The 144,179-nt window shown below is 45.1% G+C and overlaps 2 protein-coding genes and 1 long non-coding RNA gene across 5 annotated transcripts in view; 2 read left to right on the top strand and 1 right to left on the bottom strand.

The window, feature by feature from the left end:
- The window catches only part of CENPS (centromere protein S), a 24,284-nt gene extending 19,657 nt beyond the window's left edge, over window positions 1-4,627 (top strand). For 2 of the 3 annotated variants that reach the window (XM_068103899.2, XM_068103900.2), the window contains exons 4-5: window positions 602-668; window positions 4,047-4,339. In XM_068103899.2, the coding sequence (XP_067960000.1) occupies window positions 602-668; window positions 4,047-4,205 (226 nt within the window). In that variant the 3' untranslated portion in view covers window positions 4,206-4,339. Of the gene's footprint in view, window positions 1-601; window positions 669-4,046; window positions 4,340-4,480 lie in introns of those variants that run through there. The other variant, XM_078780628.1, reaches the window with a different exon arrangement.
- A 13,599-nt stretch (window positions 4,628-18,226) lies between these two features.
- Window positions 18,227-20,460, bottom strand: LOC137430382 (uncharacterized). Its single transcript, XR_013623872.1, has 2 exons — window positions 20,243-20,460; window positions 18,227-18,523 (listed from the first exon to the last, which is right to left on the bottom strand). It is a non-coding gene; the product is annotated as an uncharacterized LOC137430382 (long non-coding RNA).
- Window positions 20,461-29,329: 8,869 nt separating this feature from the next.
- Window positions 29,330-107,819, top strand: LOC137417949 (uncharacterized). Its single transcript, XM_068103896.2, has 10 exons — window positions 29,330-29,759; window positions 47,874-48,102; window positions 51,705-51,964; window positions 57,686-57,756; window positions 73,804-73,912; window positions 74,104-74,234; window positions 77,193-77,300; window positions 105,696-105,814; window positions 106,334-106,496; window positions 106,639-107,819. Exons 1-10 carry the CDS (start codon window positions 29,407-29,409, stop codon window positions 106,773-106,775), a joined length of 1,680 nt encoding a protein of 559 aa, XP_067959997.2. The 5' UTR covers window positions 29,330-29,406; the 3' UTR covers window positions 106,776-107,819.
- The last annotated feature ends 36,360 nt before the right edge of the window (window positions 107,820-144,179 follow it).

The following is a 144,179-nucleotide window of genomic DNA, read 5'->3' as shown; positions in this document are numbered from 1 at the left end:
GCAATTCACTGATGAAATTGGGGGCACTGCATCACTGCAATTCACTGATCCAATTGGGGCACTGCATCACTGCAATTCACTGATGAAATTGGGGGCACTGCATTACTGCAATTCACTGATGAAATTGGGGGCACTGCATCACTGCAATTCACTGATCAAATTGGGGCACTGCATCACTGCAATTCACTGATGAAATTGGGGGCACTGCATCACTGCAATTCACTGATCAAATTGGGGCACTGCATCACTGCAATTCACTGATCAAATTGGGGCACTGCATCAGTTTGGATGCATCATAGGTTGAAATTGGGGCACTACATTGCACATTAATTTGATTTTGATTTCACTGGTGGCATGACTTCTGCTGATGCAGTGCCTCTGCACATCCGGGTAGGAATTTGCAATCTGTACAGGATGCCCACAACAGCTCGCCTACCCTTCAGTGAAAGACCGTTTATTTTTATTTTCAGATAGGGGGGGTGGAAGGTGAAGGGGTTCTGGGCGACATATTTTCAATGCATCCAGCCCATGGGATGTATGTCCTTTTTATATATTGAACTGTACCTTGTACCAGGGATACCTCTTTCCTTCCTGCTTCCAGGCACGCAAAGCGCACAACTGTGAATTGTGATGATGTCAAGCTTCTGAGCCGAAGGAGCAAGAGCTTAGTGAGTTGCTTATTTGTTAATTACACACCATCTTTCGTTGAGATTGCATGTTCGATTTCTTTTTTTTCGTTGCATTCCTCGAGTACAGGTCTGCTTAGGTCTGTCGATCGGTGCAAACGCATAACACTGCCCAAGGAGAAATCGATAATTCGGAAATGGAATGAATGGGTCATTTCCCCCGTTCGTCGTTCCCTGCATGCTTTTCCAATCCCATGCGCATGTAAATTGGCACAATGCATCAGCATCTTGAGGTGGTGTTTTTGAGTAAGAATGAAATTGTTTTGTGATTTCTATGCAATTGGAGCAGAGAACGTGTGCCACGCATCCTTCGAAGCTAAAAACAACCAATATGGAAGAGTTTTTGAGTGTGCTCTTTATCTTTTTCACAGGATCTAAGGCTCAAAGTGGATCTGCCACACACGCGTCATACACATGAACATACGGATGAATACACCACAAACAACACACGACTGTTATACAAGATAAACACAGCCACTGAGCTCAGAGCACTCTTGGTACTGGTGACGTCACAACAATGGTGCCGCCTTTTTGTCACTGTGCTCTGCAGGGCATTCCCTAAGGAGGAGCTTCCTCCTCCCCATAGATGCCAATCAATTATATCCGCACTCTTAACCTTTTCAAATGCTGAACGCCAAGCGAGGTTGCAGGAGGTACCATTTTTCCAGTCTTTGTTGTGACTCGGTCGGGGTTTGAACCGCTGAACTCCTGAGTGTGAACGGACAATCATGGAAAGCAAAATAAATTGAGGGTCTATGTTGTTTGTTAACTCAACTGGACTATGTCCAGCTGAGTTTTTGTCGACACCCAGTGTCCGTCGTCTGTCTGTCTGTCTGTCTGTCGTCTGTAAACAATTCGACGTCTACGCTCTAAAAGTCACAAATATTGATGAAATTTGATGAAACTTGTTATGCAGCATCTTTAAGACATAAACTAGTAAGGGTTTGCATTTGGGCGTTGCACGCCCAAAAATGGGCGTGGCAGGGCGGCCATATTGAAAACCAATTTTTGTCATATATTTTTAGCACATATAAATTATATAGTTTGTGGTTCTATTATGCATATTCTAACCATATTCATATAGACCAGTTGAGTTCAGGTTCCCTGGAACCTCTCCAGTTGTTGTTGTCGTCGTTGGCTAATGCATTTTGGACTGGGTTTCAATTCTGAATTCATCCCGCTAGTTGCATCCTTAATGAGAGCCTGCTGTGCCACTGATGTGGTGCCCTGCGCATTGGGGCAGGGATATGGGCATTTGGCCAATTCATTTGGGCATTTGGGCAATTTTTTCAAGGTGCTGTCGATAATTTTCCAACGCTTCGCAAAAGACAACATGGGATCTTTAACGCCCATCAAGTCCAGGAGATGGGACACCCAGTTCAAAGTGTGCGGGCGGTATAGTCCTGCCTGCGAAACACAAGATTCCAACACGGGCAAGACGGCTCGGGCCAGGGGGCCTAGACTATTCTGCTAGAAGGGTTTGTGGATTACGTTAAATTTGGAACAATGTACCAATAATTGTACTTCTTGAATTGCTGCCCTTGCATGACCCAAGCATCAGTGATAAGCTAAGCAATGGTTTCGCATTGACCTTAACGGGTGTGCAGAAATTCACCAAACCTGGTAGTTATGACCATGGCAAGAAGGTGTGAGAGCAGCATCCTGTGGCCTCACCGCCTGAAAAGGTTGAATACCGAAAAATGTGATTACGGGCACATTTTACAACTTTTTACAATGAAACGTTGTAAATATAATCAGCATCGGGGGGCACATGAAATATGTAACGATTGGTGGAGACCTGGGGTCACAGTGGTCAAAACGGGAATAAATAACAAAACTTAAAATTTGATCTTGGGTCACATTTCCCGCAGAACCTTTTTTCCATCTTTCAACTTTGCTTTAGGTGGGAAACGTGGGGATTTGCAATGGCGCCCCTTCGACTTCGCTCAAGCGTAAAGTTGGGTCTCCGTGGACCTGAGCGATCCGGTTGTGCAACAAGGCTTCCACATTTAGAAAATACTTTTTTCTCTGACAATTATTGCATTAATCCTGGTGATGCCCTCTTCCGTTATTCAATAACCGCCTCACTTTTTGTCCCCCGTCGCACCGCGGAGCGAAAGGGGGACTATGGTTTTCCCCTCCGTCCGTCCATGCGTGCGTGCGTGCGTGCGTGCGTGCGTAAGCTAAGGACCGCATTAGAATTTGGTGTGCGGGTGCAACCCACGTCAAAATCCAAGATGGCCGCCGCCATGTATGTCTGATGCCATGTATGTCTGAACCTTGTGAGTGGAATATCTTGAAAAATAAGCGAAGTACCAACTTCTAATCTGGTGTGTGGGTGTATCTAGGCATGAGGAAGAAGGGTGTTTAAAATTTTGTCGCCACGTCAAAATCCAAGATGGCCGCCGCCATGTATGTCTGAACTTTGTCAGTGGAATATCTTGAAAAATAAGCGAAGTACCAACTTCAAATCGGGTGTGTGGGTGTATCTAGGCATAAGGAAGAACGCTATTGAAAATTGGGTCGCTACGTCAAAATCCAAGATGGCCACCGCCATGTATGTCTTAACCTTGTGAGTGGAATATCTTGAAAAATAAGCGAAGTACCAACTTCTAATCGGGTGTGTGGGTGTATCTAGGCATAAGGAAGAACGCTATTGAAAATTGGGTCGCCACGTCAAAATCCAAGATGGCCGCCTCCATATATGTCTGAACCTTGTCAGCGAAATATCATATCATAGCATGTTTTCTGCGTCTTCCACTTTGTCAACTCGCATCACTTCCCCGACAGGGGACCTAGGCGTAACGCTTGTTACCCATTAAGACCTGTCTGTCCCCGTCGTCTCACTTGCATTGGTTTTTGATGCCATTTTGAAGCTGACGACATTGGTTTTGAAGCTGACAATTTGTTAATTTATTTACTTTTTGACATGACTGATTGTGGGGACTGCTTAGCCGAGGTTCTGGGTCGGATCTGTTACTTGCAGGTGCAAATCTTGACCCTGCTGGGAATGCAATGGCAAACAACCTATTTCATTTGTACAGAAGGTTATTTGGCAGCACCATCTTCCTCGGGGAATGATATTTGGACCTGCTGTGTGGTAGATAATTCATGGCGATGACATTTTTGCTTATCGGAGGATTGCTAAAGTGAAGTTGAACATTGAACTTTACAGCTTATATAAAATTTATTTCCTTTTTTTCTTTTCTTTTCTTTGGAGGGGGGCATTATTTTTGGGTATTTTGTATCAGCATCTTCCTTGTACAGTAGGACCTTTCGTTGTATTTTATTTTTATACACCTCATATGTTCTCAATCCATTTAAACTCTCATCCCACCCCTAAATGCCGTCTCTCCGCAGCATAATTTCATCTCAAAACGCAGCGAAGAGCTCACGATGGTCAACCGGGAAATGCGTGGGAAGAAGAAGAGGAGGACGACGAAAGCTGTGGCTTCCAAGCACAAACAGGAGGATGACGACCAAGATGGAGAAGCCGATGCCTGTACGTTTCCTGTGTAATATATTATATGTAAAGGCCATTGTCCATGTCCTTAGCATTAATTTTCAATTGTATAAAATTGTTGCAGTTATCCTAAATTCTGTTGTAATTTAAAAAAAGCTTGTGTTGAGCAGTCTGTGGACATGCAGGAGGTAGTCTCAGGTGATTGGGAGGAAGGAAGAGTTTGGGTCATTTATTTAATTGGTCCACAAAATGGCAGACATTTTGGAACGCACCCCCAACCCATCCTCTCAATCTATTGTACATCTGCTCTCTCTCTCTTTCCCTCCCATAGGTTGAATGTAAGTGTGACGATGCATAACCATTGCACTCCCCCCTTTTTGGGTGGTGGTCCATGGTAAGGCCTTGTGGAGGCCTTTGGTCTCAACCGTATACCTGTAATATATCCGTTTCTCAAATTAAAAGCACGAACATAAAGTGAGGCTGGAGTGCCGAGTGTGGTATTTTGTGTTTGAGGCACGTTCGAGCTACATACATCAACGTTGTTGACAATGGAGGTAATTGTGACGTCAAAACTGACCATTAAGTACAATGTGTCCGCTCCCCGGTCCTGGTCTCCGGAGACCTGAGTGACTTGGAATCGATTGTTCATTTATGAGCCGCATATTAGAGCCTGTCAGGCTTTGTCTTTCCTCCCATATTAAAAGCTTCTGCGCACGGTGTTTCAGAGCCGAAAATGAAGTACAATGGGCCCGAGATGTTAAAAACACATTTGTCCGTCATTATTCCGTCCATCTGGCTTCCTTTGTCCGTTTGCCATTCTCCCCACGCTTTCTCCCGTCGTCTGGGCTCCTCGTGGCCGTGCACGATCGATTAACCTCTCCGCACCGTTCGTCGAGCTCGCTCGGCCCCGCTCCGTGCGCGTCACCGAGCCAGCACGACAAGCCGCGGCCAGAGAGCCCGATCGGGCACGTGCGGCTGCAGGCCCCGGGGCTCGCGATTCCCAGGCCTCCCCCCGGGCGGTTCGCGAGTCGCCGCGGCCCTCGAGGCACGCTGCGCACCGACCGCGGGTGCTCGCACATCTGAGGCCGAACGCGCGCACCCCGAATCGACGAGTCGGCTATCTCGGTGAGTCGATTACGAGGCTGAATCGATTAGCCGGCAGAATGATCGATTCGTGATTCTTTTTTTCTTTTATTCTTCTTTTTCCCCCCTCTCTCTCTCTCCCCTCCGTCTTGGTCTCATTTCTTCTCCGGTTGCTCCGCTCGTCATGGCGAGCCGGGCTCAGTTTTACCGGCAGAAGCGTTCCCGTGTGTGGGACTTTTTCGCGGCTCCCGTCGGGGGTCGCGTCCGATGCCGGGTGTGCGGGGCCGCGCTCACGTTCCACAACAGCACGAGCTCGCTGCGCGAGCACGTGCGCCGCAGGCACGGGGTGCGCGCGGACAGGTGAGGGGCGCCGCAGCGCGAGCTAGACGAGCAGAGTCGGAGACGCGGGTGGGCGTAGAGTACCTACATAGGTACTCTAGGTGGGCGGAGGCACCGCCGGGGTGACGAGCAATGGCAGGGGAAGGTACAATAAGTGAGCGGCGGACGGTGTGAACATCCCAGGTACGGTTGAGCGAGTGACGGGACATTCGATGCGACCGTTTAGTCATTCTTAGCCGTTGTGCTTTATTCTGGGTATGAATCCCACCGAGGAACCGCGTTTAAGGGCCGGTGGGGAAAAAGCCGGCTGTCCCACGTGCGGGCATTTCATATCTCGCCGAGTCTTTCGAAAAGAGCAGGCAGGTGTGGTGTTTAATCGTGACGCATTAATCAAAAGGCAACTGCCCACGTGCCATGACCTTTAAAGGTAAATCTTCACCACACCGGTTAAAGTTAAAGGTTAAACGACAATGTCTCTTTGCTGCAGACACAATGAGACGAACCAAAATGTCGACCTCCTTTCTGATTGTGTTGGAAAATGCTGTTTTAGAAATCTTGTCCCTGTGTCTGAAAGGAAGTTCTCGTTTAATTAATTATGCTGTACCAAGTAACCACGCCCCCTTGCCCCCCCCCCCCCCCCTCGCATCGACCATCTTGACACAACCAAGGGTCATTATTCTGCGCTGTCGTTGTTATCCACAGTACAATACTTATAGTTATGATGCATCGTACATGTATAAGGTTTTGTGCAATTTCCTACAAACCTGATGGATCAGAGATTTAATAAATTACCCACCCCTCTTGGAAAAGTGCAATTGATGCAGTGCCACCTGTTCTGTACTTTTATTTATTTTTTATACATCGTCGAGGCTCATGGAAGAGCTAGTACTAGTAGGCCTTCACTGAACGGATCAGCAGGTAACAGGGCAAAAGGAACAGCGGATAAACGGTGGGAGTGGGGATGCATGGGGTGGACAAGATGGATACAGAAGGGAACTCTCAGGAGGGAAAACTGGAAATTTGGAAGGAGGGGGGATTGGGGTGGGGGTTAACGAGGGTAGAAAAGGTCATGGTATTGGATGGGGGGATGATCTGAGATGGCGGTGAACAGCTGGCTTGAAGAACTGGAACGAAGAATGAGGATGCGGAAGTTGGTTCCACAGGTGGGAAAAAGAGGAACAAATGAGGAGGTGAGCAGTGATCTTGGATTTCGGTAGTTGCATCAGAATGGGGTTGATAGTTGACCGTGTGTGCCCTGCAGACACCTGGGGGGGGGGGGGGGGGGGATGGCAGGGGGGGAGAAAGCACAGAAAGACAAGACCAGAAAATAGGTGGTACAAGACAGAGAGATCACCGACTTGTCTGCGATGGGAAACTGATAGACTCATGGACTGATTTGGACAGTACACCAGCACACAATGCCCTGTTCTTTTCCAAGTGCATCATGGGATCTTTAACTTACGCTACCCTGCAGGGCACCAGGGCGGCAGTTTATCGTCGTGGTCGGGAATAATATAACTCGGGCTAGTTGGCCCAAAGCATCGGTTGCCTTGACAACAGTGAGGCAGGAAATTGACTCGGGCAGAACAAATCTGACAAATCACAACATACTCCCCATGAGGAAATGTGCAGCAATGAGCACTCCCGGTAATTGGCCACCATTGAGGAGAAAGGGAGGGGTAGGGGGGACACAAGTACGTCAAAATTCTAAATTGCATCAGCTGTGACTAATCTTTGTGATATGTTTTATATCCATGTTATTGTGGGGTTGGCTGGGTGGAACTTGCCCCAAGACTTTCACGAACCGGCTGGCCAGGTCTGATGTTCGATTCAGGTTAGGGCAGGAATTCTTAGTTTGGTCATGGTGGCGGCGCGGTGATAGCTCGCTTACTCTTCACCAAAGACACCGTAGGATCTTTAACGTACGCCGATGAATGTCAGCAGATGGGACGCCCGGTTTAACATCTATCCGAGGGACAGCACACACATTGATGAATCATCCTGCCTGCTAAACACCAGGATGGCAGTTTATAGCTGGGTAGGGATTCAAACCCAGGCTAGACAGCTTAGAGGTGAGTGTCCATACCTCGAGACCATCCTGCCAGTCCAGCTGCGATTTCATTGATAAAATGTAATAATTTAACAATGCTATCCCATAATAAATTGGACGAGTCGAGGTGACACTGAATATCGAAAATAAATCAACAATATATATATATTGTTGTTGTTGGGGCTGGGAGGAGAAGGGGGGCTGGGAGGAGAAGGTTGAAGGAGGGCAAGGGGGAGGGGAGAGTGATCGGACTGGGTGAGGGAGGGGGAGGTGAGGGAAGTGGGAGAGGAAGGGGAAGGGGAGAAGGAGGGGAGAGGGATGGGAGTGGGAAGGGGAGAGGGATGGGAGTGGGAGGGGAAGGGGAGAAGGAGGGGAGAGGGGTGGGAGGGGAAGGGGAGAAGGAGGGGAGAGGGGTGGGAGGGGAAGGGGAGGGGAAGGGGAGAAGGAGGGGAGAGGGATGGGAGTGGGAGGGGAAGGGGAGAAGGAGGGCAGAGGAAGGGGAGAAGGGTGGGAGGGGAAGGGGAGAAGGAGGGGAGAGGGATGGGAGGGGAAGGGGAGAAGGAGGGGAGAGGGATGGGAGGGGAAGGGGAGAAGGAGGGGAGAGGGATGGGAGGGGAAGGGGAGAAGGAGGGGAGTGGGAGAGGAAGGGGAAGGGGAGAAGGAGGGGAGAGGGATGGGAGTGGGAGAGGAAGGGGAAGGAGGGGAGAGGGATGGGAGTGGGAGGGGAAGGGGAGAAGGAGGGGAGAGGGATGGGAGAGGAAGGGGAAGGGGAGAAGGAGGGGAGAGGGATGGGAGAGGAAGGGGAAGGGGAGAAGGAGGGGAGAAGGAGGGGAGAGGAGTGGGAGGGGAAGGTGGGGGGGGGGGGGGGAGAAGGTGGGGGGGGGGGGGGGAGAAGGTTGTACTTGGCATTATAATGGTTTCCACGTGAAATCCTAAAAGTTTGTAAGTGAGTCAAAATTTATGTTTAGGGATGAGACTTAGACTTATGGAGATCGATGAGACTTAGAGATGCGTCCACGTTGAGCTAAGAAGATTGTGGTTTCATGTGGTTTACCATACAATATTCATGAGTTGATGTGACTGTTGGCTAACTCCCCTTTGTTTTGTTTTTTTGTTTTTTTAATACAAGATCGAGGCTTGTGTAAAAGCCAACATCAATCACAGAAAGAAAGAAAAAAACAGGGTGGAGTGGGATTGAAGAGAGTGAGGGAGTTTGTTCCAGAGGCGGGAGAAAAGAGGAATGAAGGAGTGAAGGTGAGCAGAGAGTCTTGATTTTGGCAGTTTAACCATAAGAGGGTTGCTGGCAGATTTTGTGCGACCTGAAGGAATATTTGGGGGACAGAGCCCAGAGAGAGCTGGGGGGGCAAGGCTTTTGGATCTAATTTGAGATGAAGTATACAAATTCTTATGCAATTGTTTGTTTTCTTGCATGGATTATACATACAAACATTGTGAGGTTAAGGTAGGTCAGGTGTGGCTAGATTTGGTGTGTGTGTGTGTGTGTGTGTGTGTGTGTGTGTGTGTGTGTGTGTGTGTGTGTGTGTGTGTGTGTGTGTGTGTGTGTGTGTGTGTGTGTGTGTGTGTGTGTGTGTTCTATGCATGATTTATTTGTTTATTTGTCCTCAATCTCTCCTTTCTTTCCTTCCGTTTGTTTTGTATGTGGAGGGGTGAATCTAGCAATGTCGGGTTCACTTGACTGTGCCTGGATGAGTTTATGTTATCCAGGTTCCTCCTGATGACTCCATCTTTGTCTTTTTGCATTCCTCCTGATACCCCAGTGCTGCATTTGGTCAGTTCTTTAATTATGGGATATTGTCAATTATAAGGTCAGATCTGTGGTTTTGCATATTGATAGCTGAGTCCGAGTGTGTGATAAGAGGAGCCTATTTAATTATTTAATTCCTACGCAAAATATTTCGAACCCTGATAGTGTATTTTATTACTAAGCATTTTAAGCTATATATATACCTAGCAGAAGTACCCGGCATTGCCGGGCGGGGGAGGGGAGGGGGGAGGGGAACGGGGGGAGGGCAGGAGAGGGGGAAGGGGAGAGGGTAGGGTGGAGGGGGAAGGGGAGGGGGAAGGGGAAGGCGTAGGGGGGAAAGGAAGGGGTAGGGGGAAAGGGAGGGGTAGGGGGGAAATGGAGGGGTATGGGGGAAAGGGAGTGGTAGGGGGGAAGGGGAGGGGGTAGGGGGAAAAGGAACGGGGAGGGGAAAGGGGAGAGGGTAGGGTGGAGGGGGAAGGGTAGGGGGGGGGGGGAAAGGGAGGGGGAGGGGGGAGGGAGGGGAAGGAGGGAAGGGGAGGGGAGGGTAAAATAAAATCCAAGCCCGAAGTACCCTGAAACAAAAATGAGTTGCATCGTAAATATTAGTTAAATGGCAATGTAACCTTCGATCACCGGGGTAAATTTCACACCCATTGTTAAATTGTTCTCCATTTGTACAGTGTAGGCTGCTCAACCCAAGAATCGCTGAATCTCATTGTCGTTGCACAGATTTTAAGCGTATTGCGAACCTGTCGAAGCATCGTGGAATGATTTTAAAGTGTTTCGCGGCCAATATATGTTGCAATGATTTTTGGGGAAAACCATGCATTCATGAAGTCGGGAGTCTAAGGAGATTTGTCCTTGATCCTCTGTATCAAGTTTATTGAAAGCCGAAGCATACATCAAGAACATCGCTGAGAAATTTATTTTACGGCCTCAATTATTCCCACCGTCTTTCGGAGTCTAGCAAGGGGGGCTAACGCCCATTATTAGGGTGAATCGTTCACATTGTGATACAAGCATGAAATTTGGCAGTTAAGCTCATATAGATACTCTTTAAATCCAGTCAATTAGCCAACTCGAAATTCAACATGGCGGCCATTTTGAAAAATGTGTCAAACTTTTTTATATTAATTTTAGCATGTACAAGTATCAATACAGAATCAAAAAACTACATACGGTATTATCTATAAGAAGTAGTTCAAATTTTCAATTCACCTGATTGAGATAAATCGGAACTTTAACGTCTATAACAACCAGCGCTGGAAGATGGGCCCTCCATAAAAAAAGGGAAAAAAAGATGGGCCCTCCATAAAAAAAGATGGGCCCTCCATAAAAAGGGGGAAAAGATGGGTCCTCCATAAAAAAAAAAAGGGCCCTCCATAAAAAAGGGAAAAAAGATGGGTCCTCCATTAAAAAAAAAAAAGGGCCCTCCATAAAAAAGAAAAAAAGATGGGCCCTCCATAAAAAAGGAAAAAAAGATGGGTCCTCCATAAAAAAAAGGGTCCTCCATAAAAAAGGAAAAAAAAGATGGGCCCTCCATAAAAAAGAAAAAAAGATGGGCCCTCCATAAAAAAAGGGAAAAAAGATGGGCCCTCCCCAAAAAAAAAAAAGATGGGCCCTCCATAAAAAAGGGGAAAAAGATGGGCCCTCCATAAAAAAGAAAAAAAATATGGGCCCTACATAAAAAAGATGGGCCCTCCATAAAAAAGGGAAAAAAAGATGGGCCCTCCATAAAAAAGAAAAAAAGATGGGCCCTCCATAAAAAAAAAAAAAAAAAGATGGGCCCTCCATAAAAAAGAAAAAAAGATGGGCCCTCCATAAAAAAAAGAAAAAAAAAGATGGGCCCTCCATCTTAACATTATTTCGATGGAGGGTGCACACACTGATGCATCACCCTGCATCTGAAATTCCAGGGTTGAAATTTGAGCCCAGGCTAGACAGCCCAAGGTAATGGTGCATACGTCAAGCTATCCTGGCAGATGTACAACAAGGTCGTTGCATTGTTACTGCCACCTCATTGATATCACAGGAAGATGTTGGGCCCACCACAGAGCCTCATCCGTTAATTTGGAGAGAAGTGCGGTTGCATATTGACATGAGCTTGGGAAGGAATTTGTGAAAAAATGTAGAAATAATTGATATGTAGCTGTGTCACAGCTAAGAATTGGTGCATCATTGCAAATGGAAGTCATATTTATAGGCTAACGATTATGAAAAAAGTAATTAATTATGGGCCCTCCACACAAAAATAGCTCATTTTACAGCAGAAAACCAGGGGCATGGTACTCATGAACATTTGCAATTACCATAGCACCAAAATATGTGTTAATTTTTATTACGTGGCTAGTTTTTTAAATTAAAACGTTTCAGGGAAATTTTTTGTCCAGAAACATTTCTATGTGTCAAACGTAGAGTACCCGTGAATTGAAAAACAAATGCAGGAAGATAGAACAACTTTCGCACTCGGAGGAAATGAGTTTGAATTTCATGTGCTGATTAATTTTGTCTGTTATTGTAACATACTAGGGCATTGCCCGTACTATATCTATATCTAAAATTATATCCCCCCCCTCTATTTACATGAAATGGTTTGGTCCAAAGCGAACGGCTTGCGAGTACGGTGACAATCCCCCCCCTCTATTTACATGCAATGGTTTGGTCCAAAGCGAACGGCTTCCGGAGTTTGGTAAAGAAATCGCCATCGCGTGCACAAACTCGCAGGAAAGCGAATGAATCGCAAATTCGGTTTTATTAGTTTTAAAACATAGTTTAACGCCAACATAGTTTGCAAACGTGAAATAAATGAATACGCTCTCAAATGTGCCATCCGAGGCAGAGTGTGTCCTCCACGTTCGGCACACGCGATCGTTCGCTGCTCTCTGATTGGTTGAATCGTTTTTTGGACATAGCTCGGTAAGTAATTGTCCGATTAATATGAAACCTTGAAAAGGCACATCCTCGGGTCCCCAGCAATATACCTGGCAAGTTAAAAGTATATCGGACCCGTGGTTGTCGAGAAACAGCGGTCACAGACAAACAGACGTACAAACGTACAGACGTACAAACGTACAGAGATTACTGGAATTATAGATAGATAATTCATGATGTGGACACTTCAAGAAGACCAACAGGAAGCTAATATGAGTTGTCGAGAGTTTGAGCCAAAAAGGAAGCTAATAGGAGTTGTAGGGAGGTAGACACCATCAGGAAGCTGATATGAGTTGTCGAGAGTTGGACACCAACAGGAAGCTGGTTGGAGTTGTTGATGAAGAGGAAGCTGTTTGGAGCTGTTGATCAACAGGAAGCTGACAGGAGTTGTAGAGAGTTGGAGACCAACAGGAAGCTAATATGAATTGTCGAGAGTTGGAGACCAACAGGAAGCTAATATGAGTTGTCGAGAGTTGGAGACCAACAGGAAGCTAATATGAGTTGTCGAGAGTTGGAGACCAACAGGAAGCTAATATGAGTTGTCGAGAGTTGGAGACCAACAGGAAGCTAATATGAGTTGTCGAGAGTTGGAGACCAACAGGAAGCTAATATGAGTTGTCGAGAGTTGGAGACCAACAGGAAGCTAATATGAGTTGTCGAGAGTTGGAGACCAACAGGAAGCTAATATGAGTTGTCGAGAGTGGAGACCAACAGGAAGCTAATATGAGTTGTCGAGAGTGGAGACCAACAGGAAGCTAATATGAGTTGTCGAGAGTGGAGACCAACAGGAAGCTAATATGAGTTGTCGAGAGTTGGAGACCAACAGGAAGCTAATATGAGTTGTCGAGAGTTGGAGACCAACAGGAAGCTAATATGAGTTGTCGAGAGTTGGAGACCAACAGGAAGCTAATATGAGTTGTCGAGAGTTGGAGACCAACAGGAAGCTAATATGAGTTGTCGAGAGTTGGAGACCAACAGGAAGCTAATATGAGTTGTCGAGAGTTGGAGACCAACAGGAAGCTAATATGAGTTGTCGAGAGTGGAGACCAACAGGAAGCTGAAATAAGCTGTAGAGGGTTGGAGACCAAGAGGAAGCTGATTGGAGTTGTTGGGAGTTGTTGATCACAGGAAGCTGATTGGAGTTGTTGAGATCTGTTGATCACAGGAAGCTGATTGGAGTTGTTGAGAGTTGTTGATCACAGGAAGCTCATTGGAGTTGTTGAGATTTGTTGATCACAGGAAGCTGATTGGAGTTGTTGAGAGTTGTTGATCACAGGAAGTTCATTGGAGTTGTTGAGAGTTGTTGATCACAGGAAGCTGATTGGAATTGTTGAGATCTGTTGATCACAGGAAGCTGATTGGAGTTGTTGAGAGTTGTTGATCACAGGAAGCTGATTGGAATTGTTGAGATCTGTTGATCACAGGAAGCTGATTGGAGTTGTTGAGAGTTGTTGATCACAGGAAGCTGATTGGAGTTGTTGAGAGTTGTTGATCACAGGAAGCTGATTGGAGTTGTTGAGAGTTATTGATCACAGGAAGCTCATTGGAGTTGTTGAGATTTGTTGATCACAGGAAGCTGATTGGAGTTGTTGAGATCTGTTGATCACAGGAAGCTGATTGGAGTTGTTGAGAGTTGTTGATCACAGGAAGCTGATTGGAGTTTTTGAGAGTTGTTGATCACAGGAAGCTGATTGGAGTTGTTGAGAGCTGTTGATCACAGGAAGCTGATTGGAGTTGTTGAGAGTTGTTGATCACTGGAAGCTGATTGGAGTTGTTGAGATCTGTTGATCACAGGAAGCTGATTGGAGTTGTTGAGAGTTGTTCATCACAGGAAGCTGATTGGAGTTGTTGAGATTTGTTGATCACAGAAAGCTGATTGGAGTTGTTGAGATTTGTTGATCACAGAAAGCTGATTGGAGTTGTTGAGAGTTGGAGACCAACAGGAAGCTGAAAGGAGCTGTAGAGATCTGTTGATCACAGGAAGCTGATTGGAGTTGTCGAGAGTTGTTCAACAACTGGAGGCTGATTAGACTTGTTGAGAGTCAGCTGAGAAGATGGCTGATATGGGTGGTTTTGAACAAGCAGGAATCAATGTTTTTTCTTGTACAATATTTGCTCAGGAAGTGAAAATGGCTATACAGTATCATCTTCACATTGCAGTTGTTTATAAGTGTCATTGTTCTTTGAGTGAATTGATTACCACGTGAAGATTGATCTTGGCCTATCTCGTGTTCTTGCTCTCATCATTTACACTGATTAATGTATCTAAGAGGTTTATAAAATAATATCACATGTACCAGCCTCTATGCCTTAACAGTTTAAGTGTCTGCTCTGATTCTGAGTGTGGAAGGTCAGTAGTTTCATTCTGACCGAGGCAGAGTCACGCCAAAGACTTTTAAAATGGTCAGTGCTTCTTCTTTGCTTGATTCTCAGAAATACGAACTTTCAAAATGATGTAATCCACCACAGATTGCTCAGTACGCATGCGCTGACACCCCTGGTAATGAAGTAAATATTGCGGCCTGTACATGTATCATAAGTGCCAGATAAGGATTGTAGAATAAACCGACTAAAACAACTTTTTAGGAATCCGAAAGTACTCATAAGTGTACCTGCGAGAAAGGGGGTGCCTCTGCACAGTGAAAGAGTTGGAGAATTTCCTGATCAACTCATCCAAAAGGTTGATATCTTCCTGTCCGTATTGCAAAAACTCAACGATATGAGCCCAAGAAAGGCCGAAGGTTCGTAGATGGTGCGTTCTATCCAAATCCTTGTGCTTCTTAACACCAATGGAAAGGTCCTGAAGTATGGGGCTTGTTGATGCACAGGGTAAGTTTTAAATCATGATATTTACTATTAATCATGTTTGGGAGGAGGATGGTGGGAGTGGGGGCTGTATGGGTTGTTGTCGACACTATAATACTCTCCTCCAGTAGGTCTGTTCGGCACCCATTGAGGGTGGGGCTTCAAAAACAAATCTCCACCACATTTTGTTTGCTCTGAAGGCCTCCGAAGCCTCTTTTGTTAGGTTTGTGCTTTCTGACTCCTTCACGGCATTATCTCAACTCTAATTCACCATCTGATTTCATTTTTCGTAGTCACTAAGATGGTTTAAGGCTTGGTTGCGGGTGAGAAAATCGGACTAATATTGCCGTTTTAAAAATGCATTCTAATAGCTATTTTGAATGTATCTGTCGGCCATGATGTGGGGACGGGGGATACAGATGAGGAGGGAGAGGAGAGAGGGAGAGGAAGGAGTAGAGTAAGGCATAGAGTAAGGCAGGAGAGGAGGGAGAGGAGAGTGAGGGGACTGGATAATGAGGTGGGAGAGGAGAGGAGTGAGGGGACAGGAGAATGAGGGGGGAGAGGAGTGAGAGGGGTAGAGGAGAGTGAGAGGGGTAAAGGAGAGTGAGAGGGGTAGAGGAGAGTGAGAGGGGTAGAGGAGAGTGAGAGGGGTAGAGGAGAGTGAGAGGGGTAGAGGAGAGTGAGAGGGGTAGAGGAGAGTGAGAGGGGTAGAGGAGAGTGAGAGGGGTAGAGGAGAGTGAGAGGGGTAGAGGAGAGTGAGAGGGGTAGAGGAGAGTGAGAGGGGTAGAGGAGAGTGAGAGGGGTAGAGGAGAGTGAGAGGGGTAGTGGAGAGTGAGAGGGGTAAAGGAGAGTGAAGAATGGAGAGGTGAGTGAGGGATGGAGAGGAGTGAAGGGTGGAGGGGAGAGAAGTAAGGGGTTGGAGAGGAGTCAGGGGGGAGAGGAGTCAGGAGGTGGAGATGGATGGAGAGGAGGGAGGGTTGGGTTTCCCATTAGGGAATTAGTTATTTATATTATTCCTTAGTAAAAGTACAGCAACTGAAAACTGAAGTTGCAGATCGAACTGTAGTGTAATTATATTTTTTCATATTCCCGGCGTGTATACGAAGAGTTTATTTTAGGCGGGTTAACTTTTTTTCACCTATATAATTAAACAATACTTCGAAAAACTTTGTCCGTAATAAATTGTATATGTGGACTAACTATAGAATACAATATTTATTAAATAATAACGTTTGGTTTTAAGGAATTTTTAATTTGGAAAGCCAAGTGTATTCGATGCTTTTAAGTTTAAAAATGAACAACAGAAGTAAGTCAGTCAAGGAAGGTTCTCTCCACTCCCTCCTCTCAAGTCAAAGTAGAAGTCTCACTCTCCCCCCTCTCCCACCCCTCTCTGCTCTCTCCCCTGACCATCCCTCTTCTCCACTGTGTGGGATCCCCTCCCCTTCTCCCCTGTGAAGTGTGCGTGACATGGTTGGGGGAGAGAGGGGAGGGAAGGGGAAGGGGGCTAGATTTGAGATCTTAAACACATTTTACATTACGTGTAATTACACATTACAAACTGTATTTCCCATGTGCATGGACATGTATTCACATATTATGTAAAGTAAATATATTGTGTGGATCACATAATTTCTGGATCTGTTGAATTGGCAGTACCCATTTTGGAAAACTCTACATGCAACATCTAACTCAAGATGTCCAAATGTCATACACGTCTATGCGCGTGGGTTTCCCACGGGTGTCCCACTAGTCTATATAATAAAGCAGGAGTGTCTGTCTGTCTGTTCATCCCCAAACTACTCCCTTAGTTTTGGGGCTAACTCCGCCAAACTTTCTGCGGAACCTTTTGGGGTTCCAGCGGATGTCCTCTTTAGGTGTGTGGGAGTTTCAGAAATTTCTCAATACAATTTCTAACATGTATTATGGAAGTTTTTCTCAAGATTTATTTTTTCTTAAGATTTGGCGGATTACTTAAATTGCAATCTATTTAAAGAATATAAAAGAGGAACAGTCACATCTGCATAATATAAGACGGTGGTGATAAGTAACACGCACATTATGACCCTTGGGAACTGCTTTGACTACATAAACGCAGGAAAAACAATATAAGCAGGAAGATAGTGGAGGAGAAACACAATATGGGAGAATTTTAATGGAATTAAAAATAAGCATACCGTATGTATAAACATGTATGTTAAACACCAAGTTGAAAAGTTCAACAAAAGATTGTCCGGTGTTCTGGAGCCACAGCTCATAATAGGTGGCCAGTTATTTCTTCCTGATCTGTTTCCAATGTCAAATGAATGAACGAAATGTTTTCTCGAACCAATTCACTGCTTTTAGCTTGTCTGGAATTGGAATTCCAGATAAGGTATTGTCATCGTGCACTGATTGTCCGTCCGTCTGTCCATCTCTTATTTCGACTTCTCCGGCCGAACCGCTGGGCCAATCCGGCTGTGATTTGGCAGCAAGGTTCTGCTCCTGACTGGTAATGGGGATTGCAAAGCTCGTTCTGGTCATGACTTTAAGTGTGTCAAAATGGCAGACTTAGTAAATTCCTTCAAAAATCTTCTTCTCCAGAGCCACCAGTCAGAATACTACCACATTTGGGTTTCAACATTAGGCCAAGTGGTCCTATTTATTATTTTATTTTTTTCAATTGATTACCAAAAGTAATGGGATACTAATGGCACACCCAAACTTGAAACAACCCCTCCCAAGCTGCCTGCGAATATTTTTCCCACACTGCAAAGCATTCTGTTATTGTGACATTTTGGGTAATGCCTCTTTGATTCATCACTCAGTTGAGGTTTTTATTTACATCTACCAGCATGAAAATGCATAGCCCTGACCTAAACCTAATCAAACATCTCTAGGACGTCTTGGAATTACTGCTGAGTTACAGAATCAACAGACCACTGAATGCCTGATATCTAGCTATATTTGGTACAGGGAGCTGTGCTCGTTATGCTTGCTGTCCAAGGTAGAGCAACACCCTATTAAAAATGGAATGAAGTTGTTATTAACTCTTCATATTTCCTTACTGTCCCAATACTTTTGGTAATACGGTATGTGATGTTATGCATGAGAGGTTGAGCAAAAACAATGGTGTCACACTTTTTAATTTTTGTCTCCCATGCCATCTGTGAGTGTATCTCGGTTCAGCAATGTATACTGGTCACGTTTTCTCTCACTCATTGATCGCTCTTATACCGAGCTATGATGGTAACCGGGCACCAAAATATGAGCTAACCAGACATTCCATGAAGGATGATCGACAAGAATCTGAAACTGATTTTGGGTCTACCAATGATCAACATGACCAATTCTCACGTTGGATTCTGACAGACAACGTAGTGGCGGCAATTCCGCCTGCCTCGTTGACCAAGTCATCAACGAGCCTGGAATACACAATGGACAAGTGGTGAGTGGTGGCATATCAATGAATCTTGCACCACATGGCATACTCGCTGATCTCGGAACTTTATTGCTAATCTGTTTAATGTAGTTACACTAGTTAACCAAACTCCAAAGTTGAATGTTCAATATAATTGGACACAGCCAATCTCCTGATTTCTGTATCCACCTCAAACATACTTTTGGCCAGACATTTGTTACTCATTTTGGGAATTTTCATGGATTCAATCTTTCCTGCTTGATATTACAAGACTGAATAGTCTATACTTTTGGTTCCTTTGCAATCTCTGGCATTTTTGTTTGTTGGATAATGTATTCTTAATTTAGGCTAAAATACTACAATCACTGAATTACTATCATTGCTCTATTAAAACACAAGGGGTTCTTATTCCCACTTGTAAACACACATCGTCATTCATCGCCACTGCATCACAAGGTGTGTACATTTCCATACAGCAGCCATGGGAATAAAACGTACATCAATGAGGGCAATGCAACAAAGCTTTACCCACTCGACCACCAAGCCATGCACGTCTTATCTAAAGAACTTGGGGGTAACTTTGGACAGAAGCTTTATGTTAAAAAGTTCATCTGGAAAATATATGTGAAAAGGCAAAAGCAAGAACTCCTTTTCTCCGAAAGCTTGCGGGCACAACACATGGCACTGAGGTGCACACACTTCATACAGGTGGACTCCACTGCTGAGTATTGCACACCGTTTAGGCCAGGCAACTCACAAACCAAATCTCTTAATGTTCAGCTTAATGCTGTGATGAGAATCATAAGTGGAACAATAAAATCCACACCCATTTGCTGCTTTCCCATTTTGGCAAATGCCATCTATATCCAGGGAAGGACACAAGTCCTGGGTATGATGGAACCTCGGCCCGCATGAATTCGGCAATGCGTAAGGATTTGCGGAACCTTCCGAAGACTTGTCTGAAAATAATTCCCTAAAACTTTTTGAGCTCTGGTTTGGGTTCTTAAAGTGCCCTCGTTTAATCCTGAGGCACAGTGGAAAAAGTTCTGATAACACTTCAAACTAGAATGACACTCGGTAGAGCGCATAACCTCTGCCAGGCCGAACAGTTTACGTTTTGCATCCCACTGATAGACCGGATATGGATTCGGACCTGAACCAAAATCAAATCAGCTTGTTCTTGTCACCTAACCAACTCGTCCACCAAGTTTAGTCTTAACTCGTCCATAACTTTTTAAAATATCATGTTATATATCGCTTTTCGCCCGATCTCTCAATGTTGAAGAAGCACTTAAAAGATTTAATAATTTTCGTATCCGAATCCATATTCAGATCTTCACCAAAATCGAAACTATTCATCCTTGTCATACACCCAAACCTGTCCACCATGTTTCGTCCAAATCCGTCTACAACTTTTTGAGATATCCTGCTATGTATCGTTTTCGGCCCTATCTCCCAATGGTGAAGAATAACTTAACAAATTATATGTGCCAGAACCGGATCTTCACCAAAATCGAATCATTTTGTCCTTGTCACATACACTACCTCTCCGCCAAATTTCGTCCGAATCCGTCCACAACTTTTTGAGCTATCCTGTTCACAGGCAAAGAGACAGGGGTGAAAACATCACCTTCGGTGAGAGAGGTAACAAACAAGGTGATTGTCGACATCACAAAGGAACCTTCAGACATTGCAGTTGATGTGAAGCTGTCCAGCAGCTCACCATTCTGGACTTGGATTTTTGAACGTCGTCAATCATCTTCAAAAGAAGTCTTGGCAAACAGTGCGGGTATTTTTTTCGATCCCCAAGCCATTTGCCAGTTGTAAGGTACAATGGCACAACAGAAAGCTGTTGGGTATGGACGTTTCACGTCCCTCGGGTATGGACGTTTCACGGCTCCAAATCGGCGACACGCAGATTTTCCACTCAAAAGCCACGTTACACACACACACACCAGATCAACGTCTGAATGCGGTGAAAATGGTCGAAGCGAGATGAAACCTTGAGCGAAGCGCAAGTCCTGCGTGAGGTAAAAATGGCCGACGGCCCATTCTCGTGGCGTAACGGCACTCCCACGATTCTCTTCGGAATCGACCGCAAAACCTGACATGCAGGTTGATCCGTCACAGCGATAACAACTCTGTCGCAGGAATCCATTTCCTGGGAAACCCAAAGTTTGCAGGCAAAAACTCTTTTAACAAACAAAAGTAAAACTCACACCCAAATCATCAATTCCCGTGAGTAACGATAATTAATATTTCCCAAAATAAAGCAACAAAACTTCCAAACAACCTACAGAAATTTCCAAAGTTAGTTCACAAAGCATCAGCAACGACATTGCCCCTGCCCTTTACATGCTCAATTTCCAAGTTGAACTCCTGCAAAGCCAAACTCCATCTCATCAACCTCTGGTTTTTATTTTTCATTTTTTGAATGAAGGTTAAGGGGTTGTGATCAGTGAAGACTTTTATAGGAAAGGTAGTAGTTCCCAGATACACCTCATAATGCTGAAGCGCTAGCAGGAGAGCAAGGGTCTCTTTTTCCACAGTGGCATAATTTGCCTGATGTTTGTTAAACTTTCTGGAGTAGTAGCACACCGGGTGATCCACTCCATCCTCATCTTCCTGTAATAGAACTGCCCCAGCCCCCACATCACTTGCATCAATGGCCAACTTGAATGGTTCTTGAAAATCCGGGGCTGCGAGGACAGGAGAGCTCATTAATATCGCTTTGTCGTGGGCAAAGGCAGCTTGACATTTGTCATCCCAAACAAACTTGGTCTCTTTCCTCAGCAAATTCGTTAAAGGGGCTACCACATCAGAACAATTCCTGCAGAACTGCCGGTACCAACCTGCCATACCCAAGAATCTCATAAGCTCCTTCTTCCCTTTTGGAACTTGGAAGCGATCAATGGCTTCTATCTTGGCTGTCACCGGTTGCTCCTGACCCTGACCTACTACATGGCCTAGGAACACCACCTGTGCTTTTACAAACTCACTCTTAGATAAGTTGATGGTCAACCCTGCCTCGGTCAATTTCTTGAAAAATGCATGAATTTGTTTAATATGATCTTCCATGGTCATGGTGTGGATGATGACGACATCCAGATAAGCCTCCACGCCCTCAAGGTCTGCAATGAGCTTATTAATCAGCCGTTGAAATGTAGCAGGCCCGTTTTTCAATCCAAAGGGAAGAACCTTGTACTGATACAACCCATTTGGTGTGACTAAAGCCGAGATTTCCTTGGCTCTATCAGTAAGAGGAATCTGCCAATACCCTTTCAGCAAGTCAAATTTCGTTACAAATTTAGCTGGGCCTATTCTATCAATACAGTCATCAATCCTCGGGATGGGATATGAGTCGGTCTTGGTCACTGCATTAACCCATTTTAAATCCGTACAACAGCGAAAACTGCCATCGGGTTTTGGAACCAACACACATGGTGAGCTCCATTCACTGCTGCTTGGTTCGATGATGTCATTCTCCAACATATACTGAACCTCCTTCCGAAGATAATCCATCTTCACAGGGTTCATACGATAGGGGTGTTGTTTCACAGGAGTGGCTTCCCCCACCTCAATATCATGATATACCAAGTCAGTATGACCAGGTACATCTGTGAACAAATGTGCAAACTCAAAAATTAGGCTGGACAGTTGTCCTTGTTGTTCCCTCGTCAAATGACCTAATTTCTCATCTAAATGACTCAACACTTCCGTGTTCGTCAATCTGGGACAAGCCTGGTCATCAAAGTTATCAAACTTCACACCGGCCTCAACCTCTGGATTCTCTTGCACCCCGACTACAGGCACGACAGGTGAGACAGGAACCATTTTTTTCACAGGCTTCCTCTCATAATATTTCTTCAGTCGGTTGACATGACACAGCTGCTGCTTTTTCTGTCGGTCGGGAGTTGCCACCATGTAATCTGATTCATTAACCCTCCTTTCGATTGCATAGGGACCAAAATATCTCGCCTGTAGTAGCTGACCTGGAACAGGAGGCAACACACTAATACTCGGTCCTCAGGACTGAAATTTCTTATCTGTGATTTCTTGTCATGTCTCACTTTCATTTTGTCCTGTCACTTTCAAGTTTCTTCTCACAACTTCACAAGCCTTTGCCAATCTGTGCCTAACCGTTGAAACATACTCCACCACTGTTGACTGTGACTTCTCCTGTAGCCACTGTTCTTTCACCAATTTCAACGGTCCTCGCACTGCGTGTCCAAACACAAGTTCAAAAGGACTGAACCCCAATGACTCCTGAACAGATTCCCTCATAGCAAACAACAATAAGGGTATTCTTTCATCCCAATCCTTGTCACATTCAAAACAATACGTTCTGATCATATTCTTCAATGTCTGGTGAAACCTTTCCAAGGCCCCTTGGCTCTCGGGATGGTAAGTACTTGATCTTACTTGCTCCACTCCCAACAGGTATACCACTTGCTGAAAAAGCGTTGACATGAAATTGGAACCCTGATCAGACTGGATGACCTTAGGTAGGCCAACCAAAGTGAAAAATTTAATCAAGGCCTTCGCAATAACTGCCGCAGTAATTTTTCTAAGGGGCACTGCCTCTGGGAACCTTGTGGAAGCGCACATGATGGTCAACAAATACTGATGTCCAGCCTTAGTTTTAGGTAAAGGGCCTACACAGTCAATAATGACACGGCTGAATGGCTCTTCAAAAGCTGGAATGGGTTTTAAAGGTGCGGATGGGACTTTCTGATTAGGTTTTCCCACCAACTGGCAAGAATGGCAAGATTTGCAGAACTCCGCCACATCACGTCGCAATCCTGGCCAGAAAAAATGTACCAATATTCTCTCACATGTCTTGTTCACTCCAAGGTGCCCGGCCAAAGGTGTCTCATGCGCCAAACTCAATATCTCCTTCCGGTATGGTGGTGGCACCACAATTTGGTAATGAACTTTCCACTCATCGTTTGCTGGCACCTCCGGTGGTCTCCATTTTCTCATGAGTATTTCCCCTTTCATGAAGTAACCAACAGGTATCTTCATAGCCTCTTCCTCTGCAACGGCTTTACCAATTAAACTCCGGATCTCCGAATCTCTGTGTTGTTCTTCAACAAGTCTCTTTCGGACCAGCACTGTTTGCTCAACCTCGTTCCCAGATGTCTCCGACGGACACTCCATTTCCTCATTGGTTCCAGATGCGACCTTTTCCTTAAGTTCCTTGATGTCACTCCCTTTCCTATTATCTCTTTCAGAATTTTCCTCCAATACCTCCAAGGAACCCAAATCCACATCGCCTTCCTTCTCCTTCTCTTCAGAGCGCTTCCTACCCATAGCACGAGTCACTGCACAGGATGGAAAGATACCCAGAATCTCCTGCTCTAACTGTGCGGTGTTATTTTCCATACTGGGCTTTTCAACCAACATTGGATTACCAAAAACTCGACCACCGGCCAAATCATTCCCGATAATAAAAGAGATTCCCTCTACAAGAAGGGTGGCTTGTAAACCTACGGTGACCAGTCCTGACACCAAATCAGACTTCAAATGGATGACATGAAGAGGAGCTTTAACATAGCCACCAACCCCCTGTAAAAGAACACTAACACCAGTTGCTGTCTTCTCTGACAATGGCAAAATGCCTTCAAGCATCAAAGATTGATGTGCTCCTGTGTCCCTCAATACCCTAACAGGTCTCTGGTTAGTCAAGTCTCCATCCAGCGACACAAACCCCTCTGAAATAAAAGGTTTGTAACCCTCTTGAACAAGGTCGTTCTGTGATGCCGTAACTTTGGCATGGGAACCTTCACAAGGCACTGTCCTCCAAGGACGATTTCTCGCATTGGCCAATGCATTCGGAGTTGTACTAGTCTGACTCCGCTCCTGATTTTTCCTTTTCAGGGCGTAACATTGGGACATCAATTGCCCAGGTTTCTTGCAAAAAGCGCAAGTAGGCCCGGAGGAAAAACTCGTGGTCTGCCTCGGGCAGCCCGGAAGATAAGTCTGTCTTGGAACTGTAGTCTTCTGATCCCTAAAAGTCGCGGTATCAGATTTGTCCTCATAGTCATCTCTAGGCTGCTTCAGGGACCAATTCATAGGCTTTGAGAATGGTTTTCTTCACTCTGTCATAATCTGCACATTGGTCAATTGGTAAAGCCGAATAGATATCTTGAGCTTTACCCACCAAAACACTTTGCACTAACATAGTCCAGGACCCCACAGGCCATTTTAGCATTTGAGCCACTTTCTCAAAGTGTAAAAAAAAACTTAGTTACCTCCTTTTCATTGAAGGGTGGAACCAGCCTCACATGCCTACCAACATCCCAAGTGTTCTGACTAGTTGTCGAACTAGCCGGCATGGATACTACTTCTCTCCGTTCTCCCATTAATTCCAGCTCCTTGAGTTTAAATTCCTTCTGATACTCCATGTCATGTTCCTTTAACTCCCTTTCGGCTCTCCTTTCCTCTGCCCTTTCCCCTGCTCTTCTTTCTTCTTCAGCTCTCCTTTCCTCTGCTCTTCTCTCTTCCTCAGCTCTCCTTTCCTCTGTTCTTCTCTCCTCGAGTTCTCGTTCCTGTTCTACTCTTCTTTCCTCGAGTTCCCTTTCAGCTCTCCTTTCCTCTGCTCTTCTTTCCTCGGCTTTCCATTCCAACTCTTTTAACCTTTCCTGGCTCTGCAGTTGCATCTCCATTTTCCGGAGCTCCACATTTTCTTGTTCCTCGGGTAACCAATCCAAGGCTACCTCTTTCCATGTTCCTTGTCCCACCAGAGATTCTACCACCAATGTCTGCATCTCTGCTTTCTTCATATGAGCTCGGACCTCCAAGTTAAAATGTTTGGCCAATATCAAGAGTTCCGATCTTTTTAACGCTTGGAACTGTGCCTCATTAGGGGACGCCGCCAACTTTTCTGCGTCAAACACCATGGTGACTATTAGTTAGCACCTGTTAACCTTCACACAAAAAATTTCCAATTTTTTTGACAAATCTGGGAATGTTAGAGAAATTCCAAATTTGGGAATTTTGGGAATGTTAGGGAATTAGATCCCGGACGAATGTTATTAGGGAATTTAATCCCGGACGATATTTAGGGAATTTTGTCAGCAAAGACGAGCCCCCAATTTCTCTTAGCAAAGACGAGCCCCCAATTTCTATTACTCGGACGAGCCCCCAATTTCTGTTACGTGCTCCTCCCCAACCCCCCTGGTCACGGTGTACCTCCGAGCCCTGAGAGGAGTCATGGCAGAAAAATGTGTTATTCTGTATGTCAAAGATCAATGGTGAAGCCACACCAATTGTTACCAACAAACAAATATTGTATTAAGATCACACAAGAATAACAGTACAACAACAATAGCAATCAATTGTACAACCAATATATCTTTCCTATGATGGTACCATCAGGTTCGTACAATATAACTCACTGTGCTCCAAGTGAGCGAAAAGAAGAAGATTCCCAATGTCTCTAATCCCGGCTTCAAGCCAAAGTTGATTCCGGCTTCAAGCCAAAGTCGATCCGCTCCAGCGATCGTCAGAACAATGTCCAATCGAGACCAGAATCCCGTTGGGTTGCCAGTTACAGTCCTGCTGCCAAAGCTGCGCAAAGGCGCCCTCAAGGCGACTGGGAAATCACACCCTCGGGTATGGACGTTTTACGGCGCCAAATCGGCGACACGCAGATTTTCCACTCAAAAGCCACGTTACACACACACACACACACACACACACACACACACACACACACACACACACACACACACACACACCAGATCAACGTCTGAATGCGGTGAAAATGGCTGAAGTGAGATGAAACCTTGAGCGAAGCGCAAGTCCTGCGCAAGGTAAAAATGGCCGACGGCCCGTTCTCTTGGCGTAACGGCACTCCCACGATTCTCTTCGGAATCGACCGCAAAACCTGACATGCAGGTTGATCCGTCACAGCGATAACAACTCTGTCGCAGGAATCCCTTTCCTGGGAAACCCAAAGTTCGCTAGTGACCTCCGTTTGTCAACGTTTGCTCCAGACCTCGAAGCAGCTAGGCTTCTTCCCCGACTCACTCGCTCCGCCTTCTCCCCCTCCTCTTCCTCTTCGTCGTCGTCCGGTTCCGGTTTCATTTAAAACATTAACTTTTTGCCTTTTGCAAATAGTAACCTCGATCTCCCTTAAACAACAACAATAATAGTACATGGAATCAAAAATGTTTACAGTGGATGAAAACCACAACAACGGAAGTGACGAATCCATAACATTTGATTCAACGGATGTTTATATGAATCGTTTAAAATGTAAAAAACCCTTCAATTTCTGATATTTTGCCTTTTCATTTGGGCCTCCCAATTGAAGCCCCCTGGCCTGGGTTCATGTGATAGGAAAATCCTTTGTGTCACAAAGTCATTCACAAAGGTGTCACAAAGGATTTTCCTATGACGCACCCGGGTTACATTCCCCCTAAAATAAATTAATTAATTATGTAAAATGATTTAAAATCACGGGGCAACCCGGTTACCGCGTGGTGGATCATATATAGATTTAGGTAGATCTGAATAGGTATCATGCTTCGTCTGTCGTGCTAGAGAATCTCACCTGTAATAAGTTATGTGTTCAGGCGGTTTGTCGGGGTAAGTGTGTACCTGTGATCATACGAGGATAATCCGGTGATAAATAGTTCTAGGGACTAAGATAATTCCCCTGTGTGTCAGACCTGGTGATCATACCTGTGTCCCTTTTGGCAATGCACTCTTGTAGACATTAGATAGGCCCATTAGTGCACCACATTAATTAAATCCCCCCCCTTACAATGACTGACCATAAGAACTGACTGGAAAGACAAGCAGGCAGCGGCCACGCAGTGGTACACCATGGCTTTCACACAATGACCAGGCAGGCTGGGAGCCACGCCCCGGAGAACTTGTGATTGGCCAGGGGAGGGGCGAGCAACAAACACCACACGGATTGGCAGAGATGGGGAGGATGTGTGATTGGTCGAAGGAAGGGCAAAAAGCTTCCCCGTGATTGGGGGTGAGAAAGGTAAAGGAGCGACACACTGATTGACCACCAACCGATGAGACCACGGCCAATCAGTGCGGAAGGCGCGAACGAACAACCAACAAGCTACGCACTGATTGCAGGGCAAGCGCCGGTGACGAAAAAGGGCACGAAAGGCGACAAGTAAGCGACACACTGGTTGGGGGGGAAGCGAGCTGACGTCGGAATACTGCCAGTAAAACCTCTCCCTGGCCGGCATTTTCTTTTCTTCCCTTGCCTCTCTCTCGTCCCTGGTTCCTTCCTGCCTGGACCTCCCTCTGCCTGTGATTTTCGTCTCCGTTTGGACCTCTTCCTTTGCGATTCGAATTTACCTGCTTGACGAAAGACAGTGGAGCGACGATCGTGCGAGCGGGGCCTGCCGGGCGGCGTGCGCTGATTAGCAGAGCGCGCGAACGAGGCGGACTGAGGCCTCCTTCCCGCCAAGCACTGAGCCGGGTCCGGACGTGAGTTTGGGGCCTGGACGACAGCAGACAGATAAGATGCATCACACAAACCCCAAACACGACGATTCTTTTATTTAATTATTTCCCTTGTCTTGTATGTGAAGTGACGTGTGCGGGATCCCGATTTAGGAACATTATTTATTTACCGTCGCATCCATTGTTCTCGGGTCCGTAATAAATATTCCTTTTGTACATTCTGAATTCCGTTTTTGGTTTGATTTATCGATTTCAGGTTGAAGACGCCTGCGGCCGTGAAGGTAAGTCGGCACTGTTCATTCCGTCTCGCGTATCGGTCGCCATTGGATTGAATAAACGCCTCCATTAAAGCTCGATTCCATCCGTGGTGACGCTCGGTGTTAACTGAGCCAACCACGCGACAATATACACACATACTAGACTAGCAGGATGGCTCTGGAGGTACGCACACTCGCCTCTAAGCCGTCATCCTGACCCAGCTATAAACCTTCACCCCGGTATTTCACAGGTAAGGTGATTCATCATTGTGTGTGCCGTCCCTCGGATGGATGTTAAACTGGGCGTCTCATCTGCTGGCATAAGTTGGTAGACGTTAAAGACCCCACGGTGTCTTTCACAAAGAGTAGGCGAGTCATCGCCGGCACCCTGAACAAATTACAAATTCTTGCCCGGACTTCAGCTGGGAAGGCAATGGCAAACCACCCAGTGTAACCCTTGCCAAGAAACTTCTTCAGCAGCTCCGACGCTCTGTAACAGAGTACGGTACATCTGAATTGGAATCGTGCATACTGTGTGGTTTTATCCGAGGAACTGCACATCTACAAAAGTACATTTGTCCAAAAAAGTCACTCTGAGTATTTAATGTAAAGTCGGATTTGGTGGATTTTGGTGACACTTTGTCACTTTGGTGACAATTATGTTCAAAGATGGTGGATTCTTCAGGTTAGTTTAGAATTTAACAACTTTTATTTGCCCTCCAAAGTGTTACAGGGTTACCTTGAGAAGGTACACGCTTGCAAGACTCATTGAGCAGGTGTCTGCTACGGTTTATAGTAAAGGGATGAAAGAGTTGTCACCTGCATCCACCGTTACCCACAACGTAATGGAATACTTTGAAAGTACTCGAGTGAAGTTAACTTTGCATCGGTCGAAGAACGTGTCCGAGATGGGAGTGACGAGACGTAAGTTTAGGGAATGCTTTCAAGTTGATCAAGTTGGGTGCAGGCGACGCAAAGTTACTACAGTGGACCGAAACAGTGGGGAAGTTCGTTTAGGACCGTTATGATTCCGGAGAGTTTCTCACGCTGGTATATAACAAAACGGAGGAGGACGGGGCGGGTGGAGGGAGATGAAAGCCATTTATAGTGTTAGAGCGCTGGGCGGACGCTAGGCGCCGTCTCAGTTAATCTAATTCTGCGGGAGTGAGGCAGAAGATCTTAGGGGGACATGGAGGACGGTCAGTGGGAGGTGGTTCAGGTCGGAGGACTCGACGACGGCGGTGTCGATGGATCGGACGACGTAGACGCTGAAGACGGTGGCGAGCGGGGAAACGATCACGATGGGCGCGAAGCGGACAACGCGTACGTCTCGAGTCCCGTCCGAGTGTCCAAGCGCAAGGCGCCCACGTGCAAGCGCTGCCTCCTGCACGGCGCCGACTCCTTCCTGGCCGGACACGCTTGTCCCTACCAGCCGTGTCGATGCGCCGCCTGTCTGGAGCTGCTCGTCCGCCGCAGGGCGAACGCCCGCCAGGCCAAGGAGTGCTACCATCGCAGTCGGAACAAGCTGCTACTCCGCGAACAGTGAGTGATCCGAACGACGAGATACATACGAACCCCTTCCGATCGTCCCTCCACCCACTCGACTGCGGTCGTGCCTCCCCGAAGCTCCTCGAGCCGCCCTTCGCCTTGCTCCCTCCCGTCTCCGCGCCGCCATTATAATCTATTGTGCTTCTAACGCCGAGATTAGGGGGAACGGGCTGAGAGCGTGACGAGCGGGGTTACATCGGAGGAAGTGACGGACCAAGCGGGGCTAGACCTCGTCGCGGATCCGTTAAGTGACCTCCCGCTGGCGGCCACCGAGGGTCTTTTTATTCCTTTTTGCCTCCGGTGTCTTGTTGTTGCCACGGCCGAGCTCTAGTCCCGACCGTGTGTTTAGATTAAATTTGATTACTTTAAGCCGCGGCGCTCACCGCCCCCTGTCGGCACCACTCGCAATCTCACGACCTTAGGTGCTGAAAAATATTCTACAAACTTTTTCCTTCCTGGCGAAAATGCGCATTCACGGAACTGATGCTCAACTTGGTGGAAGGACCACGTAAACGGCTCGGATTTGGTACATTCTGCGTGGGAATATTGCGAACGGCTTCTTTTGTATTCAATGTCGAGGCTCATAGAACAGAAGGAAAGAAACGGTAGAAGGAGAGGGGCAAGCACACCAACCGCGGGGTTGAGGGATAAAATAGAGGCAGACCTGGAGGGATAAGGGATGTGGGGAAGAATGAGCGCTCGGGGAGGACACATGGTGGACAAGATGGACAGAGCCGCAAAGCGCTCCATAATGAAAAACTGGAAGCTTGGAAAGAGGTGGGTTTGGGGGCTGAGGAAGAGTTCTTGTGCATAACGAGGATATAAAAGTTCATGCTTTTTGGATTGGGGATGATCTGTGGTGGTGGTGAACATCTGTCTTGAAGACCTGGGAAAAACAACAAGTTCCCACGGGAAGTATGGGCTTGAAGAGGATTTGGAAGTTGGTTCCACAAGGCAGGAGGAAAGGGGACGAATGAGTGGAGGTGAGCAGTGATCCTGGATTTTGGTAGTTTCACAAGGAGGGGGTTGCTGGTGAAACACGTGCACCCTGCAGAGGAGGACGCAGAAAGATCAGAGGGTGCAAGACCAGGACGACAGAGAGACCACCGACCTGTCTGCCATGCGAAAGTGATAGACCCTTAGACCCAGCTTCATCCTGAGAGATTCTAATGATCTTGAAGGAATGAATTGTTCTTTTGGTCTTGCCTCAACATGAGTGAGCATTCTGTAAGCGTTGTAGTTGTCCCTGATAGGCCATGTTTTGATGTCTCGGATAGGCTCGGTCGCAACTCTAGATAATCTCACAACCGAATGTTGTTTTCATGGATCCACCCAGGAATGTTTTTCTTCTCGAAAGGTTAAATCATAAATGTTAGTAACGGAACAAATGTAACCAGTGGTGGCCGACGCAAAGTTCCCTTGGATATTCACTCCTTAAGGGTGCGAGGCTGTGGGTTGAGCCCTCAGGCTCAAGGGGGCATATGCCAAGGGGACATATCCTCAGGGGGCATATGCCAAGGGGGCATATTCCAAGGGGGAATATCCTCAGGGGGCATATCCTCAGGGGGAATATCCTCAGGGGGAATATGCCAAGGGGGCATATCCTCAGGGGGCATATCCTCAGGGGGCATATGCCAAGGGGGCATATGCCAAGGGGGAATATCCTCAGGGGGCATATCCTCAGGGGGAATATCCTCAGGGGGAATATGCCAAGGGGGCATATCCTCAGGGAGCATATCCTCAGGGGGGCATATGCCAAGGGGGCATATGCCAAGGGGACATATCCTCAGGGGGCATATGCCAAGGGGGCATATGCCAAGGGGGAATATCCTCGGGGGGCATATCCTCAGGGGGAATATGCCAAGGGGGCATATCCTCAGGGGGGCATATCCTCAGGGGGCATATCCTCAGGGGGCATATCCTCAGGGGGAATATCCTCAGGGGGAATATCCTCAGGGGGCATGTCCTCTGGGGGCATGTCCTCTGGGGGCATATCCTCAGGGGGCATATCCTCCCCAGTAATGTTTCCACTGCATTTTTAAAAAGTCCATTTCTCCAACATGATTGAATTACTTACTCTTTATTTCATTTTCTTTTTTCTACTTACTATGGGTGGCTTTCATAGATGGAACAAAGCCAGAGAAGATATCTAAGTTGGCAGAAACAGTCTGCACACAGCCCTTGTTTGTTGCGCACACACTCTGATAATGAATTGAGATGACTCTTTATCATCGCAGCAGTTATTACATTTCCATACGTGACATATATGGCCTTTATCCACCAAGCATGTTTCACTTTGCATCATTGCTGGGAGAGCAGCTGTGCCCCCTGTAGGTTAGGGAAGGAATTTGTAATTTGTTCATGGTTCCGGCAAAAGCTCGCCTCCTCTTCGCGAATGAGACCATGTGATCTGTAACGTCCACCAACTAATGCCAGCAGACGGGACACCCAGTTTAACGTCCATCCGAGGGACACCACACACATTGATGATTACACCCTGCCTGTGAAACACCAGGTGGACAGTTTGTAGCTAGGTCGGGATTCAAACCCAGTATAGAGAGCTCACAGTCGAGTGAGTGTTCCTCCGGGTCATCCTGGCAGCCCTCACTGTATAGTCGATCATGACAAAATCTGAATAGTCTGTCCCTGCGTCTGCCCCCACTGTTTCCCTCCACACTCTTACTGCCCCCTACAGGATAAGTTGAGTCAATAAACGGATAGTGTTGATGTAGTGCTTGCATGATGGACAAAATGGCCTTCTCCTGTGTTAAAGTTCCTTGTGTTCCCTTACATGATTCAATTGAAAGCAAGAGGGGAACATGCCTGTAGCAGTTCACATCAATGTTTTCAGGGGCTTTTTAGCCATCGTAGTGTTCTGTACCTTCAAGCTGATGGATGGCATTTAATTAACAAGGTTGCAGGTAAAACCTGCAAGTTGAATTTTTTTTATTGAGTCAAGTGCAAAAAGGGAGCAGGAAACTAAATAATGGTTTATCATGCACTTGCAAGCCATCCCCATTGGTCAGATTGTTATGCAGAGGTTAGAGGTGCACAGGAAGTAATAACTTTTGAGCTTTTGCTTGTTTGGCTTTTGACCCATCAGCGTTCTCTGTTCTTGGCTAATTCTGCTACTTCTTCGATGTTCATGACATTAAATTCTTTAATCTCTTGTTCTACCATCCTTCTCCAAGTCATTTATGGTCATCCAACTTTCCTCTTTCCAGTTGTTGCCCAAAGGATGGAGATCCCTAGTCAAAGTTTCTGCCCAAAAGATGGAGATCCCTAGTCAAAGTTTCTGCCCAAAAGATGGAGATCCCTAGTCAAAGTTTCTGCCCAAAAGATGGAGATCCCTAGTCAAAGTTCTGCCCAAAAGATGGAGATCCCTCGTCAAAGTTTCTGCCCAAAAGATGGAGATCCCTAGTCAAAGTTCTGCCCAAAAGATGGAGATCCCTAGTCAAAGTTTCTGCCCAAAAGATGGTGATCCCTAGTCAAAGTTTCCCAAAAGATGGTGATCCCTAGTCAAGGTTTCTGCCCAAAAGATGGTGATCCCTAGTCAAAGTTTCCCAAAAGATGGTGATCCCTAGTCAAAGTTTCTGCCCAAAAGATGGTGATCCCTAGTCAAAGTTTCCCAAAAGATGGTGATCCCTAGTCAAAGTTCTGCCCAAAAGATGGAGATCCCTAGTCAAAGTTTCTGCCCAAAAGATGGTGATCCCTAGTCAAAGTTTCCCAAAAGATGGTGATCCCTTGTCAATTTCTGCCCAAAAGATGGAGATCCCTTGTCAAAATTTCTCCCTTTCTTCAGACATGGCCTATTCATCTCCACTTTCTTTGGTTTCCTCCTCTACAATGTCCTTCTGACCATGTCTTCTCCTAGTTTCCTCGTTAAAATTTTTGTTTCACCAAAACGTCTCGAGAACCATCCGTTGACTTTTCTGCCGAAAAACTCTCAACTTCGTTTTCAATCCTTTCAGTCATCTTACAACATCATGTTCCAAATAAAAGCACATCATTGGTCGTTGAAACATCTCCACTTGCAATTTACACAATAACAACTAGAGAATTCATAGAGCACGCTACCCCTCGCAGTGTTCAAATATTTACTTCAATTTAAATTTAATAATGTTGGATCTTGGAGACGGCATGAAGCTGGAAGGTGTGAAAACATTTTGCTACCTAGGAGACGTGCTGAATGGAGAAGGTGGATCAGACTCGGCAACGGTTGCTAGAGTGAGATGTGCATGGAAGAAGTTTCGGGAACTGAGTGGCGTGCTGACGAGGGGGGGAGTGTCGTTGAAGCTGAAGGGAAAGGTGTATGCTGCATGTGTGAGAAGTGTTATGATTTATGGGAGCGAGACATGGGTAATGAACGTAGAGCAGCAACAAAGGCTGGAAAGGGTGGAAATGCGAATGGTTCGGTGGATGTGCGGAGTATCATTGAGAGAGAGGAAGCCAAATGATGAATTGTGAAAGATGATGGGAATAGAGCCTGTGATGGATGCTGTGAAGAGGAACAGGTTGAGATGGTTTGGTCATGTGTTGAGGAAGGATGAAAGTGATTGGTTGAGAAGAGTGATGGAAATGAATGTAGAAGGAAGTAGAGGACGGGGAAGACCGAGAAAGACTTGGCTAAAGATGGTGCAAGAAGAAATGCGGGCAATGGGGTTAACAAGGAGAGATGCAGAAAATATGGCAAAATGGAGAAGACTGTCATGGGGACCGCAAGGCTAACCCCCGCTCTAGCAGGGAAAATGGCCTTAAAATGCATGTTGTTGTAAATGTAATAATGATTTTAAAGATCGTTTTAAAGAATCCGGAAGTTTAGCGCGGCTGAAGCAGCATCACCCTTGTACACCCCCTTATTTACGATGTCCAAGTACTGCTAGGCTGGAGGTTCTTCGAAGTATTAAGAAGGCTATTTGTGTTCTACAGTGTTCAAATATGTAAATAAATTTAAATAAAATGAATATTTCAAAAGTCGTACAAATAAATTAATTCCAGAATTTACCACCATTTTACCGACGTTGATGCAGTGTATATGACACCACCCTATCTAACACGTTATATTACTTATTCGTGCCTGTTTGTGTCCTTTATAACATCGAGTTTCATGTATGGAATGATTTTTTATTTTGTTTGACTGACAGGCAAGCAGACAGAGTAAAAAAACAAAACAATTGCACCCGTGTCTGAAGGAAGCGGTTCAGTTTAGCATTTTAAATATGAAATAGGCAAAGACGAGAAACAAACGAGACCCATTAGAATTACACTTTATAACCCTTTAGAAATAACCTTTAAAATGACCTTTGGAACCCTTTATAATTAGCCTTTAAAACCCTTTAGATCACCCTTTAGAATCACCCTTGAGAATTACCCATTAGAATCACCCTTCAGAATTACACTTTAGAATTACACTATAGAATTACACTTGAGAATTACACTTCAGAATCACACTTTGGAATTACTCTTGAGAATTACACATTGGAATTACCCTTTCGACTTACACTTTAGATTTACACTTTAGAATTACCCTTTGGAATTACCCTTTGGAATTACCCATTAGAATTACCCTTTAGAATCACCCTTTAGAATTACCCTTTGGAATTACCCATTAGAATTACCCTTTAGAATCACCCTTTAGAATTACCCTTTAAAATTACCCTTTAGAATTACCCTTTAGAATTACCCTTTAGAATTACCCTTCAAAATTTCACTTTAGAATTACCCTTTCGAATTACACTTTAGAATTATTCTTCAGAATTACTCTTCAGAATTACTCTTTAGAATCACCCTTTAAAATTACCCTTTAGAATTACCCTTTAGAATTACCCTTTAGAATTACCCTTCAAAATTTCACTTTAGAATTACCCTTTCGAATTACACTTTAGAATTACTCTTCAGAATTACTCTTTAGAATCACCCTTTAAAATTACCCTTTGGAATTACCCCTTAGAATCGCCCTTTAGAATTACCCTTTAGAATCACCCTTTGGAATTAGCATTTAGAATCACCCTTTATAATCACCCTATATAATCACCCTATAGAATCACCCTTTAGAATTACTCTTGAGAATCACCCTTTAGAATTACACTTTAGAATCACCCTTTAGAAATACCCTTTAGAATTACCCTTTATAATCACCCTTTATAATTACCCTTTAGAATTACCCTTTATAATCACCCTTTAGAATTACCCTTTAGAATCACCATTTGGAATTACCCTTTCGAATAACACTTTTGAATTACCCTTTAGAATTACCCTTTAGAATCACCCTTTAGAATCACCCTTTGGAATTACCTTTTCGAATAACGCTTTAGAATCACACTTTAGAATCACACTTTAGAATCACACTTTAGAATCACACTTTAGAATCACACTTTAGAATCACACTTTATAATCACACTTTAGAATCACACTTTAGAATCACACTTTAGAATCACACTTTAGAATCACACCTTATAATTACCCTTTGGAATCACCCTTTAGAATCACCCTTTAGAATCACCCTTTAGAATCAGTTAGAATTAAACACAGTGGGTTAGAAAGGTTCTTCTTTTCGTTTTTGACAGTCGGACGGATGGAAGGACATAGCCATATATTGAAGCGACTTTACAGCTTAAAAATGATCTTCCTCCTCGCTGCTCGTGTGCAATCAGGAAGGTATTGGAGACAAAGTACTGTTGAACAGCAGGTTTTTTTCTGATTCATGTTCCAATTTGTGTTCAAAATATATATTCCATTTCAATAAGTTGTTACTCGATCATAAACTGATGTTTGTAGACAGACGTAGGACGGACGGATATGAACCAATATTTAAGATATTGAACCAATTGAAGAGAACCAATCTGCAAATTCTAACAACACCAACTTTTGAATTTTGGTTTTCTCTCAGGTTAATCTTCTTTCATATTCTGAATTTTTTAATGTTTTGAATTTTGTTTTTCTGGGAGTGTTACAGATTCGTCACTTCTGCCTTTGTTATTTATTATTTACTTGTAGGATTTTTCATTTCAGGTAATATTGTTGTTAAGATTTTTGTGTGAAATGGAGATGGCTTTCGTAAAGGGTAACAATAAATGTTTGTGAAGGAAAAAGGAAAAACGCGGCAAAGAAACTGGAAGGGAGAAGAAGAGAGAGGAAGAGATCGGCAGGGCCATGAGAGAGACAGCCGTAAGTCGCATCGAGGGTGCGAGCGGACTTTTTTTTTATTGGTCGCGAATGAGTTGCGGCTTCCTGTTAAAGGGATTGCCCGCGACATCGTCCTATATTGCGATTGCAATTAAACCTGCGTCTCAGGTTTTATTACAAAGCATGAGTTATTGTTGGCGGGAAAGCAAGAGCCACCATTACAGGCCGATCTGCCATTTTGTCCTCGAAGAGGCCATCCGCTTGGTGCATCGTGTTTGGTCGTTAGGATTCTCATATTGACATCATCGTGTTGATTGCCGTTGGTTTCCATATTGGCTTAATCGTTGGTGGACAGGGGTAGAGGTTGGGGGGGGGGGGGGGCATGGATTGCGCTCACTTTTTAAAGGAATCGTTACCCCGTGCCGCCAGCTGCCCGACCTCCCACCTCGTAACTCCTCGTTCGCAACCGCGCCGATACCTGCTATAGTTCTTGCCATTCTGCACGACTTCAACCTTCACCCAGCGTGGAGATTCGTGCACGAACTTTGGGATTGTTACATTCCACTCACGTTTGGCGTATCGTGAGTTTATTGCTCTGAGAGCATCGGGGAATGATGGCACCATCATATGTATTGTTCATGAGATGCAAATGATATTTTCGTGATACTTTCTTTAATAGTTATTATTGTGTATGTGAGAGTTCTTAATACAATTACTTGTTTGTTCTACAGAATTGCATTGGTGTGGTTTTACCATTCTTTATTAGAACACTCAAAATAAAAAATCTTTCTGCCGTGTTCCCTCTCGAGACTCTGAGGGGCACTGTAACCGGGGTTTGGGGAGGTAACACGTAACAATATATAAATATACATAGCACGATATCTCAAGAAGTTATGGATGGATTCGAACAAAACCTGGTGGACAGGTTGGGTGGTGGGTGAGTGACAAGGATGAATCGATTTGATTTTGGTGCAGATCTGAATTCCGGATCCAGATACGACAATTTTTTTAATTTCTAAAGTGATTCTTCACCATTGACAGATGGGGCCAAAAACGATATATAGCATGATATTTAAACAAGTTGTGGACGAGTTATGACAAACCTAGGTGGATGAGTTTGTTAGGTGACAATAACAAGCCGATTAAATTTTGGTTCAGGTCCGGATTTAGATATGGCCGATCAGTGGAATACAAAACGCAAAATGTTCAGCCTGGCAGAGATATGCGCTCAAGCAAGTGCAGTTCTCATTCTTTCGTTATGTTTCACGATGTTGCTCCATGAGTGATTTCTAGTTTGGCTGTCTGTATATAATGTGCTAAAGTAGGCCACAGACGCCACCTCGTGGTAGCCAGTATTTAATGTGATGTATTTTCAATGGAGTACCTCCATAAAGTATACACCATTACAATGAAAGTATGTCTCCAAAGAATGTTATTGGTGGATCGTTCCTTTGAAAAAAAAACAAAAAACGAGTGTTAGTCTTGTGGAAGCTTTCAAACATATCTATATATATCTATATCTATATATATGTCGATATATATATATATATATATATATATATATATATATATATATATATATTTATATATATATATATATATACATATATATATATATATATACATACAGTACATATACAGTATATGTATATATACATATATACATATACATATATATACATATACATATACTGCATACATATACACATATATACATACACATATATATATACATATACATATATACAGTCACGTGAAAAAGTAAGTACACCCCATGTAAAGTTTTGACTTTTTCAACATATTTCAACATTCAGCTATTTGATCTTCATTTCAACAATATTGATAGATAAAGGTGATATAATATAACAAATATCATGAAACATTTACATTTTGTAGTCCATTGTATAATTTAGATAAACGTAAATGCAAATTTCGCATGTATATTTCGCAAATTTCGCAAGTATACCCGTGTAGTCCATTGTCCCGTGTAGTCCCGTGTAGTCATTTTGTAGTCCATTGTATAATTTAGATAAACATAAATGCAAATTTCGCAACGCAATTTCGCAAATTTCGCAAGTATACCCGTGGCTCTAATAGGTGGTATTGCCCCCTTTGGCAGAAACAACCTCAAGTAGGCGTTTCTTATAAATGTCTACCAGTCTCTGACATCGACTGGGAGAAATTTATGCCCATTCCTCCATGCAGAATTATTTTAACTGTGCGATGTTTGAGGGGTTTCTTGCATGCACAGCTCGTTTCAAATCCCCCCACAACATCTCGATGGGATTTAGATCCGGGCTTTGACTTGGCCATTCCAGAACCCTCCATTTCTTTATTTTCAGCCATTCCTTGGTGGATTTACTGGTATGTTTAGGGTCATTGTCATGTTGCAAGGTCCACCTTCGGTTGAGCTTCAACTCTCCGACAGATGGCCTCACATTATCCTCAAGCACCCTCTGGTACAATGGAGAATTCATAATGGATTCTATGATGGTGAGCTGCCCAGGCCCTGATGCGGCAAAGCTGCCCCAAACCATAATATTTCCACCACCATGCTTTACAGTTGGTATCAGGTTCTTGTGGTCAAATGCTGTCTTTGGTTTTCACCAAACATGTCTTCTGGTACTGTGGCCAAATAGCTCTACCTTTGACTCATCTGTCCAGAGCACATTGTTCCAGAAGTGCTGGGCTTTGCCTAGGTGTTCAATGGCTAACTTTAGTCTTGCCCTGATGTTCTTTCTGGACAGCAAAGGTTTCCTCCTGGCACACCTCCCATGAAGATCAAATTTGTGCAGCCTCTTTCTAATGGTAGACTCGTGCACTTTGACATCAACAGTGGCAAGAGCTACCTGTCGGTCCCGTGATGACATTCTGGGGTTCTTAGAGACTTTCAGCATCTTGCGATCTGCTCTCGGGCTGAACTTCCTGGGGCGGCCTGGCCTGAACAAGTTGGCAGTTGTTTGGAATCTTCTCCACTTGTAGATGATCTTCCGGACAGTCGAATTATTGATTTCAAATTGTTTGGAGATCTTTTTAAATCCCTTCCCAGACTAGTAGGCATCGATAACCTTGTTTCTGAAGGCCCCAGAGAGCTCTTTTGATCTAGGCATGGTGACGACGCACACTTCAACAACAAAGAGCAAACCAAACTAAATGTCTGAGGTTTAAATAAGACAGGTTCCTCCAAGATCCTCTCTAACGATGTTCTAATCATTTGCACCTGAGCTGGTGCACCTGATTCTAATTTTAGGTCTTTGAAGTAGTGATAAATGTAGGGGTGTACTTACTTTTTCCACATGCAAAATTTGCATTTATGTTTATTTAAATTATACAATGGACTACAAAATGTAAATGTTTCATGATATTTGTTATATTATATCACCTTTATCTATCAATATTGTTGAAATGAAGATCAAATAGCTGAATGTTGAAATATGTTGAAAAAGTCAAAACTTTACATGGGGTGTACTTACTTTTTCACGTGACTGTACATATAGTTTTCTATGTATACATATATATATATATATATATATATATATATATATATATATATATATATATATTTAACATATATAAAACATATATAAAACATATATAAAACATACAAAAACAGACTTGGCATTTAATATGGAATATTCTTTTTTTCTTGACTTGGGTTTACTTTCTGAACTCAGTATATCAATCTGGTGAGTTTCTTTTACCCTTCGGTGATGTCTTTGTTGAAAGAACCATGTCACTGATTGTCTTTCGCAGCAAGAAGTCAATAACAGGATTATATCACAGGTGGCGTGACAAAATGTAAGGACAGGTACATTTGACGATTGGCTTCACAATCGGGTATATAAGGGTTGTTGCGTTCTGTATTAGTGGAAAACAACTGCTGCACGTCTACAAAAGTTATTGCCGCTTCCTCTGGAGATGGTCCGTCAACTTGACAATGCTGTTTGTCATGGAGTGGTGGCTTTACGAAATTCTGGCATGAAACCGTGCTATTGCTCGGCAGTATGGCATCACTCAAGGTCAGGTGTCAAAGATCCTGAAACGAAATGCTCAGAGGGGTGTCCCTACTCCAATACCGAGGCCAGGACGTCCACGCAGAACCACAAGGAGAGATGATCGCCAGCTGCACCGGTTAGTCTGCAATGGCCGTACCAAGTCAGCTAATCGGCTTAGGGCTGAGTGGCAGCAACTGACAAATGTGCCTGTATCCAGAAGGCTCGTCAACCAACGACTGGTTCAAGCAGGCTATTGTGCCAGGCGTCCCCTGAGAAAGCCACGCCTGACCAGACAACACAGCCAGCGCCGATTGCAGTGGGCCAGAGAGCACCGTCAATGGCAGCCAGGACACTGGAATCACGTGACCTTCAGTGACGAGTCTAGATTTCTGGTCTATCGTCAAGATGGCCGTGTCCGAGTGTGCAGACAAGTGCATGAAGCCCACAACGAAGATTGTATAGTGCCAAGAGTCCAGGCTGTAGGTGGTGGGGTGACGGTTTGGGCTGCTTTTCATGCAGGGGGCAAAACTGACCTGGTTGTTCTGAATGGAAACCTGAACCAGTTCAAGTACAGGGTCATTCTGGAAGAAAAATTGCTTCCATTTGCTCGTGCAGCCTTTCGAGGAAACTTTGTCTTCCAAGATGACAATGCACGGCCTCATCATGCTTGCATGATCCAACACTTTCTTGCTGACCGTGGTGTAGAGCATATGGAGTGGCCTGCCATGTCCCCGGATATGAATCCGATAGAGAACTTGTGGGCAGAATTAACGCGTCAAATCGACAACTTGGACCAGCAGCCTGCCTCTGTGCGTGAATTGCAGCAGACTATTGTCACTGCATGGCAAGCGATTCCTGTCCAAACCTTGGCAAATCTCGTGAACAGCATGCCTCGACGTGTACGTGCTCTCCTGAATGCTCGTGGGGGTTACACGAAGTACTGAACTGTAATTTTACTGTCCGTAATCCCAGTCATAATTTAGCTTTTGTTTTTGTTGAAATTTTTTTTGGCTAATGTGCAAAATAAAGAGATACTTCTGGAAAACGTACAGAAGTTTAACACAGTACTGTCCGTGAATTGAGTTTGATATCAGTTTACATCACTTTCAAGGATCAATTTATTTGCTTCGAAATGTCAAATGTGGTTTTTGTTTCTTTTAAAGGTCACATTAACAAAATCTAGAATAATTTCAACATAATTCCAATGAACTTTTGGTTCTAAGTCATCTTGAAAAGTAAGTTCACCCCCACAAAAAAAAAATTCCATATTAAATGCCAAGTCTGTATATATATATGTATATATATATATATATATATATATATATATATATATATATATATATATATATATATATATATATATATATATATATATATATATATATATATATATACGTAGTGTGTTCAAAAAGTATCCGACCTTTATTTTTCGTGCGTAAAAAAAAGAAGCTAGGGAGGCGTTGATTGGTGCACGTATGTAGGCGATCCTAATGCGCACGCGTGAATTTTTTCCCACCTGCAGAAGCTGTCATTCGACGGCAGACCGCCGATGAGTGAGGACATGTAAGCGAGTGCCGTCGGATTTTCATTTTTGACAAAATGACGGAAAAACTTGAACAACGCTACTGCATCAAATTTTGTGTTTTTTGGCCTCGGGGATGTTGGATGCTTCCATTGTGATGACTGCAACTTGGTTTCTGGGTCGTACCCATAAACCCAGGACTCATCGCCAGTGATCACTGTGTTGAGGAAGCTGGGATCGCTGTTCACAGTCTCCAGCATGTCCTGTGCGATCTCCAAACGGAGTTGCTTCTGCTCAATCGTTAGCAGCTTTGGTACGAACTTCGCTGAGATTCTCCTGAAGCCCAAATCCTCCTTCATAATGGAATGAACGGTGTTGAATCTTGCGGATCGTTTCCACTTGGGAATCGCCAAGCTTTACAGAAAATTTGATGCAGTAGCGTTGTTCAAGTTTTTCCGTCATTTTGTCAAAAACGAAAATCCGACGGCGCTCGCTTACATGTCCTCACTCATCGGCGGTCTGCCGTCGAATGACGACTTCTGCAGGTGGGAAAAAATTCACGCGTACGCATTAGGATCGCCTACATACGTGCACCAATCAACGCCTCCCTAGCTTCTTTTTTTTTACGCACGAAAAATAAAGGTCGGATACTTTTTGAACACAGTAGTATATATATATATATATATATATATATATATATATATATATATATATATATATATATATATATACATATAAATATTTAAATATATATATATACACACTGTTACATATATGTGTGTGTATATATATATATATATATATATATATATATATATATATATATATATACACACTGTTACATATATGTGTATATATATATATATATATATATATATATATATATATATATATATATATATATATATATATATATATATATATATATATATATATATATATACATACATACATATATGTAACAGTGTATATATATATATATATATATATATATATATATATATATATATATATATATATGTTTGAAAGCTTCCACAAGACTAACACTCGTTCTTTGTTTTTTTTCAAAGGAACGATCCACCAATAACATTCTTTGGAGACATACTTTCATTGTAATTGTGTATACTTTATGGAGGTACTCCATTGAAAATACATAACATGAAATACTGGCTACCACGAGGTGGCGTCTGTGGCCTACTTTAGCACATTATATGCAGACAGCCAAACTAGAAATCACTCATCGAGCAACACCGTGAAACATAACGAAAGTATGAGAACTGCACTTGCTTGAGCGCATATCTCTGCAAGGCTGAACAGTTTGCGTTTTGTATTCCACTGATCGGCCATATCTAAATCTGGACCTGAACCAAAATTTAATCGGCTTGTTATTGTCGCCTAACAAACTCATCCACCTAGGTTTGTCATAACTCGTCCACAACTTGTTTAAATATCATGCTATATATCGTTTTTGGCCCCATCTGTCAATGGTGAAGAATCACTTTAGAATTAAAAAAATGTCGTATCTGGATCCGGAATTCAGATCTGCACCAAAATCAAATCGATTCATCCTTATTACCCACCCAACCTGTCCACCAGGTTTGGTCGAATCCGTCCATAACTTCTTGAGATATCGTGCTATGTATAGTTTTTGGCCCCATCTCTCATTGGTGAAGAATCACTTTAAAATGTCGTATCCGGATCTGAATCCTGACCAAAAATGTTCGTTGCTTTCCTCGGCCGGTCACCTACAAACAAAAAAAATTATTAACGGTTGCTTCAAAACTGTGGACAAAAATTGCTTGACAAACAGACAACAAGCTCTCCAGACCAACATATTTGGCCAAATTATTTTTCCAAGTAACAAACGGTCTCAAATGCAATGCCCTCTTCCTCTGGAGAGGGTAATATCTGTTAAGGCACACTTGTATCTCTCATTTTAAAGTTCAATTAGAGTCTCTTGACCATACTTGATCAACTGTTTTGGAATAAAACTTCCTTCTTTTGAAATTTGTAACTACAAGAGTTTATGTAATTCATCGGCTAATTGTTTTTTTGTTTTGTTTGCTCTTTAGTCGTTACATCATTTGAGCTTAAAAGAGCAATGACATCATTGGAGCTTAAAAGGTTTTTGGATTCCCAAGCCCCATTAATTTAGCATTTATCAGTTTTGCATGATAAACCTATCCACCTTTTCTCTTAAGGATGGATTTCACATCAAAGACAAATGATGTAACATTTTCCGATTGGCTTCGTGTTTCTCATCCAGCGTTCTGCTATTTCCATCGTCAATATCATGTTTCATACAATCCTCATCATTCCTATTTTTAGATCTGCCTCGAGGTTTAGGGTTTCCATTCTCGTCTAATCTTTTATCCAAGTTTGTTCCGGGCCACAGAAAGAATATCCAGGGATGTCCGCTGTGTATGAGACATCATTAACTTTCAGTTTTCTTTTTACACTTGATACAATACCTTTTATTTATTTATTAGAAAATTTAAAAATCCAACTTTTAGTTTCTTACAGCTTGAGTATCAATATAAATATTCGTGTCTTAATTTGTAAAACACAAATCACCTTCAAAAAAGTCTTCAAGCAGTATCCATTAATTTATTCTGGGTTAAAAATTACGTCTATTTATTTTCTTGTAGCAACTACCTCTTCAAAATATTTATTATTCAACTTTTCTAATTTCATAATAATTTTTTAAAACTTTGAAACCACTCATTTTAATAATCATATATTTCTTTGAAAACTCTTGGTCTAATTCCTTCAACCTCTTCTTGATTTCTTCTTCAATTATTACCTTATTCATTTATGGCGTACAAATATTCTCTTTTTCCCACAAAATCTCATCACTTCAAAATAGCCGCGTATATAACCACAGATCCCTTTTCAGTGTCCATCTCTGTAATATTCATCTGTGCTTTTTCTACAAAGAGCTTGGAAGAATGATATGTAATTTCTTGCATTATCAAAACACTCCGTGGTTTTAAAAATTAATCATTAATTGTCGCAATTTTAGATCGAATCATTTATTTGGCAGAAAATTTGTCACCATAATCAGTACGATGTGTTTCCTCACTTTCCTCTTGAAATCCTTCCTCCGCCTCTTGTTCATCCTCTTTTCCTTCTTTGTCATTATAAAGATCTCGACAAATCCTTGAGCCATCACTTTCACCCCAAAGGACATCAAACATATATTCATCTGGATTTCTTGAAATTCTTGTATCTGTGATTACACTTTTCATCACATGAAACAAACAAGATTTGGTCTGAATTTAAAAAGATCTCTGTTTTCTCAACTTTAGAATCCTATCATTCATTACACTGGTCAATAAAATTTTAGAAGTTTTATGGTTCTAGTATATTTTGAGGTGATTCTAACCAACATGAACCTGTAGATTTCGATTATGATATCCAATTTTCACTAGCACATCCAGTTTTTGAGAACCAGTATACCATAGGAATATCAGCCACAGCCGAAATTCGTTTTGTGCTCACTAATCAGGACTTTGTAACGAGACTATCTGAGCTGGAAAGCATTGCTTGAGATAGCTTTGTGGCTCTTGCTAACAATTACCTTGGAAATTTTCGAGCACCAAATTATGAAGAGCTTGTGGGCAAGATGTTGAAGAGTTACCAGGCGCTCGTTGCTCGAATGTCACTCAAGATACATTTCTTCCATTCTCATCTGGACTTCTTTCCACAAAATCTTGGCGATGTCAGTGCTGAACATGGAGAAAGGTTTCACCAGGAATATTGGCATCATGGAGACTCGATATCAAGGCCGATTCAATCCAAACATGATGGGCGACTACTGTTGGACTTTACAGCGTGAAAGTGATTGCTCCTACAAACGCAAAAGTAAAGTTCAGAAGCACTTTTAATGTGATGTAAATAAACACTTAAAGTTCATATTACTTTTGGAGATTTACAATTTTTTATGTTATGTATATAAAAACTTGAAGTTCTTTTTTGTTTTTGTGACAATAAATAGACCTATTGAGACTTAATCAAGAAATTTGCATGCTCTAAAGATTTTTTCCACACTTATGATGTACTACGTCAAGGTTACGTGATAGCGAAATTTTAAGGTCAGATTCGGATTCGTGGGCACCAAATTAGTTAGAATGAATGAATGAATGATCGTTTTAAGGCCATTTTCCCCGCTAGAGCGGGGGTTAGCCTTGCGGGCCCCATGACAATCATGGTTCCGTGTTTGAGGCAGTTTTTATGGCCGGATGCCCTTCCTGACGCCAACCCTTGGTCGCCTCTTACGATGCGCAGGGATACGGTGTACCTATTCTAAACCGGGGTACACACCGGGATCATTCATCCCCGCAAGCTGGTATTCAATTTGCCGACCTCAGAAGGATGACAGGCTGAGTCAACCCCCCTGGCGTTAATTCAGCGATCGATCGGGATTCGAACCCAGGATCTGAGGATCCCAAGCCGGCACCCTAACCACTAAGCCAACACCAGTTAGAGACAGTTGAAAATAAGTCAGAACCAATTTGGCTGTTGACCAGTGTTATCTAATATTCTTAACAAATCAGCATTTGTAGGTTTATCATTTTCAATGTAAAGCCATTCTGAAATAGAAAATCTGCCATTTTTATGTTATAGAACATATTTCGTAAAATATCGAATGATTTTTCATGCCAATAACCTTAAGCGCACGAATGATGATTTTCTTGAAGCTTGTAAATAATCTGCCACCGAGAAACCATCCCATTCGGCTGATTGACAGTCATAGTCCCACCCATTCCTTGGATCCCTTCCTATTCTTATACAAAGGAATGCAGTTTTGTGTACTTTTCGTGGAATCCTTTCAAATTATTAAAATTACAATGCTAAAGAATGCTGCACCAAGTAAAACTCTGTCGGATGATACCATAGTCATTGCCATTGAGAGCGGCACCTCGGAAATACGTCGTCTGAAGAAGATTATTGTCATTATGATGAACGAGAATGCGAATTCCTGGGTTTGACTGATCTTGATTTTTTGCCTTTTTTTTTTTTTGCTTTTTGCCATTGGCTTGAAAACTGAAAAATGATCCATGCCTAGACAATCAGTTGAACAGACCAGGTAGGTTATCATATGTAGCCTAAGTGACATTTTAGAGAAGATACTCCAACTTTAGTTTGGCATCTAGTGGATGGGACCAGCATTTTTTTTCGTGCCGTCACTACATAGAGAGTACTTGTGTACTTTCTGATTTAAAAAAATGCAAAATGAACTGCTATTGCTTTTCTTATTGCAAATTACCTCCAGTCAGTTGCATCAGTGGTGGCTCAATTAATGTTTTTTTTTTTCTTTCCTTATAAATGATGCAAACAACAGATTACTTTGCATGTAAGCTTGAAGTCCTGAAGTTGCTGTCATGGGGAAGGAAAAATTTGTCGTAAGTATTGTCTCTGTTGCGATTGCTTACACATATGTACCTTTGTGTCTTGCGTTGCCAGAGTCTCCGCATCTAACACATTCCTACCGGAGCAGTCAAGTGGGACTACGTTCCTTCCCATGGCTGGACTCACAAGTGTTGTGTTACCTGCCGGGGGCACCGGAGAGTCCGTTTCAGCTGGACGAGTGGACGGTGGCTCGCAACAGGGTCACCTGACGCCCTTCACTGGGGGGAAAGAATCCGTTTCTACCACTCGACTTGCAGCGGCCGTGGAGCGAACATCCCCATTGGTAGAGATTGTTTGTGTATTTTCATCTGTTTGAGTGTGGTTTGTTCCTTACACATCATCACATTTCCAATCCCATCTCTCTTGCTTTCATTCTTCCTTATCATATTCCACCGTTTCATTAATCCTTAACGACTAATTGCATGTTCACCTACTAACAATCCTGAAGGTTTAAATATTTAGGAAAGAATGTCACGTAGGTGTACTTTTCATTGCCACAATATAAACTCTTAGACAAATTTATCTTGTACTTTGTTTTGAGTTTAAAGTCTTTCTTCCTCATTTATTAAGTAAAAACAGGTAAAATCAGTTGGAGATTGAGGGAATGCCATTGCACTTGTAGGATTTACGATGAGGTATTATTTAATGTGTAGAATACTGTTATTGTATTGATAGTTGTTGTTGTATAGTTCCGGACAGTTCTCTCGAACAAGCCTGCAGCACAGAGACAGCCGATCGATCTCCCAGGAGTGACCCAGATATCCCTCCACACCCAAGATGGTGTACCCCCGTCTTCACAAATTAAGCCCACAACAAAGTTAGAGACAGAGAGAGAGACGGAGAGGGAGGGAGACAGACAGAGAGAGAGAGAGAGGAGACAAGAGGGAAAGGGCCGGTCCATGGGCATGGGGAAGTTTTGGCCCCCGACTTGCATTGGGGGGTACATCCACCACAAAGAGGCATCCCCGATAGTTGTTGTATTAATATTTATGGCAGGCACTGTTATTGGCCCTTTGCTTACCATTATTGATATTGCAAAATTACTATTTCTTTTCAATCCGAGGTCGTCTTGATAGATGGGAAACTGGGCATCTAATCTGCCGGCATTAGTTGGTGCGCTCTAAAGATCCAACGACGTCCTTCACAAAGAGGCACCCTGAACAAACTATAAACTGCTGCCCTGACTTCCTGTGCCAGAGTGGTGATCCGCCCAGGGTTGTACCCCTTGCCATGGAAGCTGCTTCGGCAGCACCGATGCTCTGTATAGATTATAGAACATGGTTCATGATCTGATCTGAGTTGGTCTTCCTTTTAATTTCCCTTTACCTCCCCATTTAGAGTAAAGTGCGGAAAGATGCCCCTGTCACTGTCAGCAAAGGTGGGGTAAGATCCCTCCTCGTCCCCCCTCTCTCTGTCAACCCACACATATACTTTCATCCTCTTTAGTCCTTTTAATCCTTGGCGTTGGCTTAGCGGTCAGTGTGCCGGCTTGGGATCCTAGGATCCTGGGTTCGAATCCCGGTCGATCGCTGAATAAACGCCAGAGGGGTTGACTCAGCCTGTCATCCCTCCGAGGTCGGCAAATTGAGTACCAGCTTGCTGGGATGAATGATCACGGTGTGTACCCCGATTTCGAATAGGTTGTACCCCGATTTAGAATAGGTACACCATATCCCTGTGCATCATAAGAGCGTGACCAAGGGTTGGCGTCAGGAAGGGCATCCGGCCATAAAAACATTGCCTCAAACAGGGAACCATGATTGTCATGGGGCCCGCAAGGCTAACCCCCGCGAAAATGGCCTTAATACGATCATTCATTCATTTTTTTCTCTTTAGTCCTTTTGTTCAGTGTATCTGTCCACTGTACTGTGAGCCAGAGACCCCCCTGGTGCTGACATTTAGGATACTGAACATATAACCACAACCCAGAAAGTTATACAGGTAGGGCGTATCTTGTTACCTTACTTTTAGTATTAATATATCACCTCTTTTCAATGGCATGGGTTATTTTATCCACTTAATGTATTTTTATCATCAAATTTTTGTTTTCCACAGATTTACTTTTCAAAACCAAGACTATGAAATTGTCAAATTGAGAGTTTGATATCATGGTGCTCTTACATCTGCTGGCCTCTTTCATGAGGATAGGGCAAGAGTTTGAGGTCTAAAGGTCAACATAGCCAGATTTCTAAAATCGTCAATTTTCATCTAAATGACTTGAAATTTGAAGAGTGTTTGTATATTTGTTCATTGAATTCAACCACCAATTTATTTTTTAAGGTCAAATATGTTTCATGGATTTCACAAGTATTGTGCTATGCACGACATCTTTCTCGTTGTGATGAAAATTTACAATTTTCATCATATGTCGTTCTGTTTCGTTTGGTTATTTGTTTGTCTGTGAGGACGATAAATCGCGAACGCTTTCAGCTATCTTTGTCAAAGTTTACCAGATGATTCCGAAGGACAAAAGTGGGGATGCCAATGTTTTTTGACGATATAGGTCAAAGGTCAAGGTTCTCTCGTTTGTGCAGGTGATAACTCAGCCATCCTTTGAGCTAGGAAGCTGAAATTGGGCACAATAGTGAACACTTACTTTGGCAAAAAGGTATTTTTATTTTTTAATTAATCAATTAAATGATTAATTACTTAAATATTATCGATTTATTTTCTTTCTCATCTGGGCAATATCTGTGGCACTTTTTGAGTTCGGAAGCTGATATTCAGACACGACAGTGAACAAGTGATTTGGCTATAAAGGGTATTTTTGATTTTTCGATTAATCAATTAATCGATTAATTATTTAATTTTTCGATTAATTACTTAATTTTCAAAAAGTTATAGATTTGGATGAAACAGTGGTGAGTTTGATAATTGTTAGGGTTGTTATTGTTACTATGCCATTAGCGAATTGATTAAGAAATTAATTATTTTACGATTATTATTTATTTATTTTAATTACAATGAATCAATCAATTATTTATTTTCTTTGTTGTCTGGGAAACAATATCTCAGGCACATATTGAGTTAGGAAGCTGATATTTGGACATGACAATGACCAAATGATTTGGCTATAAAGGTTATTTTTGATTTATTGATCAATCAATTAATCGATTGGTTATTTCATTTTCCGATTAATTAATTGATTAATTAATTTTCAAAAAGTTACAGATTCAGATGAAACAGTGGTGGTCTGGGTATTCTATTAGTAATTGATTAAGAAATTAATTATTTTATAATCATTATTAATTTATTGTAATTACACAATTAATTCATCAATCGATGATTGTTTCTCTCGATTTTCATCACACCTGACAGGCTATACCACCTGACACCTTCTTGTTTGTTGGTCTGTTTGTCTGTCTGTTTGTGAAAAGGATATCTCAAAAAGGTATGGATGGATTCAGACAAAACTTGTTGGACAGGTTGTGCGTGTATGAGGTAGAATGGATTCGATATTGGTGAAGATCTGGATCCGGACACAATAAAAATTTTTAATACTATAAGTGTTTCTTCACCATTGAGAGATGGGGCCAAAAACGATATATAGCACGGTATTTCAAAAAATGTGGACGAATTGTGACAAAACTTGGTGGACTAGTTACTTTGGTGAAAAGACCAAGCTGATTAGACTTTGGTTCAGGTCTGAATCCAGATCCGGCCTATCAGTGGGGTACACAATGAAAACTGTTCAACCTTGCGGAGGTATGCTCTCTACCAAGTGACGTTCTAGTTTTGGATATAGAGGTGAAACTCATAACAGTTCGATTTCAAAATATTTAAAGTACAGCCATTTCTAATTCCTGTACAGTTAAAAACTGGCTTGAATAATAATTCATGGTTTCCTCTTATATCATCACACCACAACCCCCACTCTCTTTCTAGGATCTACTCGTTCCACCCTCAACACCTCGTGCTCCAGGTCTTGCACTGTTTGGCCTACGCTGGGCTAGTGCTGGGCTTATTCGAGCTCTAGCTGAGGCCGTGGCTTGGGGGGCTGCACCATTGCTCTATGCTGTAGAAGATGTTGGAGGGGTTGGGGGTGTTGGTGGAGATGTTATTGATGTTACGGAGGGGCTGGCGTCCCTGGGTCACATCAGAATCATCCGGCCACAGGACGCTGACATTGTTCTGAATGATCAAAGGTGCTTTAACAATAACACTCGGTCTTTTAATATACATTCCATGTTTTGTCTTTTTTAAATTCATTTTCAATGAGGCTCGCTCATTTGCATTTACTATCAAATATGTGTGTACACTGTAAATGAGATATGGATGAAGTATTAGGAGATAGGGATGAGGAACAGATATTATAAAGTATACCTCACTGTATAACTATTGTGGAAAAATACTCACACGTAGGTTTCCACCCCCATTTTATTCATCCCTTTACCACATTGCCTTGTCTATAGATTTGTGCCTTGCCAGAAGTACAAGGCTCTCATCTAATTTCGACAATACATTGATTATTTTCATTCATTTGATGCCATCGTTTAATCTGCATGCTACACAGATCCATTTGTACAGCTGCGCATTACACCCTCGTAACTTTCAATAACAGTTTGACCCTTCACTGCGAACAACCATCAGGGTAATGTGATGCTGACCCCTTGAGAACTCCTAAAATTGGCCCCTGAGTGCGCATGCCAAGTTTGGTTGAGATCAACCAAAAAGCGTAAGAGGAGTTGGCGAACATGTGAGCAAACACACAGACAACTTACCCTTTATCGCATATAGATCTATTTTGGTAATGTTTTTTTATGGGAGAATTTTTGACACTTACATCTCTCCTGCCATTATAAAACAGCAATGGGAAGATAGAAAGGGGCTTAGACAAGAGCCACGTAGACGGCGTGAGAATGGTGATCTGTTTATCCGTCAAAGCAAGGAGACATCCAAGAGGAGATATCCATGATGCAAAAAGGAAAAAGCAATCACTGCTAGCCAAGTAGGAGCATGGCAGACTCCAGCCAAGTAGAAAGCAGAAGGAAATAGAAGACAAGTCCAGTGAAGGAAATTTACTAGAAACAATTGATATGTACATACTACCTGTGGAGCTTGATAGCATGCCGGATCGTGAAGGAGATGGTGAAGTTGCATTAGTTAGCTGGACTGCCATGAGCAATAGGAACCGGAGATGCCAATGAATGACTAAATGAAGGTCATGGAAGTAGAAAAGGCATTAAAAGTTGCAGCAAACGAAGCAGATAAACTGAAAGTGCTCGTACAATACACAAACCATTGGCAGCCATTATCGGAGCAGACGGCTATGACGTCATCACTAGCATTGAATCGGACAACAATAGCAGCGGAGTAACAATTTATGTTCAAACTTAAATGGAGGAGTCTCAAGTGATGATTGAATAAATCTTGGAGGAATCACAATGGCACCTCCTTAAGTTTACCTCGGAAGGACAGGTTGCTTATTGGATGGTTGTATAGAAGCCCGTCGAGCGGTGTTGAAAACGCAATAGCACTGAATGAGCTACTAGAAACAGAATGTGCAGGAAATAAGACAAAATTGCTTGTCATAGGAGACATACATTTCCCAGGAATAGATTGGCTCAATGTGCATACCAGCACAGCACCGCACCATCCAGCATACTTATTTTGGACACCTTGCATGGTGTTGGCTTAGCGGTTAGGGTGCCGGCTTGGGATCCTAGGATCCTGGGTTCGAATCCCGGTCGATCGCTAAATTAACACCAGGGGGGTTGACTCAGCCTGTCATCCTTCCGAGGTCGGCAAATTGAGTACCAGTTTGCTGGGATGAATGATCCCGGTGTGTACCTCGGCTTAGAATAGGTACACCATATCCCTGCGCATCGTAAGAGGCGACTAAGGGTTGGCGTCAGGAAGGGCATCCGGCCATAAAAACATTGCCTCAAACAGGGAACCATGATTGTCATGGGGCCCGCAAGGCTAACCCCCGCTCTAGCGGGGAACATGGCCTTAAAACGATCATTCATTCATTCATTCTTGCATGGATTGTTTCTGCACCCACATGTTACCCAGCCAACGCGATACTGCACTGGACAGAATCCAAGCACTCTTGATCTGGTCATTACTCATTATCACAATGATCAGGGATTCATAAGCTCAATTAGATTCGAACCGCCATTAGGATGCAGCAGAAAAAAAAACAAAAAAAACAACAACCAGCCATCATTGTTTGAAGGGACAGCTCAACTTATTTATGGAGTTTAAGGAGGAGGAGAAGGCAACTAGAGTTACCTAACGTCGAGGAAACTATGAGGAAATAAATAATAGGCTAAATTATGTTAATTACCCCATGTGCACCAAAGCAAAAAGCGGGGTTAAGCAATCGGGCACATCAGTGTCTTAATTTTTCCCCTTATAAAATGATTTATCTCGGCAACCAATGGTCCGATTGACACAAAAGTTTCACCATAGTATGCGTCTACTCAGTTAGAATTATTAATTGATAATTATGACGACATAAGTCAAGTGAAACAGGCGCCATCTTGGAAAACCGAAACACTTTAGACCTCTACATCTCCGAAACCGCTCCATGGAAAAAAATTGAAACTTGAGTGTGATCTACGCAAAAATTATATTGGAGAATGTAAATTTATGACGTCAAAGGTCATATGGTTCGGCAGCCATATTGAATTGAGCATAAAAGCTTTTAAAACCTTTTCCACTGGCTGACCGGATCGATGCAAAACTTCATGCACGTGATCTAATGGACTTGGAGAATATAGGGTGTAACTTTTAACCTCATAGGTCACATGGTCTGGCAACCATATTTTAAAAAGACTAAACCTTTAACAATCAACTCCTCCAGAACAGCTTGACAGATCTCGTGGAAACTTCACACACATGTTCCACAAACCTTGTGGACACCAAGGTCTTCAATAAAATAAATCATAGGTCATAAGGCCTGGCAGCCATATTAGATAGAATGAAAGTCGTTTCGAAAATATTTCTCTTGAACCGTTTCATCGATCGACATGAAACTTCACAATTATGATATAGTCGTCAAAGGGAATACTTGTTTAAACTTTCAATGTGATCGGTTGCATGGTCTGGCAGCTAAAAAAAAATTGATTGTTTGAAGAAAATCTTTGAAAGTCTTCTCTGAAACTGCTTAACAGATCAATGCAAAACTTGAACTAATTGATGAACAACCAATGGTAAATATTGTTTGATAAAAGTGCGGTCATCAGTCACATGGTCTGGCAGCCATATTGGATCAAAGAAAAAAACCTTAAAAAACAGAGGAATTGGCTCACTCCAAGTCCTTCTCAAGACTGCATGGGGTAAGTTTTCTTTGAATACCATCTAGTTTGGAGGAGAAATTGATGAGCAAAAGCTACTCACAAGCATGGACAGACTCTGTTGTGGAATTCCAGCAATGTATTGATTGGTTCGTTTCAAAGAGAATACCCAGCAAGGTTCAACGGAGAAACACCTATGAAACAAAAGAGGTGCGGCAAATGTCAAAGAGAAAAAACCTACTTTGAAGTAAGTACGTGCAGAGTAGGAATGGAATTGACCACAGGTGCTATGCTCGGCAGAGAACGTTGTTGAGGAAAACTACCTGAAGGGTGACTGAGAAGTTTGAGCAGGAACTGGTAAATACCTGAGTGACAATCTGAAAGGTTTGCGACATTATACCAAGACTAGGTGAGGAGAAGAGTGCCAAGCCTTAACAAAGAGGACAGATCAACCGCAGACACTGATTATGACAAAGCTGAAGCACTGAATGATTACTTCAGTAATGTATTTTCAGTGGAGGACGTCAATAATATACCTACAATAACAAGGTAGAATGAGGACATTACCATTAGCATGGAAAAGGGCAAACGTAATGGCATTCTTCAAGAAGGGTAGCAGGAAGGAACATGTAAAGTATAGGCCAGTAAGTCTCACGTCAGTTACTGGAAAAGTCATGGAGGGCTTTGGATGTGATGCAGTGATCAAGCGCTTGCTTACGCACAACCTGCTAACAAAATGCCAGCATGGTTTATACAAAGTATATCCTGTGTCACTCAGCTGCTCTGGGTTGTCGAGGAATGGAACAAGCAGCTTGACAAAGGGAAACCAGTATATATGCTGTACTTGGACTTTAGAAAGGCCTTTGACAGCATTACACATGCAAGGTTTATGGAAGAATTAGCTTTCTATGGATTCTGCCATCCTCGATAAAGGCCTTCCCGAACAACAGAGATCAATGCATGATAGTGAACAGGGTGATTTTTATAAATGACCTTCTAAATGTGGTGGATGAAAAGGTTCAGCTTTTCATAGATATCGCAGTATGCACCTCAGACCAGAATGATGCTCCCCAAGTGGATTTGAATAATCTTCTAGCCTGGTCGGAGAGATGGCAGTTACCCTTCAATGCAAATAAGTGCAAGGTGCTGCTCATCAGTTGGGGAAATATAGATGTTGTATATTTGATGAAGGGACGGGAGTTTCAAAGCACCATTGCTGAAAAGGATCCGAGTGTCATCATCCGCAGCGAACTGAAGCTCCACCAGCAGGTCACTGCTGTCGGAAACAAAGCCGACCAAATCCTCGGCATGCTGAGGAGGACATTTTCCCACCTTAACAAGAGGACTATGCCACTGCTTTTTAAGACAGATTTCAGGCCATGCCTAGAGTACGACAATGTCCTGCAGCACTTGAGTTATAAAGGGGATGTTAAAAAGGTTAAAAGAGTCCAGAGGAGACCAATAAGGCTAATCCCAGAACAATGTAGACTTCACTACCATGAAATACTGAAGGAGCTAAACCTGTACTCGCTCTACTACAGCAGACAACGGGGTCAAATGTTGTAACAACCCTGCATTGATTGGTGAATGTGTGACCAGAGCAGTCCTTCTGTCTAGCTGAATACACGTCAACGAGAGGACACCTCTTGGAGCTATTCAAGGAAAGGAGCCATCTTGAAGTTAGGAGAAAGTTATTTGGCAATCAAGTGGTTGAGGACTTGGAATAGTCTCCTATGACGTTTTGTTGAAACTAGTAGCATGGATAAATTTAATATTGTTCATCAGATATATACTGGTTCGGAGAAAGGTTCCGTCATCCCAAGCCCTCACGCATGCACACCCAATATAGAACCGTTTTATAGATGTAAAGACCGGGATCCTGCAGGATGTAACCTACATCCTGCACCTTTATGATGATGAGTTGTTAATGTGTACCCATCCAAATCAACCGAGTAGATTGTTCGGTCAATTTGAAACGGATGTTTAAGAGTCGACCACAAAGTGGAGGCTGGCACTAACTGAAGACAAAACCTAGCAATGCAAGCACGTTCCCCTCTTCCTGTTGGTCACGAATAAGCCATCCAGGTTTTTATCGACAAGAGCAATTGGTCATTCAAAGACAAGCTCTGGTGTCTCTAGAAGCTTGCGAGGTAAATTCAAATTTTTAATACCGGTTCCTGCAGCCAGATAATAACCCACAATCTCTGGGATGCCAAGCCGTTATCCATCCCCACTATGACACAGCCAGCCTGTTGTTGGCTTAACAGTTTAGGTGGCTGGCTTAAGATCTTAGTGGCTTGAGTTTGAGCCCCAATCATGCCGTGACATAACACCAGGTGGGTTGACTCAGCCTGCCATCCTTCCGAGGTTGGCAAAATGAGTACCAGCTTACTGGGGGTAATAAGCCATTCAAGTATCCTGCGACGGAGTGGCGACCCATCCAGGATTGTAGTCCTCAGCCAATGAAACTGTCTCGGCAGCTCCATGTCCCTCACGGTATGAAAGGAATGGTTATTATATTTACTATGACAAGGCACCCATTTAATTTATCCCTCTGTTCACTTAGTGACACATCAATGGATGAAGTGACAGTAATTTGTAGTTTCATCTGTTTGTGGCGAGCAGGGTAAGCGGGGTGCTGGTGTGTTCACCCGCAACAGAAGCCAGCACCATTGTTTTGGCTGCACTGCGAGCCGGTGAGCTCACTAAGAAAGTTTAGTTTTAGTTTGAAAATGAGAGTTTAGTAGTTAACTGAGTGTCAGGTAGTGAAATGTAGCATTCGTTTTATATTGCTGTAAGTTCAAAAATGAAAGAAACTTAAAGCAAGGTTCTTCCCAGGCATGAGAGGATGGCATTGGTGAGGGGTGGGTCACAATAAATGTAAAAGGATGTGTTAAGAGTGGGTATTGTGCTATGTAGGCCATGATGGATCATTTTGACAAATTTATTTATTTATCTGTAGTCAACTTGCTTTACCCCGCAGCAATTTTATGCTGTCTCTCCACAATGCACAACTTTCGAAATGACGTATGAATGCTAACGAGGCCTTCTGCGCATGCACTGTGTGTGTTTTCAGTGACTCGGGTCTGCTCGCCAGGCACGTTTTACCTGCCAATGCTAAGGGTACATCTGTAATTCTAATCGTCTTTTTAAACATAATTTTCAGCATTTAGATGAAAGAGTGGCAATCTCAAAATGGTTAACCATAATTGTTCTGTTCCTAAATGCAAATCGGACTCTTGGAAATGCAGAAAATACGAGAAATATCCGTAGATGAGAGGTGTCAAGTTTCTATCACTTCCTGTTAGTACATTGGAGCAGCAGCAGTGGCTACAACACACACACACACACACACACACACACACACACACACACACACACACACACACACACACACACACACACCCTGATGATTCTCCTTTTATCATATCTGCAAAAATCTAGTATAACTTATCTTGCGGTCCCAGAATTAAACCCCCAAAAAAGAAGGTTTAAGCACAATGCACTCGAGAGAGGTACTGACTTGCACTGATATGTTTCTCTTCTGAGAAGTTATTGTTGTTTTGTGATTTTATTTACTACTAGTGGGGTATGCTTACACAGTGTGTAAGCAAAACAAACCATGCTTTGTATAAAAAACCACCTTTAGAGGCCATTTTTCCCCGCAAGCGGGGGTTGGCCTTTTTCGGGAACTGTGGTTGTTGTTGTTTTTCGATCCCCTTTTTGAAGCAATGTTTTACGGCCGGATGCCCTTCCTGACGCCAACCCTTTTTGCCACCTTTTAACGACAAGCAGGGAATTACCAGTGAACTGGTACTCAATTTGCCGACCTCGGAAGGTATGACAGGCTGAGTCAACCCCCCTGGCGTTAGTTCAGTGATTGACCGGGATTCGAACCCAGGATCCTAGGATCCTAAGCCGGCACCCTAGCCGCTAGCCCAACACCAGGGACATGCTTTGTATGAAGGTACATAATAAATAGAAGCTTTATGATTAGAGGCAAGCATCACTGACCTGCTGCTAGGCATCAATTTAAGTTATTTATTTATTTTACGGACACGTTCATGTTTTTTACGTAGATTTTCATTGGGAGTTTTATTTCCCAGTTTACATTTACAGAAATTACAATTTTCAAATGCTGGATATCATTTGAGGTTTTTTGTTTCATTATGGATGCCTTTATGTTTTTTTAATGTAAATTTTCATTTATGGACGCTTTCCGACGGTTCTGTAATTTTTTCCCGGTGTACCGGCTTCAATTTCCGTCAGCACGCCAAATTTTCAGCTTTTTACGACACCCGGAAGGGGCCGAACATTAATATCAGTCAGTCAGTCGGTGGTTAGAAGGAGCTTTATATGTTAGATTTAATAATTTTTTTAGAAGTGAACTAACTTTCTCAATGCATGTTCCCAGTATATGTAGAAATAGCAAATTTCTTTAATTCTGCTCATTCTCATATTACGACTTGCAGTTTTAGTTTAGAACGCATTATTATAATTTATTGTTTTCGGTATTAATGTTTCATTTTACTTTAAATGACTTCTGACTTCAAGATCAAAAACTGCTTCACCCATTTTTCTCAAAATTTGCATACGTTGTGCTCGGGATACCCATAGGCAGGTCATCGGTACTAACCAAATTTGGCCCTCCCTTCCCTCCCCTCCCCAGGATGGGGAGATGATGCCTAAGTTAGGGTGTATATTAATATTTAAGTAGCTTTGTTGGTATCTTTTTAAAACGACCACTTTTTGGTCTACAGTCATTTACTCTGGCTTCTGACTTTAACTTTCTATCCCTGGTTAGTGTCAGCTGTTTCTGCTCCTTGGTCATGGCTGCTGTTGATCTGAATAGAGATCACCTGACCTGTGAAAGTCACCTCTCCCTCTGAATTGGAGTCTCTTGAGGTCTTTGTGCTGCTCACTCTTTAGATGTGCTTCTTGTCTCTGCTCGGCGCGTGAGTATTGTGATCAACACGTCCTTGTTTGTCAGTAGAAAAAATTCGACGATATGAGCAGCTAGAATCGCCAAATATGTCATACAGCTTCATATGGTACACACAGACGTGATAATCGCAATACTCGGTGTGAGTAAATATATTCCGATACTAAATTTCATTTTATATTTTTCTTTATGACCTCAAAGTTTAAATTATCCGAGACATTCACAATATGAATCTCTGTACCAAATTTGGTGATTCTAGCTTCCCTCATTGTCTAGTTCTTCTGCCGACAAACACACAGACGGAATCATTGCAATACTCACGCACCCGACCTACAGTCGCTGTGTGAGTAACGAGGTAGGACGGACACTAAGCAGTGGGAAACCAGAGATTCCTCTACCTTGCTCATATCTGACTTAATTACTCACCAGCACTCAGAACTATATAGAAGAACAGCCTTGGCATTGCTGTTATAAAGTCTTATCTTTGTCTTCAGGCAGTACTGCTTCATCTTCCAGATAGAATGGAGTAAAGCAAATGCATGACAAGCTTTGCTGAGTCTTGCCTCGATGTCTTTCTTGGCTCCATTGTCTTTGCTGACTAGACTGCCGAGGTATGTAAACTCATCTACAGTCTCTCGGGCTTCTCCATTTACAGTAATGGATGCAGGAGGTACGGTGTTGATGCTGATCACCTTGGTCTTGGTGGTATTGACATTAAGATCTGTCCTTCTGGTAAAGCTAGCTGGCCTGTCAGTTTGTCCTTGCAAATGCGTCTCCCTTGATGACAAAACAGCGAAATCGTCAGCAAAATCCAGACCTTCAAGTTGGGTGGAAACGGTCCACTGGATGCTTCTAGGTCTATCTGATGTGGTGTTCCTCATGATACAGTCGATAGTAATCAGAAAGTGGATAGGTGATATAATACAACCTTGGCGAACTCCATACTCTACCGGGAACCACCGTGATAAGGAAGTGTTCAGGATGACACTGCATTCAAAGTGTTCATAGAATTTGCTGATTAGAGTGATCATCTTCTGCGGAATTCCAGAAGATCTCAGTATCTTCCACAGACTCGCTCTATGTACATTATCGAATGCGTTCTTGAAGTCAATGAAGTTGATATAAAGAGGTGTAGTCCATAAGTCCATAAGTCATTTGCAATGAAATTTGGCGCTTTAAGATAATCTGGGTAATTGGGTTTAAGTGTGTACCCTGTAAATAAAGTTATGAACATTGTGGTTTGATTCCTCTTTCCCTTGGATTTAGTTAAACGGCCCGTTTACTCTAACTGCATGGAATCCGGGCCCGCAACTGGATTCATGACTTGGGGTGTGGTTACTTTATTTTGGGCGTGGTCATCCGAACGCAACTGGTGGGTATTCTCGACCCCAAGGACGTGACAATACGATGTTTATCGAACCCCCTTCACCTTCTCTCACTTCCTCTTCCCCCCTTTAAACAATTCACTCCTGCATTCTCATCTAAATCTCTTCATTTTCTAAATTTTATTCTTCATAATATACTTCCATAATCTTACTATAATTCACCAAATGTCCTTCCGTCTGTCTGTCTTTCCGTCCGTCCGTTCCTAGGTACCGCAAAAACGGCTGAACCGATCGCAACGAAATTTTGGGTGCGTAATCCTGGGACCCCCTGGAGTAAAATAGGCTATGTTGTTTTTCCAGTTTTTCAGCTTTGGTCTCCAGCATTTTCAGGTTTGGAGTCCCACCTAACGTTATTGTCCTGGGTACCACAACAACGGCTGCACCAATCTCAACGATACACCTCCATGCCCGTGGGATTCCCACGGGTGACCCCACTAGTTTTAATAATTCTCCTTCCTGCTCTCTACCAAGCATATGTAATAAATTGTGTCTCACCTGAAGAAGAAAACTTCAATTAATATATGAGTTCCCTTACAAGCAGAGATGCCGGGAGCAGTGAGGGAGAATATTGCGGCGTCGGGGTGAAGGGATAGGGAATAACCCCTCCTGTCTTTTTGACTTCCGGTCCCTCGGGCGACAAGGCTTGCTTCGATCTCTCCACGGCATCGAAGTTTGAGTGTTTTCCCATTCGTGTCTTTGTCGGGTTTCCGCTGGTTGTTTTGTTGTGTGTGTGTTGTTGTGTGTTTCTGTTTAGTTTTGGTTTTGTGGTTATTGCGGATTTGTGTGTGATTGGTCGTTTTTTATTCGTGCGTCGTGCGCGGCCAAGTCTTTCCGGGCTCCCTTCCCCCCGTCGGTGTTTTGTGAGTGTAAGTTCTTTCCTTCATAGTATTTGCTTGTTTCTTTGATTTTCTTTTCTCCCCCCTGCCTCTCGCGGGCATCTTACCCCTTTGTCCGGCGTTTTTTTAAAAACAGGACAAACGGATAGACAAATAATTCTATATTGATTCTTTCTCTCCTCCCGGACACGTGCTTGTTCGCCCTCCTCCTCGTCTCGACTTGTGCCCCGTCCCCTGTATCTCGTTTTTCTTCCGCCTCTGCTCCTTCTTTCTCAAATCCATGTTCTCGCTTGGAGACTTTTCCCAGATTGTTTTTCATGGTTATCATGGTTCGTGGTTCTGTTTGGATATTGTTGGAATATGTTTAAACCGCAGCCGTGATTCTGACGCCGCCCTCCCCCCCCCCCCCCCCCCCCCCCAGAATTTCCATGTTTTAAACGTTTCCCAGTGTGTAACCTGGTCAGAATAGGTACACCGTATCCCTGCATGTCGTAAGAGACGACTAAGAGGGTTGGCGTCAGGAAGGGCATCCGGCCATAAAAAACATTGCGTCAAAAAGATAACCATGACAATTACAACTACATATGGGCAGGATGCAGCCCGAAGTGGAGATCGGTTTCTGAGGTTTGGGACATGGAATGTAGGGACAATGACAGGGAGATCAGGAGAAGTGGTGGATGTATTGGTCAGAAGAAGAGTGGACATATGTTGTGTGCAGGAGACGAGATGGAAGGGAAGTGGTGTGAGAATGGTGAAGGGTAGGCAGGGACAGAAATACAAGTTTGTGTGGCAAGGGTGCCTGGAGGGCATGAATGGTGTTGGTGTCCTGTTTTCTGAGGGGTTTGTAGACAGTGTGGTGAGTGTGACTGGAGTGAGTGATAGGTTGATGATGGTGAAAATGATGATTGGAAAGCTCTTGGTGAACGTCATCTCGGGATATGCTCCGCAGGTTGGTCGCAGCGATGAAGAGAAGGACAAGTTCTGGTGTGCGATAGAGAAGCTGATGGAAAACGTGAAAGATGAGGAAGTTGTTGTGGTGGGAGGAGACCTGAATGGACATGTGGGAAGGAGTATGGATGGTTTTGAGGGAGTTCATGGGGGTTACGGATATGGTGTGATAAATGGAGAAGGTGAAAGGATTTTGGAGTTTGCTGATGGAGCTGATTTGTTGATTTGTAATACTCAGTTCCAGAAAGAGGATAATAAGCTTGTTACATACACGGCAGGTGGGTGGACGACAACCGTTGACTACCTGATGGTGCGTAGGCGAAATAGGGGGCACCTCCGGTACACACAGGTGATCCCGGGGGAGGAGGCTGTTTCACAGCACCACTTGGTTGTCTGCGACATAATGGTGAAAGGTGCGAGGAGAGCTCGGCGGGTGAGGTACCAACTGAGAATGAAGGTGTGGAGGTTGAAAGAGGTGACAGTAAGGGAGGCATTAAAAGAGAGGCTGAGTAGGGTAGAGGATGATGTGGTTGAGCTTGAAAGTGGTTGGATGTCAATGAAAGCTAGTCTGTTGGGAGCCGTTGGTGAGGTATGTGGATGGACAAAAGGACCACCGAGGCACTCGGAAACATGGTGGTGGGATGATGAAGTTGGAAAGAGGATTGACGAGAAGAGGAAGAAGTTCAAGGAGTGGCAGAAGGCGAAGGGTACGGGAGCAGAAACAGCAGAGCATGAAAGTTATAAGGCAGCCAGGAAGGTTGCAAAGAAAGAGGTAGCAAAGGCGCAGGAGGCATGTAGGAAAATGTTCGGAGAACGCTTGGATTCGGAAGAGGGTCAGAAAGCAGTATTCAGGATTGCAAAGCAGATAGCGAAAGAGAGGTGTGATGTGATGGGGGTGAGTTGCTTGAAGGATGAAGTGGGACAAATTGTTGTCGACCCAGATGGAATTAAAGGAAGAGGGAAAATATATATAGAAATGCTGTTGAATACAGAGAATGAATGGGATGGCAACATAGAGAGTAACCCAGTTTTAGGACCGGCAGAGAAGATAACTGAGAAGGAAGTTGAGGAAGCGATAAAAGCAATGAAGAGTAGAAAAGCGGGAGGGCCGACGGGAGTTGTGGGAGATATGTTGAAGGCAGCAGGAAGTTGGGGTGTGAAGAGAATGACAGAGATCTGTAATCTGGTGGTGAAAGAAGGCCGCATTCCAGTGGATTGGGAACTGAGTACCCTCGTCCCTCTATACAAGGGGAAAGGTGACCCTCTGGAGTGTGGCTCGTACCGAGCGATAAAGTTATTGGAGCATGGAATGAAGGTATTGGAAAGGGTGTTCGAGAGGTGGATAAGGAAGAAAGTGAAGATCGACGAAATGCAGTTTGGATTTATGCCAGGAAGAGGAACGACAGACGCACTTTTCATTGTGAGGTAGTTGCAGGAGAAGTACATGGAGAAGAGGAAGAAGTTGTTTTTTGGGTTTGTTGATCTGGAGAAAGCATTCGATAGGGTTCCATGCAAAGTATTGACATGGGCATTGAGGAAGTTAGGAGTGGAGGAATGGTTGATCAGAGTAGTGATGGCAATGGACAAAAGAGCGCGCACAGCTGTAAGGACGAAGGCCGGGAACAGTGGTGAGTTTGAGGTGAAGGTGGGAGTGCATCAGGGGTCCGTACTAAGTCCACTACTATTTGTAGCTGTGATGGAGGTGCTGGCTCAGAACGTAAAGGAGGGTTTACCATGGGAGTTGTTGTATGCAGATGATCTGGTGTTGATTGCGGAAAGTATGGACGGACTGAAGGAAAAGATGAACAAGTGGAAGGAATGTATGGAGACAAAAGGTCTGAAGGTGAATATCGGAAAGACGAAGGTGATGGCAAGTGGTAAAGCATGTGGTGAGGTGGAAAGAACTGGGAAGTGGCCGTGTGCTGTGTGCAGGAAGGGTGTCGGAGTGAACTCCATTCAATGTACAATGTGCGCTGAGTGGGTTCATCAAAAATGTAGTGGTCTGAGAGGGTCATTTACCAGTGTGGCAGCTTTTTTTTTTTTTGTCTACAAGATCGAGGCTCGTGAAAGAGCGAACATTAATCACACAGAAAGACAAACCGACACATAAAACATATAACATCGGGAGCGGTAGACAAGATGGGGAGAGAGGGGGAAGGACACAAACACAACATTTGAGAGCAGGGACCGAGAGACATGGAGACCTCGAGAGATCTGAGAGAGGGCGAGGGCTTTGGGGGGGGGGGGGGCATGAGAAGGGGGCGGTGGGAGAGGTATAAAACATATGGACACTGCCAGGACTTCCAGGAAAGAAGTTGGAATTTCAAACAAGTAGTAAGGGCATTTTATGAGATATTTCACAAATCTGTTAACTAAATTGTTACCAAAAAATTTCTTCACCAATATGTTTGTAAAGGTGTGTAATAACATGTGTTAAAATGTTGAAGTTCAACTCCCGTGGGAAACCCAGAAAAAAAGCTGTTGAATTCGGGTACCGAAAAATTATTTTCGAGAATTTTTATTTTTTTAAATCGGCCCTTAAGTAACTTATGAGGGGTCAAATAAGGGTTTTTCATGATTCTGAGTTGATTGTTAACATTTCTATTTTCACTTTTACATTTACACACAAAGTAGCTTTTATTTCACATACATATATAATACTCAAGAGTTATTTCTCATTCACAATGTCAGAAGTTTCAACAGTCATTGTCTATGTCTTCTTCAGACTCAACAACATCATGACTGCGGTTTCTGCATGTAATGCCATTACAGACTCCACAGGCCAAGATGCACGTGACCCCAACCTTGGAATGACGGGTAGATTTGCCTGCTTTATTATATTCACAGCCTTCAGCCAAATCGGAAGATCAAAGGTCACTATAGCGACCCCAGCGCACCGTATGCACTCTTTCAGAGTGGTGAAGATGGTGTTGAGGTCATTAGGGTCTCCTTCAATAACTGGGAGGAACTCGATCTGTGTGCTCTGCTTTGCATCATTAGCATGGATTCTCTTCATCCAGCCATTCCAGTTGGAGTGTGGGAACTCAGGATCGTTGGCTTTGATCACCCACCCCGCTGCCCAGAGTGTGTCACCTGGAGTGAGGAGTGGCTGATCATGAGCCAGGGAGGAGGAAAGCTCAGCGAGGGGGAGAAACATGATCGCGTTCGTTCCTATCTGTTTCCTGTTCGTAAATGGCATAATCTTTACTTCAGTTCCTCTCAGGATCTTAGCTTTGTCGAGTGCCTTCAACTTCACCCGGGGGAAAGCTGCTGTTGTCTGTGGATCTGGCAAAGGTGGTGCCGGAGAGGTGACTTCGATCCAACCCATTGAGTGAAAGGGAGTGTTTCCGTGAATAGAGACAATGTTTAAATCTATATTGTCTCCAACAAACTGAGTGACTGCATTGTTTGTTTCCCCAACCTCCATAAAGACCACCTGATCATTACTTGACAATTCACTTTCACTGGCTGGCACTTTGGCTGTCATCACTGATTGATCCTCAAGCGCAGCATCAACCGCAACCTCATCATTGATCTGTTCATCGGTTTCCTCCACAATGGTGTCAAGAGTGCCAGAAGTATCTGGAACATCATCTCCACTCCTACTATTAAGGAAGCAGTATTTGTAGTTTTGTGTCTCCGTGTAAGACTCAGTGTATCCCAGCCGGTGGAACTTGTTGAGCATCCATTTTGACCCAAATCTATGATCAAGTTGTATGGCAAGCCCCATTTGGTGTGGCAATACTCCAGACCGAGGTCGACAGGCCTTAATAAAATTCTGCCCCCAAACGGCAACTCTTTCGTCTGTCTTGACAATCGGTCTCAAGAACATCTGAAGGCTTGCAGGAACAAGTGTCAGCTGACTATCGATGTCAGTCATACTGTGTGTGGTGGGGTATGACTTTGAACCTAAATCAATCAAGGCAATATCATTGGATATGAACTTGAGTGCCGTCTTTATGATCTGAGTCTTCTCATCTCCATGGTCAAGATTAGCATGATGCGCTCGCAGAATATTGTCGGTGCCATCTTTGAGACAGAGTACATCTGCCCTTCTTTCCTGTGTTGTGAAATACAAGGTGTCTTCGTATTTCTCTAGAAGTTTTATCTTTAGCCAATGCTTTGAATAAGAAAGGCTCTTCTCTGGTGACTGATCAAACTCCTGCAGCTTTTCATGGACTTGGTCCATGTTCATTACCCCATGCTCTAATTCTGAGTCTAACCATTCGCAGAATTCAATAAAAACTGCCTCTCGCTCCTCATCAATACTCCTCTGTCCTCTCTTCCTTTTTCCTTCCTCATCAGTCTTGGACAAACTGTCACCTCTCGCAAACATAAGTTTGCATCGCAAATGGTACAGTGTTTCTTCTGCTACCAAGTCGTTGATCCCTTCCAGGCGTCCAGTGACTTCAGTGCCCCAGTCATCCCCGCGACACCGTGCTGTCTTCAGCAAGCTTGCCTTCAGTGTATCTGCAGTCAAATTATGTGGCACTCTGTATTTCTTTCTAGCTTGTGCTGGATTATTTTTGTAGAGCTGGGCTGGTTGGTTGCAAAGAATGCATACATCCTTATACAGGAGGTCAACTGACTGTGATCTTCTAGAACTGCAGCCAGTTGATGAACTGAACTCACAAGTAGTGCGTCTTCTCTTCAACTTTGATGACTCTTTCTCTGCCTTTGATGCTTGAGCTGACTTCTTGGTGGTTGCAACAAAGTTGTTGTACAGATCATTTTTACACTTCTGGTGGTACCTCAGTTTTCCTTCCTTTTGAGCCTCCTTCATACGTTCCACAACAGTAACATTTTCGACAGTTTCTGCTTGTTTCAATAAAGTTGAGTATCCCTTTGGAGTTGCCTGTATGAGCCTTTCAGCTGGTGTATCCGAGCGTGCACAGATGAAGCAATTGAGCACAGGTGGAGTAACGTCTTCATCCATATTGCTAGACTCCATGTCCTGCAAAGTAGAAAATGAGATATATTTAGAAATTATTTTTCCACAAAGGAGTGTCTGTGGTGAAATATAAATGTTAACAATCAACTCAGAATCATGAAAAACCCTTATTTGACCCCTCATAAGTTACTTAAGGGCCGATTAAAAAAAATAAAAATTCTCGAAAATAATTTTTCGGTACCCGAATTCAACAGCTTTTTTTCTGGGTTTCCCACGGGAGTTGACCTTCAACATTTTAACACATGTTATTACACACCTTTACAAACATATTGGTGAAGAAATTTTTTGGTAACAATTTAGTTAACAGATTTTCATATGTTTCCCTTACTAAAGGTGGATCTGGGGTGAATTAGCGGGGGTAGAAAAGATCAAGGTTTTGGATGGGGGAAGATAAGAGATGGTGGTGAACAGCTGTTTTAAAGACCTGGAGGGAGGAGTGGGATTGAAGGGAGTGAGGGAGTTTGTTCCAGAGGCGGGAGAAAAGAGGAATGAAAGAGTGAAGGTGAGCAGAGAGCCGAGATTTCGGCAGTTTAACCATCAGAGGGTTGCTGGCAGATCTTGTGCGACCTGTAGGAATATTTGGGGGACAGAGCACAGAGAGAGCTGGGGGTGCAAGGCCGGAGAGGAGTCGGTAGAAGACAGAAAGACCACCTACCTGCCTGCGGTGAGTGAGTGAAAGGCCCTCAGAGATAGCTTCATCGCGGGAGATTCCAATAATTCTGAAAGCTTTGGTTTCAACAGCGTGAAGCCGAGCTAGGTGTGAGGCAGGAGCACCGGCCCATAGGGGAGAACAGTATTCCATTGAGCTGCGGATGAAAGCCTTGTATGTGGTGAGGAGCTCAGGTGTGCCGAGGAAGGACTTCGCACGATGGAGGATGCCCAGTCGGTGACTGGCTTTGGAGGCCAGCTTGGAAATGTGGTTTTCCCAAGAAAGATCATGGCAGATAGTGAGACCCAAAAGCTTGAGCGACAGAACTTCTTGGAGAGGATTGTTGAGAAAGTAGATGGGAGGGTTGTCCAGTCGATCTTTTCGGAGAGACATAGTAAGAGTGTGAGATTTGTCAGGATTGAAAGACATGTTCCACTTGTTTGCCCAGTCTGTGATTTTGTCCAAGCTACATTCAAATGTAAGGTGTGCACAGAGGGAGCTGCAGATGGAGGAAATGTTGAGTTGGATCTTGGAGACGGCGTGAAGCTGGAAGGTGTGAAAACATTTTGCTACCTCGGAGACATGCTGAATGGAGAAGGTGGATCAGACTCGGCAACGGTTGCTCGAGTGAGATGTGCATGGAAGACGTTTCGGGAACTGAGTGGCGTGCTGATGAGGAGGGGAGTGTCGCTGAAGCTGAAGGGAAAGGTGTATGCTGCATGTGTGAGAAGTGTTATGATTTATGGGAGCAAGACATGGGTAATGAACGTAGAGCAGCAACGAAGGCTGGAAAGGGTGGAAATGCGAATGGTTCGATGGATGTGCGGAGTATCTTTGAGAGAGAGGAAGACAAATAATGAATTGCGAAAGATGATGGGAATAGAGCATGTGATTGATGCTGTGAAGAGGAACAGGTTGAGATGGTTTGGTCATGTGTTGAGGAAGGATGAAAGTGACTGGTTGAGAAGAGTGATGGAAATTAACGTAGAAGGAAGTAGAGGACGGGGAAGACCGAGAAAGACTTGGCTAAAGATGGTGGAAGAAGAAATGCGGGCAAGGGGGTTAACAAGGAGAGATGCAGAAAATAGGGCAAAATGGAGAAGATTGTCATGAGGACCGCAAGGCTAACCCCTGCTCTAGCAGGGAAAATGGCCTTAAAATGCATGTTATTGTTGTTGTTGTCTTTTGCCAAGAGGGCAAAAGAGGGCAGGAGACCAGCAGGTGCCTTATTACTCCGAACACCCGAAAAGGTCTGACGACATTGCTGAACTAACAGAGAGTGTAAGATGTTTCTAAAATGCACCACATCCTTTGACTGTCAATTATTTTGTTCTCGAAAGTCTTTCGGAGCTGTTAGGCGGCAGATCTCGAAATTTCCTCAAAATAATTAGCCGATTCCAATTTGTGCTGTATTTAGTCAATTTTCACTGCAATAATACACCGCACATATCTTGGCAGCGAATGACGGTACTGGACAAGCCTAAAGGTGAGGGCGAGACTACCGGAAGTGGGGCCCTTTTGTGGTTTGTTTTCAACGTATCCAATCATGTGACTGTTGTCGCGATGGGTGCACTAACCGGAAGTTACGTAGTTCCGTCCTCATCTACAGCTGGCATAGAGTTACGTAGGGTAGCGATAGTGCTTTGCAGTACACGACCACTAATTTGGATGATTGATAATTCTCAGTATCGCAATTAATTAAAATAATCTTACCACACGTGGGCATGATCAACTTTTGGGAGCTTTTGGTGAGCAACAGCGACTGGAGCACTTCCGTTTTAATGGTGAGAGTCTTGATCTGTGTTTAATTTGCATGGCGTGTTTTCGTTCGATTTGAGGCCGAAATTTCTTCTTCAATTTGCAACTTGCTGTTTTTTTTCTTGTTTTTTTTTTCTGTGTACAAGATTGAAGCTCGTGGAAGAGCTAACATTAATCACATAAAAACAAACTGACAAAAAACATGTGATCAAGGGAGCGGGAGACAAGATGGAGAGAGAGAGAGAGAGAGGGAAGCACACAACACAAGTACAACAGCAGAGAATAGAGGCATCGGGAGATCTGTGGGAGGGAGAGGGCTTGGGGGGGGGGGGGAGACATGGGAAGGGGGCGGGGTCGTGTTGGAGAGGTATAAAACACGTGGACACTTCCAGGACTTCAAGGAAAGAAGTCGGTATTTCAAATAAGTGGATCTGGGGTGAATTAAGTGGGGTAGAAAAGATCAAGCTTTTGGATGGGGGAAAATAAGAGATGGTGGTGAACAGCCGTTTTAAAGACCTGGAGGGAGGAGTGGGATTGAAGAGAGTGAGGGAGTTTGTTCCATAGACGGAATAAAAGAGGAATGAAAGAGTGAAGGTGAGGAGAGAGTCTTGATTTTGGCAGTTTCACCATAAGAGGGTTGCTGGCAGATCTTGTGCGTCCTGTAGGAATATTTGGCGGACAGAGCTGGGGGAGCTAGGTGGGAGAGGAGTCGGTAGAAGACAGAAAGACCACCAACCTGCCTGCGGTGAGTGAGTGAAAGGCCCTCAGAGTTAGCATCATCACGGGAGATCCCAATGATTCTGAAAGCTTTGGTTTCAACCGCGTGAAGACGAGCTATGTGTGAGGCAGGAGCACCAGCCCAGAGGGTAGAACAGTATTCCATTGAGCTGCAGATGAAAGCCTTGAATGTGGTGAGGAGCTCAGGTGTGCCAAGGAAGGACTTCGCACGACGGAGGATGCCCAGTCGGCGACTGGCTTTGGAGGTCAGCTTGGAAATGTGGTTTTCCCAAGAAAGATCATGGCAGATGGTGAGACCCAAAAGCTTGAGTGACAGAACTTCTTGGAGAGGATTGTTGAGAAAGTAGATGGGAGGGTTGTCCAGTCGGTCTTTTCAGAGAGACATTGTAAGAGTGTGAGATTTGTCAGGATTGAAAGACATGTTCCACTTGTTTGACCAGTCTGTGATTTTGTCCAGGTCTGCAGAGAGTGAGGAGGCTGCAGACTGCCGATCTGAGAGATGAAGAATGGAGCGACAGAGAGTAGAGTCATCAGCAAAGAGAGAGAGAGGATTTTCAAGAGAGTCAGAGAGATCATTGATGAAGACCAGAAAAAGCACAGGGCCCAGAACACTGCCTTGGGGAACTCCAGCCTGAACAGGAAGAGGAGATGAGAGAAACCCATTCAGGGCCACACGTTGACTACGACTAGAGAGGAAGTCCGGAAGCCATGCGTGGACATTTCCATGGATACCATAGGAGGAGAGTTTGGTGCCAGACCGTATCGAAGGCACATGATATGTCAAGGGAGACAGCTCTAATTTCCTGTTTGACATTGAGGACCTCCATCCATTGTTGATCTATTTATCTCCTTATTTCGATTTATCTCCTTATCTCGATTTATCTCCTTATCTCGATCAATTTAACTCCCGATGTGTATCTTCCACCCTAAATCAACAAAGGAAAGGATTTGTTTTTCTAAATATACTTACTAAAAATATATTTCCCCCCCTCAAATGAATTCTGCCCCTTTGCCCTTATACCGCTCCGGTGTCACTGCTTAGAAGGAGCTTTGGCACAGAAGGAAGCCATTAGGCCCATCGCTCCTATGCTATGTTTGTTTGTCCTTTTTAAATGCTGAACGTCAAGCAAGAAAGCAGCACATACCGTTGTTAAAGTCTTTGGTATAACCCAGTTGGGGTTTGAACCCCAACCTCGGAGCGCACGCTCTAATCATTACACCACCGAATCTGTTTGTAATGTTTGCAGATAACTTGGTATGTTATTCGTCCTGCATTCGTCACAGAGATTGAAATGGCGCTTTGTGTGTTTGGTTTGTTTGTGGGCATAATTAACTGTTCAAAGAAAGAAATATTAAAATTTTAGCCTCATTTGGCTGTTTCTGTTTTGCATGGATATGGAAGTTGCATGATTTTTTTGACAGGCAGTAAAATAGAGTACTGAGGGGGAGATATTCCATTTTTGGCCAAGTGGTCTCTTCTTGTCTGCTGTACACACAGATTCTCCTTCTCCTTCGTCTGCTATACACCACAGGTCCAATTCTACTCTAATCTCACTGCTAGGCCATTATGAACCCTTACTAAACTCACATTGCATTATGAACCTTAAGAGAACTACAGACAACCGGATGTAGTTCATCAACTAAACGAGCGTTACTCGGCGTGCTCCGCTCGCCTCACCACATGTCGTTTCAGAGGCGTAGGCATCTTTGACCATGTCTGCTTTCTCAGGGAGTGAGGGATGGTGGGAATGGTGGGTGGGGGGTTGTTAGTGGTGGTGATGGTGGATTGGGGATTGTGGGGGGAAGTGGGGGAATGGTGGAGGGGGGATGGGGTGGATGGTGATGGGGGGATGGTGGGGGGAGAGCGGCCAAAATTGGGTCTTCAGGGACTTTTGGGTCTTTGGGTTTTTTGGGGTCTTCAGGGTCTTTTGGGGCTTCGGGGCCATTTGGGTCTTCAGGGTCTTTGAGGTCTTTGAGGTCTTAAGGGTCTTTTGGTTCCTCTGGGTCTTTGGGGTCTTCAGGGTGTTTTGGGACTTTGGCGTCTTTAAGGTTATTTTGGTTATTCAGGGCCTTTAAGGATCTTTTGGGTCTTCATGGTATTTTGGGTCTTTGCAGTCTTTAAGTGTATTTTGGGTCTTCATGAATCTTGGTGTACTTAAGGGTCTTGGGGGACTTAAAGGGTCATCAAAGATATGAGGGGTCTAAAGGGTCAAAAGGTATATCCAACAGTACGTAATAAGTAATTAAGAGTTCGCGGACTGTGTTTTGGGTGTTAATTTTATTTGAAGAACAAAAAGACGTTTTGGTCACAAATAAACATACAAATAAACATCACCATATACGTTTGCTCTATTATAATAAGATTATCTGAAATGACTTTTGTGAATTTATTTTTCATTGATGAAAAACCGATGATGTAAACTCATTGTAAACTCAACGCAGTGGATTTTTGTGCTTTGTTGAGAGTGTTATTGGAAGTACGTAATATACCCAAATTGTGCAGTTGGTCTTCTTTATAAATGTTTTCTGTGTACAGGAAAAGGTGTGCTATGTGGGAGACTTCTTGGCCCTGAACCGGAGATTGTCGCAGAGTGCTTTGAGGAAGCGGAAGCTGCCGGAAAGCCTTTGGTCTGTGGCTTGTACAGGTGGGTCAAGAAAAAAGATGGTCAAGTTATGGGGAGTTCTGATTGGCTTACATTTAATCATGTAACGGGTTCAAAAAAAATTCAGAATTATTTAACCTGTTGGACATCTCATTTAGCCAAAGCAGTGATTATACACCAGTGAGGATATGGATCCTCCTACTGGCTGTGATTTGCCTTTCCCATATTCACAGGAGGTTTGATCCTTCCTTGCGGTTGTTGCACTCTCGTATCCGAACTCAGCCAGGCCTTGGCCGCCTGTTGCATCTCACCAGCTCCAGTCATGGTCTTTCACCGCCTTGCTCCTCTACAGCATATCCACACGGTGAGTCGGTGCATGTTAGAGGGCACGAAAACGATCAATACACCTTTTATATCCTTCTACTTTACTCTATTTATTCTCTTCTTTTTTTTTTCCTTCATTCCAAGTTTCACTCTTTTTACCTCCACTGTCCTCTTCGCAAGACCATCCTTTCTCCAATTCTATTGCGATTGACTGGTTTCCTCGTCACGTGCACTGATGGCCAGTTTCCGTGACAGGTTTGCTGTTTACAAAGGAGAGATTTGAAAAGGCCGATAAAAGATTGTCCAAAAATAATAAATAAATAAAAAAGACCAAGCTGCACAATGACATGCTACAAATGGGAGCAGCTTTGGCTACCAGCACGTTGGCTTGACATCAGATGCATGCAGTGAGTGTAAGATGTGCAGGGGCACAACACTGAGAAAATGGCGGTGGTTTGGAGGGAGATGGGTGAAGTGGACAGTTGAGAGGGCGACAAGAAAGGCCACCGACTGAACTATGTGGTCCATGTTTGAAGTTTGAAAGTGCTGGCTTAGTCTTGCTGAACCTTTCGCTTGGGGTACGACCCTGACAGAGCAGAGAAACCCAGAAATATGGGTTTATAGGAAATACAGTTACAGGCCAGACAAAAACATCAAATTTTCCACAGAAATTCTTCAGTGTACGCTACTATATCTTCAGCACAAATTTAGTGTACAAATACATGCACAACGATGTATTACAATGCATTCAGAAAGTATTCAGACCCCTTCACTTTTTTCACATTTTGTTATGTTGCAGCCTTATGCTGAAATCGTTTAAATTCATTTTTTCCCTCATCAATCTACACTCAATACCCCATAATAACAAAGAGAAAACAGGATTTTAGAAAGTTTTGCAAATTTATTTAAAAAAACAAACTGAAATATCACATTTACATAAGTATTCAGACCCTTTGCTATGACACTTGAAATTCAGCTCAGGTGCCTCCCATTTCTCTTGATCATCTTTGAGATGTTTCTACACCTTGATTGGAGCCAACCTGTGCTAAATTCAATTGATTGGACATGATTTGGAAAGGCACACACCTGTCTATATAAGGTCTCACAGCTGACAATGCATATCAGAGCAAAAACCAAGCCATGAGGTCAAAGGAACTGCCTGCAGAGCTCAGAAACAGGATTGCGTCGAAGCACAGATCTAGGGAAGCCGACAAAAAAAAATTCTGCTGTATTGAAGGTTCCCAAGAGCACAGTGGCCTCCATAATTCTTAAATGGAAGAAAGCCCACATGAAAGCCCACAGAATCTTGTTTCTCACAGTCTGAGTCCTTTAGGTGCTTTTTTCCAAACTCCAAGCGGGCTTTCATTTGTCTTTCACTGAGGAGAGGTTTCCGTCTGGCCACTCTGCCATAAAGCCCAGATCGGTGGAGTGTTGCAGTGATGGTTGTCCTTCTGGAAGTTTCTCCCATCTCTACACAGGATCTCTGGAGCTCAGCCAGAGTGACCTATGGGTTATTGGTCACCTCTCTTACCAAGGCCCTTCTCCCCCGATTGCTCAGTTTGGCCGGGCGGCCAGCTCTAGGAAGAGTCCAGGTTGTTTCAAACTTCTTCCATTTAAGAATCTTCATCGCTCCGACCGACCTGCGGTAAATATCCCGAGATGACGTTCATCAAGAGCTTTCCAATCATCATTTTCACCATCATCAACCTTTCACTCACTCCAGTCATACTCACCACACTGTCTACAAACTCCTCAGAAAACAGGACACCAACACCATTCACGCCTTCTGGGCACCCTTGCCACACAAACTTGTATTTCTGCCACTGCTTACCCTTCACCATTCTCACACCACTTCCCTTCCATCTCGTCTCCTGCACAGAACATATGTCCACTCTTCTTCTGACCAATACTTCCACCACTTCTCCTGATCTCCCAGTCATTGTCCCTACATTCCATGTCCCAAACCTCAGAAACCGATCTCCACGTCGGGCATCAGACGTTTCGTCATAAATGGAATGATTTCCACCCTTGCTTCGATCCGGTTCCCCGCCTTGATTTTTGACTAGAGGGGGTGAGGACCCCCACGGGGTACTTCGGGCTGTACCCTGCCCATATGTAGTTGTAATTGTCATGGTTCTCTTTTTGAGGCAATGTTTTTATGGCCAGATGCCCTTCCTGACGCCAACCCTTCTAGTCGCCTCTTACGACACGCAGGGATACGGTGCACCTATTCTAAACCGGGGTACACACCTGGATTTTGTGTATGTACATCGGGTTATTTTTATTATTCTGAAAAGCAATTCTCCCTCTTGTTTTTTCAGTATTTCAGTGCCTGTGGCACTTTTTCGCCTACCCCTCTCCCCTCCATTCCCCCAAAATTCCCCAATCAAAAACCTTCCAGAATAAAACAAACACGCAAATGTTTAATGCTTCTCCATCTGTACATTGTGTGCTATTGTCTTCCCCTAATGACTCAGCCAACTGTCCTATGTTTTAATGTGTTTTGCTGTTAAGATCAATGGTGACATGGGTTTGATGTTAGGGTGCCGGAAGTGAGGAAGGCAAGGGGGGAAGTGCCCCTCCACCTCCCCCCCCCCCACCCCCGCCCCATCCCCCCGAATATTAAAAAACGAGTTATGGCAAAGAGGTGAGGCACATGTAGCCAACCCTAACCCCAAAAGGTTTGGCCTAAAAACTGCTCAAAGTTGAAGTCATGACTTTTATTTCTCCGCTGACATTATGATAGCAACTGTTATTCTTTAGCTGTAGTTTTGTATGTTGGTCGTTTTTTTCATATTCCTAATTTTTTTCATTGATTTTTAGTTATGTTCATTATTTGTGTTTGTGCAAATGCTTTGAATATTTAAGTATTTTGCTCCATTTTTTTCCATCCCCTATGACTTGGATATACCTAAACAATCTGGAATTTCTTTGAGGTTCTGTTATAACTGTTGTGAAATACATTCTAACCATAGTTCTGTGTGTTTCTGATTTAAAGGGAGTATTTTCTATGACAGCGTTGTTCACGACCTTGACACACTGTGCTGGTTGGTAGGTGAAACGCAACCCGACATCCTGCATTCCTCTGGAATCACCTTCACTCCAGGTCGGTTTTCAATCGTTTGTCTCTTCTTTAGTGTGCAATAATGTAACAAGGTAAACACTGTGCACCGCATGTGTATCTGTGGGTTCTATTCATGTACCATGCTCTGCAGTTTCTCGGCTTGGTTTACAATTCCGGAAAGGTCGCCACTCCTATACAGGGAGTCAGGGCAGGAATTTGTCATTTGTCCAGGGTGCCGGCGATATCTTCTCTACTCTTCCTGAAGGACACCATGGGATCTTTAACTTCCACCAACTAATGCTACCGTACTGAAAGTCCAGTTTAGTCCATTGATGAATCACCCAACATGTAAAACACCAAGATACCAGTATATAGCTGGGTCGGGATTCAAACCCGGGCTAGACAGCTTAGGTTGTACAGATGAGAAAATTGGGTTCAATGCAAAAGATTTTGTGGTGAAAAGCAGCATGGTGGCAGGGGTGGGATGAGGTGGGCGGGGTAGGGGAGGAGGGGCGTGGTGGTGGCTGGATGAAGTGGTGGGTGATAAAATATGTTAGGAGGAATGCCTGTGTCATTGCTGTGGTGGGGAAGATCATCGCAGACAAAGATGTGAATACAGTGTACAAACTAGAACCACACTCGGTAGAGAGCATACCTCCGCCAGGCTGAACAGTTTCCGTTTTGTATCCCACCGATAGGCCAGATCTGGATTTGGACATGAACCAAAATCTAATCAGCTTTTTGTTGTCGCCTAACCAACACATCCACCTAATTTTGTCATAATCCGACCACAACTTTTGAAATATCATGGTATATATAGTTTTTGGCCCTATCTCTCAATGGTGAAGAATCACTTAAAAATTCTCTGATCTGAATCCAGATCCGGATCTTCACCAAAATCACATTATTTCGGCCTTGTCACATACTCAACCTCTCCACCAAATTTCGGCCAAATCCGTCGACAACCTTTTGAGATATCTTGTTCACAAACAGACAAGTAGGGTTGAAAAACATAACCTCCGGCCACCTTCGGTGGCGGAGTTAACAATGGGCTACTGCTCCTGGGGTTGGGAAGGAACGCAGGTAATGAGTTTCATTGACTGATGGAAGAAAATATAGGAATTTTCCTGAAGCAGAAAACTTGGTTTTTCATACGAGGTGCAGGGTGGGGGCCAAGGGGGAAGGTCACAGATGGAGCGGGAAAATGAGGATAAAAAAGGAGAAAGGGTCAAGAGGATAATGAGAATAATAAGCTGAAGTAACATGAAAGGTAAAGTTTAGTAAAAGAGCAGAAAGAGCAGGTGATCTGATAGAAAAGATCGATTAATTATGTACTAGTATTTTGAGGAACATTTTCCTGATTTATTTTCCACTTTTCTCACTCGATGATTTTGCCCATCATTAAACATTAACATACACTCCATGACCAAAAGTAGATGGATACCCGAACATCACAAATCTCATTCCAAAATCATGGGCATTAATATGGAGTTGGTCCCCCACTTTGCTGCTATAACAGCCTCACTCTTCTGGGAAATCTTTCCACTTAATGTCAGAACATTGCTGTGGGGATTTGCTTCCATTCAGCCACAAGAGCATGAGTGAGGTCGGGCACTGATGTTGGCCGATTAGGCCTGGCTCACAGTCGGTGTTCCAATTCATCCCAAAGGTGTTCGATGGGGTTGAGGTCAGGGCTCTGTGCAGGCCAGTCAAGTTCTTCCACACCGATCTCGACAAACCATTTCTGTACATTCCGACAAACCACAAAACATTTCTGACAAACCTCGCTTTGTGCACGGGGGCATTGTTATGCTGAAACAGGAAAGGGCCTTCCCCAAACTGTTGCCACAAAGTTGGAAGCACACAAGCGTCTAAAATGTTATTGTATGCTGTATCGTTAAGATTTCCCTTCACTGGAACTAAGGGGCCTAGCCCAAACCATGAAAAACAGCCCCAGACCATTATTCCTCCTCCACCAAACTTTACAGTTGGCACTATGCATTCGGGCAGGTACCGTTCTCCTGTCATCCGCCAAACCCAGATTCATCCGTCATTCTGCTAGATGGTGAAGCGTGATTCATCACTCCAGAGAACGCGTTTCCACTGCTCCAGAGGCCAATGCCGGCGAGCTTTACACCACTCCAGCCGACGCTTGGTATTGCGCATGGTGATCGTAGGCTTGTGTGCGGCTGCGGCTGCTCAGCCATGGAAACCCATTTCATAAAGCTCCTGACGAACAGTTGTTGTGCTGAAGTTGCTTCCAGATGCAGTTTGGAACTTGGTAGTGAGTGTTGCAACCGAGGACAGATGATTTTTACACACTTCAACACTTGGTGGTCCCGTTATGTGAGCTTGTGTGGCCTACCACTTCCCGGCTGAGATGTTGTTGCTCCGAGACGTTTCCACTTCACAATAACAGCACTTACAGTTGCCCGGAGCATCTCTAGCAGGGTAGAAATTTGACGAACTGAGTTGTTGGAAAGGTGGCATCCTTTGACGGTGCCACGTTGAAAGTCACTGAGCTCTTCAGTATGACCCATTCTACTGCCAATGTTTGTCGATGGAGATTGCATGCCTGTGTGCTTGATTATATATATATATATATACCTGTCAGCAATGGATGTGGCTGAAATAGCCAAATCCACTAATTAGAAGGGGTGTCCACATACTTTTGGTCATGTAGTGTATCATTCACTTAGGGGATAAGGGGAATTGTATACGTGTTTGCACATATATGACTGTAAATTGCCTAATCTGTAAATACATGCCTTATCTAAGTAAAGCCTTGTTTAATACGAATTTAATAAGAATTGTCCTGACTTGTCCTGTCCATTTTGATGGTGGCATAAGGTGGATTAACCAGCTTAATTGAGTTCAAGATTGCAGAACAAATTATGCAACATTGGTTCTGCTCAGCCAACTAATTAAGATCTGTTGCTTAACTGCTGGCACGATACTCGCTTGTACTCGGGCAACCTTGTATGGTGACGCGACTCTGGGCATGGGATCCCACAGGAAGTTCTGGGGCAATTGGCTATCATGGTCTTTCGAGACATGCTAACTGGCCTATTTGGAGTTAACCAGAGGTGATGCCTTTCACTCTGTTGTCAGGAGTGGGATCATCCCACTCCTAGTGTGATGTCCATCCAATCCCACTCATAGTGTGACGGAAGTCGCCCCCGGATAACTCCAAAACATCCCGCGCCATTTGATCCGAAAGCAAAAACCGGTTGGTGTAAACTTTAAGAATGAGGATAGTGTGGATCACAAATAACTCACAACATGTCTATAACATTGAACCCGGAGGACACACAAATCAACCAACCACAGAGACACCCCATCATGCAATCTTCACTTAGACAGACTCGTTTCACCCACATTCCAACCCCACCCACAACAGTCTGACATGAACAGATCGCCTCACCAAGGATGACTAACCCAGATGTACAATACATGTCCAAGAACTTGCCAAGTTTTAATGCACATACATATTTTACCAGATGATGCTGGAAACAGATACAGAGGGAGCAGACAATCAATCAAGGATGATTGGACTAAAAAACCAGGAGAAAAGTAAAAAAGAAAATAGTTTTCCACTCCAAACATCGGTATGTTGGAGCGGAAGAGGATTAACACCTGACAGATAAAAGTTGGTCCACACCTCGATTATTCACTTGGCTTTGAAGACGTTTGTGGGTCAAGAACAAAACTTCACCTGAGACTTGATCGGCTCTCGCCGGTTTGTATCAAAACAGGTGCGAGTTTGGTTGACTTTTGTAATTGTGGTTAGAGAGAGAGAGACAGAGAGAGAGACATCTCCCATATACATATATATATACATATATATATACATATATATATATACATATTGTTACGGTCCGCGGTTAAGGATGGTATGTTTGCCGAGCGGAGGCTCCGCAACCGAACAGTTGTTCCCCGATTCACCCAAACGTTGGCCGTATTGCGCCACAGATATTCAATGGGGAAAAGACTAAGACAACGAATGCAAAGAGGAAGAAGAAGAAGACGTACAGAAGAGTAACGGGGTTTATTATTTACACACATATAAGCAAAAAGAGCAGTCACGATTATTTACAGGTGACATGAAAACGCAGGCGACACAGTGAAAATTACTAGCTTATACTGACTTAATTACTACCCAGGACAGCACGAACAGAACAAACTCACGTACGCAAATGGATGGAAGGGTAGGAATCGTTTGGAGGGATGAGCAGGTGGGATCACAGGGCACAGCGAGCAGGTCCACTCCGGGCGGGAAGCGAGGAGCCGGCAGCTCCTTGTATTCGGCTTTACAGCGCACGCCGGCAGGGTCACTCGGCTGGTTGAAACGGGGCTGGTTGAAGCGGCTCTTTGTCAAAGGCTTTGCGTATCTCTCACGCAACTCCGATGCCACTCTGAACTCTCTCCCGGTGGACTGCCAACCCTCTTACGCACCTGGACTCATCTGCCGTATCTCTCGTGTAGCTTGTCCCAGCGATCGTCGCACCCTTCTCGCCAAACCTTCAGCGCAGGTGTGACACGCCCCCCTCGGTTTCGGTACCGCCCTCCCCCCGTGCTCTGTTTCGTGACCTTGTATGGTAATCCCACGGGCTTGTCTCCTTATTTGGGCATGGCGCCGACGGCACGCCCCTCGTGGCGAGCCACGGGCTTGTTTCCTTATTTGGGCATGGGGCTGAACAGCCCCGCCCTTCGTGGTGCGCCCTGGGCTTGCCTCTCCCTGGCGACCCCGCCCCTCCTGTTCAAACAGAGCACGGAGCACATATTCACTATAGCAGCGAAATGAGAGGGCGTGCACCCCACGCTTGTGAACTGCTTTACCCGCAGATGGAGAGTTTGGCTGGGAAATGGAAGTATTGAAGGGGAGCTATTCTTAATTGATTCGGTGCAATGGAGTATTATTCTAATGGAAGACAAGGCCTTACTCTAAAACACATAATAACATATAAGCTACTGAACAAGGGTTTTATCGTGTCCTTCAATGTGGTATTTCATGGAATAACTACCGGGACGCCCTCTTTACCTTTACACAACTCTGGAGGCAGGAGGGGCCATATCCAACCAATGTTACACAACAATTTACCACTACAATACACACAATCAAAAAAATACAATCCTCATATCCGCAACACTGCACCCTCCTCCTCTTAGGCACGTCCCGGGCCTATAACTTTATTTAGTGTGACACGTAGGTGTAGTTCCCTCTACTTTTAACCTGACCCTGAGTGCGACAGTTTTAAAACATAAATAAATATGTCCCGCTGCTCCATTGCACCCTGCCTAACAGACTCACGCCCACAGCTAACCGAATTGCGGAATGGTCTTCAAACTATACATTGACGGTGGGGAGCATTATTTACAATTGACACTACTTTTATTTACAAGACTAACCCAGGACCTGTGATTGTTCTTTCTGGGGGGGGAGACAGTCTGCTCTGCATCAATGCACCATGAAAGCACCCAAAACGCACCAAAACACCCTCAAGCACCAATCGGTGCAGTCACCACAGTTCATCAGTGTTCAATCAATAATCAAAATAAACCAACAACCCCTAACCCTGCAGGTGATCTCTTGATCTTCGGCTCCCCCTGCTGGTTATTATTATTTTCTTCCAGATGTTGTCTTTTTCCTTTGCTGGCAGCCTATTTGTATTAAAACTTGCACCCAACGTGTCCCTTTCATTTATTTTATTTATGGCCCACAGGGCCGACTAGTGTGGTTCACCTGTGGGGCATCGGTGCCCTGTGGCCATGGTCCGCCAGCAAGATTTCGGGCCCTCATGGCCGGTTCCAGCAGAGGGGCCATGCCCCAACCCATGGGGTCCATAAGTGGTGCTCGGCCACTGACATGTGGTCCATAATGTGGTGCATCGATGCAGACAGCTGGTTCTGGGAGTTCCGGGTGCACAATGGAGGACTCACGCATGCTCCCCTCGGCGCCCAATGGCGCACAGGTCATGTGGGAGACATAAGGGGGAAGACAGATGAGCGAGGGGTAAGGTCACAAGGGTACACTTTTTTCACAGCTAGTTCGGTTGCGAGAGTACGCTGGCGTTGCATATTCGCCGCTTCTCCGACTGGATGGATGAACAGGGTCTGCTTCTACTTTTCTGACCTGACATCTCACACCTGTCCTGCCTTTTCACACCCGCACGTGCCGCGTGTTCTCCGGCTGGATAACGGAATCTGCTTTTGATGGTACGGAATACGGAATCGAAAGGCCCGCTCCCGTTGTTTGTGGCCGTGGCCTTGTTTGCCGGTGGCCTTGTGGTCTTGGTGGCCTTGTGGCCTTGTTTGCCGCTGTGGTCTTGATTAGCGGCTGCAGTCGTTTGCCGCTGCGTTTGCCGCTGCGTTTGCCGCTGCGTTTGCCGCTTTGCCTCCTCGACCTTGGCCTCGTACTCGTCCCTTCGCTCCTGCCTGGCATGGCTCTGAAGTACTCCGCCGCAAGGCTTCTTCTGCTCAATACCCGCTCCACCCCATCATGCATCTCTGCCATCAAATCAAATGGACTCCTCCGACGACCCAGGTACATTCACCGTGGCTCCGGTCGCAAGTTTGTTTATTTGCAATCAGGTCACTCCATCCCCGTCCTCTGGTCGGCTCAGCGCACTCTCACTCTTCGTCCCAGCGCACCTGGTCACAGCAACCCACACGATCGCACCTCCTGCCTACGAACCCTGGCTAAATCACCTGAATTCATCCCTGCTGTTCAAAACAACATCAAGCTCACCCTGTTCAACACCCGGTCCCTCAACAATAAATGCCTCATCCTGAACGAATACATCCTGGATAACAAACTGGACTTTCTCTGTCTCACCGAAACCTGGCAACAACCTCTGGACTACTACACACTCAACCTCACCACACCCAATGGATATTCCTACGTCAATAAACCACGCTCGGAGGGCCGAGGTGGTGGAATTGCCGTTATCCACCGTCAAGACATCAAGACCAACCTCATCTCCATCTCATCTGCTCCATCATTTGAACACCTGGCTTTAAAACTCTCTGGTCACACGCAGTCAGTCATGGCTGTCGTCTACCGCCCTCCCAAACCACACCCATCATTCCTGTCTGACTTCTCCTACTTTCTGACCCAGCTATGTTCCCTCTCCCCCTCAATCCTCCTCCTTGGTGATTTCAATATCCACATGGACTCCACTGACTCCACAATAACCACTGACTTCACTGATTTACTCACCTGCTTTAACCTCACTCAACATGTCGACTTTCCTACCCATATCCGTGGTCACATTTTGGACCTTGTCTGCTCCACTGGATTAAATTTGCACCATCTCTATGGCTCCGACCTCACCCTCTCTGACCACTTAGCCATCACTCTGACCATCAACATCCCCGCCCCAACACCAAGGCATTATCGCACAATCAACTTCCGTAAGCTAAACGCTCTTTCACCTACCTCATTCTCATCCACCCTCTCTGAAAAAATGTCCACTTCTCCCTTCATTGACCTCCACACCCCTTCCGACCTCACTGACTACTACAACCACACTCTCTCCTCCTGCCTTGACCAGCTTGCGCCTGTAAAAACCAAAACAGTTTCTTTCACCCATTCTGCTCCCTGGTTTACCCCTGAACTCCACCTGATGAAAACTCGTGCTCGCCAACTTGAAAGACTCCGCAATAAAACGGGTCTCACAGTTCACTCCCAAGCCTACAAGGACCACATACAACACTACAAAGATGCCCTCTCCCGCGCCCGCTCTGCCTACTACTCTCAAATTATCCACTCTGGCTCCGGAAACCCAAAAGCACTCTTCTCGACAATAAACAAACTCCTCCGCCCCCTGAACACCACCACCCAGTCATTCACAGTAGACAACTGCATCTCCTTCCTCTCTTTCTTCCAACGCAAAATTGACAACATCTACAACAGCTTGACCACCGCCGCACCCGCTCCCCCTCCAACCACCTGCCCCCCCTTGTCCTGCCATCCCCTGTCTCGGTTCTCCCCAATCTCTCCTACTGACCTCTCTGAACTCCTCATAGGAATGAAAACTGCCACCTGCACTCTTGACCCCATCCCCTCCAGCTTTGTCAAAGCCTCCCTCCCTGCTCTCTCTCCACTTATCATTGCAACAATAAACTCCTCCCTGTCTACAGGCATCGTCCCACCTTCCCTCAAAATTGCTGCTGTTACCCCCATTCTAAAAAAACCTGGTCTAAACCCTGACACCCTAAACAACTTCAGACCCATCTCCAACCTACCCTTTCTGTCAAAAGTTTTGGAACGCGCTGTAGCCACTCAACTCAAACATCATCTCTCTGCCAATAACCTGTATGAAACATTCCAATCCGGATTCCGCTCCAACCACAGTACTGAAACTGCTCTCCTCAAAATCACCAACGACCTTCTCCTCTCCTCTGACGCTGGCAACCTCAACATTCTCGTCCTCCTCGACCTCAGCGCTGCCTTTGACACCATCGATCACACTATCCTCCTCACCCGACTTGAATCCACCTTTAACGTCACCGGCACTGCCCTCTCTTGGATTAAATCATACCTCTCTGACAGATGCCAGTTCATCTCCATCAATAACTGCAAATCCCCCACTGCTCCCCTCCCCCAAGGTGTCCCCCAAGGTTCAGTTCTTGGCCCCCTCCTCTTCATCCTTTACCTGTCCCCGCTCGGTCACTTAATCCGCCGTCATGGTCTCCAATTCCACTGCTTCGCCGATGACATCCAGCTTTTCATCTCCACCAAGTCCGTCTCCACCGACACCCACTCTATCCTGACAAACTGCATCACTGAAATAAAATCCTGGCTTCAAATCAACTTCCTCAAGCTTAACTGTGATAAATCTGAAATAATCATCATTGGCCCAAAAACGCTCACAAAATCCACCCATAACTTTGCCCTCAACATCGACGGTATCCCAGTATCCACCTCCCCTCACATCCGGAATCTTGGCGTCATCTTTGACCAAACCCTTTCCTTCGACAAATACACTAAACAGATCACAAAGTCAGCCTTCTTTCACCTGAAAAACATTGCCCGTCTCCGCTCATCCCTCTCCTCCACGGCTGCAGAAACCCTCATCCACGCCTTCATCACCTCCCGTCTGGACTACTGCAATAGCCTCCTCTATGGTTCACCCTCAAAAATCACCAATAAACTCCAATACATTCAGAACTCCGCTGCCCGTCTACTCACTCATTCCCGGACCCGTGACCACATCACCCCCGTCCTTTACAAGCTTCACTGGCTCCCCATCCCCCAGAGAATCCAGTACAAAATCCTCCTCTTGACATACAAAGCCCTCCATAACCTGGCCCCATCCTACCTGGCTGACCTCCTCTCCAGACACACTCCCACCCGCAACCTCCGCTCTGCTGGTACCAACCTCCTGACCCCCTCCATCCGGACCAAATTCAGATCCTGGGGGGACAGGGCCTTCTCCATCGCTGCTCCCACCCTCTGGAACTCACTACCTCACACCATCAGAGACTCCTCCTCACTCACCACATTCAAAACATCACTAAAGACCCACCTGTTCAACGCTGCATTCAACATTCAACCCACAGCATTTAACCCCTGACTATCTCTTCTCCTTCTCCCTCCTTTTGCTTTAAATATTTCCCTATTGATTCTTGTCTTTTTGCAATTGTTGTTTTCATGTATTGTTATGCATTATGTTTTCCACTCTGTCAAAGCGCCTTTGGGCTTCTGGAAAAGCGCTATACAAAATAAATGAATTATTATTATTATTATTACACATCAACAAAGGCAATGCAAGGCGAAATGCGTACGGAGAGCGAAGTGAGAAAGTTCGTCCCTACCGTACGTCACCCCCCCTGTCACCTACACTACCCTTGCCCTTACCCCATATTTACAAAAATCTACACATTTACCAATCCGTCGCTATCGTCACGTCTTCCCATATTTCCCTTATACCAAATTCGTCTCCACAATCCGTCTATCCAAAATTTGCCATCACCCAATTCATCATCAATCCTCATAAGGAGGAAGAGATGGAACATCAAAGCACAATGTCACACCCACGTCATGATGCGTCTCACATTCCAAACATTTGCATCATAAAAATAATAAAACATGGCATGGTGTGGAGTTACATCACCTCAGGTGAGTGGATGCAGATGGTGCGAGGAGATCTTCATCCTAACTACTTTCTAAATGACATTAACACACGTTACACTACCCGGGGTCTTTACCTGCCAATCCATTGGCCAACTTACACTATGGGTTCTAAAAACCAATTCCCATTGACCAAACTGTGGTGCTTCTCAATTTGGGGTCTCACTCCCCCGATTCATCTCCCGGTGCCCTTGCACAATTTCTGGGCTGTGACGTGTAGCTCTCCCAGCAGGTCTACCCACCTGCACACCTCCACCACTGCAGTTGCCACCCGAGCTTACCTAGCTCCTCACCCTAACCTAACTAACTGGGGAAGGCCCCTCCTGGCTCTGTCACCCCTTGGTGCCCTCTGGCACTGGGCTACCCGGGTCCGTCCTCCGGATCCTCGGGCCCCATCCACAACAACTCTACCGGCTCCCAGAGCCCACCTGCGGCCTCACCTGGCCGACATCCTCACAGTGGTGGAGTGCCCAAACCAACTACACACACTAACAGGCTATACGCCCAGCCATTTCCACAACACTAATGCACCCATCCAAACATCATTCTTCCACCCGCACCACAGATGCCAATATCCAACCACAATTTACCTGTACCCTCTACCTAACACTTACACTACCCGCCCCGGGTATTCGTGATGGGGGTCCACTCTTCCCCCATTCACACCTTCGCACCATCCACTCCACTCCATAGTTTCCACCACACTCACTCCACGACCATCCATTCCAATACTCCATATCTTCCACACTCCATGTATTCCACACTCCATGTATTCCATACAACCATTCTCCATACACCTGTTGGTGCACACCTGTGCACTCACACCTGGTGCCACCTGCACCCTCCTTCCTTCCTGGACCATTTGGTCAACACAACACCCATCACCTTCACACACTCATACACTGCTCCACACACCTGTTCAGTTGCACACCTGTTCCTCACACTCATTTACTCATACCCTGCTCAATACACTGGAATACACCTCCAACACTCACACGGCATCATCTCATCTAACTACTCCCCTCTGAAACTTGCGCTTCCCTGTCGCCCCTTTAAACTATTGCGCTCCCACGTCATTATCATCCACACTAATCTACCTACGTCCCCACTACAGGTATCCTTGTTACTAACTAATCTTAACGCTACCTAAGGTCATCTCTCTAGGTCCCTACACTGTATCCAAATCCTCCCTGGCTAGTTTTCACTGCCATAAACCCCATAAGCTAGTGCTCCTTTGCCCCCCGGTTTGTGAGGGATGACAGAGTTGCCATCCCACCACATCGTGGACGCTCCACTACAAATTTTTCTCGTCCAAATCCAACAAATCAAAAATTTGCCAATCATCTGCCAATCACTGTACCATTACCAATCATCACTCTGCCAATCCTTTGCCAATCATCAAATTTTGTTTTTCTAATTTCGGGTCCAGACCACTATCCTCATCATTACAGTCTACTTACTAATGCCTCTCGGTGCGCCAATTCACTTCTAAAGCTCGGCTTCGTAAAGCCGAGCGATGAACGTGGGTTGTTTGGTGCCGGCGGCTGGATGCGTCCGGCACTCGGTGCAGGGACGGAGGTTTACCCGGGCCGAGATCCCACGCACCACCTCGGCACGGAGCCACCCCATGGCCCGATCTCGACCTGCCGGAACACCTCAACAAAAAGGGGTCGCCATGACGACCCTTCCTATCGGGCTGCCCGCTCCGCCTAGTGGAGCACGGACGCGGCCGCTCAAAGCGAGGCCCAGCGTGGTTCACGTACGGCGGTCCTTTCGAACCCGCCGTGGTTCGGATCCCCGCTGGTCCTCGCGGCACGCGAAGCTGCCCGACGCGCACCGAGGGCCCGATTCGGCTAAATGTCGTTCTAACCGCTAACCCGGTTACCGTCGATGCCTCACCTGCATGCTTACACGCATACGCTACCCCTTTCACCCTCACTGAGCTCGATGCTCCAACGCCGCCCGTACACACCGCATACTTCGTCATTGCATTCGTTCTTTCGCTCACAGACTTGGTCACACACCTGACCACCGAACACCTTGGCACACATTCGTCGTTCGCACACCTCACCAACACACCTCTTCGCGCCCCCTCCTCGGTCACCTCCTCTGTGACAATCACAGGTGTGCTCTCACTCGCACACCCAACCACGTGCCTCACTACCAACTCAAGTGTGCATTCCCACACACGCTCTACCATTCCAGGTGTGCATCCTTCCATTCCAGGTGTACATCCTCTCTCACCTGTCACAACCAACTCACGCTCCGTGTCACTCTCACTACTTTCACCACCACTCTTGACAGCGCACTCACCCTTACTCTCGACAGCGCACTCTTTCCTCACGCACTTGTCCGTTACACACCTTTCTCGCGCACCCTCTTGCGCACACTCTCCCGTTACATCCTCTGTAACACTCACCACAGGCGTGCATTCTCCCTTACTCTTGACAGCGCACTCTTTCCCCATGCACCTGTCCGATACACACCTTTCTCGCGCACTCTCTTGCGCACACTCTCCCGTTACTTCCTCCGTAACACTCACCACAGGCGTGCATTCTCCCTTACTCTTGACAGCGCACTCTTTCCCCATGCACCCGTCCGTTACACACCTTTATTGCGCACTCTCTTGCGCACACTCTCCCATTACTTCCTCCGTAACACTCACCACCGGCGTACATTCTCTCGTTACATCCTCTGTAACACTCCTCACTACGCGCTTCCATGTGCTCCCTCGCACACGCGCTTCGACCAACTCACTCTCGACAGCACACTCACTCCTCGGCGCGCACTTTTTCCTCACACACCCCAGAGTCGGACATTCTCGCACACCTCCTCCTTCGCACACCGTACCTGTCGCACACTTCACCAACGGCCTCTCACGAACACCCGGATCCAAATCAACCCCCAAGCCGACTGAAGCTCCCCTCACATCATATACATTTCCTCGTATATCGCCACTCACCTTGGCACCTCGTCTCCGCACCTCCTTCGCCACCTGCAAACTCTTTATTTGTTTAGTGAGCACAACATTATTAGTTGAGCACCGACCTTGTACATATTCCATCACCTCCTCCTGTATTTCTCTCTTAGTTTCTGTCCATCTCTTCTTAATTTCACTCACCTCTTCTTCCACTTCCTCTAATTTTTGCTTCACCTCTTTTATTTCCTGGTGCGTCTCCTCAAGTTCGTCCTCTAAGGCTATTTTGACCGTCTCTATGTGCGTCCTCACCTCTCGGTCCTTTGTCTCCATTATCTCTGTCACCTCGTCCAACCTCATTGTCAGTCCCTCACGTACCATCTGACATTGCCTCTGTGTCGCTATTAAGTCATTTTTAATTTCTTTTTGTGTCGCTTTCAACCCTCCTAGTACTGCAGTGTTCCTTTGAACCTGCTCCGTTAGTTCTTTTTGTCCCTCCGTCAGCTGTTCCACCTCCTCCGTCAGGTCCTCTATTCCCCCCTGTAACCTCGCCGTATTATTCCTCACCTCTTTCTCTATACGCTTTTCACCTCGCTTTACCTCCTCGCGTACCCCCGAGACCTCCTCACTTACACCTCGTCGTATCTCCTCTTTCATCTCCTCCCTCTCTTTTGTAGATGCCGCCCTCATCTGTCCCAATTCATCCCTCTGAGCATCCAATTTGGTTTCTACCCCGATTTTCACCTCCTCTATCTGCTCTCCCATTTGTTTAATTTCTCGGGCGGATTGCTCCCCTACCTCCCGCAATTTGTCTTCCATCCTATTTTCTTACCCCATTAACCCATTTTTCACCTCTTTTATCCCGTTGTCTAACCCCTCAAATTTGTTGTCTAACTTCCCAAATTTCTTGTCTAATCCCTTAAAATTATTGTCTAACCCCTCACCGGTACCCCTCGCTTCGTCCCTCATTACCTCCAATTGCTCACCCTGAGCATCCATTCGGTTCCCCAATTGCTGACTATTAGCCCTCATTTCGTCCCTCATTTTGTCCATAAGGGCCCCGATTTGTAGCAACAAAAGGTCCGAATCCAACGGCGGCGCTGCTACGGTCGCGGGCGCTGTCCCCGCAGCCATGTGCGAGGCGCCATTTTGCGCGCCCGACACCTCCTCAACCACCTCATTGTTCGCCTCTACTTCGCCCCTCTGATCCTGGGTTACTCCTAACCCCTCCTCTAGCTCACCCACCTGCATCCGATCGCCTTGACCAGCCATGGCGCGATTTCAAAATTCGGGTTTTGCTTTAAAACAACACAAATTTCCAGCAGCTCCAAATTTTGACCAAATTTTTTTTCTAGATGTTTTTTAAAAATTTGGTTCGGGCCTCGAATCTCACTCCCAGACACCAATTGTTACGGCCAATAGTACAATTGGTGTTCCAAAATTTGGGCTAAATAAATTTAGTCCCAGGTTCGAATCCCAACTCCTGACTACCAATTGTTACGGTCGGCGGTTAAGGATAGTATGTTTGCCGAGCGGAGGCTCCGCGACCGAACAGTTGTTCCCCGACTAAACCCGATTCACCCAAACGTTGGCCGTATCGCGCCACAGATATTCAATGGGGAAAAGACTAAGACGACGAATGCAAAGAGGAAGAAGAAGAAGACGTACAGAAGAGTAACGGGGTTTATTATTTACACACACATAAGCAAAAAGAGCAGTCACGATTATTTACAGGTGACATGAAAACGCAGGTGACACAGTGAAAATTACTAGCTTATACTGACTTAATTACTACCCAGGACAGCACGAACAGAACAAACTCACGTACGCAAATGGATGGAAGGGTAGGAATCGTTTGGAGGGATGAGCAGGTGGGATCACAGGGCACAGCGAGCAGGTCCACTCCGGGCGGGAAGCGAGGAGCCGGCAGCTCCTTGTATTCGGCTTTACAGCGCACGCCGGCAGGGTCACTCGGCTGGTTGAAACGGGGCTGGTTGAAGCGGCTCTTTGTCAAAGGCTTTGCGTATCTCTCACGCAACTCCGGTGCCACTCTGAACTCTCTCCCGGTGGACTGCCAACCCTCTTACGCACCTGGACTCATCTGCCGTATCTCTCGTGTAGCTTGTCCCAGCGATCGTCGCACCCTTCTCGCCAAACCTTCAGCGCGGGTGTGACACGCCCCCCTCGGTTTCGGTACCGCCCTCCCCCCCGTGCTCTGTTTCGTGACCTTGTATGGTAATCCCACGGGCTTGTCTCCTTATTTGGGCATGGCGCCGACGGCACGCCCCTCGTGGCGAGCCACGGGCTTGTTTCCTTATTTGGGCATGGGGCTGAACAGCCCCGCCCTTCGTGGCGCGCCCTGGGCTTGCCTCTCCCTGGCGACCCCGCCCCTCCTGTTCAAACAGAGCACGGAGCACATATTCACTATAGCAGCGAAATGAGAGGGCGTGCACCCCACGCTTGTGAACTGCTTTACCCGCAGATGGAGAGTTTGGCTGGGAAATGGAGGTATTGAAGGGGAGCTATTCTTAATTGATTCGGTGCAATGGAGTATTATTCTAATGGAAGACAAGGCCTTGCTCTAAAACACATAATAAGATATAAGCTACTGAACAAGGGTTTTATCGTGTCCTTCAATGTGGTGTTTCATGGAATAACTACCGGGACGCCCTCTTTACCTTTACACAACTCTGGAGGCAGGAGGGGCCATATCCAACCAATGTTACACAACAATTTACCACTACAATACACACAATCAAAAAAATACAATCCTCATAGCCGCAACAATATATATATACATATATATATATACATATATATATATATATATATATATATATATATATTGTTGCGGATCTCTGCGCCGGCCTTTCCCCTTACCAAGGGGGGATTAGTCCCCTTGTCTTTTACTAGCCGACGGGACCCGGGACCGATGACGTCACTCCTGGACAGCGCGAAGTAGTGTCGTAGGACTAATCACTAATACCTAAGTACTCGCGCCGCTAAGAAACGAGGAAATAAGTCCAGCCCGAATCACGGGCGTTGGTGGAAACGCCGAGTGGTAGCGAACCCGTGACCCGAGCCGTTATCAAGGACTAAACCCGATCCAAGCGGTCCGTAATCGTGCCACGCTTACCCAATGGAGGAAATGACTGAAACGGTCAAATTTGGGAAAAAAAGGAATAACAGATTTATTTACACTTTGTACAATAATAATAAGAAGAATACACAGTGCAGTCTTAAACAGTCTTAACTTATCCCAAGACAAACGGGCCCGTCACACTCAGACACACTCACATGGGGTTGCAGACGAACAGGTCGATGGTCCAGGGATGGCGTCCAGGCAGCTCGCTCTCCGGTCCCCAACTCGCACCGCGAAGCAGATGAACCAGACGGCAGGAGCTCTCCACGTGTCGTTTGGCGCACGGGATTATTACGGGCGAACGGTAGAGCTGGCTTTGGCGGTTACACTCGTGGGGCTGCGTACGTAATAAACGGACAGTTCAATACGCGCTTCTCAATGCGCTTCTCAATCAATGCCTCAAAACTGTCATGTGCACGCCGGTCCTCTCAGTGCTGTTCTCACACTAGTGCTCCAGATCAGTTCTCTCGTATCAGCCAGTTCGCTCGGTCCTCATACAGTCCTTTTACAAAGCGCAATTCGTTGCAGTCCTCTCAGCACGCCCTTTCCCCATGAGTCCTTCTTTGCAAGTCCTCTCAGCACGCCCTTTCCCCACGAGTCCTGTTCAAGGGCTTTGTGTGAAGACTTATATAGCCTTGCCCAGCAAACCCTCTCGAACTTACTCGATGCGTCGTGCCACGCCCTATCAAGCCATGCCCTCTCAGCCCTGGTTGGCTGTTACCCTTACCGTCACCGCCTTCTTACGCGCTGCTTGACGTGGCCACACCTCGACCCTCGCGCTCCTCCCTCTTTCCAGGCCTACCTCGTGGTTACCTGACTAGTTTGAGCGAGCAAAGGGCAGTTAATGCTGCTGGCAGCCAAAGCACCACACATGGAGGGATCAGCCAAAATGGGGCGCGGGATCGAGTTTGCCCATTGATGAAAATGAAGGGTGGCCGCAAAATGAAAGGACCTAAGCTCAATTCTTTAATCAACGCAGATGTCACTAGGGAAATGGCCTACTCTTACACATACTATGACATAACTCATTCTAATGGGCCTACGTGTTGCTTGTGGACTAACTATGGGGGGGCAAACCTTTAACCTTTAATGATGTCATATGTGCACTCTCAAAACCGCAACACTGCCCCCCTCCTTCGCCAGGCTCGTCCCCGAGCCGAACCCACACAAGTGAGCACGACCGGTTTTGAGCAAGGGTCAGGACTACTTTTTAAATTACGTGTGACACTTAGATGTGGTTCCCCTCTACATTTAATCTAACACCCTGTATGCGACAGTTTTACAACACTAGATATGTCCCACCTACTGCGTTGTGTATTAACTAACAGACTCACACCCACGGCTAACCGAATTGCGGAAAGAATTCCCAAACTACACATAAAGCCAGTGGCGAGCATGTTATTTACAAGACTAACTAATTATTTACAGTTCTACAACCCAGGACCTGTCTTTTTGTGGGAGAGAAATTTTGAAGGAGAGAAACACAGAATGCACTGCACCAATACACCATAAAGAAAATGCACCAAAAAGCACCAAAATGCACAATCATCAAAATGCACAATAAATGTTTGCTGCTTGGCTGCTGCTGGGCTGCTGCTTCCTGCGTCTTCCTGCTTCGTCTTCGGTGTGCCATAATTAAACTTGAAGTCTTCTTTCCTGACACACCGGAATAAAATAAAAATGCACAACCGTGTCCGTTTTTATTTGCAGGGCCAATCTCATGGTCCATCTGCATGACATTTACGCCACTTAGAATCAGTGGTCCGCAAGGCAAGATAACGCTTGCAGCAATTGTCTGCTCCAGCAAAGTTGCCAGGCCACAGAACGTGTGGTCCATAGGTGTACTGGTGCAGCACGAGGTAGCAGAGTGCAGCTGCACAGGTGGCAATGTCCCGCAGCACAGTTCAGTGTTCCTGCACACTCCCCTCAACAAATAAAATGGGTCCATGGGTGGGGAGGAAAGACAAGCAGAGTTAGGCAAGGAAAGGGCGCAAAGGTACACACAATGCAAGGCAATGCAACATGAGGAGCACGGGAAGAGCGAGCGGAGAAAGCTCGTCCCTAGCCGTTCGTACCCCCCATGTCAGCCTACACTACCCTTGCCCCTCCCCGTATTTACACTTTACAAATTCGTCTATACGTCTTGTCTTTTCTATCCCCCCTCTACTCCGAATTCGTCGTCCAATCCCTCCCATGAAGGAAGAGATGGAATATCACAATGTCACACTCACGTCGAGATGCGTCTTTACAATCCAAATATTTGCAAAACTTGGTGTGGAGTTCTGTCACCTTGGTGAGTGGATGTGGATGGTGCGAAGAGATTTATCATCCTAACTATACTCTAATAACATTAACTCATTTAAACTACCCGGGGTCTTGCCCAGCCAATTAAATTGGCCTCTTTACACTATGCGGTTCTAAAAACCAATTCCCATTGACCCACCCTGTGGTGCCCTACCAATTTGGGTCCCACTCCCCAATTTTTCAATACTGTGCCTTCGCACAATTTCGGGGTTGGGTCGTGTGGCTCTACTAGCAGGTCTACCTACCTGCGCACCTCCGCCACTGAAGTCGCCACCTGAGCTTACCATGCTCCTTACAACTACCCTAAATCGGGGAAGGCCCCTCCTGGCTCTCTCACCCCTCTGTGAGATGCCCTCTGATGCCCTCTCTGGCATTGGGCTACCCGGGTCCTCTCCTAGGATCCTCGGGCCCCACTGAACACTACGCTGAACTCTAACTGGCTCCCAGAGCCTACCTGCGGCCTCACCTGGCCGACAGACTACCAGTGGCAGAGTGCCCCAATAACTATACTCACCAATTAAGCCCTCACGCCCAGCCATTTCCACAGACTCATGCACCCCTCAAAGCACTTCTTTGCAACTACTCGCACCACAGGTGTCAATATCCAACAATTTGCCTGAACCCTCTACCTAACTTTAAACTACCCTCCCCAGGTATTCGTGAAGGGGTCCATCCTCCCCCCCATTCACTCCTTCGCACCATGCACTCCACACCACTCATTCCACACCACTCATCCCAGACCATTTATTCCACACACCTGCTCTTCACTTGCACACCATGCAGGTCCATTCACTCAACACAACTCCATTTACCCTCAATATACCACTTATACACTTTCTCTGGTCATCCCCGACCAATTCCTCATTTACTCACGCTCACCACAAAGATTCTCATTCAATTCCTCATTTGCTCAAACTCATCACAAAGATTCTCAATCTCAAGCTCATACACACAGCATCATCTAATTAACTACTTCCCTCTAATACTCGTGCTTTCCCGTCTTCCCTTACACTAAGCACTCCCTCGTCATTATCAGCCAACTAATCTCTCTACGTCCCCTCTACTCGTACCAATGTCCCTACTTAAATCTTGTCCCTACTGTCATTTCTAAATCCCTAACAATATCCTAGCCCACCCTCGGCAAGCTTTCACTGCCATCCCCATAATCTATAGCTCATGTGCATACACTTTCATAATTTACATGAATAGTAAAGCTACCATTCGCCAACACTATGGCTAACTGTCCACTACTCTCGAGCCTCGGCGGGTGGGAATACATTTTCGTCACAGCTCGGCTCCGCAAAGCCGAGCAATGCATGCGGGTGGTTGGTCTCCTGTTGGTTGGGTCCGTCCAGCATTTTCGATTCTGGGGAGGAGGCAGACTTGGGCCAAGGTTCCAGGCACCATCTCTGCGCGGAGCCTTTCGGTCTCCGGCACGATGGCCCAACCTCCCCCAGTCGGAGCACCGCGCCCGCCAGGGGGCGAAGGTCCGACCTCTCCTTCCTCCCCTCAAACCGTGCCGTTTGCCTCTTCCGCCAAGGCGCAGCACGGACCATGCAGGGCAGGACCCGGCACGAATCGTACACGGCACTCCTTGCGAGACCGCCGCGGCAACGATCCGCATCGGTCCCCGCAGCATACAAAGCGCACCACGCCCTGAGAGCTCGCGTCGGCTATACGTCGGCCTAAGCGCTGCCCCGGTCTGCGTCGATGCCCGAATCGCATTCTCACACCACGCGACCCTTCCCATACTCACACATCGAGGCGCTCCAGCGCCTCCCATACACTCCATACATTCTGTTACCGCACTCGCTCGTGCATACTCTTCCCTTGAGCACTCAGGTGCACACCACTCAGGCGCACTCACGCCGCTCGCACACTCCATTGTCACACACTCCGTAACACACTTGGCCATCGCACACCCTTGCGCACACTCTTTTGTTACATCCTCAGTAAATACCATGGGTGTGTACTCCTGCACACACCCAATCACACGCTCTGGTGTGCACTCCCGCACACTCTCCTCGGCCATCGCACACTCTGTATCACACTCCGTTTCACACTCTTCACACATACACACCGTTGTGCATTCACTCTCATTCTTGGTTTCACACTCGTGCTCCGGCGCCGTTCGCACACGCGCTCCATTCACTTTCACATATCGCACCACGGACCTTCCACGAGCGCCCGGGTGACGTCGCGATCCCAAGCGCGCGAAAAATCTTTTCCGCCAAACACTTTCGCGCCATACATTTTCGCGCCATACACAACCCTACTCACCTTCGGGATTCTCTTCTCCTCCCACACCTGCAAACTTTCATTGGAGTTAGGCAGCACGACATCACAATGCGAACACGGACTTTGCACGTATTCCATCTTTTCCTCCAATTTAATTTCTAATTCTGCCGTCTCTTCGTCCCCAATTTCCATTATAATTTATTTTCCTTTTCCTAGCCCAACGACCGCCGGCGCGCTTAAAATTTTCTCTTCTAATTCGGTGGCCGTCGGCTTTTCTATACCCCATGTCGCGATTTCTACCCCGGTCAAGTTAACTGTGCTCTGCTCAAACTCGCTTTCCCCGCGTTCCTCAAATCGTGTCACCCCGTCGCGTACCAATGCGACTTTCCTGCTCAACCTGCGCCTTATGTCTTTCCCCATCTCTATTATTAACTCCCCTCGGATGTCCATTTTGCTTTCCAGCCCGTTTTTTACCTCCTCTATTTGATCCCCCATCTTGTTTTCCAACCCTTTTATTTCCCAGGTAGATTTGTCCCCCATTTCCTTCAATTGGCCACCCATTTCTTCCAATCGGCCACCCATTTTGCTTCCCAATTCATTTTTCGCCTTCTCCATTTCCCGGGTGGATTTGTCCCCCAATTCTTTCAATTGGCTACTTTGCGCATCCATCTTTTTTCCTTGGATGTCCATTCTCCCATTTATTTTATTTACGCTACTATTTATTCCCCAAATTTCGTCCTTTTGGGCTCTAATGGTTTCTTTCAATTCGCACTTCATTTCTTTCATTTCTTTGGTGGATTTGTCACCTTGGGCGTCCAATTTCCTCATTATCTGGGCCAGGTATAACCCAATGTCATGCCCGGTCCACTCAGCGGGCTCGGCTTCTGCCGCCATCTGCGAGGTGCCGCCATTTTCTTCCCCTGCTACCTCTACTGCTGTACCCTCCTCAATTGCATCCTCCATTTCTCCCAATTCTTCCCGGGGTTCCTGGGTTGATTCTAACTCCTCATTCTCCTCATTTACCCCCACCGGCATCCGACCGTCTTGGTTATCCATGGCACGATTTTAATTTGGATGTTAATAATTAAATTTCGGCCGCTCATAATTTGAGTGCATTAGGCGCACTTCGGGTCCAGTCCCACTCCCCGACACCAATTGTTGCGGATCTCTGCGCCGGCCTTTCCCCTTACCAATGGGGGATTAGTCCCCTTGTCTTTTACTAGCCGACGGGACCCGGGACCGATGACGTCACTCCTGGACAGCGGGAAGTAGGGTCGTAGGACTAATCACTAATACCTAAGTACTCGCGCCGCCCAGAAACGAGGAAATAAGCCCCGCCCGAATCACGGGTGTTGGTGGAAACGCCGAGCGGTAGCGAACCCGTGACCTGAGCCGTTATCAAGGACTAAACCCGATCCAAGCGGTCCGTAATCGTGCCATGCTTACCCAATGGAGGAAATGACTGAAACGGTCGAATTTGGGAAGAAAAGGAATAACAGATTTATTTCCACTTTGTACAATAAGAAGAAGAAGAATACACAGTGCAGTCTTAAACAGTTTTAACTTATCCCAAGAACGGGCCCGTCACACTCAGACACACTCACAAGGGGTTGCAGACGAACAGGTCGATGGTCCAGGGATGGCGTCCAGGCAGCTCGCTCTCCGGTCCCCAACTCGCACCGCGAAGCAGATGAACCAGACGGCAGGAGCTCTCTACGTGTCGTTTGGCGCACGGGATTATTACGGGGCGAATGGTAGGGCTGGCTTTGGCGGTTACACTCGCGGTGCTGCGTACGTAATAAACGGACAGTTCAATATGCGCTTCTCAATGCGCTTCTCAATCAATGCCTCGAAACTGTCATGTGCACGCCGGTCCTCTCAGTGCTGTTCTCACACGAGTGCTCCGGATCAGTTCTCTCGTATCAGCCATTTCGCTCGGTCCTCATACAGTCCTTTTACAAAGCGCAATTCGTTGCAGTCCTCCCAGCATGGCCTTTCCCCACGTGTCCTTCTTTGCAAGTCCTCTCAGCACGCCCTTTCCCCACGAGTCCTGTTCAAGGGCTTTGTGTGAAGACTTATATAGCTTTGCCCAGCGAACCCTCTCGAACTTACTCAATGCATTGTGCCATACCCCATCAAGCCATGCCCTCTCAGCCCTGGTTGGCTGTTGCCCTTCCCTGGTTGGCTGTTGCCCTTACCGTCACCGCCTTCTTACGCGCTGCTTGACGTGGCCACACCTCGACCCTCGCGCTCCTCCCTCTTTCCAGGCCTACCTCGTGGTTACCCGACTAGTTTGAACGAGCAAAGGGCAGCTAGTGCTCCTGGCAGCCAAAGCACCACACATGGAGGGATCAGCCAAAATGGGGCGTGGGATCGAGTTTGCCCATTGATGAAAATGAAGGGTGGCCGCAAAATGAAAGGACCTAAGCTCAATTCTTTACACAACGCAGATGTCACTGGGGAAATGGCCTACTCTTACACATACTATGACATAACTAATTCTAATGGGCCTACGTGTTGCTTGTGGACTAACTATGGGGGGAAAACCTTTAACCTTTAATGATGTCATATGTACACTCTCAAAACCGCAACAATATATATATATAGACATATTGATGATTACACCTCTTGTCTGGTTAGCTGCTCTTGCTGGTTCACAACATTACATATTGTTACGGGTTTGCCGACCATGTCATGAGTGGCCTCTCGGACCCACTTCCCGACCTATGACCCTGAAGCCGACGAGCCGCAGATAACTCCGTGTAGTGCAGCGGCATAGCAAACCAATTGTGCATTTTGTGATGGAAGCACCAAATTTGGCAGAATGATAGAATATTATATGGAGAACATTTTCAGATATGGAACCACTTTGGAATTCACCCCAATGTGGCCGCCATATTGGATTTCAAAATGGCGGCTTAAAAATCTTTAATTACAAATATTTCTGGTTCTATACCAGCTACAGCCTTGATTTTAGTGTCTGGATGTACAAACTTGAGGTCAAGGAATTGAATGGTTCTACTTAGAAGTTGATTTACTGACGCCATATTCGGGGCCAGCCACCATCCACCGTCGAAGGGCACTTGGATTTTCAGTTAGGCCCACTGCCCCGCCATCGCCTTTGACCGTGGCATTGTTTTGTTCATGAGCCTGGTCTAGGGAGATGGCGGAGAAAGCATGCCTAGTCTTCTTGGATGTGAAGTGCCCCGCATGGAACTTGGCAGCAACATCTGGGTGTTTCTCTGCAATGCCAACCATGTCCCTGATGTGGACTGGTAACCAGCGAGCATAGTGGATATGGCCCAATGCAGCGAACCATGCAGCTAGCTCTGGTAGGGTGTCCATGTACAGCGTGAAGTTGGACTCTCTCAGTGAACGTATGTAGAGGAGTATACAGAGCTCCAGGTTAAGTACAGTGGCCCAGTACTGAAACTGTGGACATGCCGCTGCTCTCTGGTCACACCATGCCTCGAACTCCAATGGTTCCTCATCTCTTGCAGTTGCTCTTTCGTTGTATATGTCATATGCACGATGCTGCAGTATGTGTAGGGCAGCAACAGTTACTTGGTGGGCGCGTCTTGTACGGCTGACGTGAGCTGCACGCAAGAAGGAGTCTGCTGTGCCAGCTGTTGCTATCTCTGCCTGAACCAATGCCTGTGTCCAACCGCTGTCTTGCAGCCAGTCTCCTGCTGTCTTCAAAGCTGCCATCTCTGTGTGTAGACCACCCAGCATGACCACAAAGAGATCTTCACCATGTGTGTCTGGCCAGTTCCATTGCACCTGCTTGGCGATCGCATAAAGTGGTTGGTCCAGTGTGACGACGGGTATCTGTCCAGGGTTTAGCTCATTGATCGCTGCTTTCACGACATCCATGGCATGGCGGATCATTGCCACTGAGTGGGCTTGGTCATGGAAGAGGGGAAGCAAGGCAGTGGGTGTGACTGTGATACTAGTATCCTTGGCCGATTGGTTCTCTGCGTGATGTGCAGCCCAAGAAATGTTTCCTGGATTCTGTGTGTCACCACTGTCACATGCATCCTTCACAGTCTGGAGCCACCTCTTCTCTTTATCCAGTTCAGCTTGTGCAGGATTCCTCTGCAGCGACGCCTGGGTTCCAGCTGGTACAGGGTGGCTTTTGGCAAGTGAACTAACTGGTTGTACATCTGTGTAATACCGTGGAAGGTCCTCCACAGTCTTGACATTTGAGACACCCCCGATGATGACAATACCTCGGTCTGTGCCTTGATTGTCATAGTCTGGATGTTGTATCAATGAAATACCAGTTCCGTGGAAGGAGTCGTGTGCTGTCGTGGAACTGGGATTGTGGTCTATATTATCCACAGCTGATGTGGTGAACACTCCACCGCGGAGCTTTGGGGGACAGACCACCTTCTCTGCCCGAAAGCGCTGACAGACCCCGTTCCCCAGCTCTGCAGAGATCCGTAGCACTCTATCATAGGCAATGCTGATCCCTAGTCCAGATAATGTGTCAACCAGTTCCCTCTTTCTCGTATGGGCATGAAGCATCAAGCCAAGATATATTGGCAAAGGAGTCTCTTGACTAATGCTGTGTCGTACGTCTGTGCCTGCACCTCTCCTCTCATGCTTCACACTGTTGTATTTGAGAAGTTGAGCTATTGTCACAGACGCCGATGCCGATGACTGACATGCCTGATCTTTGATGCCTGCGCCCTCTAAAATCATGGAGACCATTGTCAGCAGCAGTTGTGGCACAGACTCTTCTTGACATTTGTTTGAGAAGGACCCATTGAAAGGCTGAGATGACTGGAACATATCCTTCCTTATAATCCCTGCAGCTCGTGCCAGGTGCACAACATCACTGTCAATATCATGTTGACATGCCTTGGCTAATGCACTGCCAATGTCTTCCTGAAACACCAGCAGGACATCTCTTCCCTGCCTGTGCTCCTGCAGATCAGGGAAGTGTGCCAGGATACGCTCCTTGAGTCTGGTTGTATGGACTCGTGTTTCCAGCACAACTCCGAACTGTTCCATTCTCATTGTGTAGAGCTTGGTGAGGTCTGCCATTTTGAATACAGGAGCAGTGTCTTCTTCTTTAGCAGTTTCCTCTATGTACGTTACCAGTTCAGCAAGGACTATTGCTGAAATGACATCTACCGTGCTCTGGCTTTGCTCAGCAAGCTTTTTTGCTGCCCTCACGCGGTTGTATAGGGATGTCAAACATTTCTTATGGTACTTGGCCTCTCTTGCGACCATGTCCCCAGCACTCAGTTGGGCTAACAAAGTGGTATCCTGAAGAAACTCTGCAGCCTTGCGAACGTGTTTATCTAGTTCCAATGTCACTGCTTGATGAAACTCCAAACCAAGCTCTTGCTGGCAGAAGAAGCACAAATTGTCGCATATGCTATCAACACAAGCTGCCTGAGACCTAGTAAGCTTGTACTTATCTGTGATTGTACTGGGGATAGGGCTTCCCGCTGAATGACTTCTCTTCTGTACCCGCTGTAGCTTGGTAGTGTTATATTTCACCCTGCATGACTTGTGCCACTTGGCTTGGTGGGCAGCTAGAGTGGCAGCTATCCCTTGGCCTTCATCCAGTCGTTGCAAGTCCACGTCTTGTGGCAGCTTGCCTAGTTTATTGAATGCTGATAGATTGGCTTCAAGTGTCTTGTATCCAGCACCTGCATAAGTTCTTTTCGTGACAGCAGGACACTGTAGGGACTCTCCTATATCAACTTGACACAGAACACAGAGTTCCCAGTCCAGTGGCGTCTTTGGCGTTGAAGTTACATGCTTGGTAACATGAACTAACTTGAACTGCTTCGACATGATTGAAACCTGGATGGAGCAAACAAACAAAAAAGTCGTTTAATTAGGGGTTAATCAACGGACCAGCATGTTTTATCTACAGGACAATACACGACCCCCCCTGAAATTTGACACCAAATGACCTCTTTTAGGGGTATTTTTGGCCGAAATTTTCAAATTTTTCACTCCCCAGACCCCTAGATGTTCCCTTGAACTCAGAATCGCCGCTGTAATGTGTCTACTGATGTTAGAAAAGCTATAGGGTGAATGGGGCAATAATTGTGCCTGTAGGATTTGTTTCCGCCACCCCCCCTAAGGGTTACAGATTTTTAAAGCCGCCATTTTGAAATCCAATATGGCGGCGACCTTGGGTGAATTTCAAAGTGGTTCCATATCTGAAAATGTTCTAAATATAACATTCTATCATTGTGCCAAATTTGGTGCTTCCATCACAAAATGCACAATTCTTCTTAAATTTTTGCTATGCCGCTGCACTAGTGGCACGACAGGTTGCTAAGCGAGCACAGGCACCGTCTGAGACGGTTAATTTAGGTAGGGTCCTCGTGTCCAATTCCCGCTTTACCTTCACAGCAAATTAACTCCCCCCACTCCGCCCCCAGATAGGGAACCGTGCTCTCGACGCCCCACCCTTATTTATCAATTCGGTATGGCAGAACGGAACCGAAAGTGGGATGTCGGCTAGTCCGTCCTAGTGAAACTGTAGAGCAAAACTCCCATTCACTATTTGCACACTCGTGTATAACCAATAGAGAAAGAGGCAATCAAGGAAATGAAAGGTCTTGCTAAACAAAAGCACGTATTTACCACAATGCAGTGTCACACAAGAACGGATCTTATCTCTTTACAATCTTACCCCTCGACAGACATAGGCGCCTCATTCATTCCGGAAAGTTAGATGAGTAAGGTTGATAGATAGAGATATACAGAAGGCGGGACTTGTTGGTGACCCCTCACTCACCCGATGCAAGCCCGTGAGTGTACGTGGTCCCATCGTGAAAAGGGGAGGGGATGAAAGAAGAGAGGGTGATGATGTAATGTGCCGTGTGGGGAGAAATGTGGTGAATTTTTTGTAATGTGTTGAGAAAATCGTAAATGTGTGTCAGTACCCTTGCTCTGAGCGAGTCGACGGGAAATTGGTGGTACCTCTTTGTGCCTTCCAAGTAAACGATTAGAAGTAGGGAAAGCAAGGGAAAGATCGTGTAAGTCAGCGTGTAAATGCTGGCACATCCAGGGAAAGAGCTCTGCAGCTGGTAGTGCCCACCACTATTTAACCCCTTCCCCTTTTTCCTTATTATGCTTTGATGAACTCGAAACGTCATCTGCACTTAATTTCCCACAACAGTTTGCGTATTCTTATTGACTTTGAGTTAATAAATATATTGTTTATTTGTCCGACAGGACGACATAGACGGAAATAGCCTTGATGAGGTTCGTATTCTGTGGTATCACTCAGCTATCCAACAATAAAAAGAACTTTAAAAACAAGAGGTATTATTATCACAATTGATATTTCGGCCGTTTTAAATGTATGAAGTTGATGAAGAATTGGCAAGCTTCAAAAAGTAAGGAGTCACTCTAGAGGAAATGGGGCATAGGAGCTAGATAGGTGGTGAGACCGGTTGGATGAGACTAGACAGGTCGGGGTACGAGGGGATCTCTTGGTCGCATTTAATTTTACAAACACACCCTGATCCTGTAGGGTGATTTATATAACTCAAGTAAATAAAAATTCCAAAAGGCAAGGTGCTTTGCCTGTGGGCTGAGGACTTAGTAAGGAAGAATTATTTTGAAAGGAGTTTTGGGTGGGGAGTTTGGGGCCCAGCATGTTCCTTGTCTTTGAAGGTTGCATTCTGTCGATCATGAATGTTGTGGTGATGTGTTGTGGTGCAGAGGCCGGTGAAGCGGGTGATGCTGATGCGGTTAGCGTGGCTCTGCGGTTCAGCCACGGTGCTGTGGGAGTGGTTGACGTTGGGAGATGGGCAGCAGGGGGTTGGGAGCTCCACGTAGAGGTGGGTGATTTGGGAGAGGAGTGGAAGCTTCTGACTTGCAGGTGCAAAAAAAATCATGACAATGACATTGATTTTAATGTTTTTTAAATTTAAGTTAAATAACTTAAGGCTGCAATTTGTTATTCTTTTACATTTTTTTGGATAATTTGTTACATCTGAATATTTTTGCTTCATGTATTTGTATGCAACACCTGGCTGCTGGTTGCATTACTTCTGTGAATGCAGCTGTGTCCGGTAGATTAGGGTAGTGATTTGGAATTTGCCTGGGTGCCGGCACGCATTGGTCAACTCTTGCAAAAGACACCGTGCGGTCTTTAACATCAGCCTGCAAATGCTGGCAGATGGGACCACAACTTGAAACGTCTCATATGGTGGTTGGCACACTCGCTGAGACAGTATGTTACCTTTGTCGCATCAGGGTGACCGATTATAGTCATGTCAGAAAGCTCATACCATATTCGACAAGAGTCAATGGAAGCAAAAATCCTGATAATCACTCCATTACCACTGACTCCGTAGGTCCGTGGTTCTGAGGGAACACTCTGCCTGGAGAGCTCCTCAGCCCTGGGATTGAGTGCGCGTGGTTCAGCATGCATAGTAGGTCAAGGGAGTGGCAATCCAGGTGACAGACTTTCTGAGGCCTACAGACACCTGTTACTCCACTTCCTACGTACACTCCACGGTGAGAAACCTCATGTACTAAGACGTGGATCTTTCCAGTGGCATGCTGATAATGCTGCTGCCTGAATGGTGAAAGCTAACCACTGAGAACAGGTGTGTGTGTTTGTGTGTCTGTGTGTGCACACATGTGGCCTGTGCATCAGGGCAAGAGGCGCCGCTTGTTGGACAGCAGGAGTACCAGGCGGTCGTCGAGCTGGTACGTGCTGCAGAGAACACATGGGCGGCAAACCGGGCCGGGGATGTACCAGTGGAGGCGGTCGTGAAAACAGAAGTGCCATGAGAGTGACAGAAACATTTGGAACAGTCATCTCAAGTGTGCGTGGCTCAAGGATTGCTCGGTTGGTTCTATGTACATTCGGTCTGCTTGACCTCAAGGATCACCACTTTGATTCTCCACAATCAGTCTCCGATCTACCAATTTATTGGTGACTTTGACTTTGAAGGACAAAGCATTTGTTGAATGAATTTTGGTACCAACATATTGCAAATATTCAAATGGGGTTCTCAAACTTAAATATAGCTGAAATCGATTGCATATTTTCATTCCACCATCGTTTCTGGTTCTGGCTGAGTCCTGGTGCCCGCTATCAGTCGACCACAAACCAAATACGATTTGCAAACATGCTCCCATGACTTGATCATAAATTATATATTTTCACTGGTGAACATGTGTTTAACCTCGCTTTTGGGGATTGCAATACCAGGCCATCTTCCTTGATCACACGTGCTAAAAACCTTCGGACAGAGCCACATGACCTGCCCCAGAATCAGGTGCCCGATATCCTCACTGATGTTTTCTTGGATCTTACGAATCGACATACTAAGATGGGACGAAAGGAATGTTGGGTAAAGCGATGCAATCCGTCGGGGATTGACGTGGTGTGGTGTGGCATCAAAGAGGGGAATGTGAATGAAACAAACGATCAACCTGTGTGGTTAGGCTTTACCTTAGATTATACAGGTACGGTACTTACTACTACTTTATACGTTTAAGTGATGCAGATAAAATGAACCAAGGAGAGCAAAATTGGTGTGGGTGTTTAAAAAAAGGTTGGGTAAATAGGTAAAGTTCATAAAGAAATTGAGACGTTTTAATAAAAGGGAAAGTCGCAATACATGAGTTTACATTATAATTTTATTTCTACCAATACAAAAATACAAAGGCTGGTAGATACGCGCATATTTGTGAAATGCTTAATTTCCTTGATGAACATCCCTGCTAATACTGTGTGAAAGAGACATTTGGAAATGTATTTTTCAAGACATCTCAATGTTAAGTCGCATAACCCCAAGTGATGGTGTGGTACATTGTTTTAACTCGTACAAAAAAGAATGAAAGAAAAAGAAGATGAAGAGCTGCGTGAGCTGCTACGACGCTGTTCCAGGAAGCCGGCTCATCTGAGTTCCAGCCGGCTCATCTGAGTTCCAGCCGGCTCATCTGAGTTCCAGGCGGCTCATCTGAGTTCCAGGCGGCTCATCTGAGTTCCAGCCGGCTCATCTGAGTTCCAGCCGGCTCATCTGAGTTCCATCCAGCTCATCTGCTCTCATCAGCAGGTAAAGGCAACCGCATCGTCCTCTCTTTACGGGGTCCACTTGCCCACCAAAGTTCGGCCATAGATAGATTCCCATTGCGGAATTCACACGCCAATAAATATACGAGGATAATGACAATAGCAACAAGGCTGTGTTGCACCGTTAACCATGGACGGATAACTGGGTTCGGCCACTCCTCTTCCCCCAATATTACCCATCATGCCTTGCATTTACTTCTGAAAGTGTGAGATAAGTCTCGCATTCTTGGTACGACTTCCAATCTGTACTTTCTTTTATTTATTTTTTTACAATTTGCTGTTAATAGTTTGTTGGATTTTTTTTTTAAAGCCTTACAGGCCCAACGCAGGAATGAATTAAATGAAATTTTCATTTTCACTGTTCACTCGCTTCCACTCCTCTTCCAAAGCCCTTCCCAAATGTAGGATACATAATATGTAGATGGCCCTAAGCTGTGGAATTCCACGTCTTGGTTTCTTATCGGCTCCTCCATTTTATTTCAACCTGTTCAATGCAATTCAAACTCGTCTGTTTCGGAATCCAATTTTTTAAAATAAAGGTGAATTGGCTCACGTACCTTTATTCTAATATGATTCCAGGCAGTCAGTATTCCTCGATGTGAAAACTGAAGTATTTTATTTTGATACTTTTCCTTGAATTTTCACAGGGTGACAGGGTGGTACATTTTCTCCATGTTCATGGCCTGCACGATGTTCATGGCCTTCCCATCCAGTTCCATTTTGTCTTTTCTTAATGCAAACCATTTGTTCCTGCCATGTTTTCTATAGTCATTATATATTTATTTGATTATCTCCTTTAAGAGCCTTGAGTGACAACATCAATAAGTGACACAAATCTGGGCATGGAAGTAGGAATCGGAGATATCTTTCTAATCATCAGCCAAAAGTCGTCGCTGTTGCATCCAAGCGACACTAAGAGATGCTCTTATTCAAGTTTTTACATCACGTAACATGTTTAGCACAAAGACCCATTGTGAATTAACCTCTGACGTGGAACTCAAACCTCAGACAATTCGCCGTACCAGCAGAGCTGAAATGTCCAAAATGATCACATCTCTCCCGCACAGCAAAATAATACTTTTCAAGCATTGCGGTGACACAAAAATGTAAAACATGAATGTCCGTTCAGATAAGCTGCTGTAAGCAGGGGAATCTGCCTTTATATGGCATAGCCCATTGGGCAAAGTTGTCTTGTCCATATGTATGTACATACGTATGTCCCTCACAAACGTACACCAATCAGAGCTGAGGATCTGGTCTCATGACAGGGGTGATGTGATGTGACTACATCTGTGATGTCACTACGACATACGACGGCTGACTCTCCACACACCGCCATTTTGATTTCTATGCCGTTTAGGCCAAGCATATCGTCGAACCTGTCATATATCACAATCGCCATGCTCTACCTTTTACGTTTTTCATTCAGTGTGAAACACAAACCATCTTGCTGAGGATTGTTAAAATAACCATCAAATATCGAAAGCTTCAACTTCAGGCCGCTTCGGACAAATTATCCCAGGTTTCTTAATACAGTAGTATCGTTTTCATAATAATAATAACGTTACTAACAAAACAATAATAACAATAATAATAATATCGTAAATATAATCGTACCACTGCAATCCCTTTGTCATGACAGCAAAGTTACTGGGTTGAAGCGGTGTATGGTTGGTGCATTGTTGACTCGAAACATGTAGAACAAGAAAGAGCAGAGATCGCAGACCCTCACCAGGACGTGTTTTTAGTGGTTTTTAAGGCTTTTGTGTTAAAACAAATATGGCGGCCGAACCACGTGACCGATGACATCATCATTATTATTTTTTCTCCACCAATTTATCCCTAGATGACGCTCAAGAAATTTCATCTTGATCGAAAGAAGTTTTGTACTTGTCGAATTATGACGTCATGATGGAAGAATTTTTGACATCATCCTTAACGTATGTTATTCCACATGGAGAGATCTTTACAATGAGCCATGTCTCAATGTTTTCTATGCAGCGCTTTCGGAGATATAGAGGTGCAAAGTTTTTCGGTTTTTCCAAGAGGGCGCCCATACCAAGTGACCTATGACGTCATAATTATCATGAAAAAATTATACAGGAGGCGCACCGATGGTGAAAATTTCCTGTCAATCGGACCAACGGTTGCAGAGAAAATCATATTTATTCTGTGCGGACAAACAGACAAACAAGATGTCTTGCTTGCAAAAATGCTTGCTTGCTTGCAAAATACTCACACAAAATCCACCCTCCCTCCCCGCCCCTCCCCCCCCCCTCCCCTCAAAGGATGCCATTGATCCAGCAAATTGTCCATTTCATCAAGATTAAAATTGACGATGTTGATCAAAGCTTGGGTAAATAGGATGAAAAGTGATGATTTTTCAGATGAAAATTGATTATTTTTGAAGTTTGACCTAGAGTTGACCTTTGACCTTAAAATAGTTGGTTTCCCAATTCAGTGAGGCACTATGCAAATGCTGTTAAATTTTCAAGTCAATCGGATGTAAACTTATGATTTTTCATATGAAAATTGATGCTTTTAGAAGGTTGACCTTTGAGCTTTTGACCTTAAAATAGTTGGTTTCCCAATTCAGTGACTCAATATGTAAATGCTGTTTAATCTTCAGGTTAATTGGATGAAAATTGATGATTGTTAAGATGAAAATTTATGATTCACAAGCTTGACCTTGAGTTGACCTTTTGAACTTAAAAAGTCCGTTTCCCAATTTAGTGGGGCACTATGTAAATGCTGTTCAATTGTCAAGTCAATTAGATGTAAATTGATGATTTTTCAGATGAAAATAGATGATTTCGGAAGTTTGACCTTAGCTTGACTTTTTACCTTTTGACCTCAAAAATAGTTGGTATACCAATTTAGTGACTCAATGTGCAAATGCTGTTGAATTTACAAGTTAATAGGATGAAAAGTGATGTTTTTTCAGGGGAAAATGATGTTAGAAGTTTGACCTCGAATTGACCTTTGACCTTTTGACCTCAAATATAGTTGGTTTCCAAATGTAGTATATGTAATATGCAAACGCTGTTCAATTTTCAAGTCAATTGGATGAAAGATGGCAATTATAGAAATTTGACCTCAAGATAACCTGTGACCCCAAAAACAATAGGCTTCTTCCTTATGACCAACTCTACCATGTGGTGAAGTTTCGTGAAGATTGGTTAAAATTGTGACCTGTAGGCGATTGACAGACAGACAGATGAAAAATCACTCATGGAGTGACTCTTGGCAAAAGAGAACAAAGAAGAATGGCACTCAGTAGAGCATCCTTTTAACCTCAAATATAATTGGTGGTCGAATTCAGTGACCTGATATATATATATATATATATATATATATATATATATATATATATATATATATATATATATATATATATATATATATTGTTACGTGGTCCCCTCGGTGACTACCTGGTCTCGGTGACCCCCGGACCGTGAGAGGAACTTCGCCAGAAAGTGGTATTATATATGCGCTTTCGCAACGCAATCCCTATGAATTCCACCCAAGAGAAAACTGATTTTCAATGATATATTTCAAGGGTAATGATACCATACAATTTCAATGATACAATCAAGGATATATTCCCCGAGCAATCCACCATCCACAATTCACACTCAACAATCAATCCCCTAGATGATTAAGATGGCCATCTTACATACGTGTGTCCCCTTTTGTACTCACGACCCCCTTTGGTCTCTGTCCCTCACAATGTCTCTGGGCCCCTCCTGACCAAGATGCTGGTCGGCTTCGCCGCACTCGGGCGGTTGAACGAACCCCGGGTGGACGTTTTTCCACCGGGCAGGTATCGTACCGGGCACCACGGCTGCAGCCCCCTCCTGGCCACGCGAAGCGGGTACTGTAAAGCAGGCAAAAGCCACACGCCGCTTGCAACGCGTGTTAGGCCCCAACGTGCGACCCGTACGCGTCTTTGTAGACGGTGCCGCGAACGGTGCCAGACGCTGGGTCGGTGCACGGCCCCACGGCAGCTTGACGTGTCCACCGGGTAGGTACCCATCCCGGTAACTCCTCTCGCCAGACGGGCTTGGGAACGCCGCTTTTCCACACGGCTCAATATCGATCCCACCTCTCGTCGGAGCGGGGCGAGGAAGAAGAATCCTCGTCGCTTCTCTCGACCTCGTGTCTTTCTTCTTCCGTTTCCGGTCTCTTTTTCCAGAAGGGCTCCTGACCCTCCAACCACAACAACCCTTAATCGACTACACATTGACAAGCAAAGACCTGAATAGTAATTCACATACATTCCCATAAATATGTAACACATTCTGTTACGTGGTCCCCTCGGTGACTACCTGGTCTCGGTGACCCCCGGACCATGAGAGGAACTTCGCCAGACAGTGGTATTATATATGCGCTTTCGCACGCAATCCCTAGGAATTCCACCCAAGAGAAAACTGATTTTAAATGATATATTTCAATGGTAATGATACCATACAATTTCAATGATACAATCAAGGATGTATTCCCCGAGCAATCCCCCATCCACAATTCACACTCAACAATCAATCCCCTAGATGATTAAGATGGCCATCTTACATACGTGTGTCCCCTTTTGTACTCACGACCCCCTTTGGTCTCTGTCCCTCACAATGTCTCTGGGCCCCTCCTGACCAAGATGATGGTCGGCTTCGCCGCACTCGGGCGGTTGAACGAACCCCGGGTGGACGTTTTCCCACCGGGCATGTATCGTACCGGGAACCAAGGTTGCAGCCCCCTCTTGGCCACGCGAAGCGGGTACTGTACAGCAAGCAAAAGCCACACGCCGCTTGCAATGCGTGTTAGGCCCCAACGTGCGACCCGTACGCGTCTTTGTAGACGGTGCCGCGAACGGTGCCAGACGCTGGGTCGGTGCACGGCCACACGGCCGCTTGACGTGTCCACCGGGCAGGTATCCGTCCCGGTAACTCCTCTCGCCAGACGGGCTCGGGAACGCCGCTTTTCCACACGGCTCAATATCGATCCCACCTCTCGTCGGAGCGGGGCGAGGAAGAAGAATCCTCGTCGCTTCTCTCGACCTCGTGTCTTTCTTCTTCCATTTCCGGTCTCTTTTTCCAGAAGGGCTCCTGACCCTCCAACCACAACAACCCTTAATCGACTACACATTGATAAGCAAAGACCTGAATAGTAATTCACATACATTCCCATAAATATGTAACACTCCCCCCCTTCAAGAAAGAAAGTTTGAACCCAGCGAAAACTTTCTTTGCCGGCCAACTTGGATAAACAAACCAGATAACTCAACCCCCAAATCATCAGTTCCCCTGGGCAACAATTATCACAACTCAAAAATAAAGCAACAAAATTTCACAAAACCCCCAGAGATTTTCAAAGGTAATTCACTCTGGACAAAGCACCAGCAACGACATTGTCCCTGCCCTTTACATGTTCAATTTCCCGTTGGACTCCTGCCAAGCCAAACTCCATCTCATGACCCTCTGACTTTGACTGTCAGTTTCTTGTGAATGAAGGTTAAGGGGTTGATCAAAGATCCAAAGTTAAACAACTCGATAGCACTTTTTCCGGGAGGTCAAGCCGAGTATTCACTACATGGATGCCTTTAGGAACGTGGAGTTCACGGTTAGTCCGTGCAGGAAAGTTCTCTACATGGACGCCTTGAGGAACGTGGAGTTCACGGTTAGTCCGTGCATGAAAGTTCACTACATGGACGCCTTTAGGAACGTGGCGTTCACGGTTAATCCGTGTAGGAATCTTGGCTCGGCGGCTCCGCCGCATTCAGTGCTTCAGCTTTTCAGAACTTCCCTAATAATTATGGTGGGACCGCTTGTCCCTGTAGTCCCATGAATAGCGGTCTCCTTCTCGGCCACTACTTTGACAATCCTTCCTTCGGGAGCTGCCGTAACTCAGGGAGCCTCCATAATAATATTGATTGCGGCCACCACCAAAACTACCGCCCAGTTGTACTCTCCTGTAGACCTCTCGACGCCTACGAAATGCCTTCCCTACTGTTATGGTCCGACCCTCCAAATCCTTGCCATTCCAATTCTTCTCTGCCTCTCTGGCGTCTTTGTGCTTGCAAACGTGACAAAGCCGAACCCTCTTGACTGTTGCGTTTCCCTGTCTCTTACCAACCGCACTTCCACCAGCGGCCCATATCTGTTGAAGACAGAGGTCAGAACTTCTTCCTCTGTTTTGAAGTTCAGTCCCCCTACAAATAACTTGGTACTTTTGTCGCCATCCCGAGCTGGTGTGGTGTTATTTTCCCTGCTGGGCTCTTTACCAACCCTCAGGTTACCATAAACTTGACCCCCGGCCAAATCATTCCCGATAACCACAGATACACCCTCTACAGGAAGTGTGGCTTGTAAACCGACGGTGACCGGTCCTGACACCAAATCGGACTCCAAATGGATGACATGAAGTGGAGCACTAACAGCGCCCCCGATCCCCTGTAAACGAACACTATCCCCCGTTGCCGTCTCCTCGGACCATGGCAAAATGCCTTCAAGCATTAAAGATTGATGTGCTCCTGTGTCCCTCAATATCCTAACCGGTCTCCGGTTAGTCGAGGCTCCATCCAGTGACACAAACCCCTCTGAAATAAATGGTTGGTAACCCTTTTGATGGCGATTTCTCACAATGGCCATTGCATTTGGAGTCGTAATAGTCGGACTCCGCTCTGGGTCTTCCCTTTTCATGCGGTAACAACTGGACATCAAGTGTCCAGGTTTCTTGCAAAAAGCGCAAGTAGGCCCGGAGGAAAAACTCGTGGTCTGACTCGGGCCCCCCGAAATATAAGTTTGTCTTGGGCCCGCATCCCTCTGATTTCGAACAGGTGGGGTATCCGCGTTGTCCCCATAATCCTCTCGAGGCCGCCGCCATGTATTGTCGTTCTCCGCACCTGCTGTTCCCCACCTCCCCTGCGGAGATCTAGGCGAGGAGTTAGGTTCGTGGACCCCTATTCGGTGGGTTAAGGCATAATCATCTGCCATGGTGGCTGCGTCCCACAACTTTGGTACTTTCTTTTCCTGCAGGTACACTTTGATGTCCTCGTGGACACACTGCTGAAATTCCTCCACCAGGATCAAGTCACGCAATGTTTCGAAGTCTTTCCCGACTCCTTTTGACTCACACCACCGATCAAACATGTTTTCTTTCACTCTGGCAAACTCCACATGGGTCTCACTCTCCCTCTTCCTGGCATTCCTGAATTTTTGCCTGTAAGCTTCCGGAACCAACTCATAGGCTTTGAGGATGTGCTTCTTCAGTACCTCATAATCTGCACATTGGTCCATTGGTAGCGCCGAATAAATCTCTTGAGCTTTTCCCACCAGCACACTTTGCACTAGTATGGTCCAGGCCTCCTCCGGCCAGTTTAATTGTCGAGCCACTTTCTCAAAGTGTGGAAAAAATTTCGCGACTTCCTTTTCACTGAACGGTGGAACCAGCCTCACATGTCTGCCCACATCCCAGGTTTTCTGGTTAGGTGTCGACCCCGTCAGCAAGGGTGGTGCCTCTCCCCGTTCTCTCATTAACTCCAGCTCCTTGAATTTAATTTCCTGCCGAAGCTCCATGTCACGTTCCTTTAATTCCCTTTCTGCTTTTCTCTCCTCTGCTTCGAGTTCCCTTGCCGCTCTCCTCTCCTCTGCTTGTTTCTCTTCTCTCCTCTCCTCTGCTTTCCTTTCTTCTTCTGCTCTTTCCTTTTCTGCTTTCCTTTCTTCTTCTTTTAACCTTTCCTGGAGTTCTCGTTCCACTCTCCTTTCTTGTGCTTGTTTCTCTTCTCTCCTCTCTTCTGCTTTCCTTTCTTCTTCTGCTCTTTCCTTTTCTGCTTTCCTTTCTTCTTCTGCTCTTTCCTTTTCTGCTTTCCTTTCTTCTTCTGCTCTTTCCTTTTCTGCTTTCCTTTCTTCTTCTTTTAACCTTTCCTGGAGTTCTCTTTCCACTCTCCTTTCCTCTGCTTGTTTCTCTTCTCTCCTCTCTTCTGCTTTCCTTTCTTCTTCTTTGATCCGTTCCTGGCTCCGTAATTGCAACTCCAGTTTCCGGAGCTCAACGTCTTCTGGTTCTTCGGGTAGCCACTCCCAGGCTAACTCGTCCCATGTTCCTAATCCCACCATAGATTGTATCACCGTGGCCTGCAACTCTGCCTTCCTCAAATTAGTTCGGACCTTCAAGTTAAAATGTTTGTCCAATTTCAAGAGGTCCGACTTTAGTAACGCTCGGAACTGTGCCTCACTCGGGGTTACCGCAAAGTTCTGTGCCACAAACGCCATGGTGCCTATCGTTAACACCTGTTAACCTTCACCCAATACTTTACCCCCAATTTCCCCAAAAATTTACCAATTAATACTTAATTAATAAATTTTAATTAATAAAAATATTATTTTATTATTTTCTACAATTTTAGATCCGTTTTTTCAGGGGAAAATGATGTTAGAAGTTTGACCTCGAATTGACCTTTGACCTTTTGACCTCAAATATAGTTGGTTTCCAAATGTAGTATATGTAATATGCAAACGCTGTTCAATTTTCAAGTCAATTGGATGAAAGATGGCAATTATAGAAATTTGACCTCAAGATAACCTGTGACCCCAAAAACAATAGGCTTCTTCCTTATGACCAACTCTACCATGTGGTGAAGTTTCGTGAAGATTGGTTAAAATTGTGACCTGTAGGCGATTGACAGACAGACAGATGAAAAATCACTCATGGAGTGACTCTTGGCAAAAGAGAACAAAGAAGAATGGCACTCAGTAGAGCATCCTTTTAACCTCAAATATAATTGGTGGTCGAATTCAGTGACCTGATATATATATATATATATATATATATATATATATATATATATATATATATATATATATGTATATATATATATATACATATATATACAGTGGAACCTTGACTTACGAGTTTAATTCGTTCTGTGACCGAGCTCGTAACTCAAATTGCTCGTATCTCAAATCAAATTTCCCCATTGAAATGCATTGAAATGCTATTAATCCGTTCCAGCCCGCCAAAAACCACACCAATTTTTTTTTAAATATACAGTATATATAAAAATATCTCGCGCTTTATATTTCACCTGTATGCAGCATACAAGTTGGCAGGATGGCCTGGACTGGAGGTACGCACACTTGACTCTAAAGTCTAAACTGTCCAGCCTGGGTTTGAATCCCGACCCAGCTATAACCTGTCATGGGTGAATCACAGGCAGGGTGATTCATCAATGTGTGTACCGCTAAACTGGGCGCCCCGTTTGCGTCCCATTAGTTGTTGGATGTTAAGGATCTCACCGTGTTTTCCACAAAGAGAAGGCGAGCTATCGCCGGCATTCCGAACAAGTTGTGGCCTGGCATGCTCTTCTCCTCTGCCGTTATATACGTCCTCCTCGGCACCTCGCTCATGTTTTTCGACGATTGCGTGTTTTATATCCAAGCACAAGTTTTATATAAAACACGACGATTGCGTGTTTTATATCCACAAGTTGTGGCCTGGCATGCTCTTCTCCTCTGCCGTTATATACGTCCTCCTCGACACCTCGCTCATGTTTTTCGACGATTGCGTGTTTTATATCCAAGCACATCATCCTCTTCTTCTTCTCAGTACCGTGTTTTCCACAAAGAGAAGGCGAGCTATCGCCGGCATTCTGAACAAGTACGTACTGTACGAACAAGTACGAACAAGAACAGAGATACGTACTGTACTTGCACGGCAAGATAACCACGTGACCAGAACCCACCTGGCGGCGTAAACTCGAAATAACCAAAATGCGAAAACAAAAATGCAGCGCTATACGACAGAGATACGTACTGTACTTGCACGGCAAGATAACCACGTGACCGGGTGGCGAAAGCTCGTAACTCGGATCTCGGCTCGCATCTCAAAGCAATAAACCGCCCGAGCGACGGCTCGTATCTCGAAAAACTCGTAAGTTGGGGCACTCGTAAGTCAAGGTTCCACTGTATATATATATATATATATATATATATATATATATATATATATATATATATATATATATATATATATATATATATATATATATATATATATATATATATATATATATATATTGTTACAGATCGCGGTTTAGATGTTATGATGACCGAGCGGTGGTGTATTTAACCGCGACCTAACAGGATCCCTGACTCACCCGATTCACCCAGGACTTTGGCCGGATCGCACCGCAGCTGCTCAATGAGGGGAAAAGACAAAAACGACGACTGCAAAGAGGAAAAGGAATAAAACGAATAGACGGACAGAAGAGTAATTGGATGTATTATTTACACAAGCAAAAAGGAGCAATCAAGTTTATTTACAACACATAAGACGCAGGTGACACAGTGCAAATATTAGCTTACCTACAGACTTAATTAAATACCCAGGGACAGAACAAACAAAACAAACTCACGTATACAAGAAGGGTGGAAAGGCAGGAGGTAGATGGCTGGAGGGAGAGGGAGGTCCAAGGGGGTCCCGCAGCACAACCGGCGCGTTTAGCAGCCGCCGTTCAGGCCAGGCCCCACGCTGCTGTTTTGGCTGCTGTGTACGTCGCGTGCTTTGCCAGGCCTTGTCCGACTCGTCTGGTCCAAACCCTCAACTCTTTCTTGGTTCACTCACTCCTCACCACCGACTCCTCACCGCAACCAACTGACCACCGACTCCACTGACTGACTCTTCACCACTCTCTCTTGACGACCAACTCCCTCTGGCAACCGACTCAGACCAACTCAAAGTGCATCTCCTCTGGGAACGCCCCCGCCGTGGGTTATATAGGCCCCGCCCCTCAACCTTTGCGAACCTCCCCCAAACGTTCTCTCCCCGCCCTCTCAAGCCAAACCCCTTGTTCATGGTTGGTCGAGTGGGGCTGGATCACTCCTCCCCTCTCTGACGAGGTGGGGACCCGCCTTTCTTCTCCGACTCAAGCACATGGTCAATGGCGGTTATTGGAGGGGAGGTGATTGGGAATCGAGGGCCCAGCAATGACGAGAGGGGATGTAATATGGAAATGGAGGTTTTGGGGATGGGAAGGAAAGGGAGATTTTGGGGATGGGAAGGAAAGGGGATCTATTCTCTTTCACTGGTGCAATGGAGTATTTCAATTAATGGAAGACACAGCCTTACACTAATACACATAATAAGGATATAACTGTCAAAAAAAGATATATCGTGTCCTGCATGTATGTTTTATGGACTAACTACGGGAACGCCCTTTGACCTTTATACAACCACAAACGGAGGGAGGAGGGGTGATATTTTACAACAACCTTTTACAACAACATTTTACCACAACAATAAAATAAAAAAAACATTCTCATCTCATATATATATTGTTTTTGTATACAAGATCGAGGCTCGTGAAAGAGCTAACATTAATCACACAAAAAGTCAAACCGACACACAAAACACAAAATAAGGGTAGCGGTAGACAAGATGGGGAGAGAGGGGGAAGGACACAAACACAACATTTGAGAGCAAGGACATCGAGAGAACTGTGGGAGGGACAGGGCTTGGGGGGAGGTGGGAGAGGAAAAAACATATGGACACTGCAAAGACTTCCAGGAAAGAAGTTGGAATTTCAAAAAAGTGTATCTGAAGTAAAAATTAGCGGGGGTAGAAAAGATCAAGGTTTTGGATGGGGGAAGATAAGAGATGGTGGTGAACAGCTGTTTTAAAGACCTGCGGGGAGGAGTGGGATTGAAGGGAGTGGGGGAGTTTGTTCCAGAGGCGGGAGAAAAGGGGAATGAAGGAGTGAAGGTGAGCAGAGAGCCTAGATTTTGGTAGTTTTACCATAAGAGGGTTGCTGGACGATTTGCAAAAAGACGATATGCAAATCGTCTTCAAATTTTAAGTTAATCGGATGAAAATTGACAATTTTAGAAATGCGGCCTATTTTGACCCTTTGGCCTATGTTGACCTCAAAACTAATTGATGTTTGAATTCAGTTAGCTGATATGAAAATCCTATTCAAATTTCAAGTCAATCGGATGAAAATTGAGGATTTTAGAAGTTTGACTTAGAGTTGACCTTTTGACCTCAATGTGCCAGTTATCACTCTTCAAAGAGCAAAAACGAGTTTCAGCCACATACGCATTTGCCCATCCTGGAATACACCATGTGCCAGTTTTCACTTTTTCTAAGTGCAAAAACGAGTTCCGGCCACATACGAGTTTCCCTGTCCTGGAGACGCCATGTGCCAGTTATCACTTGTTTAAAGTGCAAAAACGGTTTCAGTCACATACGAGTTTCCTGTCCTGGAATATGCCATGTGCCAGTTATCACTTGTTTAAATTGCAAAAACGAGTTTCGGTCACATACAGGTTTGCCTGTCCTGGAATACGCCATGTGCTTGTTTTCACTCCTAAGTGCAAAAACGAGTTTTGGTCACATCCGAGTTTGCCTGTCCTAGAATATTCCATGTGCTAGTTTTCATTCCGAAGTGTAAAAACGAGTTTTGGCCACATACGAGTTTGCCCGAGTTTGCCTGTCCTGGAATATTCCATGTGCTAGTTTTCACTCCTAAGTGCAAAAACGAGTTTTGGTCACATACGAGTTTGCCTGTCCTAGAATATTCCATGTGCTAGTTTTCATTCCGAAGTGTAAAAACGAGTTTTGGCCACATACGAGTTTGCCCGAGTTTGCCTGTCCTGGAATATTCCATGTGCTAGTTTTCATTCCGAAGTGTAAAAACGAGTTTTGGCCACATACGAGTTTGCCTGAGTTTGCCTGTCCTAGAATATTCCATGTGCTAGTTTTCATTCCGAAGTGTAAAAACGAGTTTTGGTCACATACGAGTTTGCCTGAGTTTGCCTGTCCTAGAATATTCCATGTGCTAGTTTTCATTCCGAAGTGTAAAAACGAGTTTTGGCCACATACGAGTTTGCCCGAGTTTGCCTGTCCTGGAATATTCCATGTGCTAGTTTTCACTCCTAAGTGCAAAAACGAGTTTTGGTCACATTCGAGTTTGCCTGTCCTAGAATATTCCATGTGCTAGTTTTCATTCTGAAGTGTAAAAACGAGTTTTGGCCACATACCAGTTTGCCCGAGTTTGCCTGTCCTGGAATATTCCATGTGCTAGTTTTCATTCCGAAGTGTAAAAACGAGTTTTGGTCACATACGAGTTTGCCTGAGTTTGCCTGTCCTAGAATATTCCATGTGCTAGTTTTCATTCCGAAGTGTAAAAACGAGTTTTGGCCACATACGAGTTTGCCTGTCCTGGAATATTCCATGTGCTAGTTTTCACTCCTAAGTGCAAAAACGAGTTTTGGTCACATACGAGTTTGCCTGTCCTAGAATATTCCATGTGCTAGTTTTCATTCTGAAGTGTAGAAACGAGTTTTGGCCACATTCCAGTTTGCCCGAGTTTGCCTGTCCTGGAATATTCCATGTGCTAGTTTTCATTCCGAAGTGTAAAAACGAGTTTTGGCCACATACGAATTTGCCCGTCCTTGGTGTCGACATGTGCTCATGTCGACATGTGCTATTTTGCTGTCATCATACTTACAGTACACACACATACACACAGTCTCACACAGTCTCACACACACACATGCACACGCAGTTACACACATGTACACATACACGCACACATACATGTACATATACACACATACACATACATACATACACACACACACACACACACACACACATACATATAGACACGCACACACACACATACATATAGACACGCACACATACATGTACATATACACACACACACACACACACGCACACACACACACGTACCAGGGGCTGATTCAGAAAATTTTTAGGGGGTTCACTTGAGGTTAAGATGTTCACAGATCGCAAAATCTACCAACAAGCCTTATTCAAATCAATGTATTCGGTTTTTTTTCACTTGACAATATTTAGGTAAAAGAGAGATATTGTCTTCAATCTTGTGCGGCCGGCCTACTGAGTGAGGTGACGGCTTCTTATTTCTACATTGCTAGCTCTTATAGTCCGCAAGCTCTACTTTAGGATGTCCAGAGGCTCCATTCTCCATGGATTTCACCTTCTAAAGTCATCAATGATGCCATTCATATCTGCTCGTGTTGTGTTTGTGTCCTTCCCCCTCTCTCCCCATCTTGTCTACCGCTCCCTATGTTATATGTTTTATGTGTCGGTTTGTCTTTCTGTGTGATTAATGTTCGCTCTTTCACGAGCCTCGATCTTGTATACAACAAAAAAAAAAAAAAAAAAAAAAAAAAAAATCTGAGTCCACACCATAGTGAATGTGCATTAGTAGCAGTCCATTCATCCGATCTGTTGTCCTTTTGTAAGTCTTAGGACGTCTCAGTCTGTTAATGGACCACTGACACTCACATGATGTTATGGGCATCATGCAGAAGAGACGCATCAAACAGTGGATGTTGAGGATGAATGATCTGTCTGACTGTTTGAGGCCCTTCCATTTTATCTTGGAACTGTGCACGTCTTTAACAACTGTTATTGGTGATTGCAAGTCATATTGGTAGAAATCCACCAGTTCACTGATGACTTCTGTGTCTACTGTCCAAAACACGCAGATTACAGAAGGAACTAGATGGTATTCATCGAATACTTTCCCTGTGCAGTCAACTTGGTGTGAGCCAACTCTTCTGTTTTTCAAGGGTTTTTTTTTCTTTGATCCGATATGGCTGCCAGACCATGTGAGCGATGACATCATAAGTTTACATTCTCTAATATAATTGTTGTATAGATCACGCTAAATAAATTTCAAACTGATCAGACTAAACGTTTTCCTTGTTGAATTATGACGTCATAATTAAGGAACTAATGGCGTCATCATCAACAACACTTATTCCCCATGGGGAGTTCTTTACAATGAGCCACGTTTCAATTTTTTCCATGGAGCGGTTTCAGAGATAGAGAGGTGCAACGTGTTTTGGTTTTTCCAAGATGGCGTCCATGCCACGTGACCTATGACGTCATAATTATAATTTTAAAATTCCACAGGAGGAGGCGATTTCGTGTCCATCGGACTAACGGTTGCAGATAAAAAATAATTTCATACTGATTTGATCAAATGTTGTACTAGTGGAATTATGACGTCATAATGGAGGCACCGATGACATCATCATTAACATATCTTATTTCTCATGGGGAGTACTTGGCAATGCCAACTTGATGACTTGATGATGATGACTTGGCATGACAAGGTTTTTTTTTCCAAGATGGCATCTGTACCATGTGACCTATGACGTCATAATTATGAATATAAAAAATTATACAGGCGGAGGCGATCCTATGTTAAAATTTCGTGACAATCGGACCAACGGTCGCTGAGCAAATTTCTTTTTTAATTCGATTTTGTTTGTGATAGTCGATTTGTAAATGATAGATCCGTGGATGTTGTGATAATTTAAATTTGTTAACGAAGGAAATATCTGAAAGAGAGTCACACCCAAGTGCACGAAACAATAGGAATTGCAAATGGAGTCGAAGAAAAACCGGTTAATCTATCCGGAACTAGTCGTGTCCTCCCATAAAAACGTACTTTCTCCACAGGAATATCGAGCTACTCGACGAAAAGGCCGAGAGCATGTACCTCCGCTCAGCTGAACAGTTTATGATTTGTATACCACTGATGGGCTGCATCTGGATTCGGACCTGAACCAAAATCTCATCACCTTGTTCTTGTCACCTGAACAACTCATCCACCAAGTTTAGTCATAACTCTTCCATAACTTTTTTAATATCGTGTTATATATCGCTTTTTACACGATCTCTCAATGGTGAGGAATCACTTAAAAATTAAATAATTCTCATATCCGAATCCATATTCAGATCTTCACCAAAAACGAATAGATTAGTCCTTGTCACACACACAACCTACCCACAAAGTTTCGTCCAAATCCGTCCACAACTTTCTGAGATAACCTGCTATGTATAGTTTTTGGCCCGATCTCTCAATGTTGTGGAATCACTTAAAAATTAAATAATTATCATATCCGAATCCATATTCAGATCTTCACCAAAATCAAATCGATTCGTCCTCGTCACACACACACAAGCTATCCACCAAGTTTCGTCCAAATCTGTCCACAACCTTCTGAGATATCCCACTATGTATCGTTTTTGGCCCCATCTCTCAATGTTGTAGAATCACTTAAAAATTAAATAATTCTCATATCCGAATCCATATTCAGATCTTCACCAAAATCTAATCGATTCGGCCTTGTCACACACACAACCTCTCTGTCAAATTTCGTTTGAACCCGTCCACATCTTTTTGAGATATTTTGTTTACAGACAGACATGTGTGAAAACATAACCTTCGTCCATGGTACACGGAATCTTGTGGTGAGCCTGTTGCCCAGAAACAACTTGCATTCGTCTCCTGGAAAGCAAGTCCAATGGAAGGAAATCTCATTTCCTTTCACAAAGCCCGAAACAAGTGTGTGTCCACCCTCAGGAGAGCCAGGAAACAATATCTCTCCGTTCTCAAGACCGAACTCTCTTATCTGTCTCCCTCTTCCAAATCCTGGTGGCCTCTGGTCAAATATGTTTCTGGTGTTTGTTCCCCCTCCATCCCCTCCAGCTCAAATGGCTACATGGCTGACTCCGCATGTGAAAAAGCTGAATGCCTCAACTCTGAATTTGCCTCTAAATATTGTGTCCCAAACCCATCCCTCTCTGTACCCACCGTACCCAGTCGTACCCAGCTGCTCCTGGACTCTGTGTCCTTTCCTCCTGACAAGGTGGAAAAGTTTCTGTCAACCCTCGACTCTGATTCTGCAACTGGACCCGACGGCATCAGCCCACGGGTCCTAAAATCCTGTTCTTCCGCTCTTTCACTCCCTCTCTCTGTTCTCTTCACCCTCTCTTTTTCTCAAGGTCATCTGCCATCTGCTTGGAAATCAGCCAACATCACCGCTTTGCACAAAAAAGGTGCAAAAACAGATCGTAGCAACTACAGACCAATCAGCCTTCTCCCAATTATCAGCAAAGTCATGGAATCCATCATTGCTTCAGATATGAAATCTTTCCTCTTCTCCAATGGCTTGATCTCTGATCATCAATTTGGTTTCAGACCTGGTCACTCTACTCTGGACATGCTGCTTCTGCTTTCTCAACAATGGATGGAGGTCCTCAATGCCAAACAGGAAATTAGAGCTGTCTCCCTTGACATATCATGTGCCTTCGATACGGTCTGGCACCCCGCTCTGCTCACCAAACTCTCCTCCTTTGGTATCCATGGAAATCTCCACGCATGGCTGCGGACTTCCTCTCTGGTCGTAGTCAACGTGTGGCCCTGAATGGGTTTCTCTCATCTCCTCTTCCTGTTCAGGATGGAGTTCCCCAAGGCAGTGTTCTGGGCCCTGTGCTTTTTCTGGTCTTCATCAATGATCTCTCTGACTCTCTTGAAAATCCTCTCTATCTCTTTGCTGATGACTCTACTCTCTGTCGCTCCATTCCTCATCCCTCAGATCGGCAGTCTGCAGCCTCCTCACTCTCTGCAGACCTGGACAAAATCACAGACTGGGCAAACAAGTGGAAGAGGTCTTTCAATCCTGACAAATCTCACACTCTTACGATGTCTCTCCGAAAAGACCGACTGGACAACCCTCCCATCCACTTTCTGAATAATCCTCTCCAAGAAGTTCTGTCACTCAAGCTTTTGGGTCTCACTATCTGCCATGATCTTTCCTGGGAAAACCACATTTCAAATCTGGCCTCCAAAGCCAGTCGTGGACTGGGCATCCTCCGTCGTGCAAAGTCCTTCCTTCGCACACCTGAGCTCCTCACCACATACAAGGCTTTTATCCGCAGCTCAATGGAATACTGCTCTCCCCTCTTAGACCATGGGCCGTGTCCACTAATTCTGCTTAATTTTCGAATTCCGTGGTCTCCGTCTGAGAAGTACCTGCAAATGTGCTAGATATGTTGAATAAGTGTATATGAACCATAAATGACATGTTCCCACGTTCAAAATATGCACATTAATTAGCAACGGCCAAAAACAAAGAGGAAGTTAAACTCCGTTGCTAAGGACTTCCTTTTGCCTAGCAACGGTTACATAGATGCTTCCAAATCGAGATTTTGAGCAATGCAATCCTCTGATCATGCAAATTTATGATTTTGCAGATCATCTGATGTCAGCAGGTATTATTTTGTGGATTATTTCATGTACATAATTCCTATTAGTGTCCGTTGCTTTGGTAAAAATATCCCTAGCAAACAATATTTCACAAACTGCTTATATGCATCAATTGAATCACTAAAAGTGTAAATCCGCCCCGTAAATTAGACCGGCCAGGCTCGAGACATACTGGTATACTTTTGGGACTAGTGATCCCACCCCACATCCCCATTTTTGTAACTTAGAATACAAAAATGAGGCATGAAATGAAACAAATATTAAAGAAACAGAAATAATTATCCCCTATATATTGGGTATGTACACTTGTATAGTATCCCCATACTACTTTTCTCTATTTTGTCCTCTTGAGATACACATACACACAGACACACACACACACACACACACACACACACACACACACACACACACACACACACACACACACACACACACATCCACTCTTGTTTATATTCCAAATGATCCTCATTCACTCTTCTTTCTTGTAAATATTCCCTGTTTCCTTCCCCCCTTTCTCTCCATTTAACACACACACACACATCTCGTTTTTTCCTTTCTGTTCCTCACAATTCTATCTCTCTCTTTTACACACACACACACACACGCAGACACACACACACACACACACACGCACATATACCCATTTTAAAAGTCATATTTTCAATAATCTTAATTCATCCTCTCTCTCTCTCTCTCTCTCTCTCTCTCTCTCTCTCTCTCTCTCTCTGACTATCTCTTCCCTCCCCCCCTTCCTACCTCTCTCATTCTCTCTCAAGCTGTGTGCATCCCGATCTGAAACAGCACTAAATAATGTCCAAAGCCACTCAAATATACCATTTATGTTCAGTTCATAAACGGCTCATGTGTATCACATATTCTCTTTGACATGCATATGATATTGCTTATAACAACTCTTGATGTAAACAGGTTTGTATGAGGATATCATAGTCTGAATCATTACACAAACATGCAACTCCTCCAATTCCTCCGACTATCGGCAAGTTAGTGTACATTAAGTACTGTAGTGTACATATAATTTGGTTCAATAATTAATAAATGGGAAAGCATAGATATTGTACTTTAGTCTGGTCTGTTAGGGGGATTTTAAGGGGGGATTGTGCAAATTTGTCTACAAGCATGAAACTTGGCACACTTGTAGTTTGTGACCTGCTGAATTCAAATCTGCCAGGAGCCAAAGCCAATTCTCAATGGGAGCGCCATATTTGACACTTCAAAATGGCCACCACTCCAAAACTGACTTTTCCGTTACTAGCCAACCAAAAGTCACATAATTACAATTAAAAGCACTTTTCTAGGGTTTTGGACCTCATTGATTCTAAATCTGATGTCTGTTTGACAGTAGCCTTGACAGGAAATTTAACTTTTTTATTTATTTTATGTTTGACAATTTGTTTAAATTTAAAAAAATTTATTTACATTTTTTTATTTTTTATTTATTTCATGAACATGGGATTGTGAGTTCTGGACCTTTGAGCCCAGATCTTTAGAGACTCAGGTGGTCCCTCAACACCAGAGCAGTAATTGGAGTATGACTTCTGTCTGAGAAGATACAGACCCATGACAGAGACCTGGTGAGCATAGCGAGTGCGCTTTATATGATGCTCATGAAGCACAGACTGGGCACGGTCAGATGTGAGGACCTGGGCCTGAGTAAGAATGTTGCTCCACCCAGAGTTCCGCAGCAACTTACCAATCATCTGGTGCATTTTGTCCTCTATGTGTAGAGCGCCCATCATCAGGACCAGCTTATCTTCCCCCATTGTGTCAGGGAATGACCACTGCAGCTGCTTAGTGATGACATACAGAGGCTGGTCACCACCAAGCACAGGAGTTTGACCAGGGTTGAGGGCCTCTGTGCCTTGCATTGTGAGATGCATTGCATGTTTCATCATAGAAGGTGTGGCTGCTTTGTCAGGGAACAGAGGTAGTACCCCTATCAATGCCTTAGGCTTCACAGAGTCATCACTCATGAGTCGGGAGTTGTAGCCTGACCAGGTGATGACTTCACCTTCTGGCAATGTGTCCTGTTTCAGCACTGTGGACACATGTGCCATCCAGGACTCATCCTTGAATTTGGCTCCATGTAGCAGATTATGAGATGGCCGAGAATTGAGATCTGGAGTACATGGTACATGCAAATCATTGCTTGAGAATTCAGCTGGCTGAACCACTGTGTAGGATTCAGGAAGTTGTGGTACAGTAGTGTCTGTAGGATCCAGCTCGATAGAGGGTCGCTGTACTCCTTGGTTGTCCCAAGACAGGTGGTTTGTCATGCTGATTGCTGTCCCATGGAACTCATCATGGGAGAGGTTACCTTGGTTGCTGCTATCCAAGTTGTCTACATCAAAGGTCATGAAGACCCCACTACGGATGTTTGTGGGCAGCACAACTCCATCCTGGACAAACTGTTTGACGTGTGCTCGTGCCATGGATCGCCTGATCTCCAAGACACGACTGTAAGACACAGAAACCCCAAAGGCATTGGCATTATTGATCTTTTTCTTCCGCCTACCCTCACCATGCAGCTTGAGGCCCTGGTACAAAGGGAAAGGGGTCTCATGTTCTTTGTTGTGACGGATGTTGCTGGACTTTGTGGCATGATGTGAACCACTGCAGGTATTATAAATAATCTGCTGGGCAATGGCGCTTGCAACTCTTGCCCTGCCTTGTACCTGCGCCTGCAACTCCTCATTGCTCTGTTCACGCAAGATTGAGGGGCCCTGGAGCAGGATGTTGAGGAAGCTTCTCAGCTGTCCAGGGATGGGAGATGTCAGGGAATCAGAGGCAAAAGAACCAGTAAATGGTTCTTGCCTCTGGAGACAGCATTTCCTAAGTATTACTGCTGCTCGCATCAACAACAAAGCATCATCCTGACCTATCTGGGACTTATGGGCTTCAGCTATTAGATCTCCAACGTTCTGGTTGCTAGAGATATAGACTTCCTTGCCCTGGGAGAACTCTGTCGACTCAGGAAGCAGCTTCAGAAGATACTCCTTGAACCGTGTGGCATGTGGTTCCCTGGTATCAGAACAGGGAATTCCCTGTTGCTCCACAAGTGTTCTATATAACTGTCGCAAAGCAGACAGACTGAGTCAGAGTCTGAGTCACAGTGAGTCAGAGTGAAGACTGAGTCAGAGTCCTCGACTAAAGCAACAATTTGCGCAATGGCAACTGAATTGAAGTGAGGGGCAGGAGGACCTGCAGATGATCTGCGATCCTCAGCACGAGCTGCGTCTCTCAGGTGCAAGTAACACTGTACATGATAGTAAGTGTCACCAGCGTGGGCATCAGCTGCGTGGGCAATCAGTTTGCCCAGAAGATTGAAATTGTTGGTGCTCTGAGCCCAGGTCTTTAAGTTTGTGTCTACATTAAATGTTTCAACTTTACGTAGATTCTTTTGGTCCTGTCCCTCACATATTATGCAACAAGGAGACTTCTGAGGAGCAGAAGACACTGAAAAACTGGACCGTAGTTTCTTAGGTGAGTTTTGGTCACTAGAATCCTCTTTTTCAGTGAACCTTCTCAGGTGAGAGTTACTGCAGTAGGTTCTGCAAACTTTGTGATATTTGGCATTGTGTGTCTGAAGCGTCTTAGCAATGCCCTGGCCCTCATCAAGCTGAGCCCATGACACTTTCAAACAAGAAGGCATGACACCAATGGCTTTAAAACCATTCAGATCTTTCTCAATTGAAGCAAGGCCCTCTTCCGTTGGCGTCTGCAACCGTTCATCCTTTTCTTCTTGGCAGACACAGCAAAGCTCCCAGTTGATGGCATCCATCCTTGCCATCCATCACCAGTACAGCTAGGACTTCTATTCTCTATTCTTCTATTCTATTCTTCTATTCCCACAGCAGAACGACAGGCACCTGAAATAAAAAAATAAATAAAAAATTTAAATAAAAAAATTAAAATTAAAAGAAATTGTCAAACATAAAAAAAAAATATGTAAAATTTCCTGTCAAGGCTACTGTCAAACAGACATCAGATTTCGAATCAGTGAGGTCCAAAACCCTAGAAAAGTGCTTTTAATTGTAATTATGTGACTTTTGGTTGGCTAGTAACGGAAAAGTCAGTTTTTGAGTGGCGGCCATTTTGAAGTGTCAAATATGGCGCTCCCATTGAGAATTGGCTTTGGCTCCCGGCAGATTTGAATTCAGCATGTCAAAAACTACAAGTGTGCCAAATGTCATGCTTGTAGACAAATCTGCACAATTTTTCCCCTAACAGACCAGACTACTTGGCATGCATATTCATCGCAATTTTTCATATGAAAAATCCGTCCCTACTGGACAAAAGTTCACATTCTTAAACGACATTCATTTTGTTTTACCCCGCAGTATAAACAGTTCTCAGCTTAAAGAAAACGTAGGTATAATCCTTTAACTTTGCAATGAAATGCGTAATTTCCCAGTCTTACATTTGTTACGTGTTACCTCCCCAAACCACAAACCCCTGGTGAAGGAGTCTCGAGAAAAGGTGCCCCTCAGAGTCTCGAGAGGGAACTCGGCAGAAAGATTTGTTATTTTGAGTGTTCTAATAAACCATGGTAAAACCACACCAATGGAATTGTGTAGAACAAAACAAGTAATTGTATTAAGAACTCTCACATACACAACAATAACACTCTTAAAGAAAGTAGCATGAAAATATCACTTGCTTCTCATGAACAATACATATGATGGTACAATCATTCCCCAATACTCTCCAATCAATAAACTCATGATTTGCCAAACGTGAGTGGAATGTAACAATCCCAAAGTCCGTGCACGAATCCCCACGATGGGTGAAGGTCGAAGTCGTGCAAATCGGCAAGAACAATAGGCAGGTATCGGTGCGGCTGCAGACGAGGAGTTACGAGGTGTGAGGTCAGGCCAATGGTGGCGAGAGGGAACGATCCCCAAAATGTGAGTGCAATCCACGCCCCACGTCCACCAACGATTAAGCCGATTTCCCCAGCTGATCTTTTTCCTCTCTACTCTTCTGGTTTCTTTGCTGAGTTTTTCTTTTTTCTCCACAAACATTTTTTTTTACCTTTTACTAAAGTCAACTCCATTTCACACAGAAATCTTAACGACAATATTAACTGAAAATAAAAATCCTACAAGTATATAATAACAACAAAGGCAGAAGTGACGAAGCCGTAACACGTTCCATTTGTAATACAACATTCTGTATTAATAATCTTTCATTTTCAAATGTAAATGACTCCCTTCTATAGAAGAAGAAAACCACCTTTGGAGGCCATATTTTCCCGGCAGAGCAGGGGTTGGCCTTTTTTGGGCACCATGGTCCCCTTTTTGAAGCAATGTTTTACAGCCGGATGCCCTTCCTGCCACCAACCTTGTTAGTCACCTCTTGTAACACACAGGGAATTACCAGTGAACTGGTACTCAATTTGCCGACCTTCGAAGGATGACAGGCTGAGTCAACGCCCCAGCATTAATTCAGCAATCGACCAGGATTCGAACCCATGATCCTAGGATCCCAAGCCTGCACCCTAACCGCTAAGCCAACACCAGGCTTTTATAGAATTCTATAGAAAGTGGCTAAACCTTTGTTGTTAAATGAAGAAAAAAAGAACAAAAACGCAGAGATTTTTGTTGATACAATAACATAATGCATTCCTGTCAATCATATTTATGCATTCAGTAGCAAAACATGAAAATTAAATAATGACTAATAGACTCAAGTTACAAAAACCCACAGAGTATAAGGAAGTAATTAAGCATCTTCATCTGATTCCAGTGTCAATTTCTTCCTCAATCTGGGTCAAGTGAGAAAAAGACGCCTGATTTGCACAGTCTTTACATGAGCACAAATCAGTACATGGAAGCTTGTGGAGCAAACACGAGCACCGCCCTCGAGTACATTGTGTCTTCTTGCAAGAGCAGTGGGCAAGTTCCATTACACTTGATGGTGCTGGAGGAAGACCCATCCAGTCTATGGTGAGCAAACCATCGTCAATCCTCCAGCCATTGTTCTTTGGTGATGGTATTTCTGGTTTGCTGATAAGGCACATCTTGTAAATGGCAGCTTTTTTTTTTTTTTTTTTTTTGTATACTGAATCGAGGCTCGTGAAAGAGCTAACATTTACTTCACAAACAAATCAACCAGACAAACAAAATATATAAAAAGAGGGAGCGGAAGACAAGAGAATGGGAAGCACACAAACACTTGAGAGCACACAACATTTGAGAGCAGGGAGATGCGTGGGAGGGAGAGGGCTCGGGGGGAGGAGGCGTGCGAAGGGGTGGGGGGGGGGGGTGGGGGGTGGGAGAAGTATAAAACACCAAGGACTTCCAGGTCAGAAGTTGGTATTTCAAAAAGTGGAATTGGGGTGAAATTATCGGGGATAGAAAAGATCAAGGTTTTGGATGGGGGAAGATAAGAGATGGTGGTGAACAGCTGTTTTAAAGACCTGGAGGGTGGAGTGGGATTGAAGAGAGTGAGGGAGTTTGTTCCAGAGGCGGGAGAAAAGAGGAATGAAGGAGCGAAGGTGAGCAGAGAGTCTTGATTTTGGCAGTTTAACCATAAGAGGGTTGCAGGCAGATCTTGTGCGACCTGCAGGAATATTTGTGGGACAGAGCCCAGAGAGAGCTGGGGGGGCAAGGCCAGAGAGGAGTCGGTAGAAGATGGAAAGACCACCAACCTGCCTGCGGTGAGTGAGTGAAAGGCCCTTGGAGTTAGCTTCATCGCGGGAGATTCCAATGATTCTGAATGCTTTGCTTTCAACAACGTGAAGACGAGCTAGGTGTGAGGCAGGAGCACCAGCCCAGAGGGGAGAGCAGTATTCCATTGAGCTGCAGATGAAAGCCTTGTACGTGGTGAGGAGCTCAGGTGTGCCAAGGAAGGACTTCGCACGACGGAGGATGCCCAGTCGGCGACTGGCTTTGGAGGCCAGATTTGAAATGTGGTTTTCCCAGGAAAGTTCATGGCAGATAGTGAGACCCAAAAGTTTGAGTGACAGAACTTCTTGGAGAGGATTATTCAGAAAGTAGATGGGAGGGTTGTCCAGGCGGTCTTTTCGGAGAGACATTGTAAGAGTGTGAGATTTGTCAGGATTGAAAGACATGTTCCACTTGTTTGCCCAGTCTGTGATTTTGTCCAGGTCTGCAGAGAGTGAGGAGGCTGCAGACTGTCGATCTGAGGGATGAAGAATGCAGCGACAGAGAGTAGAGTCATCAGCAAAGAGATAGAGAGGATTTTCAAGAGAGTCGGGGAGATCATTGATGAAGACCAGAAAAAGCACAGGGCCCAGAACACTGCCTTGGGGAACTCCAGCCTGAACAGGAAGAGGAGATGAGAGAAACCCATTCAGCGCCACACGTTGACTACGACTAGAGAGGACGTCCGCCAGCCATGCGTGGAGATTTCCATGGATACCAACAGAGGAGAGTTTGGTGAGCAGGGCGGGGTGCCAGACCGTATCGAAGGCACGTGACATGTCAAGGGAGACAGCTCGAATTTCCTGTTTGGCATTGAGGACCTCCATCCATTGCTGAGAAAGCAGAAGCAGCATGTCCAGAGTAGAGTGACCAGGTCTGAAACCAAATTGATGATCAGAGATCAAGCCATTGGAGAAGAGGAAAGATTTCATATCTGAAGCAATGATGGATTCCATGACTTTACTGATAATTGAGAGAAGGCTGATTGGTCTGTAGTTGCTAGGATCTGTTTTTGCACCTTTTTTGTGCAAAGCGGTGATGTTGGCAGATTTCCAAGCAGATGGCAGATGACCTTGAGCAAAAGAGAGTGTGAAGAGAACAGAGAGAGGGAGTGAAAGAGCGGAAGAACAAGATTTTAGGACCCATGGGCTGATGCCGTCAGGTCCAGTTGCAGAATCAGAGTCGAGGGTTGACAGAAACTTTTCCACCTTGTCAGGAGGAAAGGACACAGAGTCCAGGAGCAGCTGGGTACGACTGGGTACGGTGGGTACAGAGAGGGATGGGTTTGGGACACAAGATTTAGAGGCAAACACAGACTTGAGGCATTCAGCTTTTTCACGCGCGGAGTCAGCCGTGTGGCCGTTTGAGGTGAGGGAGGGGATGGAGGGGGAACAAACACCAGAAACAGATTTGACCAGATGCCACCAGGATTTGGAAGAGGGAGACAGATAATAGAGTTCTGTCCTGAGAACGGATAGATATTGTTTCCTGGCTCTCCTGAGGGTGGACACACACTTGTTTCGGGCTTTGTGAAAGGAAATGAGATTTCCTTCCGTTGGATTTGCTTTCCAGGAGACGAAAGCAAGTTGTTTCTGGGCAATAGCCTCACCACAAGATTCCGTGTACCATGGACGGGAGGAAGGGTATGACAACTGAAGACGAGATGGGATAAATCTGTGCATGAGAGAGAGCAGTTTACTTTGGAAGAATTCCCAGGATGAGTTGATGTCAGAGGCGGTAGAGATGGGAGACCAGTCCAGATGATTGATGGCTGCTTGAAGACCATGCCAGTTGGCCTGAGTGAAATGCCAGACTCGTCGACGCTGAGGAGGCTCTCTGAGAATGGTCAGAGAGATGTCCACTTTAACAAGCACATGATCAGATGAGCCGATTGGAGCAGAAGAAGAGCAGCAGACATTTTCAGGGAAGTTAGTCATAACCAAGTCCAGAAGAGAAGATGCTCCATTGATTGAGATCCGGGTCGGGAAATTGACAGATTGTGTCAGTCCCAGTGAGTCACAGAAGTCCTTTGCTGAAGAGACATGGCTGGTGAGAGAGGTACCCACACCCAGCCAACTGGCATGGTGACAATTTAAATCACCACATATGAGGAAGAGAGAGTTGGGATGGGTAGATAGAAGTTGGTCCATGTCATCAGACAGCGAGATGTAGATGGAGTCATCACTGTTTGGTGGACGGTACAACACACATATGAACAAAAGGTGGGAGCGAAGGGGAAGCCGTAGCCAAAGGTATTCCTGGGGGTGAGGTGGAGAGAGGGCAGTGCAGGGCGAGTGAGGAAGAGAGTTTTTTTTATAAAGATAGCAACCCCCCCCCCCCCCCCCCCCCTCCAGGACGAGGCTCAGGTCTATCATACCGGAGGAGGGAGTAACCTGGGAGAGATACCAAGGAATCAGAGACATCATGAAGGAGGAAAGTTTCTGTTAAGCAGATCACGTCTGGTTTGTCAGAAGCAACCTGTATGGAGAGATCAGTCAAGTTTGAGCGAAGGCCCCGGATGTTTGAGGTCCATACTGTTAAAGAAGAGGAAGGGGGAGCATCGGATACAGAACAGGGGGGGGGGGGGAGCGGTACGGTATGATGTGGAAGAGGAGGAAGAGGTAGGGAGAGCTGTTGAAGGTGCGTCAGAGATTTCAGAACAGCTAGGAGAAAGGGAAGTATGGGGCGGACAAAAGGTTTGATGGTGATTGGGTGAGGCGCAGTGAGGTGTTGTTTGAGGAGGCGGAAGAGTGAGGCAGAAGGTTGAGGGAGCTGAAGGTGAGAGTTGGAAGGGGGAAGAAGCGGGGAGGATGCTTTGAGGAGGAGGGGTGTGAGGGGAGTCTAGGAGGGGAGGAGTGAGGGAGGGTCTCAGAGGGGAGGGGTGTGGGGGGAGTTTAGGAGGGAAGGGGCAAGGGGGGAGATCTGAAAGGGATGGGTGATGGGGAAGATTTGGAGGGGAGGGGCAAGGGGGAAGATTTGAAAGGGAAGTGGTGATGGGGAAGATTTGGAGGGGAGGGGTGAGATTGGATTTTGAAAAGTGTACGATTAATGGGAAACGAACATTTATTGCAAAATGAGATTCTTGCGACCTTCGAGTCAAAAAGACGTTTGAGGATGCTGAAGGAGGGGTGGAGTGCAGGGGAGTTTAGGGAATGAATGAAAGATGCACTGTAAGAGATGGAATTTTTTTTCGGAATGAATAGATTTGGTGAGCAAGTCGAAAGCATCCTTTTATAGAAGAAGAAGAAAAAGGTGTTATAGAATATGACAGAATACCATTCTTCAGGGGACAGATGGAACATTTTTTAACGACGTGAACAAAGAACGAACGAACAAATAAGAACGAAACGGATAAGAACAGAGAAGGGAATATATATATCTATTTTTATTTTTAATTTTTTTTTGAGTTGGGATGAAAACAAAGACAGAGACCGAACGTGGAACGTGGAAAATAGAGACCGAAAGGAATTGCGAGCGCCGAAAGGAAACCGACGATTCTGTACGATTCTGTACACAGGTATGAAGAACCAACACCAAGAATACTATTAGAGACACACCAATAGTTACATACACACCGAAAGAAAGATAAAGTTTCGACCTGTGGTAAAGCCGGTATTACGACAAAAAACACAATTGTGAACAGTTACTTATTAACTTCGAAAGCGTGCGCGCATGCACAGCTTTGGAGAGACGTGACGTCACGTGACTTCCCGAGACGAGAAGAGACTTTGAAGAGATTTAAAACGTTAGACAAGTGGTCGATGTTCGGGGAAGTTAGGGGGAGAAGAGAAAATCTAAGAAATAAGCAATACAGCGAAGGAAAGAACTTAAATTCACAGAACACCTTTGGGGGTGGGGAAGCCGAGAGAAACCAGGCCGCGCACGCGGTGGGACAGAAAAGGATTAAATTATACAAAAGTTTGCAAGAATTGCAAATCAACACCAACTGGAAAACACCCTGCAACACATGCACAATAAAAAAACGAGTAGGAATTGACGAACACGAATGGAAAAAATACTATAACTTTTGCTGCCGTGCAGAGAGCTCCGAGTTGGGAGTTTGCTCACAATACGCGCTTGTGCAGATCATCTCTGTTTGGAGGCAAGCTTTTCTCTCCACAGCTCCCAGTCGTGAACATTCTGCATCTTGTTTCATTTACATGGCGACAGCCCTTCTGCCCATAGAGTTCACGGGTGTATGTTTCAATGTCTCTATAGAAGGATGGTGCTACTGTCAACGTCATGCCAAGCTTTTCAAACGTGGAGCAGTGGTCTTTACTTGATGTCAAGATCTTTGCAGATTTTAGTTTACCGTTACCATACAAAGCACTCACGGTGTCGCATCCAGTAAAACAATGAAATCCTATCGACGCAGAACAAACTTCTTTCCCGAAATGGTCAAATATGCGACGGACAGAAATTGTGCGTGTATTACTTCCTCTGTCTGTATGGAAGTAGACCTCTGCATATATGTTCTAGCAAAATGCCACACATAGTACCAAGACATCAGTGTCTGCACTGATGATGATGATGTGATCACTGTAATACTTGCAGCATACGAATAGTGAAGTACATGTCTCGTATCGGCTTCTTCTTGTGTTGAGAATGGACTTGGGATTGGTAAAACTTCCACACTATTGCCATGCATTCGAATAGAATGACTCTCAATACCATGTACAACAATAATTGTGATGTTCTCCAGCTAACATCCGAAAAACTAATAAGTTTGTCTGCAGATTGGTCCACCAAATGCATGCAGAACTCCATGTCGCGTCGTACTACGCGTAGATTTACTCGCTCTTTGTTACATTGCGTTACAACGACACCCACTGTACGATGACTGTGATTGGCTTGTTTTGGTGGAGCCCCTGTTAAAAGCACTATGATTGGCCAATTAAGAACTAAGCTGACGTCATCACTTCCCTGAGATTGTCGGCTGCAAGAGTATTTTTGGCGTCCCTTTCTTCAGATTTCTGTCAAATACACGTATGTTTTGAAGATGGGAACATTAATAGACATACTTATAAATATACTCTAGGATCATTAAAGGTCAAATTAAGTACTTCTCTCTTGCAGATCAGGAAAAGTAGGAATTTTGGGGCTCGGCCCATGGTCTATCTGGGCTGGTGCTCCTGCCTCACACCTAGCTCGTATTCACACTGTTGAAACCAAAGCGTTCAGAATCATTGGAATCTCCCGCGATGAAGCTAACTCCAAGGGCCTCTCACTCACTCACCGCAGGCAGGTTGGTGGTCTTTCCGTCTTCTACCGACTCCTCTCTGGCCTTTCCCCCCAGCTCTCTCTCTGGGCTCTGTCCCCCAAATTTTCCTACAGGTCGCACAAGATCTGCCTGCAACCCTCTTATGGTTAAACTGCCAAAATCTAGGCTCTCTGCTCACCTTCACTCCTTCATTCCTCTTTTCTCCCACCTCTGGAACAAACTCCCCCACTCTCTTCAATCCCACTCCACCCTCCAGGTCTTTAAAACAGCTGTTCACAACCATCTCTTATCTTCCCCCATCCAAAACCTTGATCTTTTCTACCCCCGCTAATTTCGCCCCAAATCCACTTTTTTGAAATACCAACTTCAGTCCTGGAAGTCCTTGGTGTCCTTGTGTTTTATACTTCTCCCACCCCCCCCCCCCCCTCTTTCCCACGCCTCCTCCCCCCAAGCCGTCTCCCTCCCACACATCTCCCTGCTCTCAAATGTTATGTTTGTGTTGTGCTTCCCCTTCTCTCCCCATCTTGTCTTCCGCTCCCTCTTTTTATATATTTTGTTTGTCTGGTTTTGTTTGTGAAATAAATGTTAGCTCTTTCATAAGCCTCGATTCAGTATACAAAAAAAATAAAAAATAAAAATAACCTCCATCCACCTTTGTTGACGGAGGTAACTAGAACGTCACTCAGTAGAGCGCATACCTCCGCCAGACTGAAAAGTTTACCTTTTGTATCCACTGATAAGTCGGATTTAGATTCGGACCTGAATCAAAATCTAATCATCTTGTTGTCACCGAACCAACTCTTCCACCGAGTTTTGTTACAATCCATCCACAACTTTTTGAAATATGATATATAATATATATATTTTTGGCCCTGTCTCTCAATGGTGAATATAATCAATTAATATTGTTGCGGATCTCGGTTTACGGTGCTCCCCTTACCGAGGGGGGTTTAATCCCCTCGTCTATTAAGTTGGCCGTCCGAGTCCTAGAAGATATCGCGCTCCTTTGCGGGGGTTGAGATTGACCAGGGTGACTGGTCAATGGAGTCCCAGATACCTTCGCCAACCTCGCCGCAAAGCAGGGCACTACTTCTGCCCGAGCCACGGACAAGATGGAATTTTGCCGAGCGGTTTAGCAATCCGAAGCTCGAGCCGTTAGCAGAAAGACTAACTCGATTCTGAGCAGTTCCTATATCATGCCACCGATATTCAATTGGGGACAGGACGCAAGTGATCGGGTGAGAGGAGCCAAAGTAAAGCAAGAACAAATATAATTTATTAATTACGTACAAGAAACCCGAAGAGGAAATGAAAGAAGGGAATATACAAGAAGAAGAAGAAGCAGTGACACAGGGCAGCCTTAAACAGTCTTATATTATCACACGCCCAGGACAGTACAAACACACTTACACGAATGGGGAACAGCAGGTAGAAGGAGAAGGGTCAAGCAGATGGTTCCAGGCTCCGGGTCTGCCGCGAAGAATGGCAGGCAGCTTCGCGTGTCGTTGGCGCATGACCGGACCTTACATATGCGAGGGGCGGGGATGCTGCGTGCGTATAGCGTGCCGAACGCGCTCAAACCAAACGGCAGTTCATATCAAACGATCATTCCAAGCGATGCTCTGCGCAGTGTTCTTATCATCCGCCGTCTCTGCGCTATTCTCTCAATCGCAACGGTCCCCTGTGCAGTTCTTCATCAATGGCCTCCCCTCGCGCATCTGCCGCATCTCTTTAGGTTTGACTCCTTCTCTCTCCCTGGCGCATCTGCCTAAAAGGGCTTCGCGCTCGCAGTTATATCATCGCGCATGGAAAATCAAGCCGCCTTCATAGGGCTACGCCCATTAACGAGCTCACCTCCGCCCTGGTTGGTCAGCGAGGGCTCACTGGCTCCACCCTCGACGGCTCGTGGGCGAGGCCACACTTCTTCCCGTGGCTCCGCCCCTTCTTTCCTCGAGCCGACCGCATGTTCAATGGTGGCTTGAGCCAGGCAGCGAACACTACTGGCAAGCCAAGGAACACAATTTGGAGGAAGGCTACGCCGCAATAGGAATTGACAAGGGGGCCTACTCTTATTTAATTAATACAACGCAGATTCAACGATTGGGAACAGATCCTTACCTGAAACACATACTAATGAAATAACTAAAGGAGAAGCCTATGGTGTGCTACGTGTTGCTCGTGGCCTAACTAGGGTGCGACCTTTGACCTTTTACACCAAAAATGGGAATATTTACAGGGGATTATTTATAAGGGAATATTACAAATATTTACAAAGTGGAGGGTTCTAAAAACCGCAACAATATATTCTCGTATCCAGATTCGGATATTCACCGGAATTGAATCGATTCGGTCTTGTCACACATCCAGCCTATCCACTAAGGTTTGTCCAAATCCGTTCATAACTTTTTGAGATATCCTGCTATGTATCGTTTTTGGCCCAATCTCTCAATGTTGTAGAATCACTTAAAAATTAAATAATTCTCATATCCGAATCCATATTCAGATCTTCACCAAAATCGAATCGATTCGTCCTTGTCATACACACAACCTGTCCACCAAGTTTCGTCAAAATCCATCCATAACTTTTTGAGATATGATGCTATGTATTGTTTTTGGCCCTATCTCCCAATGGTGAAGAATCACTTAAAAATTATTGTATCCGAATCCGTATTCAGATCTTCACCAAAATCAAATAGATTCGTCCTTGTCACACACCCAACCTGTCCACCAGGTTTCGTCCAAATCTGTCCACAACGTTTTGAGATATGATGCTATGTATTGTTTTTGGCCCTATCTCCCAATGGTGAAGAATCACTTAAAAATTATTGTATCCGAATCCGTATTCGAATCTTCCCCAAAATCGAATCAATACCTCTTTGTCACATACGTAACTCCTCCACCAGATTGAATCCAAATACGTCAATAACTTTTTGAGATATCCGACACACAAACTGACAGGGCTGAAAACATTACTTCCGTCCATTGAAATGGAAGTAAATATGGCAGCGGTGGAGTATGGGGGTAAGGTGGTGGTACGGTGGGTTGGGGGGGGGGGGTGGTCTGGTTCACGTGCACCCAGTGAACCCCACCTGTATACATATACGCATATCCATACATACGTACACGGTACACATAGCTACACATAATACGTAGGGTAATTTTTACTATTTCATTAAAATTTTCCCTCTTTCCAATGCACCACATGGTGGTGGGAAGGATCAATTATTGTTCGTGTCACTGATGCAGTGCCCCCTGTAGGTCAGAGCTCTGGAATTTTTAATTTGTTCACGGTGCCGGCGATAACTACCCACCTCGATGAATCAACCTGCCTGTGAAACACCAGGACGGCAGTTTATAGCTGCGTCGGGATTCGAACCCAGGCTAGACAGCTTTGCATTGGCAACGTAAAAAATCTAAGAATCAAAAATTAACCGGAATACTTTTCACATCTTGTATTTCACATTCTAATTTATACAGAAAAACAGGGTAAAGCGATCTGGTACATTTTGTTGCTGCTGTTAAATGCCTCCTTGCAGAGTCTGTTTTGTGGTCAGTAAACGTCCTCAGGATAAATAGGCCATGTGCTGTGTATGCCAATGTTTTGAGAACACAAGGTCACAAACTAGTCCTTGGTTTGTCTCCAACTGGAATTCGCATTTTAACATTCTTCTATGGAGAATATCTATCTCTGGTTTCATCCAGAAAACAATTAAAGTGTATCGGAGACAGACAGTTCCTGCCTTAACGCTGCGTTTAATAGAGATTCCTAGCATGAGTGCGTGAGCGCAGCAGCATTTTATACCTCTGTACCAGATGTGCTGGTAGAAAATGTATCTGGCGGAGGGAGCTTCTGAATACCAATGAAATCGCTACCGTCTGTGCTTCGTGTGCAGCTGCCCGGATGACCCCACAGCTGTGTGCGCAAGTGGGGATGTGAGCCAAGTATCGGGGTGGGGGAAAAGTTACATTCCCTGCATTTTCCATAACACAGTGCAGCAATATATACATAGTTGCTGCTTTGCGGCCAATCGAGTGCAAGAATGACAGGCCCTGTGTGTGTGTGTGCGTGTGTGTGTGTGTGTGTGTGTGTGTGTGTGTGTGTGTGTGTGTGTGTGTGTGTGTGTGTGTGTGTGTGTGTGTGTGTGTGTGTGTGTGTGTGTCTGTGTGTATATATTGTTGCGGATATGAGGATTGTATTTTTTTTATTGTGTTGTATTGTATAGTAAATTGTTGTAAATATCACCCTCTGTAAAATGTAATGATTCCTTGTAAATACCTCCGTAGTGTAAAGGTCAAAGGGCGTCCCATAATTAGTCCATAAAGCATACACGTTAGCCAATCATAGATTTCCCCCTGGTTGATAGTTATATCTTTATTATGTGTATTAGGGTAAGGCCTTGTCTTCCATTAAGATGACACTCCATTGCACCAAGTGAAACAAGCTAGATCCCCTTTCATTCCCATTCCCAAAACCTCCATTTCCCCTTTCATCATTGCCAAGCCTCGATTGCCAATTACATCCCCTCCAAAACCACCATTGAACATGTGCTCGGGTCGGGGAAGACGGGCGTGCCCGCCCGTCGTCATCAAGGGCGGAGCCAGAGGGTTGCGCGACCAAGCAGGGCCGAAGTGAGCACACCGAGGGGCGTGTCCTGAAGGCCGGCGGCTTGATCGCCGGAGGCGTTATAAAAGCGCGCGTGCAAGGACTGAAGGAGATGATCCAGGGAAGCACACAGCCTGCTATTCGTCGCCTTGCTCGCCAAAGTTGGACCAAGCAAGAGAGTTGGGCAAGAAGCAAGCACGTTGTTCAGTGGTGTGGTTGGACCAGACGAGTCCTGGCAAAGCACGCGACGTCCACGCAGCTTCAGATACAGCAGCTTGGGGCCTGGACGGCAGTTTGGAGCGGGGCCGCGAAGGAACGGCGGCTGCCCAACGCGCCAATCGTGCTGCAGCACCCTTGGACCTTCCTTTCCCTCCAGCCATCCACCTCCTGCCTTTCCACCCTTCTTGTGTACGTGAGTTTGTTTTGTTTGTTCTGTCCCTGGGTTAATTAAGTTTGTATAAGCTAGGTTGCACTGTGTCTAAAATCTTCTGTAAATTATTTTCTTATCTTTCCTTCTCCTTGGTTTTTTTGAGCCTGTAAATAGTAAATAAATTATATTCGTATTTCCAACCTTTTTGTCTGCTTCTTCTTCACATCCGTGTCGCCTTAGTCTTTTCCCTATTGAATATCTGTGGCGCGATCCGGCCAACGTTCGGGAATCGGGTTAGTCGGGGTAACTGTACGACCGCGGGGCCATCCGCTCGGCAAACACAACATCTTATCCGCGGGCCGTAACAATTGGTATCAGGAGTGTCGGATTCGGACCTGGGACTAAATTTATTTAGCCCAAATTTTGGACACAATTGTACAATTGGCGTAACAATTGGTGTCGGGAGCGGGGTCGGACCCGAAGCGCGCTTAACGCGCTCAAAATTACGAGCTGCCAAAAATTGTGTTGTTTTAAAGAAAGACCCGAATTTTGAAATCGCGCCATGGCTGGTCAAGGCGACGGGATGTCGGTGGGAGAGATAGACGGGGTAGAATCGACCCAGGACCTGGGAGAAATGTATGTGGAGGAGGGCAATGAGGAGGTGGTTGAGGAGGTTTCAGGCGCGCAAAATGGCGCTCGCGCACGAGGTTACGGGCGCGCAAAATGGCGCCTCGCACATGGCTACGGCGACCGCGCCCGCGACCGTAGCAGCGCCGCCGGTGGATTCGAACCTTTTTTTGCTGCAAATGGGGGCCCTTATGGACAAAATGGGTAAGCAATTAAGGGACGAAGCGAGGGCTGATAGTGAGCGATTGGGGGGCGAAATGGGGGGCAAAATGGGAGAAATGGGGGAACGGCTAGAAGCTAAATTTGAGGGGTTAGACAAGAAATTTAAGGGGTTAGACAAGAAATTTGAGGGGTTAGACCAGAAATTTGAGGGGTTAGACAAGAAATTTGAGGGGTTAGACAAGAAATTTGAGGGGTTAGACAATGGGATAGAAGGGGTGAAACATGGGTTAACGGGGGTGGAAAATAGAATGGCTGCCCAGGAGAATCAGATAGAGGGGGTGAAA

The sequence above is a fragment of the Myxine glutinosa genome, chromosome 6 (assembly GCF_964187855.1).
Source record: "Myxine glutinosa chromosome 6, kmMyxGlut1.1, whole genome shotgun sequence".
Taxonomy (NCBI): domain Eukaryota; kingdom Metazoa; phylum Chordata; class Myxini; order Myxiniformes; family Myxinidae; genus Myxine; species Myxine glutinosa.
This window is presented reverse-complemented; position numbering and strand designations above follow the sequence as displayed.

Bases quoted from the DNA above. Each gene is read 5' to 3' on its own strand.
- LOC137417949 (XM_068103896.2), top strand. From the start codon at position 29,407: ATGGAGGACGGTCAGTGGGAGGTGGTTCAGGTCGGAGGACTCGACGAC. The intron at 77,301-105,695 runs GTCGGTTTTCAA...GTTGTGGTGCAG, and splicing joins TGGAATCACCTTCACTCCAG to AGGCCGGTGAAGCGGGTGAT. The intron at 105,815-106,333 runs GTGGGTGATTTG...CTGACTCCGTAG, and splicing joins GTTGGGAGCTCCACGTAGAG to GTCCGTGGTTCTGAGGGAAC.